Source organism: Melopsittacus undulatus, chromosome 8 (genome assembly GCF_012275295.1).
Source record: "Melopsittacus undulatus isolate bMelUnd1 chromosome 8, bMelUnd1.mat.Z, whole genome shotgun sequence".
Classification (NCBI taxonomy): domain Eukaryota; kingdom Metazoa; phylum Chordata; class Aves; order Psittaciformes; family Psittaculidae; genus Melopsittacus; species Melopsittacus undulatus.
In genome coordinates, this window is record NC_047534.1 from 38,349,888 (window position 1) to 38,494,066 (window position 144,179).

A 144,179-nucleotide genomic window follows, 5' to 3' on the forward strand; every position below is an offset into this window, starting at 1 on the left:
CTGGCAGCTTTGTTTCCTTACTTTTATGATTACCTGTTACTTAGGGGGAGGCTTAGCCTTTGTAGAGGACAAGAAGGGGAGGGTCTAGAGAGATTCTTGTGGGGCTTTCAGATAATTTTGCAACTGTTGTTTTAAAAGGATCAAAGACCTGCACAAACCAATCAGAAAGACAGAAATACACATGAACACAAAAGTTGCCTGAAAGATTTCTTTACATAAACACTTATTTCTCTTTGTTTTCAAAGCATTTTATTCTACTAAATACGGCAGATAGATAGAATTTTTTCTATCCTTATACAGCTTTTCACCTTCATAAATCTGGAGATGACGTGCCACTTTCCAACTCCAAATGAAAATGCAACCTTCTGTTCCCTCTTGAACAGCATTATCTCTATCTATAGCACAGGCTACAGGAATGGTGGAAAGTGAGCTAATTAAGATGTTCTTGCTGTATAATACTAAAGCAAACTGCAGATACATTAAAAATATTCCATTCACAGTATTTTGCATGTTATATAAAGTCCTGAGAATGGATCATCCTCAGATGAGTGGCGTTTTTAAATGACAAGCTAAAATGAAAAACGTTTCTAATGGCATTCACTTAGCTCTGTGAAACAGACCCTGCTCAGGCTTCAGCTTTGGGTTCAGCATTTAAGTGACTGACTCTGTCAATCATCAAAGGGCCGTGGGGTCTTTCTTGTCTCCTTGTGTTTGTCGACTGCAGCTTCTCAAGTCTGTAGCACCCTGATGCTCCACCTACACAAACAGATGTACAAAACTACTTCACGTAGTAAGATAATTTGAACTGTGTTTTTGAAATAAAGATGGCTTTTTCCTGCTGAATGAAGACAAAATGGTCAAGGAGCATTTTTGATGTCAAGTGTATTTATTTAATTGTTCCTTCCCAGTTTTCTTTTTTCTTACTGAAACCATTTTTGTTCAGTTCCTGGTGGAACTACTAAAACTCGGCCTTTGGGACACCAGAATGGGCCATCTTTTACATCACCAGGGAAGGCACAAGCAAAAGAAAAGGCTTCACAACCAAAGGGTGTAGTGTGAGATACATATGTCAACATCTGCCTTCCCAGCTCTCTCTCTTTGTAATATCTAAATCTAGCAGTTTCAGTGTAATCTTTCAAATCTTGATGATGCTGTGGGAAGTCAAAAGCTGTTTGTAAAAATGAAAGGTATTCTGAGTCATCAGTCTCTTTTTCCAATAACAGACCTGGTGTAAGCTCTGGGTCTGTCTGACCCCAGGTTTATCAGGTTTTCTGTCATATGAGACACAGGAGATGAAAAGATTCTGATTTGTTTACATATGTTACCTAGTTCACTGAAATTGCTTGTGTTTCGGACACAAACTTTCCTGCAAATAGCTGAAGGTGGCACATGGCAAATTTCTGTTCATTTACTCATCCTAGAACTGTCATTTTTCATGTGTTCTGTAAACCCCTCTCTCCCTCCCTCATATCCCCACCACCACCTTTATAAAGTAGCATTCTGCTTTCCTGTGTTGCTATGACAACATTTACACTTGCCTTTTGAAAGCAAAATATATGGCTTCCTTCCATATTTTAGTCAGTGTGTTCTTGTGCTGGAGGGACACACAGAGGAATGAAGGCAATTGAAGATAAAGATTTAAGCAGCAGGTTGCAACTTTATTTCTCAATGTAAAGGGCATTTAAGCAGGTCTAGCAAATATTTACCTATGGCATAATTCTTCAGTGTACCCCTAAGACACATTCATTTGGTTTAGTCTTCTGAATCTTCTTCCTCGGTGAAAGAGAAAATTGAACGAGAAACAATGAAAACTTCAGACCTGTCTCTCTCTGCTGTCTCCTCCCATACATTCAGAACGACCACCAGAAAAATTCACAGTGGCCTTTACTTCAAGGACTTGTCAACTAATTCCAGAGAGGGAGAGCAGCTAAAAGGAACTGAAGGCCAAAAAAAGAATGCAAGGTACTTTTTAAATTAATCAGGAGACAGAAACCAAGAGAAAAAGCCCTTTTCTTTGCCTTCCTGCTGCTCAGAGAAAGGCCTTTGTGGATGTAGTTTATTGCCCTGCAAAATATAGGAACTAATGCTTGGACCTGATAAGAGTGACAGTTATATGGGCAGAGAGGGGTGCTGTGCTCCAGTTCCCAACAGAATCCTCGGTGCCACTATCTTGCCAATGACTGTCCACATTATGAACAGATCAACTGAACTCTGCCTCTCCACAGGTCTAGAAGCTGTCTGGCATCTAATCTACAGCAGAGGTAACAAAAATCCTGCTCCAAACCCAAAACCTCTGCAAGAGGTTTTGAAACAGTTGAGTCTTAAAAATGCCAGAAGCTAAAGAACATCTCCCTTAACCAAGTGCCAGGCTCTCCTATATAGCCACAGGACCTGAGTCAGATAAGTTTTACAGGCTGCAGCACTCCCTATTTGGAACATAAAAACAGATGGAGACATCACATTCCCTCAAAGCAACAGAGATCAGTTTGCTTAGCTGATGCTTATTTCAGGTCTCTCTAAAATCCTCCAGGAGAAGATATGCAGCAGATACATCTCTGTACTTTGGCACTGTTAGCAATCTGAATGGCCTCTCCTTGCTCAGGCTGTAGGAGCATTGCCCTTTTTTTCAGAGAGCATACCTCTGCTACATGCTGCTGAAGGAAAAGATTGTGCTTGCTGAGCGTGAGAAAATGCTGAACTCTGGACACTGCTGACAAGATGCTAAACCATATCAACAGACTGTGGAACAAATACATTTGCAAACAAAATGTGTTACATTAAATAGGTTTTTAGTATGTTCCTCATTGTGTAATGGTGTCAGCTTGAGCAGGTTTAGAAAACTCACTGCAGTCAGAACTAACTGCTATGAGAAGCATGAAACTCTGATACTAATCTAGCTTGTATGAGCATGCCATGAACTCAGGGGCAACCATGAGGGCCTCCCTTGCTCCAGCACTGAACCCTGTACTGTCCAGTAATTCCCTGTCACACCCTCTTTCAGAGTTATCCCTCAACAAATTGCAATCCATGCAGACTTGAGAAGGTAGATAAATATGCTGAAAATTATCAGAGTAGAACAAACATGATTTAGCATGCTCAGAGGCCAAATCAAGTTTGCACAACACTGGCAACAGTTCCACTTTTGACAGAGAGGCTGGATATCAGCAATGTCTCTTCATTGCCCATCTCCAGCCATAGAGAAGCAACTTAGCAAATAAGAAACAGAAGACAGCTACAGCTGTCTTGGAGGGAAACTGATGATCTCCATCCCCAAACCCTGTAGTCTAAATCACAGCTCCATTTCCCAATACAAATTTGATCACCCTGTTCTATCAATAACAGCTACTGCTCTCTAGATCTGTTTTGTGATATCCAAACTGTAAGCACTGTCAGCTTCTTAAAGTTTGATGGAGGGGAGGTTATCTAAAGATGCACATCAGAACTGAAACAATAACTAGTCCTCCACCGTGAAGCGCAAGGATCTGAAGAATTTGGCTTCACTACAGATTTACAGGGCTTAAATCAGTTTTCCTGATCATGCTTCTGAAAACCTGGGAGTTACAAAGACATTACTGGCAGAGGAGAGTTTTGGAACACATTATTGGCATATACTGCATAAATAATGGGAAGAGTTGTTCCTATGTAATATGAGAACACAAGGGAAAAGGCAGGTGAAGTAGGAGCCTCTCAGTTTCCAGACCTGTAGCCTTTTAGAAGGCTATTTCCCCAGGCTGCCATTGTTGTCCTTCCTTGGGAAGCAGAGGACAGCTCTGGGCAGGATGTGCTAGGTGCAGTCCCATGTGCACAGCAGCAGGAGCACCACCCTGGTGCCCACATAGCAGTGGAGACGAGGCACAGATTAATCCCACTGCACCTCAGCTTCTCTCCTTCTTTTCCAACAGTCTTTTATGTCTCTGCACAGATTGACTGTGGCACATTCATATCCAGCAGCGTTCCTCTACAGCAGGAGATTCTTTGTTGTGGATTTATGGCTGACTTATGTTCCTCTTTAAGGTACCTCATAGGACAAAGCAGCTGTAACACATGGTCCTCACAGCACTCTCTCACTGGAAGCAGGCGTGAGCAGTGGGCAGTAGTCTCATCCAGCCTCTGTTATGTTTTGTCACAACAAACCCCTCTAATGTGGTAAAGAATTTAGGCAACACCCTTTACCCTGAGGTAGGCAGTTTTAAAGCTTGTATTTCAGCTGAGCAGGGTAAGAAAAATAGGAAATTAAATACTCGTATCTTCTGAAAGCATATTTTCAAAATTTGAGCTGTATGCACAGTTTTGGCTTGTGTTACATCATTTCCATTTAAAACTCTGTTTTAAACATGCACCAAACAAGTATACAACAGCCAAAATGCTTTTTTTTTTTTTTTCTGACTGCTTGGTGATATTACCTATGCTAATACGGGTATATTTATTTGCCCATGGTGCTCTTTCTCAGCTCATTTTTCTGTCCCAAGAGAGCAGTTCAGAATTTTAAGTTTCCTAAATCAAATGTTAATAAAAAAATACTTCAAGCTAGGGAGAGTGAGGATGACTAGTTCATGCTAACTTCCAAGATCAGAAGTGCTAGCTGCTGTGCTGCCCTCTGGCCACATACCACCCTGGGTATATTCCTAAAAGCTTGAATGATCTGTGCTGTAGCTTCTATCAGGTGCATATAATAAAACATTGCTTTTGTTCTGATCAGTGCAAAACAGTCTAGAGACGCACGCATGGCTGCAGAGGTTATGGTAGGTGAATGCTTACCCATTGAGTGTGGTTTGGTTGCTGTTCTGTTTTTATTACTAATTTGGTTGCTTTGTTTTGCTTTTAAGACCCCAACAATGAAACTTCATTCATCAGCCACAGAAAACAGATCATAGCCTAACATCTTCTGTGATAAGAACTGTCTCAATTTTCAGTCTTAATTTTCTTTCCTTGAATTTCTACTTCACTGGAGTAGTGTATGACATGCTAACTGATTTCTCTCCATCATTAGGCTGTAGTCCTGCTCTTATTTATGCACATGATTAACTTTGTTATCACAAGGAATCTGAAATGAAGGTGGTAAAGCAATAAATGTGTATACATGCGTAGTGTGCTGGAGATCTGAAACTCCTCAAGTGCATGTTGACTCAGACAGCTATCATGTCCTTAAATCTTACTCTGTCAATCTATATATTTTGCCTAGGTTAGTCTCTTTTCCAAAAGCAATCTATCCAGATCATTAATTGTGTAGTCATGTTTCCCTGGTAAATACGCAGTCTCTTAATTTAATTAAGGCCCTCAATATGAGCATGATATTCCAGGTCTGATTTCTTCACATCTGTCCATTATCATGTAAGACTCATTCACACAGTTTGCCACAACCATTAATGTACATCCATGTTCAGAAAGATAAAGCTCCCAACTGGAAATGCTCCTGGGGGTGAACAGCATATGTTCCATTTTATGACGCTGGAATGGATGTTCATTGCTCAAAAATTTACATACTTTTTTATAATGCACAAAATATATTAAATAAGAGAGAAAGAGTATAAGAAGATTTGGTAGAGCATTATCTATCAAGAGGAATCAGGCAACTCCAAAGGAGCAGTGTTATTTACAATGCTCTAAACTGGAATTCAGAATTTAATGTTATTCAAAGCCTTTATCTCAAGAAAGAGCACTAAAATTTTGTGGTGTTTTCCTTATGCCAAAGAAAAAGTGTAAGGAATAAATAAATAAATTGGAAGTGCAGGAATGTTAAGTAGCAGCAGGGTAATCATTTCTACTTTGAGTACATGCAGAATTGAATACATAAAAACTTATTTAACACTCATTCACACACACTCCTAATGTTTTTAATGTCTTTCTCAAATACAGGTGGTGACACTAATGTCCAACAAAATCCAGTCTCCAAAGTGCAGTGCAGAGCTGACAGCAATCCCTAGGATCCAGCTATTTGCATCGAACAAGAGCAAAAAACAAGTTACATGAGCTCTCTCTACTGCTGAAGCCACTGCAAGAAGTAACAGGTAGGAAGTCCTAAAAAAAATACACAGTGCTGTCTTTTTTAATCATGATTTTTCCACACATTGTAAGACATTTAAGTGCTGTGCTTGCTCTTTAAGATGGCCTCATCTTGATAACCAATGTAGCCAGTCTAGTGAAGTGCCACTTCCCTGCTGTGAGAAAGCACAATTCTTCTTACTGCCACAGCCCCCTGCTGACATGTTTTACAACATTCAAGCAGGAAACTGTTAAACCTTACTTCTCTTTTTTTCCCCTTCTGTGCATACAGAAAACTTCTTTCCTGCTGGTTTCTCACTTGAATTAAGAGCTGTTAAGATGTGCCCTGGCTTTTACCCCGAGCAGTGCCCTAATTTTAACCTTGTGCAACGGTTATCTTAATTTTACTCAGATTCTTTTAAAACTGACTCATTCAGCAAGAGAAACTGTGAAAGTGTCTGGTAAAAGAATAGATTTCCAATAAACATGGTAAAAAGGTCACCTACATCAAGTTTTCTTCAGAGGCTGGTGGGAGGCAGCTTCAGTGCATTCACTTGTAAAGCACATTGAGTGAGTTCGGGGCATTCCTTTTGCTGTAAAGGATGCAAAAAAGCAGAGGCTAGACTTGGAAATGTGTGTCTGCAACGCCAGGCACACGTTTGTGTGCCATGAGCATCACTTCTCACCAGCAGTACTTTTAAAGAAGGAAGGGAAAAAATAAAGGGTCTGATAGCTCTGGCAAGCTCAATAAGCACCATTAATAGATGTTAAAGTTTACAACTGGGAAGCTGTTATAGGTGCAAGTTTTATGAGTTTTAAACTTTACTTTGACATAATGACTGAAGTTAAAGCCGGAGGCTTTTATGCCATTACAAGAGACTCTGCCAGTAAGCACTGTAACCTAATTAGTTTTGATGCAGCAAATCAGCAAAGCCACTACTGGTTATGACCTCTGCCAAGAGCATGAGAGAGCCAGACAAATGAAGCCTAAGATGTTATTAGTTGTTGCCTTGCAAAGTTCCAGATAAAATATGACAGGATGTTGCTGCTTGACTTCGGCATCCGTTCTCCAGATGGCACTCAGCACTAGCTTGTAGCGAGGCTCGCAGGGAGGCTGCCACATTGTCTCTGTCAAAACGAAAGTTTTCCAATTACGAAGAGATAATTCGAAGAGATGCAAACTTAATCTCCTGAACGAAAGGTTGCAAGCTGTGTAATAGCAGTGAAGGGGGGAGATTTTGCATAGTTCACTTGCTTTAAATACTGCTGTTCAGGAAACCTTTATTATCCTGCCCAGAAAAACAAAGCCATTGGATGCACTTGACTCCGTGTGTTAGGGCAGCTGTGGCTGGACACAGCCGCACCACAGCCACTCCTGTGGAATTAGTGAATCTGATTCTCCTGCTGGGCTGTTGGTGTACATCAGGAGCAGATGCTCCAGAGATGAAATGGTGTAAAATGAATTAAATAAGAAAATCAAGAACCTTTGAACTAACTTAGAGTTGTTTGCTTACCTTTATTGAGTGGCAGACCAGGTGACTTCTGCCAGTTTGGTTGAGGGAAATGTTATTTTTATATCAAATTTTTATGAAATCGTTAGTGGAAAAAAGAAATGGAATATCATTCAATTTGTGAGCCTAGAGGAGTTAACATTGATGTTATGAAGCATTGTCTTCATATTTCTAGCGCTGTACTGTGCACATTGAAGTTACTCAGTTACCACAGTGACAGAATGACAGGGCAATGGCCTGACAACCAGCAGAAACAACATTGCACCTAAAGATCATTTTGAGCTCCTGGGAAGCATCAGGAGTTGTAGAAAGGATAGAAAAACAAACTATCCTCCACTTGACTCACGTATATAAAGAACTGTTGCATTAATGTATCACATCTAATTTTAAAAGCTCTTGGTAGTACAGCTTTTATATATTACTCAGTATCACTGAGTGAATCATGACTGCGCTTTTCAGGGTATGAGTGTCCTCTTCCATCTGACACTCTCCTGATGTCTGAAAGCAGCATGTTTCAGGAATGTTATTTGAAATACTTCAACACAGGAAATTCCCTTTAAGCATAAATAAAAACTTTCCCCCCTGTGAAAGTGGTCCAACACTGGCACAGGCTGCCATCCCTGGATATACACAAAGCTGGACTAGGCAAGCAGTGAGCACCCAGCCCCAGCTGACCCAGCTCCAGAGGTCCCTTCCAGCCCCAACTGTTTGGTGTGCCCATAAGTCTATTTAAATTATCATCTACTATAAAAATTATCATCCGTCCATAAAACAATTTTAAAAGAAAGACAAAATTAATTTAAAAAGAAAGTCGTGTTCTGTCTCTGATTACAGGGATGCACGTTTAACACCTGGGGATATATGTAAATACAGGCAAGCAATATCCAAACACGAAGCTGCAGGATTGTTATCAATTCCCTGATTTCCAACTAAACCTAAACTACCCGGTCAGTGCGCCCAGCACAGCAAGGGAGTTCTTTCTGACGGTGCACAGGTGAGCGTCACAGCTTCCACGCACGGCTCTTGCCGCCTGCCTTTCCCTGTGTGTCTGGCGGTACGCTGAGTCCCACCGCCGAGTGCCCAGCCCCGGCCCCGGTCCCCGCCACCTCCGCCGAGAGCCCGGCGCCGCCGCAGCCCCACCTAGCGGGCGCCTGTCGTTAGTAACCTGAATGGGGAAAATACCCCCGAAGCCGTCTTAGCGCAGAAGCTCCCGGCCTCTGCTCGCCCGCATTTCACCGGGACCCCTGGACCCTGTTCCTATTGCAGACCTCTACTCAGCACTTCGATATCGCCGCCTGCCTGGGTGCTCTGGGAGCAGCCTGCTGCCTGGTGCCCATGACAGAGCCACCAGGACGGCCTTCCTGGCGTTTCCCTCTTTCTGGCTTTGAAAAGGGCTAGCGATACTGGAGCTGTGTGAGGTGGGGGTAGGAAGGGAAACCTACGCATGGCTAAGTGGAGTTACAGTTTTCCTTTTGGGGAAACTAAGGATGTAAAACTAAGGATGACAAGGGAAAAGGGCTTGGAGGGCTACAGAGAAATCTGGCTTGTGTAGCCCGTAAACAAATCTCCAGATGGGTCTTCAAGAGGGGCATTTTGTGAATTTTTTCCAGCTTAGACTGCAAATTCAGAGATGGCAGTTTGTGATTACAGTCTGTTCTTAAAACCACACTGCTCTTGCTCCGTGTACTTTAGGATGTTTCTTTTCCAAAGTCCGTATCCACTCCTCTCCCCAGGCAGGATGGGGAGGAGAATTGAAAGAATGTAAATGCTGCAGGTTGAGATAAGAACAGTTCAATAACTAAAATACAGTATAATACTACTACTAATGATAATAACAATCACAGAAATAACGAGGGGAAAGAATATAAAAATAAAAGGGGTAAGGGAAGAGGAAAAATACCCAGTAAACACAAGTGATGCACAACACAAACGCTCACCACCCACTGACTGATACCCAGCCCCCATTCACACCCACAGTGGCTAAGACAGTACATAGACTCTTTTGACATTACACGAATGACTGCCACAAATGCCAACATGCCTCAGTCCTAATTACTCAGTAGGTAAGAAATATCTTTGCTTCCTAGAATGGAGAAGAATGGTGATATATATGCCTACACACAGAGCCAGGAACAGCTTTTTTTTTCAAATATGTTGCTGTCAATAGTTTGCCTTTTACATGCTGCATTTTTTTTCCTCTAGACTGGGACAGGACTTTGGCACAGATACAAATAGCCATGACAGCCACAATGCTACCATCATGGAAAGAGAGGAGTTAAAGAAGTAGGTCCCTGAATGGCACAAGGCTTTACCTGAAAAGAGCTGCACACATTTATTTCCCATGGATCTAGTGGGAATAGGATACTTTGAGAATCGCCATCAGTGGCATAGCTAGAGATACTGAAAACTCGAATCTGAAGGGAGATGTGACAGTATGCTGCTGCTTCAGAGTTGCACTGGCTGTTCAGACAGAGAAAGACAACAAAAATGAGGGAGAAGTTTGTCTTTTAGTTACAGGATTTATCTTCTCCAGGGCGCAGAATGCTGCTGTCCCAGATTTTATTCATACATACAGTTAAAAAAATAAATGCACCTCTCCCCAAAGCTGTCTCCAAAAGTTGAAAGAGCTTATACTGAAAATGGGAGCTGCACCATGAAAAGGGGATACAACAAAAGAGCACAAAGTAGGTAAGAGACAGCTCTTAACTCTCTGAATGCTCATTAGTCCTTATGAGCAGCATCATTTTGGTAAATGCTGAGCTGAAGTATGAGGGGTGCTTGTGCATCTCCCCAGGGAGCTTTGTGCACAGGGAGAGCTCAGGAAATGGCCTGGAGCTGTTTGCTGTGGTTAAGCTCTACCCTGTAAGAAAAGGCAGAGCAGAAACTGTGACTGACAGGTCACTGCAGCGAGAGCTATCATCTGATGAGTGAAGATGTGGGTTGGACATGAAAAGCCTATAAAGAGAAGAAAACTCTTTTGCATGTTTGATTTGGTAGAGACGGGGAGGTTTTTTTTCCTCAGTTTAGCCCTCCCTCAAATGAACAGCAGAGCAGGGCCTGCCACTGCTTACTCATGGAAATGACCTCTCCCTTTTGGCTAAAAAGAACCATGAAAAACCTCTTACTCCAAAGTGTAGCTGAAAATTGAACATTAATAGAATAAGAGAAGGGCATTTTTTTTTCCCACTGAAATAGCAGGATGTGAAAATCTCCAGTGCAACTGAAGCAGGACTGAGAGGAGGACTCCCTAAATGGGATTACAGAAGTAGATTGATGTAAAATGTAAAGAGAGGAGATCAGAAATTCATGCACAGAAAAATGAAAATATCTAAGGCAGAACCACTTGAGGGAAGTGACTAGTTTCACATAGGTGTGGATGAGAACAAAACACTGTTGGAGGGAAACACCCTACAAGGTGACATACACATTTACTGATAAAAATAGTAGGGCAATGGGGTTTATGGGTCTCATTTTGCATTGTTTACAAGATCTGCAAAACCATTTGCCTCTAACCATCTCGGCACAATGAACCGATCCCTGTCTTATTTCTCTGAAGAAAACTTCACCTTTGTTTCCTCATTGAGGAAATTCAGGTTTGATATAATCATAAGGTTTGCAAAAGCACATGAGGCTCATGAGTATTATCTTTAATGGAAACTATTGAAAATCCCTCTGTGTTTTTGGTCAGGTGAAGCAACTTTGCTCTGGCTGCTCATTCAGATGAACATTGTAGTGTTCTGGAAAGCAAATACACAAATGATAACATCAAAATGAAGCGCTCTGATCTTATCTCAGCCTAATGCCCCAATAAATTCCTCCTGGTGTTCCCAAAGTGCATGTTTCATTTCCATTAGTTGACTTTCAAAATTTCAATTCCTTATTCTGTTTTGGGATGAAAGGGAATTCTGAAATGTTAAGCCTGTTGTTTGTTCACATTGGAGCAGCAGAGGCAGAGAGTGATGAAGGCTTAAAATTCTTTTCTGTTGGACATTATGTCTGGACAGTTTTTTAATAAGAAGATTCCATGTCATGGTAGAAAGCATTCTTTCACAGCTGTGATGTGTTAATCCAGCATGGGGAAGAGAAAACTAAGAAGGCATTTGAGCCGTAGGGTTTGTATTTATATATAAAATTAATAAATGTTTAAAGCCAACAACATGTTTACATCTGGATCCTGTATGATAGCAGTTAATACATTAAAGATGGCATGTGGCATAAAACAGGATTAGATAAGGTTTTCTGCTTAGCCATGCTTCTCTTGTGCAAAAGAGTATTTATAACAATGTTCTCTACAAATCATGTTGTAATGCTGAATACTATTTGGAAATGCACAGTGCATCAGCAATATTTTCCTGTGATCTGTGCTAATGAGCAATGAGTTGGCTCTGGGCTAGAAGGCATGCTCAGGAGGACTTTCAGAGGTTTGTTTAAAAATCCCAAACTGAGGAGACCATTCCCCAAGCTGGCAGAAGCAGGACCTCATCTAAAATCACTGTTTTGTTTTGGGGCTAAATTATGCAGAACTGAGAAAACAAAAAAATACTGTGAGCTTTGGGAAGGACTGCACTCAAAATCTTCAGCAAGGAAAGGAAGGAAGGGAGGAAGGGAGAGAGGGAGGGAGGGAGGAAGGAAAAGAAAAGAAGGAAAAGGAAAAAAAAAGGAAAGAAAGGGAAGGAAGAAAGGAAAAGGAAGAAAAGGAAGAAAAGGGAGAAAATGAAGGAAAAGGAAGGAAAGAGAGAAAGAAAAGAAACAGACAAGCAAACATGAAAGAAACTCAAGAGACACAACTGTGCAGGGCCACAGTGGGGCTCTGCCTTGTGCAGTCAGTCCCACGGCAGGGCTTGTTTGTTCCTACCCATCTCTGAGCAAGCCCACCTTGCTGTTCAACACCCACACTGCAGGCACAGTAAGCTGGGGACTGTCTACACGTTCTTGTGCAAGAAGGAGAAATGTTTGAGCACTGTGCTGCTCTGCTCTTCGTGTTTTGCACAGGGCCACTGAAGCTGTGACATGCTTTTCAATTCAGTCTCTTGGGAACTGCTTTTGGGAACCGGAGCCTGCTCGCTGCAACTGCTGCTTCTAAGTCACTCTTCACATCTGCCTGCAGCTGTTGGAAGCTTCCCCCACTGAAAGATCCTTTTCTGTTCTTTTTTTTTTCCTCATTTCCCTTTTCAGGGGCAGGGCAAAGCACCCCTGCCTGGTGCTGGAGGTCAGGAATCACATCTGTCATGCTGACTTGGCCTTTGGGAAGATGCTCTTTGTGAAGGCCATTGACTTGACTTTTCTTGACTAGCAGCAAATGTGTGTGATTTACACCCATGCCATGTACAACTTCAGAAATACACATCTCTTCAATTCCAAATGATACCACCTTATTTGTCAGGTTTTAGATTCACTATGAAACTATGTACTGTGTGTTCATTAAATTGTTTCTTTGCTGGTTTGAGGCTCCAAGGATTTAGCTAATTGACTTGTTTGTTCATTTCTAATTTCTATTGCAACCCCCTGATTTCAGCTACTAGAAAGAGTCTTGAGGAATGTGCTGAAATCTGCAGGTTTCAGAGAAAAACTCTGCTAGTAGCTCTTTTCCCAGGAAATACTCCTTTTTTCTGCTTTTTGTGCTGGTCATTGTCAGCTGTTGTGCTTAGAAGAGAACAGGAAAGGATAGGTAATACTCAATGTAAGTTGTTCCTGGTAGCACCAGCAGCTCAAGCGAGTGCAAGGACTTACCTGGCAGCTTATGTGGGATGGGGTGCCTTGGATTTGTGTGGTTTCAAGACATGGCAGCATGTAACTTGATGGGATGCTCTCCAGCATGGAAAGAAGGAGCAGGAATGTGTAACTGAATTCAGGCAAAAGACAGGAGCTGGGTTTCAACATAAGACACAGAAGGAGTAACCTATTACTGTCCCTAATTTTGTATGGGTACAAGCATGCTCTTTATGTGGACAGTGAGAAACTCTGGTGTTGAGCAACACATTTATTAACGAGTTCTTTGTTAAGTGTCATTCCTACCTATGTAATAGCTCCTGTCCCAAAACACTTGAGCTACCGTTAACATCAGCAGCTCAAGTTTCTGGTTCAAAGCTGCCATAACCAGAGATATGTCTCAGGGAATATTTTTTTTTGTTGTCAGTCTTTTACCTTTTCTAACCCAACATAGACTTCCAACATTCCCAAAAATGCCTTTGAGGAAGGGAGCTTCCTATCATACTTCCTCAGGGTTTTGAGGAATATGCATTGTCTTTAGTCTGTTTTGAAACTGGGCTGCCCTTGCTTCATTCTGGCATTGGAAGGGACAGTGAGCAATCAGTCCCAGACACCATTCTTGGATGGCAAGCTGCAGCTCAGCTCCCATCATGTACATCAAGTCAGATTCTTCCTCCTGCTTATCACTTTACATTCAACTACATTGAATTTTACCGGCTGGTCACTGTAGATTATTTTGATAGTTCTTCACAGTTGGATGTCCTCTTAACCACTTTGAAGAACCATACACTGGCAGCAAATTTTGTCCCATTCGTATTCAGCCCTCGATTGCTTACTTGCTTTTAATAGCTTCCCTTATACTGTAGTTAGCATCTTTTTCATCTTTTTAAAAGTCTTTCCTGATAAGAGCTTTGCTCTGAGACCCTAATGCTTTCTCAATAGTAACAGGTTTCTTTAGATACATTTCAGTCTGCTTATAATGATTTTATGCCTTTGAATGTACTCTGGTGTATTGTTAACAGTCTTCCACTTTTTCATGCAGGTTTTTTTTTTTTTATTTTTCCAAGTATGTCTTGGTTTCTGGAGCTTCAGTATGGATGTTGAACAAAAATATATTTTGGGGCCTGTTAAAGGGTAGCTCTGCAAAAGTAGCATCTGTCTGCAGTAAGTAGGGCTGTGGTGCTTCTCTTTTTCACTTGGGGATGCTCTCTGTAGCTGCTTAACCTTGCTTTTCCAGCCTTTCCCGGTCTTTCCAGTCTTCTTTGTTAAATAAAAAGTGCAATAGACCTACAGCTCCAGAACCAGCTTCATCCCTAATCCTCATTCTTGTCTGGGGCTGAGGCTGAGCCTGAGACCTCCCAGCAATGACCCAGAGGATAAATTCATCTGGGGACCAGTCTTTGAGCACTGCGACCTCTCCCTTGTGGCTTCCATCCAGCAGCACTCCAACCCAGTGCCAAGCTTTGTCTGTCACCCAGCCCCATCCCTGAGGACGAGAGCAATGAAGGCCCAGTGGGAACACAGTTGTCTCAGAAGGCAGCAGGCACGGCAGCCAGGATGAGGAAAACTGCACCTTCCCATCCACGCCTTTTGTCTCACTGTTGAATTACCATCACTCTCCCTAGGAAGAGGATGAGTAGAGCTGTCCATCTGTTCATTTGCCACCAGTCAGGCCTAGCTCCAGCACGTCAGTTTTATTTTCTTCACTCCCTCTGTCTTGCTCCTCTTGATTACCAGATAAGTCCTTTTGGGTCCAAGCTTTTGGGTTTTGTTCAGGCAGGCTTTATTTGTGCCCTTTGCATTGTGTTGGATTTTTGCAGCCGCAGTGGCAGGCTGATCTGGCCCTCGGTTACTGGCTCTCTGAGGAGCAGAGACCCCACGCTGAGTTAGCTGGCTCCCTGCCACCTGCTCCTGTGATAGAGGATGGGTGTCAGAACAAAGCTGGCGGCATGAATTGGCATGATGAGGTGAGAAAGTAGGGTGCACAGTGTTCCAGCTGATGCTTGCCAATGTAATTGCCCTTCAGGCAATAACTCTTGCCAGTGTGATGGCCTCCAGGGACCTTCTGCAAGCCAGCATAAGCCAGAGCCACTTCTGCTTCCCCATCACTCAGCTGCCATGAGTGTTAACCTTGTATTAATTCAGGACTGAACCCCTAGATTCACTTTAGTCAGTTTTTCATAATAACAAATTGAAGGAAATTATATCGTCTTTCAAAACCCTTAAAGTGGAAGGAAAAGAAAGCAGTAGCAAGGTTTGGAAGTATAGTCTTGTGAGAAAAATCTTTTGTACTTATGCATAGCATAAACACCAGGAGGAAGGTGTACTCATCCAGTGCTTGCATTTGCTACAGTAACTTGGTTGTTCTTACACCAGCAAAAGCAGCTCCCAAAGCTAAGTTAGTACCCTCAGTTATCTGCAATGAAAACAATAAAGTCTTAAATTATAGGTTCCAAGAGACAGACAGATCCTCGCAGCAGAAGTCAGCTCTAGCAGGTTGGAGCAGGCAGTATCTGGAAGGACTATTAAACTTTCCCTTTCCCAGAGCTTCATGTTTCCCCAATGCTTGAGTCTCAGGGCATTGCAAAGACCTTATCCAGTCCCTTCTTCTGAAGAGCTGGGGGTTGAATACCACGAAGTAGTTTGTCCCTACACTTTGAATAGCTCTCAAAATTGCTCTCAAATAAGCTTCTCAGTTGATTCTTGTTGTGTGAGTGCTTTTATTTTACTGTGTGGCAAAAGTTCCTCAGCTCTGGATGACAGCTACTATACAAATAAATAAGGCTGCATCATGAAAAGTACCTCCTCTCTTTGTAGTTCCCCCTCTGAATGGATTTTGAAAGTTCCCAAAGGCTCACTGGACTGAACAGCAGCTCCAAGGTACACCACCCCATGGGTGTGGGCAAGAAGGTCCCTCATGAAGTAGCAACTGCATATAGGGAGCATGACTGTGATGGATAGGGCAGATAGGTCCTGAAGTGTCTGGGGTATGGGCTTAGTGCCATGGGAGCTCCCCACGATGCTGCTCTGTGCCAAACTCTCAACCTGAATCCTGGCCTTATTGGAAAAGCCTAGTCATTTTTAACCAGATTTCCAAGCACGGCTACTGACTGGTTAAATTGTTCAGTGTTTAAACAGCCCATAGCCAGGAACATCAGTTCCTCCCAATCAGTCTGTGGGACCTGGCAGTAGTATGTAGGATTTCCAGCACTTTTGCAGACTTAATGGTCAAGGCATAAATCCCAGCAATTTGCATGAACCATACCTCTTCACAGTTTATGGCTCTGTAAATGTCTTTAATAAAAACCCTACCACAAGGAATGTCTTAAGACAACTGCTACTTCACAGCTTCACTACAGGATCCTAATGTAAGTTAATAAGCTAAACAGAATAGCTGACATTTACGATGATAATTGCACAGGCCTCACTTTGAATGATGGCTAAATCCAACTGTGTGTGACTTCCTTTGCAGAGTGTCTGAATTACAGCCAGCATAGGTTGAGGCCTGAAAAATTAATGGCTGCTTTAATAATTCAATTAAAGACTCTGAAAATCATTAGAAATTTGGTGAATTTAAAATATTTTTCCATACATTCTTAAGCAGAGAGTGCTAGATCAGCACAACTCTGTTACACCAGGGAACTGCTGTTGGAGGGGTAAAAGGAACAGCCAGCGTTACTGCACTGTGGCTGGGCAGGGAAGTGCACCACAAAAGCTGAAAGGCTCAGGAAGTCGGGATTCACCTCTGTCAGCTTTACCTGATTTGCAGTGTTTAGCGGAGGGCATCTTTCAAGCTGCAAAATACAAGTCAAGGGCTTTGAAAAGCCCTGCTGGCTTGCAGAGCAGTGGTCTCCCACAGCTGCCTCTGGTTTGGGTAAACTCCTCCACCACCAGACTGTGCAAAGGAGATGGAGAAGCAGGGCCATCGGAGTCCTTGGTTGCTGAAAGAAAACCCGCTGACTGCAAAGCCAGTTTTCAGAGCAAAGTGTAGAAATTAGTATGACTTGAAAGGAAAAATAACGTTCTGATGCCAGGAGCCTAATATTTAATGTAATAAAGAAAATAGAAACTGAACATGATATTTTAGTCCATCTGGACTAAATCTACCCATCTGCAAAGATTTAACTTTGAAAAATAGTAAAAAACCTTTCTTCTTAACTTCATCGAATGGTTAGGGTTGGAAGGGAACTTAAAGATCATCTAGTTACAAACTTGCATATTTATTTTCTTTAACTGCCTCTTCTTTGGAAGCAGAGGCATCTTGAGTGGAGCACCAGGATTCTAACTAAATAGCCTCTCTTTCTCATGATAGAACAGACAGAGCCGATGGAGAAGCAGGCTGAGGGCACTGCACGATGCTTCTCGCTCCCCTAGGGCTGTTTGCTTTATCTAAATGACGTTTGGCGTTGTGGAGCTTAAGGTAGCTTAATGAACCTGGGAGAGAGAGCTCGGGTGCTGGGCTGGCCGCCAGCCGCGTGTCCGTCCGTCTGTCCCCCTCCCGGTGAGCGCCTTCCTCTGCGGGGACTCGCCGCAGCGGTACCCGGTGCGGCAGCGACACCTAGCGGCGCTGATCCCGCACTGCAACCGGGGGCGGCCGAGGTAGCATCTCGTAGGATCCACGGCAGCTGCAGCCGGGTCAAAGGTGTAGCGAAAACCTCTCAAGTTTTGTGTGACTGCTTCTTGGCCTCGGTATTTATTCGGCTGCTTGTTTCGTACTATCTTCTGCATCTCCTCATGGAGCTGTGGAAAACTAGTTGAGCCAGGCAGGATAGCTTTTGGGTTGGTTTGTCCTAAGTTCAGTTTTTCTTCAACTGCAAAGTTTTATGTTTTTTATATATGTTATAGTTCTCATTTTCCTTCCCCTGCACTCCAAGAAAACTCTATTCATTTCATTTATAAAGCTTGGATCAAATATTACACAGTAGGTGAAGCAAAACTTCACCTGATTTACCTATACAATGTACCGAACTAAGTAATATCCTGAGAGCACAACCTTCCAGAAGAAATACCATGTAATTCAATTCTTACTCTCTTCATTTAAGAAAGATAATTCAGGTCATTCTACAATAAAAAAATCTACTAAATAAATGAATGAAGCTTAAATGATATATTAATGTTGTTAGTTTTCCATTAAATCCATACTTATGAAAAAAAATCATCTGGAAACAGCAACACTCAGAAGTGAACAGGATGAAAACTGTTGCTTGTACACAATGTACAAGCATTCCAGCAGTGAAAAAACAGCACATCAGCTTCCTAGCTAACAGGGAAACCCAGGCAATGGCAGAAAAGTATAAAACATATTAATATTTCCCTTCAGAAACTGGCAACAAGTTTAAAATAACTTGTTACTTTAATTCCACTTTCTATAAATTAGGACTGTAAGCCCTGGTAACCTCTTTATTTAGCATGCAGTGAAGAGAGACCCAGCTTGGTTCCAGTTTTCGCAAGTGTACACAGATTTAAATGCTGGAACACATAAACACAACCATAGACTTCTGTGCTTGCAAGAAGCTGCCTTCCCCACTGTAAGAAATGCCATCAGGCACCATTATACATTAACAGTAGCCTCAGTCTGCTTCCATTTCCCACATCTGTGTTCCCAGATCCAACCTTGCTGCCTGGCTTGATGAACGGATGCTAGACTGCAGATTTCCAGCCCAGCCATACACTTCTGAGATACATCCAGTCACTATTTTCAGAGGAACGGTCTCCCACAGGATTTGCGATTCCCCCCTGTCTACCTGTGTGATATTCCAGAAAACTAATCTCCAGGATGACAGCTCATTCAGCACTGGAAAATTTACCCATGCTGAGCTCCTCTTTAAATAATGACCTGACATTTGTTCTGTAGAGGGAGACAAAGCCCAGACTGATGAAAACAGTTGGCAGTTGCTTTCATTTGTGCCATTCAAAAGCCAGATGATAATTTGTCCTCGGGGACCCATCACTTCTTGGCAGACAGACCTGTCCAGTGCACTTTGCTATTACTTTTGCTGTTACCTCCCACCCCTGGTGCATGTAGAACACACAGAGCCAATACTCAAGGCAGCCTGAACTAAAACTGACTGCCAAGAGTAATAAAGGATTTCATGATATTGAGAATTAGGAGATAAGATCACAGGTGAATTTGGGGATGATTAATACAAATCAGTGCAACATGGGGAAAGACAAATTTGTTAGACCTACATAAAAGGTTAAATTAGCTATTGCTCAGAAAGGAGATTCCAGCATCTCTGGACACAGCTTAATGAAAACATCAGCTAAGCGATAAGCAATGGTCAAAAAAGCAGAATATTACAAATTCCTAGCAAGCAGACCAAACCAGAAAACATTATTTCAGGTGAATTGTGAGTTCACCTTTTGCATACAGGATGCAGCTCTTTCCACTCAAAAAGGTGACTCTCCATACAGAGAGATATTAAGTAATTGAGGACTTTTTTCAGCCTGGAAAAAGAGGTTACTAGGCTGATAATAATGATGGTACATAAAATCGTCAACAGAATCAAGGAGGACAACAGATGCAATTGTACTCATAGTATAAAACTAGGAGACAAAAAATGAAGTGTTCAATTAGCAGATTACATGGAATAATCACATAGCAAAGTACTTTTTTACACAGTCTGTATTTAAACTGTAGCATTTGCTGTAAAAAGGATGTTGTGGATAGTAACAATTTAGGATGGTTCAGAAGAGATTTTTATCTTGGACAGCAGTGCTTCCTAATAATTGGAAACACTACATGAACAGATAGGGATGTCCACATGTTACCTGCAGAAGAGATGACTAGATGCATTTGTTATCCATGCACATGGTCCCACCACATCTTACACCCCTACAGATGCAGAGCCTGTGCTCAGACGTAGCCACCATGAGGGAATGACGTGTGCTTTTCACACACCTTTTACTCCATATATTCCTGGCAGTTTTTATTTTTAACAATCCCCCAAATTGTTGCTGGTATATTGGTTCCTTTTTGTTTTACCCAGCAACAGTGGTAGCTGTAACTGCATTTCAGAGACACACACACAGAAGGGGAGAGGACAAGCTGAAGTAGGTTTCCCTCTTTGAGGATAAAAAAGCGAAAACCCCTATCTGCTGCAAATGTTCCAGCAATTAGGTTCCAAGCACATTATCTGCTCTTCCACCTAAGCTATGGTTGAACATGTCTAATTATCATTGACATCACAGCAAGGTCAGGCAGCAGTACAAGCAGCTGTGCTGTTTTCTCCCTTCACCCTTTAAAATATGTGCTCTATTACACGATCTTTCCTGTCATCTTGGGATCCTCACAAGCCACTTCCAGTCAGGGTGGTTAGTGAGGGAAAGGGAGTGGTGATTCACCCTTGGAATAGTTATCATGCAACCAGGGCCACCACGCAGGGTTCACTGTACACATCGCAATGCTAAGATCATAATGAATCTGATTCCCTGGCTACTGCCCTGACTGCAGAAGCACAATGCTGGTTTGTGGCTGAATCAAATCTCATTTTAGTCACACTATTGTCACTGTCCTTTGAAGCTGTTTTAGTTCAGGATGCCTGCACAGACCTTCCTTTTCACATAAATATCCAGTGCTGAGTTTAAGAAATTATGCAGGGAAAATGAAATTCACTCTTCAGCCTGGAGTCTGGAGTCCTTCCTTTGCCACCGGTGCCCATGCAGATGGAACCCCAGGGGCAGAAGACCTGAGGTCAATGTAGAAGCTGCTGCAGTCTCCAGCTTCCTCCCCACAGCCCTGTGGTGACCCGAGTAGTGCCGCAGGGAAGCTGTGGCACCAGTGGCAAAAGGGCAGCTTGGCTGCCTGATGGGCTTTATCCTGCACCCAGCCAGCTTGAACCCCTTGGCCCAAGCTCTGCTCTTGTCATGGTATAGGCAAGTGGGTACACTGCTGTGAAGCCACAAATCTGGTTCACACACATGAAGGTAAAGAAACGGAGAAGCTTGGGTCTCACTTTCTGCAATACCCATGGCCACAAATAAGCTGGTGGAGCAGGAGATGGTGTGCAGCTAAGCATGAGTTTTCCCCCAAGAGGTAGGGAGGAAACAGAGCATGAACCAGACCTGGTTCAGTTCTTGGTTTCCTTATGAGGCTGTGCAAGCCTGGCACATGGCTCAGACTACTCTGCAGTCTTGCTTTCTAGCCCCATAGGACTCTCTTCGCTTCCTGGCTACAAACAATCTCTAGTCAACATAGATCTGTAAGCAAGACCATCTCCACACAAGGCACCTCACACATCACTAAGACATCACACAAACATGAAGCAGCTCACCAAGAACATTAGTACATAAATAATGATAATCTATATTTGCTTTTCCATTGTATTTAATAAATTAATATATAGTAACATTCACCCATCCTTTCTCATTTGATATGACCACGTATTTGCTCTGAATTAAGCCACCCCCACAGAGATGTGACTGCCACTCGCTGTTCCTCACCAATGTCAGTGCTCAAAGGCTGGAACAGCTGGTTCCCACACTAGTGCTCCTTGTGTCAGCAGATCACAGACCCCACTTTGGGCACCCTCCCACCCAGCTGCATGTCTTCCATGCTCAAATCCCAGAGACAAGAGAACAAGAAAAGCCAATCCAAAAGGGAGAGGAAGAGAGGATGTGCAATAACTTTAGCTGTTCTTTTCACAAAAGTGCCATTTCAGTTCATTTTTTTCCCCAAATAGAGAGCTCAGCGATTGGCAACAAGACGATGGAACTGAAAATTAAAACTGTAAAATAGAACAGCATCCAGTATTCACCCCAGCACAGCCAGGAAGGAAATAGTTTGAAAACACCAGATGCTCTTTGCAACTGGTATTTTGGATATATATCCAGCAGAGATTTCTGCCCTCCCCACGAAAACAGACACACATTCTCATTTAACAACTAATTGATTTATTTAACAATACAAATTTCTTTCTACTGCATGGTTTAGCAGAGAGAACTTGAGAAACAAAATTAGCTTCTTTTCTTTCTTTAAAGTTTAAATGTTTACACAAAAACAACCTTTACTTCAGTAAATATAAAATTTACACACAAAAAAACTACATTAAAAAAGAACAGAATCATGACAAACCAACAGAAAAAAAATAAAAATGATGGGAATTCAGTGTAAAGGATCCAATTGCAAGGAAGGCAAGATGGGGCAACACTAACAAGGCATCCCACTTGTACACCTAGGTATCTGAAGTTGTAGGTACAATACAAAACCAAAATACATTAAAATTAGTATTAAAACCTGTATTTGTATACCATAATATTTTGTGATATAAATACCTGTAAATTCTGTAGGCAACACAGTCAACATGTGAAATACATAGTTTGCTCTTCACTGGAAAGTCACTGGAGTGGTGTACGAGCACCGTGTCACCCACGGGTGCGCTCATGGTCAGCAGCGAGCAGACGTTAGGTGTCCAGCCCGGATGTGATAGCCCCTTGTTTCTTTGCCAATCTGTGCTATTTCTCACATGTCCAATGACATAATGAGAAACTCTGGTCACCTTCAGCAGTGATTTCCAGCACTTCATCTCCTGGCATTAGTCTGTTACCTGACTTAGGCATATCCACCTGCCAGATCCCCTGTTTCTCATTCCCTTTTGCACTTTATAACCTGAACTCTAAAGCTATCTTGTAGCTACCAAAAGAGACTGGCTTCTAGGTTGAGATATTTGGGATACACAGTTCTTCAAGCCACCTTCAGGAATCTGTAGAAATATTTAAAGTAGGGTGGACAATTTATGGTCAAAGCTTACGTGATACAAAATCCTGGGACCTATATAGTGATGGCTAACTTTAGATCTAAATCTTTAATGCTTTTTCTATTGCTTTAGTATTTAAAATTAACATTCGGTTTAAATGAGCAGAGCATCTTACTGATGGAAGTGCTACATCATCTCCAAAAACACCAGGCAGTAAGGGAGACTGTAAAGTTTAAAATGAAGTGTAATTTTAAAAATCATTTAAAGGGCTCAAGTCTCTTTTTTCTTTATAATCAATATTGTGACTGGCAACCTATAAAAGCTTAAATTATAAAACTATTAGTGACTCTACTTTTTTAAACTGTATGTACTATAAATCTGTATCTTTGTTACTTACAGATGTTACAAAACTTCCAAGCCAGAAAGCAAAGGGGGGAAAACGTAGCCTAAAAGTTTTACAGATTACATTTTCACTGGCAAAGGTTCATTTCCCCCACAACTGTCATAAAAACCTGATTACATTTATTCTACTCCTCTCTCTTCTGGACAGATGATAAAAGTGTTCAGTCATGCTTTGGAAGACCACTTTCAATGGGTAACTGCAGTTCTCTAGATCAGCAAGTCTGACTTGATTTACTCAGAAACAAAAGCACCAGACTATCCCTAACTGGCCCTTGTCCTGCAAAAGAAAAATGGCAGCAACATTTAGGCAGTCTCTTAGGACAGCAGGACTGGCCCTGAAGCAACCAGTTACAAGAGCTTCTGGAGTAAGCATATGCAATGCTCTCATTCCAACTTCAGAAAGAGCCCAACAGTGTTAAATTTAAGGAAATTGTAGAAAGGACATTTGTTCTGTTAAAAAAAAACAAAACAGGGAAAACTTAAAACAATCCACAGGTGTGCATCAAACATTTAATAGCAAGCCTTTGCTTATGTATATTAATTTAAGGATTATCCACAGGGATCTCTGATACATTGGCCCTGCCTTGTTACTATAATTAAATTTATTCAAATATTAATTTAAAATAGGAAAACAAAGAAACTACTCCTTGGGGAACATGTTTATTGTGTTTGAGATGATACACTGGGTGCTCTCTGAGCTACAAAGGGAAAAAGGAAATCCTTTCATTACAAACTGACAAAGGTAAAAGTTAAAACAGTTTTCACAACAGCATGTACCACATATTGGAAATAGATCTGGGTTTAATACAAATGACATAATTCCTAGTAATCTACAGCTACCTTTAATAACTTCATACAGATAATGAATTAGGCTAAAATGCACTATAATATTTGGTTGACTTCAGGAACAGTATCCTTAGTACATCACAAAATACATTTTGATATCCCAAAGAAGCAAGACTTGCAAGTAGGCATTTTAAACATAACTAATCTACAGCTACAAATTTCTACTCTTAATAGCATTTACCTTTTTGGGGGGCAGTATCCCAGTCTTCAAAAGGATAAAAGCAGAGTAGAATCAGTATAACATATACACAGAAGTCCGTATTGTAAAGGCTATAAAGATTTGTTGCACACTGCAAAGTTGCCTTCTGCAGCTTCACACTGCACAAGTAGTTTGTCATTTATGTTGCATATCTCTTGGTCCACTGTCTGGCTATCCTGTCATGTTCTGCTCTGTTGGTCAGGTACTGAGTGGCTATGCTTCCAACCAGAGGGTCAGCTGCAAAAGGCAGGAGAACACGAAACTGAACACATGATTTAAAATACAGAATCTATTTCATAATATAGTCTTTGTTAGGCCAAAAAATGTTGTGAGATACAGGGGGCTCTTATCATGCAAGAGAAAGCACACAAGGCACAATGAACAGAAAAAGAAAACAGAAATATCTGTTGTGGCTATTTGCATATGAATGCATCCTGCCCCAGCCAGGGGCCCTGCTTTCAACCCTTTGGAAGGGCTGCCGAGTCCAGGGGACATTCGGGTCATAAGACTGGTGTACGTCTGGGTATTTGAACTGTAGGGGACATACCGAGGAGAACCTGTTTGCTTCAAGAGTTATCAAACTTCTGTATCTCAGAGGCTAATTCATCTCTCCCTGATCGTTGCCAGTGTTCTGTAAATGAGCTGCCATCCTAGCACCATTGCTCAGTTCCTGCCCTGACGGCAGGCAATTAGCATTCATTGACAATGACACTGGTCACATAGCTGCTGAGAAATGGTACTGCTTCCAGTAGAGTTCCTCCCCTCCCAACAGGAACAAGGAACTCTCTCTGATCATCATCCCCCTCACATTTGCAAGATTAAACATTTCACTTTCCATCTTAAAGAAGGGACTTCCTGCTGCCCCTTTCAACCTGTAGGATTTCTGAGTTTTCTAACTCAAGAGAACTTTGATCGTTTCCTGGCCAGACCACTCACTGGAGCTCCTACAATACAGAACTTTTGTGACATCAGCTTATTTTCTCCACCATAACTTGGGAAAAAAAGAGCTTAATGTTATTTACTTTCTGTTGCACCACAGGAGTGCCATTAAATGTCAGACCACATCTGAGCAGGAGGGTTGCATCCCCAGTTTCTAAAATATTAGTTTTTATTTAATCTGTGTACAATCAAATATACAAATTACATGCCATAGCAAATAAGTCAAATAACTAAGAGTGGATGCTCAATGAAATATCAGCTCCTTACCTGGGTTGCAGTCTGTCAGAAGAGAACAAATAGACAGCAGAACCTTTGAAATAGTCAAAGCAGGGCTCCAGTTGTCTTTCAGGATATCCAGACAGATGACTCCCTGACTGTTGATGTTGCAGTGATAAATTCTGGTACGGAAAGTAACCTAGAATCACAGTATATGAATCAGAAAGAGTCAGTCAGGGCTGCCCAGAGATGCTGCCCCTTGTCTCTGAGCAGCAGCAGTGCCTGGGATGTTCTTAGTTCATCAGAGCTTCCACGGAGGCAGCTCCTCTCTGCTCGCTTTCTAAAATACAATTATTTAACATAAGAGTATTTACTGTAGTCATGGCTACCTTTAAAGAACCTCCCGTGGAGATCTTTGGTGCATAAACTGCTTTCACACAGACCTTTTGTCTGGTATCCACAAAAATTAGGACCTACTCTGTAGTACTGTACACAATTTAGTGAACATGCTGCATGTCAAAACCAATCTAATCACATGTGTAATTTTACTGTGGTTTCTTAAGGTGAAGAATTAGACAGAAGATGGCTGCATCTGCAGCATTAGTTGTTCTTTTCCTTGCTTTCAAAAGCCTAAATGTAGACCATGAAAATTAATATTTAAAATTGGAATTTTGTGTTATTCTTGTTCAAATTAACAATGGAATCTTTGCCTCACCCTTCATTAGGCAGGACAAAATATACCACCAAAACAGTGCCCTCACACTAGATCACCTTTGTTTTTAAATGATTTCAGTCTAGTATCAGTACAGCATGTAAGCATTATTCTGCACAAACAATAAGTTATAAATATTTAATTGCTTTAATTACATAACGCACAAGATGAGGAATATTCTCCTTTTTATACAAATGCAGGAGGGGAAAAATCCATGATGTTTACCGAAAATTAAAAAAAATGATCATACTCTAAAGAACCCCCTATCTATGAGATTTTCATAAGGAATTTGTCGAAAATTCTCCATCAGTTCGTTGTAAAAATATTAACTCGGGGAATATTAAATTTTGTGGGTTTCAGAGAACTGTGAAATACATAGAGAATATATTATTCTTTATGCTGTAATCCTTCTGGGAATGAAAAGCGGTATTTGATTTGTAACAACAGCATTGTAGCCACAAGAGCCGTAAGTTGTAGAAAGGTGTGGTAGGATGTATTTAGCTTGGGCTAATGTCAGCAGTGTTCTTTCTGGTGACTTCGTGACAAGTTATACTCTAACATTAAGGAAGGGTTGAAAGGGATAACCTTTAACTTCTTTGATACCCATTAGTAACTTATAATTTCTTTAGTGTTCAAACTATTTCTGAGCAAGGAAATGAAATTTTAGTTTAAGTCAAGACTAGTTTAATTTAATAAAAAAAGTTTTTGCTCAAAAAATGCTATCAAACAAGATTGCTGCTCTTACATGTAGCAAATAGACTGACAGTTTACAATAACAGAAATCATAAGAGTAATTTACCCAATTTGAAGTCACAATACAACACTCCAGTTGTCTATCTAAACTTATTTTAGCTTTCTGTTATTTTGTTAAAAATAATAATATGTATCTTTAGTGAGAATACAGAATCTGGTTCATTACAGCAAAAGCTCATTATACATATAATTTAGTAGCTGGAATGAGAGGAAGGAAACATAAGAAGGTGTTGCTCTTTCTTCTATTATAATTCCTTGAATCTTAACTCTTGATCAGAATTATCATCTCATTTATCACCTGGTAAAGCTTGGAAATCAGTATTGACTGTGGTAATCGGGAAATAGACACGGGATTCTTCTGAAACTACAAGCAAAGATTTTGAACCTTGAGTTTTCAAAAAACCATAAACAAATTTGATATTCAGAAGGCAATGAGTACTCACTCACTGCATGTTACATTCTTCTCACAAGTGAAAATATGATAAACACAATGAAAACCTTACCCTTACCTTTGGTGGCTTGAATGGATAGTCAGATGAAAATGTGATATCCAGGAAAAAAACACCTCCTTCATATACAGAACCCGGAGGTCCAAGAATAGTAGATCTCCATTCATAAATGTTATCTCCTTTAGGACCAGCACTGCATAAAATAACAGGGAGAAACAAAGAGTGAGATGTATTGTCGAGAGAGGCATTTTATGGATTTCTTTCTACCTTTATTTTGTTTAATACAAATCACTTGCCTATCCTTAACATCTGTCTAATTTCCCACCAGTTTCAAACAGGCATGGAAGCTGGGCGCTTCGCTGCCCCTTTGGAGACACAGCACTGAAACAGATAGACCGTGAGCTACTGACTGTCATTATCTGAAACAAACTCCCAGATCTGCTTTCTCAAGTATGTGGTTGCTCTGAGCTTCTATGTCATACTCTTCCCATGACATCATATCCATACACAAAAGGAATTGTGTATCTTGACAACATGCAACTTCTCCAGGCATTAAACAGACCATACCTTCATAAAAAGAAGTGACACAAATATTGACACACGTTTATTGCCACTTGTTTCACAGGCTACAGTGAGATGTTATATCTCTGGGGCAGGAAAGCTGGGGATGGGAGGGGCAGTAACCTGGAACTGAGCACTGTCAAATCCAAATACCGTTTTCTTCAGGATATATTTGTGTTATGCCTCCAGGCAATCAGCATTAAGCATACTAACCCAAAACAGTTTGTTTTAAGAAGTACAATACTGAATGCATTTCTCACTAGGGGAAAGGTTATTGCACAATTAATTATTAAAGCTTTGAAAGAAGGGGTAATGAACAAGCATTTTCTCCACTTCTGAGCCATCACACTTAATCCTATTATCACACAGTAACCATCTAACCTCCTCAGGAAAAAAACAACCCAAGCACAATCTTACTTCTGTCAGCAAACACTAACCCAGCCTTCCACAAAAGCTCCTGAATCTGATCCACTGAGATCCAAACTAACTGCTTAAAACACCTCTGCTGAGCTCAGGCAGGCACAGTGGATTCGTCACACCTATGCAGATGACAAGTCAATAATGCAGCACTGTAAAAGATCCATTCAGTTCTCCCCACCTCAGCAGCCTCTAAGGCACCACCTACATCTCACAGACACGTGGTGAAACGTCGCCCTTCTTATCCCTCTGCAGTCCCAAGGAAGAGGCACAGAGGACTGTCATATGCGATTGCACATGAAGCAAGCAGCAAGACATGGCATCAAGCTGTAGCCTGGGAGTTTGTGGTTTCTGGCACTGCTCGACACACAGAGGAGATCCTTATGAGCCCTCCAAGTGTTAAAGCTCTTCCCTTGTGTCACCTCATGTATTTGTCACATATGTCTGCAGTCTGTAACAAGGCATGTTGGACATTCATCCTTACTATATAGCCAAACATGTGGAGACACTCATCAGAGACAAGGAATATGAGCAGTCTGCACTCTGCATCTGCAATTCCCACACCAAAAAATTAACTATTTTTACGTTAAGATCATATTCAAGAAACAACCAAAAGCTGACTTTGATTATGAATTCCATTTAAATTTGTAATTTTCCAGCATGTTTTTTATCTTGTGGATGTTTCATGTACGCAATGTTTAAGCTGTTGCAGGCCTTTCATTAACAGGACAAAACAATCACAGATTTTGGCTCACATCCTATTTAATTAAAACAAAAAATTATTTGATGGAGCTGGAGCTATTTTCCTGTTGCCAAAATGAATGTAGGCAACAACGGCTTGCTGGCCTCCATGGTACAGCTAGGAAACAAACACTACAAGTCCTGTCAAAGTTAAAGTCTGGGTCTAAAACCACTGATCTTATCTTTCTATTTGTAATGTATGTGCAAAAGTGAAAGAAAAACAGTAGATAAATTTAAGGGAAAAAAAGGGAAATCCAGAGGCAAGGAGGTCCATTTTCAATGATGTAATGAACCATTTGTACCCTCAGTCACTCCAGAAGATAATTCTATTCATGCTCTCTAGAAAGCAATTAGTGTAAGAACTGAAAATATTGGGGCAATAATGACAATATTTAAAATCCACACAGGCCACTGAAATGTTTTAATTAATTCTTGACATTCATCAAGCTTATAGCTAATTACTATTGTGCTTGGAAACCAAATTTCTATGGAGCAATTCAATTTCAGCATTAGATGTCCTAATGACTGTTTTATAAATTAATGCAGAGGTTACTGCTCTTGCCTCACGTATCAGGTGCCTTTCTTTCACACACCTCTAACAGCTGGATGCAATTCAATCAGATTAATGAAATAGCTGAATTAAATTAGTGACATATTTCAGCCCAATGAATCAGTCACAATTAAGTGTGGTACCAGCCTGGTGCCAAACTATCTGGTAATCACTCACCAAGTCAGTACAAAGGCATCTATCAGCTAGTTGCCAGAAGCTAAGTGCAGTAATTCTCCACCTATTGCTATCCGCTATACCCTTTGCTAGCAATATACAAAAGCATCCAGTTATAATGTGAGAAGGGGAATTCCTAACCTTGTAAGAGGAAGAAAACACTGTTCAAGCCCCTTCTGCTGAGAAAAGATTGCTGCAATGTCAAAAGTAACACAAAGCTGTAACAAGAGCCACTCAGATACAGGAGAAAATTGTTAAATCTAACAATTCAGTTATAACTGATCGAGGTTTGTGAAATTCCTATTTAACAGCTGAAGTGCTGTCTCACTTCCAGTGCTGTAAAAGATACCTCTGCTTCATTAGCAACCTGAAAATCCCACAATTACTGTTATTAGTGTGAGGAGACACGAGATTAAAGCGCAGAGACAAGACATCACACTGGGCTTCTACCACCTGTGTATTTCCTGGGGATCATCCTCAGCCAGCCATACCCTACTTTGTCTTTCATATACTTTCTTATACAAGGTAATCTTTTTTTTAAGTGAACAAGCCACACTTTCTAAGGCTCAGCAAAACACACCAGACCTATTCACAGAAGTTTCAGCCTCTGCAATGACTTCCACAGGGACAGCGCATTGGGGTTTCACCCACTTGGATGACTGCAGGGAAGAGCAGAAAGTGCAGTCCTGCCTCAGGCAACTTCTCTGCTGTGTACTGAGCTGCAAGCAAGTGCTGGAGTCTCTGTCGCTGCAGAGCGTTGTCTTGATGCTGCAGAAAGCCACAAGGAGGGAACCACCACTCTCCGGTGTAAATCTAACTTCTCTGTACCCACAAAGGAAAGCAAAAAACCCGGGCTGAAAACTGGGAATAAGGAAGCTTAACTCTGGCAACAATTTTCCATTTCATTGATACACCTGAAAGAAATACTCTCCTCCTGTTGGGCACTAAAGAGGCTGGCACGGGAGGTGATTCTAGGGGCTGTACTTGAGCTCTTTAGTTCCAGAAGTTTTCTTGCTATTAAGAGACTCACTCTCCTACAGCAAGCACAGGCTTCAAGCATCTCACCTTAAACCCAAGGAATTGTGGTAACTGACAACCAAGGAACCCTTCTTGCTGCCTCCTACCTGGGACAGAATACCCCATGCAGAGTGCCACCATAAGGAACTGCCATGGTTTTCTTCATAGCTGAAAGATCCAGCTCCTTCTGACCTCCTCCATGGAATCCATATGGACAAAAAAATTTCTCCTCCATTATGTCCTTTAAAATACAAGATCCTGATGGAGCAAAGGCTCTGACAACTACTGCAGTGTTTTGGCTACACAGCATATATGTGAAGTTCATTGCTACTAATCTGTTGCCCTCCTGAATTAGCTTACAGAGCATCACAAATTCAGTAAAGGCACCGACAGTATCTTCTCAATACACGAGCCATTTAACTAATTTTTTTAAATACGGGCTAAAAAATCTCACACAAAATAACAAAGCAAATTAATTGACATGACAAACTACTCTTTGCAAAATTAAGGGGGTTTTACTTCATGCACAAAAGCTGGATTGATTTCCTTACAATAAATTCGATACAGTTAGCTGGCTATATCTGCTTCCTAAGTAAATATTCATTATGCCACTTCACTGAGGGATATATACCTGATCCAGATAAGACAAAGGATTTATAAGCACGTTCTATCCAAGTTAGTCCACTGAACAGACTTAATTTATAAGTGTGCCTTCAGATGGTGAATTTGGCAAGATGTGAGGTTAAACTCTAGGGGCTCATGGGCTCACATCAGAGCCTTTAAACCTAACTGCTGAACCCTGGCTGTCAGGTTTCATGAAGATGTACAACAGCTTCTCCAGCACACTGTTGTGAGCATTCATATGGATACAGCAGCATTCACACCAACAAGAAGCCTGTTAGACCCCTGACACAGTGGTTACAGAAATCAGAATTCAGCATTCGTTACAATTCACTAAATCAAAATGCATTAGGGCTGCCCATATGGAGCTAGCTGCGGGATGAGAAACTAGGACAAGAAATTTCCAATCTACATGACGCTAGTAGCATGCTGCTTTCTGTTCTTGCTAAATTTGCTTCTCCTGTCAACAGCAATCCTCAGAAACATGGGGCTCTAAATTTCATGACAGAATGCAACTTCATGGTACTGAGACTATGATAATTAAGAAGGAAAAGGGTGGGAAAAGGGAGTAATTTAGCTAGATTTGATGTTAACTCTGTGTTATGCTTTATTATGAGAAACAATCTGGGTCTGTAATAGGATGAAACTAGGCGAAAAGAAGAAAGTAATACGTGTTTTGGGAAGCTTCCCAGCAGTGAAGTCTGTCAGCCTCTAAAACAGCCTTATAAGAAATGTCATTGGTACCATAAAACTAAAGGTACTGGTCTACAACTCAAGACACCCATCACATATTTAAGTGGTGGGCTATCATCCTATACAGGCAGGTACCACAAAAGCAGCAGCTAGCAAACCAAATGGGAGCCTTGTGTGAGAGGCAAGGGAAGAGCCCACTCATCTTCCCCAGACTTCCATCTCAGATGAGACTCAGAAAAAGTAAAACTTCTGAAGCAATTCACAGACTGCTCAACCACAATGACTTACAATTTTTACAGCAATGTAAGCGAAGTCAACAGCTTTAAGACAGGAGTAAAAGGTTTGGTTTAATTTTTCTTAATTCAACTGAAGGTACTCAGGAAAGGAAGAATGAATGCCCTTCAGTATGTTCCACAACCCTGTGCTTGAAAAATCCATTTCATAAAGCTACATAGTGAATTTCGCAATATCCACAAGACAGCTTCAGAAATAGAGTTTTACAAATCCTGCCGTAAGAAAGGCACTCAGCATTATTCTCAGCATTCCTATTTTCAGAGGTGGTGCCTAAGCACCTCTACTTACAGAATCTGGGTAGTTCATCCCCTACACACAGGAAGCACACACTGATTTCACTTGCAAGAGCTTCGAGCCCTAATTTTTGGATTACAGCATTTTTCTAGGGTTGGATACATGTGGGTTGCCTACAGCAATATATCAAATCTGTGTTCAAAACACTTTTTGGTAAGGTAGTCACTATTATTAATATTATTTTATATTATATTATTATTATTCCCACTATTCCCCTCTGTCCATTTAGTATGTAAGCTGTAGAGTGACTCAACATGATGAGCAGCATAAGGCAGACTTGGTTGAGGTGCTAAACCACCAACAATGTACATTATTATTATTAATATTAATATATTATTACTATATTATTAATATTTAATATTAAATGTAAATTATATTAATTTATATTAAGTTTAATATTATTAATATTTTCCAGGTTATGTGCAATTCTGACAAAGAAAAGGTTTCAGTCTATTGTGTTCTTTACATAGTGACAACTGTTCTATTTTATCTGCCACTGAACTACCTCCTACATTTGGTGCTGAAAAGGTTATTTACTGCTTCTAGCAGATCCACAGAGGCTCTGTGTAACTGAGGATACACAGAGCCTCATTTACTGTACAAACCTTTGCTTCTGTCACTTCCTTAAAGTCTATCATGCCCTTAAGACTGAAAGCTAGAAATTACTGCATAAATAACCCCCACCCCCATTTTTAACTCCTGGATCCCCTGCTAATTCAGCTGGCTGTAAAGCAGTGCAGAACTTGTGCCTGAGGCCACGGTTTGATGCAACAGTAAATCCAACTTGAGAGCTCCTCCTACCAGATCAAAAGCAGCATGGCTACTCAAAGCAAAGTGCTGATCCAACATAAACTCGGCCAAACTGTACACATTCCAAAAATGTCAGTGGATTAGCTCTGTAACACCAGGCTTTACGCTTAATCAGGTATCATTTGCCGTCATGCAGCCAGCATAAAGAGGGCACAAACTCTAGGTTGCATGGTCCAGCTTAGGAATGCAATCATGTGGCCGTATTCAGTTCAAATCAAATTGTACCATTAGGGGAATCTAACTGAGGGCAGATCTGCTATTAATCACCCTACAGGGAAAGACACCAGACTGCAGTGTTTTAGACGATTAAAACCTCCGGTGCTAATCTTGCCATTAGTAGAAGAATACACACTGTTGTTACTAAAGGAAGCTGAGTAACAAATCATTTGATAATGCCATCAAAGCTGTAAAATGTAGATAACCCAAGTAATGTATTTCAGAGAGCTGATAGCTTTTCCACTGCCAAAAGCCCCGTTAAATTACTTCACTGCTACAATAGCTGAACTTTACCTTTCCTCTTTGTACTCCTGCTAGCTCCTAGGACCTTTCTTGCTGCTGCTAAAAGCCTACTCGGGTTCCTTTTATCTTCCAGAACAAGCATAGGCAATTATGGAGGCAGAATTCCTGTAATTTTTATTTTGAAAAATAACTAACCCCATAATGTAGTTTGTTAAATTACAGCAGAAATACTGACTTTAATCCAGGTAACAAAAACACATCAGATTGTTTCTATCTATGCTCTTGACAGAGGAGCTATAAACTACTCAAGCAATACATAAGATGTTACCAAACATGAGTTATATTTGAAAATGGAGAAATCGCAATACTCTCAGGCATCAAGAAAGTTTGTGCTGAACATCTGGTTCATTTTAAATATCTTGGAATATGCATAGAAGTCCCTCTCACATGCCTATGCTAGAGAAATTATCCACGCTTCCTATTAAAACAGAGACCAGGACAGTCATTAAAAGGAAATGTTTCCTGCTACTTCACCATGTGTTCATAATAACAAATCCGTAATTTAGCATTAAATAAAAGGCCAGCTTCCTGTCATCAGTGTTGAAATACCAGTAGTACTAGTGGCAAAATGTGTGCTATTTTCTTGCTGTTGGTATAACACTCGATTTGTACTAAGGCCAAATTAGTCTGTCAATTAAATTTATTCACCAGGTATACAGTTCAAATTTTCCTTCCAATCATAATTACTGATGAACCTGTATTTATGAAATATGTCAGATTTGCTCTTCTTCCATGAGAGAGGGTCCTTCATGATTCCCTAACATAAACAAACCTCATTTGCAATACATGTGTATTTTATTCTTATGTATGCTATAGCCTCCATACTGATGCTAGCAATCCATCCTGGAAGAATCACACAGTACCTGAGAAATCACACAGCCTTAGTTTAAGGCATCTGCCCACAAATGCATAAAATGGAGGTACTCAAACACAAACTTGTTAGACTAATGTCATGCAGAAAATGTGTGCTGTGGAGTATGACTGCAATGCAAATCTCCCAAAACCCAGGCCATCACCTTACCCACTGGACTGAGAGGACGCTATCAGGAGCTCATTCAACAGTTCTGTGTCATCCGTGTATTTTAGACATCAGTCACCACCATCATTCACTGCAAAATCTTCATGCAAAAAGCTAACTGACACTGAGACACCCAGTTTAGGATTTCCTACTGATGTTTTCAATTACATTTTTAACATCAGCTGGGCAATTTTCAACAGCCTATGCCTGCAGTCAACTAGAGCTGTTCAAATGAAATCCCCAGCTATCAATTTATCTACCCAAATGCCTACACATTAGCCAATTTCAAATACAAACCGATGTACTAAAAAAAACCACCTTCCACTGCTGTGTGGATTACTTTTATGAAGGAATGTATCTTCAGCCAAAACCTGAAATGAGCTCCACTATGAACAGTGCTTTTTGAGACAGAAAGAACATTAGTGAATTAGAGAATGACCACAGTCTGACAATCCAAGCTTAAAGGCAGACTCCATGATTAAACTTGTGAATGGTGTTAATGTTGTGGAAAAACTTTTCGGTAATATCATAAAAGGAGAAAGTTCAACCTAGTGAACATGATTTATTCAGGTACCTCATGAAGGACCAAGACAGACAGAATTGCTGGGAAGTCACCCTCACTGAAATGCAGGTGTATTCACCTGCATTCTTGTCAAGAAGGCGAACATCCAACATGCATGGTGCTACCAGAGATGAACCTTCTCTTCTGGCATGTCCAGGATGTAGCTTCCCCAGCACTTCACATCAATATAGCTAGAAGGCGTCCTCCCCACTTCTTCCCACCTCTAAAAATTCAGCTTTCAACTTCAACAACAAAGTTACAGCTTGCCCACACAGAGATGGAGGAAGGACAAAACCACTCAGTCAGACAGCCTGTTGCCATTAAATCACATTAACACTCTGAATAAGAAGAACTATTTAGGGATTTAATGACCTTTAATATATGCATATTAGTTTCATAATTTTAGTTATTTTATACTAACTTCCTGAATCTTGCCTTGTAGCAAGCACTGAGTATTTTCTCTCACAAGAAGTCTGTATTTTCATGATCTAAGCCAGTTCTTGGTTCAGTCTTCCAAACCTTCTAGCACAGGCTTTCTTCCGAACATAATTTCGTTATCACTTTTAAACACTTCCTCCCTCTTGCCTCCCTCCATTTCCACATCACACTTACAGCCTAATCATAGAATCACAGAATCATAGAATAGTTAGGGTTGGAAAGGACCTTAAGATCATCTAGTTCCAACCCCCCTGCCATGGACAGGGACACCTCCCACTAAACCATGTCACCCAAGGCTCTCTCCAACCTGGCCTTGAACACCATGAGGGATGGAGCATTCACAACCTCCCTGGGCAAACCCTATCCAGTGCCTCACCACCCTTACAGTAAAGAACTTCCTCCTTATATCCAATCTAAACTTCCCCTGTTTAAGTTTTAACCCATTACCCCTTGTCCTATCACTACAGTCCCTAATGAAGAGTCCCTCTCCAGCATCCCCGTAGGTCCCCTTCAGATACTGGAAGGCTGCTGTGAGGTCTCCACACAGCCTTCTTTTCTCCAGGCAGAAATGTTGTGCCACAGCTCCTTGCACTGAATGCCTAACTTGAAGCCATAAAAGTCTGATGGAAATCTCTGTAACTAACAAAGGGCTGCATTTCTCAAAATAACACCGAGCTTTGTCTGTTCATCCACAAAGACCTTCCCCCCCTTCTGCCCAATAATGATGACTTCGCAAGTCTGAGTCCTTTCCAAACATGGTCAGAGTCACTATGTGGCTTTTGTCCCTAGCTACTTCATCTCAATTAAAAGAAGTTAGCTGTTCTGAAGGGGTGTGAATCTGGTTAGCCAAAAGTCAGGAACCCTGTTCATCAAAGTAGAGGCTCAGGATCCTCTCTCTGTCTTCCCACTATTCCCCTCTGTCCATTTAGTATGTAAGCTGTAGAGTGACTCAACATGATGAGCAGCGTAAGGCAGACTTGGTTGAGGTGCTAAACCATCAACAATGTACATTTCACTAGTCAAATATGAATATCCAGAGAGTTTCAAAACAAAAGCAGTTGTGAATAGGCATCTGTTTTCTATAATGCAGAATTGGAGACAGCTGAAGCAATACTTGGTAGAGAGTAGATATAAATGTAACTTCTGTATTAAAAGCATTAAAACCCCTGTGAATACCAGCTTTAGCTCCAAAAGCAGAACAATTCAAAGGAATAAAAAAAGCATCATGCATACAAATACACAGAAACCAATGTTGAGATATGAGTTCATCTGATTCCACAAAAGCACACTACACTGAAGAAAAATGTGACAATAATCATTCCAGGGGAAAAAAAAAAGTCAATAAACATCAAGCAAATCAAGTCTCCCTCTGTAAAATCTATTTATTGAAAAGCCAGCTCCAGCCCAACTACTGATCCCTCTAACAACGTTAATTTAAGGAGTAACTCTTCCAAATGAACATTCTTTACGGAGGCAGCTGTACTGTATGGAGCAAAAGCTGTCTGGGTTAGACTTGGCAGCAGGGCTTTGTCGCCCTCCTCTAAGAAGACTGCAACTGCTCAGCTTGAACCAACAAATCTGTGACTCGCACAGAGCTTTGCTATAGAGCTTGGACCATGGGTACCAGTGGACCAAGATACACTGCAACTTCATTCTACCTTTTCACACATCTCTCTGTTCAGAACTATGATTAAAAGGAAATGTAACTTTCCCCCCCAGCCCAGATTCAGGGCAGCTGCCAGGGAACTGACACTTTACTGCCTCCAGTAGGATACTGCAACTCACCCCCTGGGCAAAGCAAAGTACATGGACAGCACTGACCTCTTCCCAGGCCCTAAATCCTTCTTTCCAACAGATCAGGTTGCAGCACCACTTGTACTATTGCTACAACCCGGACACAGAACAGCTGTAATCTCTAGAAGAAAAGGCTCAGGCTTGTATGGCTCTATTTGAGACTATAAGCATGAATTATCAGTGGAAAGTATATGCTAATGACTATTGCTGCAAAATTCATTGGGTTATATACAAATTAAGTATAATCTCTTACAACATGTCCTAATACACTATACTGGTACATAATTCTACTTCCTTCATATTCTCAGTCAGTTGTAATTTAGTGAACACCATTAACCACACATTTGGTTATATCTGCAATCTAGGAAAAATAATATTCTTTCTGATAACTAATCTCAATAAAGCTCTTCCTTTGCTGCAAATGCCTAATTTTAAAGTAAAGCACTGCTAGAAAAATTAACTTAAGACAGGCTGCCTGCTTGTTGTACTTAACGGATTCAGAGCTGAACAGATAAAACATTTTTACTAGCAGTCAGCCTGCTAGGATTGATTACAGATGTTTAAATGATTAAATATTTGTAAAAAAAATCATAGTAAATATATAATTTTGATAATGATTAAATATTTGATAAAAATATAGTAAATATATAATCTTGGCCATTTTTACTGCAGGTGTCTAAAATAAGATCAACATTCTGTTTCACAGACAGAATACTAAATGTGAAGGGACAATGACTTACTACAAGTGATTCTACGGGTAGAGAGCAGGGTACTGAAGCAAAGGCTTCGAAGACTCTGACAAGTAAGCAGTGCACCAGGTCTCAGCGATTCCCATGCAATGCTTGAAGGTTCATAAATCTGAACTTCAGAAATCACACACCACACTTTATCCTACAGAAAAAGGGATGCTCCCAAGAAACAACTTACAAAATGAATCCAAATGGAGAGTTTTGTTTCCTTGTTTAAATTTCCCTTAATGAAATTTAACAAATAGTACTGGAAAATAATGGTGGCAGTAGTAACAGCAATAATTAATAATTGTAACAACAATCATGATAATAATAAGGAAAGAATCAAACTCCGTGGCCTGCCTCTGGGCCCGTTGCAGCCGGGATTGCTGCTGCACCTCCCTGGAGAAGGTTACTCACCAGGTGCCCCGCTCCAGCAGCAGTCCCAAGCATCACCGGCACTCTGGGCCAGTCAGAGGGAGGTGACTCCAGCCGGTGCACTCCAGCAATTCCCAGCTGCCGCGCTGTCTCTTGGGGAGCGCAGCAAAGCTGGTTTCGGGGCGGCTGACAGATTGGCTCAGGCGGGGAAAGCCATAACGAGCTCTTTGATAGCTTGTTCACCCTCCCCCACTGCAGCAGGCAAGCGCCGGCAGGGGAGACAGCCCTGCACAGGGAGAGGTGCCAGGCGTGTCTTTTGCAGGAGGTAGTTTTCCAAAGAGGTACCTGGAGACTCTTCAAGAGCCCACTGATAATCTGCGAACACAAAGATCTCGCTTCTCAGGAATACGCTTCACCTCCCTCCTGCTCCCCCTCCACAGCAAGCAGCAGCAGCTTCCACAGGGCAGGGCTCCATAGGAGCTGGGAGCTAATTACCAGATGTCTTGTAAATCTTTCCAATCTGCACAACTTCATCCCGTTTGCCATGCTTAACATCAGCTCTTTTGGAACCTTTTCATCCTTATTTTTGTGTAACAAATTTTCAACAAGCCAGGAGTTCTTTGTTCTCTCCTAATAAAACAACCTAAAACATTAACAGTTCAGCGTGAAACTAATGAACTAAATGCACTTTTCTAGAGATCTGAGCAAAATTACAGACATTTCCAGATTTATGTGAAAACTTATTAATTCTAGAAGAAGTCCTTTGAGCTGTTTCTTTAAAATAGCTTTGGAACTACAAAAATGAATACAAATAACAGTCATAAATTATTTATGTGTTTCTTCAAACATATGGCCACTCAAATGCTGCTCTTATTGAGGACAACTTAAAAGAAAATCTAAAAGGGGGCTGAAAAGAGAAGTGCACCAAGTCAGACATTTGCTCAGATGCCACTGCTCTGTCCGCAATATTTTACTCTGAATAACTGCTAGTGGCAATGCAGAGACATTCTGCAGAACATTGAGCATTCAAGTCTACAATTTAATGGAAATGATTTTCAATTGCCTCCTCTTGGGAGAAATAGTCAAAAAGATAAAGAGTGAAGATCTAATCAGTTGACTATTTCTGCTCCTGCAGCACTGCTGACACAGGAGACTGACAGCTCTCCCTAACATGTATCAGTACGATCCATAACAAGTAACCATACGAGTTTAGTATAAAGCAGGAATATAGACCCCACTCACATGAATCCTCCAGCTGGCAGAGTTGGGAGAGGTTTGAACCACCACAGAGGGCCATTGTAACATCTCCATTGGTGCAGCTGATCGCACAGCGAATGCCTGACTACGCACTGACTGTACTATAGAAGGAAATATGACTCTGAACTACGTAGAAAACGTGCCCTATGCCCAGGGCCAAGAGGAGGAGGAGACACACAGCTTTTTTCTAGCTTTATAGTGGTAATGTCTTGTTTAACATCAAAGTTGTTTTATTTAAATCTCTTTGACCAAAAGAAACAAAACAAGAAATTTCACCTCCTGCAAAACACCCAGGCTACTGGATGCCACCTGCGCTGGAAAGACTCCATCGTGACTAAAACTGAAAGCGATACCTTCACTTTTATTTTGTACAATTCCTACCCTCCGGATGCTGCAGATTACGTGGTGTAAAAACAAATAACCTTTTTCAGCATTCAGTATTACATGTATTTAGATGTATGCATTTTGGATAATAAGCCTAAAATGCACTGTACTTCTTGGTAGTTGAAGATCGTCAGCTACAAGTAGCATCTTTCCCCCCCTCCAAAATACTAACATAAGTAGCTAAAATACTGTTCTTAGCAGATTATACTTACAAAAACACCCAGGAAGCATCAAGTTTATAGGAACTGTCACTAAAGAAGGAGCAGCCATGCCCCAAACCAAGTGACACTTAAACCACAATCTTCATTTGAGCTGCTGTTGCAAGCAAACACTAGTATTGACTACAAAACCTCTGTTGCTAAAAAGAGAAGTGGCAAACATAGAATTTGTGGCTTTGTTCACATGCAGACAACTATCCAGGAGGATTATGGTTATATGAACCTCCTGTTTTGGCAGGTACAGAATGACATGATCCTTCCACAGCTCCCAAGCAGCAAAAATCAGAGAGAGGACTGGATCCTTATACCACAGGTTACATCCTTTGTGCCTTCAGAGAAAAGGAAGCAATAGGCCTCATTCATTCAAAAGAATTCAGGACAACAGAGTAGAAGAGTTGCCCCCATTTACAGAGGTGCAGCTGCAGTATCTGAAAGACTGCAGCTCTTCAAATACATGACTGTGATGAGATCAAGGCCCATGTCAGAGCCAAATGTATAATGCTAAGGCAGCAACAGTGGGTTTTTTTTTCCCACCCAGCCTAAAAGCAATAAATTGTTTATTATATATTCTAGGAAGGGAAATGCTGCAAAATCTGGTACTATTCTTGTGCTGAGAGTCGATGCTGAAGTGATGACACAAATAATTTCTGATTTTTTCCATATGCTTTTCCTGCATTCAATGGGAACAGTCACTCTTGTCAGCTCTGAAGGAGCCCACCCTAAGTTTTTGTGTACTAAATATTAAAAAAAAAAGATTTACCCTGTTTTCCTCCAGGGCACTTGGCTCCCCATGCTATCTTGAATTCCTTAAACACGAGTGCTTCTTTTCTTCAAATGTTAACAGATTCCAGTCATTACTGCAGCAATTTTATGAGCATAGCTTTGTGAAAAAATAAATCTCCTAATATGGCCTGAAACAGTCGATCTACAACGCTTTCATGCACCTCTCAAACACTTCAGAGCAGGCACCTCCTTTAAAGAGCTGCCCTGAAAAGACCTCCAGCACTGGGCACGACCTCATTAACCACTGACTAATCTGAGGCATGGAAGAAGCAGCAGTCCACCTTTAACACAAGGTACTAAACCACTGAAGGCATAAAGACAGTGATTAGAAACATGATGTGGAGTACATCCTTATGATACATTCTTGACAATGCTTCTTCGCTTTCTTCTTTCAATTTTTAAAGCTTTTTATCTACTCTACAGATTGGCATTTCTGTGCTTCTTGGATCAACAAAGTGACTATGCCAAGCCTTCCTACAAAGAATTACATCAGTCACTTAAACATCAAAATAGTCATGAACTAATCTACTCAGCTCAATTATACCACGGTTACAAATCTTGACCAGACCCGCAGTCTGATCCAGGGAGAACTTTCTGGAGGAGCACAAAAAAGGGTGAACGCACTGCTCTCTGCGGAGTGGGTGCCATTGGGATGCACCTCAGCCATCTGAGCATTCTCTCCAGACAGCAGATACGGAGCACAGAGGAGCATTTCTTAAATACCTGGGCCTTGAAAATCTCTAATGCGCTGAAGGTCAAGCTCCACCACAAACCCATCTAAAAGCTAGGAGGCAGTTTTGCTGGCACTCCCAACAAAGCGCTGCCTAACAGACACAGACTGGCTTTTAGCTTATGAATGGTCTCCAGGCACTGCTCCAACCACGGTAGCTTGGAGTCAAGGAGCAAGGTGAAGTAGATACAGATAAGGGCCACATTCAAAACAACATGGTAAACTCCAAATGCCAAGCGCACATAAATTAAACATAGATGTCTACTTGGCACCAGAAAGCATCCAACAGGAAAATAAATCCCAACTTTCAAACACTGACTTCTTTCCACCTTTATCTACTTGCTGTTTGATTAATTTTGACAAGTTAGGTCCACAAAATTAATGTACTACTTCTGCAGACTGTATGTTTTCAGCCTCCTCATAGTTCAAATTTGCAAGCTCTTCTACAGCTTCCCACTCCATTCACAGCCTTCTCAACCTGCCTTCAGAGAAGCAGGTTTCATGTATATCTTCTGCTAAAATCTCAGCCAGCAGAGACTGGCCATGGTTCTCCCAGAATATGTCTGCATTTGCTCTACCTCTTTCCCTCCAGCTGGCTCAGCCAAATGCCTCCCATCCAGTCCCAAAGAGATCTTCTTCCTCTTCCCTTGAATATGCCCCTGGTACTCCTTCAAACTGCTACTCTTCTTACAATGAAGACAGTCTTCATCTCCTGAAGACAAAACGCGTTTTCCTTGACAATCTAACTCAAGGAAGAAATATTAATTATAAATGACATAGTTAATCTGCTTCATACCTATTGAAAATATTAAACAGACAGACAGACAGCAATGCCTAAATATCTTTCATCATCACTGATTCCAACACAGATTGTATTATTCACTTTAGACTTATATTAAAACTAAAGTTTTGTTTATCAAACTTTTCTTCTGAGTATGCCTGAGATAAACATTAACAACCAGAAACTACTGAAAACTAGTGGTTTTCCTCCTGGATTTTTAGTCAAATGAATGCAATAATCCCCTTTCTGAATGGCAAAATACTTAATTGGTTTCTGCTTGTTTCACAACAATATAGAAATAACCTATCATGTTTTACTATGTGTCTGGAGAGGATAAGACATGCCTCTAACTGTTTGCATGTTAATCTCAAACAACTATATCAATGCAAATCTGCTATAGTTACCTGCAATACTTTGATCTGTTAACAGTACTTATTTCAACATATATTTCTCCTTAGAAATATTTCTTTTTAATCTAGAAGTATATCAGTAATGAAGAATAGAAATAGAAAAAGAAAATGACAAGGAAATGTTAGAGCAGATTGATTAAATATTCATAAACTAGGAAACACTAAATAACACATGGTAACCTTAATTCTAAACCCTCCTACAAGTTCCTGAAGTTCCCTTTAACTACCTGACTCTACACTCTAACTTGAATAATTCTTCACAACTTTAGAGACATCACCTTTTAGAAAGACAAGTATTTTGTATCTATAATCTATAGAGCAAATTGCCTATACCCAGCTTCCTGCCAGTCAAAAATACCTAAATACCACAGAACAGCAAGGGCTCATGCACTGGGCCAAGTTCACCACTAACCCAGCCCCTGCAACAGCTATGAGGAAGCAGCTCCACTGGTACAGCAAATTACATATTATATAATCATTAACCTTCATAGGAAAGAAAAAAGTCTTGGAGAATAGTAGGGTTTTTTCCTAGCAAAGACATCAAACTAATGTCAGTACTATAAGAATGATGCAAATATATAAGAAAGAAAATATTACAGGATGTATTAAGTCCATATGAAAACATAGGCAAAAAATATGACCACCAGTTTCAGAAACAAACTAATTTAAATGGACTGTAAAGTACAAGGTAATTGTATGTACAATTTTAGAGACACTGCAAGAAGTCCACTTGACAAAAACTGCAGATGTATAAACATTCAGATTTGCAACTTTTACACTTGGGCATCTGTAAAGTTATCCAAGCAGCAGCAGGTGCATTCCTTTGGGGCTTAGCACTCTGAATCCTCTTTTTTTTTTGTAAGAAACCCCAAAAATGGTTAAGGCATAAAAAACCTCTGACTTCTTCACAGCAAATTCCCAACCAACCACTGAGTTTGCTTGCTTGCTTGTTTGCTCTCAGTCCCCTCACCATTACATTTTATACACTTGCCAAGCACAAGATTGTTTCCCTGCTCATCCTTTCAGCTACATGACACTGCTGTTTGTTATTTTTCTGCAACTTGTAGCTAAAGCAGGGCTTGAGACACTACATGTCAATTCATTGAAAAGACATAGGACTGAAGAATTTATTCTGCAGACCCTCAAGAGTGAAATGACTTTTATCTGTAAAGAAATCACTTCATCTTCCCTCTATCTCAATAAATAAAACTGTCTTTATTATTACTATTTGGAACACATGAACAACAGAAACATTTGCTGTCTTTGGATTTAGCTGTCTCACTTTATTTTTACTTTAGCTGAGGACCCAGATTCAAAACTTTTCAGTATTACTGAAAGAGACAAAAACGTGATCCCAGCACTGGCACATCTAATCCTAAACCAGCTCTCCCTGACAGACAAAGAAAAGTCCTTTATCAGAAACACCAAAAATAAACTCTGCTGAGGTAGGGAGTAATTTGCTTACTTGACAAAGTAAATCAGACTATGTCAGCAGACTCACTGCATCCCAAGGAACTGTCATCAAATGAAGGTGCTCGCATGGGATTTTAAAGAGAAGTCTGTCTGGAAAGGGGTCAGTACTGTTTCCTCATCTGTGGGTGCCTGCCCTGTATATCCTGCACCAAAAGAATGGACAAGGTGCTCTATAATAGACCCATTATTGGTCTTAGAATACCTGTTGGAGGAGAGGTTACAGATGTCTTTGTCCTGGCAAAAGTACCACGCACACAGCAATGACAAATACCAAGTCTGAAATCTGACTCCTCAACATTCAACTTCTCTTCTGCATGCTGATGCAACATTAACTTTTGAAGTCTAATTATGATCATTGAAATGTCAATAAACTCACTCCACTGTTGAACAACAAACTGAAACATGTTATCAGGCAGGGATTTGTTTAGAGCCACCAAATATACATTTGGCATGTCCCACTCCTCTGTTCCTTTCAGTAGGGCTGTTCCAGAACAAACACACATTACAGAAAAAATCAAATAGTGTGGAGCAGCTGGATGCGATCTGGATTCTTAGGAAAGCAGTGTTCAAAGCATGTCAAAAATGAACCAAAATCTGTGTGCCCAGGCGCAAACTTGGGAGGGGGAATTCTCGTGACTGCTGAAGAGCTGTCAGCAGTGGTCCATGGGAAGCAGTGGAGAGGATCACTTTCCTGGTGGTTATGGAAAGTCAGACAGTGGCTCAGTTTTATTATCTGGGAAATGTCACAATTGCCAACAGTGAGGGGTCAACCAAAAGGAGCCTCAAAATGCTAAATGAGATCAGCATAATACACAGTATTACCTTCTGTTCCTAAAGTCATAGAGTTTATGTTGGCTGAACAATTTTAGAAACATCCCATGCAGAACATATTACAGGAGCATTTTCTGTTCTCCCTTTTCCTGAGGATTTACTGGAAACTCGACTAGTTCTTAGGGAACCAGGGTGATCTAGTGGAAGAACTGGTTTCTTACAAGTAGCCACTGCCTTTGTCAGTTTGATGAGTAGATTTAGCTCTTGAGCTGTTAATGGCTGACCAATGAAGACCCAGAACTCGGAATGTTTTTCTATTTAAATACTTTCTGGATAGCTGCTCCTACCCAATTTAATGGAGGAGGTAGAAAAGATTTCAGCAAAGCTATTTAAATCTGTAGCTTTTTACAGGACTTACGCAGGGTATGTACTGGTTAGTATATATAGTTGGTAGAGGAAAAATTTTGCTGGCACTAGCTATGCAGAGCATTATTAAAATGAACAAGTGTACTCAGTCCCTTTGACCCAATTCTGTTCTCCATCAGCCTTGCCTGACTAATGTCACTGATGTTAATGGATCTGTTATATACCAGTACACTATATTAATTTTAGCCAGCAAAAATGCTAGTAAGAACTAATCTACTTTATTTAAAATTCGTAAAAAGACAGCAACTTGTGCTTTTATCTACAAACATACAGTAAAAGTATAAAGAATATTTCAATGTATAGCTAATGAATTAACATTAATAATTAATATTTAACAATTAGCAATAATTGACATTAATAATGTATAGCTAATGAATTAGTACAGTTAACGAATTAATAAATAACATAAAAAGAGGCAATAAAACTGAAAATGAAACAGACCTCCAGTACTTTAGATAAAAATCGATTTATAATTTCTTCAGATTTAATATTTGTTTTACAGAAAAATACCTCGGAACCTCTACAATCTTTCCCAATGAGATACAAAATCTCTTAGAATAAAATACAATCTCTGAACATAAAATACAGATCTGCTTCAGGTTAATTCACTGTTCTTTTGAGTAAAGGCAAAAGCCACAATCTTATTATTTGGGTTTCTTGGTAAACAGATTAGATCCACAGATGCAGCTACCACGTTACATATGCATGACAACTACTGGCATATTGCTCTAACAGTGCTTAAGAACACATTTCTCTACCAGTTAAACAATTTTTCCTGAAATAAACACATCTTTTCCATTATCACAGGCTATAAAGCAGTTCAAGAGCCCTGAAATGATCTTTTCATTAGTTTGAGATGTTTAAGCATCTGAGTACTGAAACATCCATATAAGCCTTATGAGATGGGAAGAGTATAAATCCTGGTCTCCCATTCCCTTAATGAGAATGCCTAATAAAAATGTAAACTAATTCTCTTGGCTGCCACTATCCTGTCTACTGAATGAAGTCTGCTTTTTCAACCTCATATATTTATATAACTTTAAAGCTACAGTATCAGTATGGCTGTTTGGGGTTACTCATCTGATGCCATAAGCTGGCAATAGTTTCTTAACTTCTCTAATTTCTTTTCTTTTTCTTTTTGTGCCTTTTCTGAGACCACACAGGATCACCCACCCTTTCGCAAATCCATCTTCTTCACATCAGTCCTATACTAGCCTCACCAAAGTCCACCCTCTGTCAACAAAGTAATCACAAACCCCTTAGCCTGCAACATTTCCTTGTTGAAGGCATACTCTAATAAATTTGAATTTCCTATTTGATTATAAACATGACATGCTTTTAAACTCAAATACATATTAAATATGCTTGAACTGTGCCTTCCTCCTCTCTCTCTAAATGCCTCCTTGTCCTCCTAATTCAAATACAGATGGTGCTTCTCCCACAGTATTTGTCACTGTTATTAGCTGGGTGGACACTTCTGTTTCCTGTTAGACTTACACAGAGGTCCCTGCTCAGCCCTTTTCCATCATCCCCCAGAGGTCTCTCTAGGGAAGTGAGAGTTTCAGGCAAGCTACAACCTGACTGTCCTGCAGCAAAAGGAAGAAAGTGATGATTTGAGCTTATTTTCATGCCTAACCCGGGAAGCCAGGCAAAAATGCCAGCAGTACCTCTGGACAATTTGGTACTATACACATTCGGAAAGAACTGTGTTTAGAAGAAAACAGAATTGTGAAGCCTCCTGCTGAAAGCCACACGTTACAGGAGATCGCAGAAACCCTGGGACGGTGCAGAAAAGCAAGTTGTCTGGAGAATGGGTCAAGAAACAAGTTGAAGCACTAGCTACTCTTGGATGTGGTCTGCAATCACAGCTAACTGCAGGGCAGAGCCATGCTGCCCGCACCCGCTTGCTTTTACCACCCAGCCAAAAGCAGGATTGTAAGACGTGTTTAAAGGAAAAGAAAACTTTAAATGTTAAAAGGTGTAAGCTGCCAGAAAGAACACACAGAAGATGAGACTGCTGGAGGGGTGTCATTCACCATACAAAACTGGAAGTGAAAGCATGCTCATTTGGTCCTCACTGGTCCTGAAATAGTTGTCAAGCCTACTGCTAAGGAAGCATTTCTCCAAGTTAATTCCTGAAAGCACACATCTTGCCAGGGACCAAGCAGGAGCAGGCTGCAAATCTACTCTTCCCTTCTGCAGCAGACTGCTGCTCTCCTGTTATTGTTAGCAGATGTAAAGAAGCGATTGGGCCCCAGCTAGCCCAAGCTACTGCTAGCGGATACATCTGAACAAACAGGTCTTTTGGGCATGCTTCTTCACACTTTTTCTTGCTGACTGCCCTCCCTTTTACTGCCCTGCATTTGCCAAATCACAGCTTTGGAATGGACTGACAGGCACTCAAGCTTGTACCTGGCTCTCCCAGGTAAACCCTTACTGCCAAGGAGATGTACTTTCCCTGGAAATAGCCATCCTTCTGCTCATTTTCTCACTTCCAATATCGTGAGAGAGTGCCCCCCTGGCTGAGAGCAGGCTTCCAGGCAGAGAAGTTGCTCAGGAGCAGAGCACCCATGAACATAAGTGAAAACAGGAACTGAACACCAATATTCCTTTGTGGGTTTGTACAACAGGAATTAGACCATGTAAGAGACAGTCTCCACATCATTTTTTTATCATAAAGTGCCTAATGCATAATTAGGCAGGGGGCCCTGCCCTTCAGAGTCCCTCTTTTTCCAGCCTGTGCTTTAACCTTTTGATGAAAAACAGACAGAAGAAAGGAACCAAGTGTGTTTAGTACATGTAACATAAGCAGGTCTGATGGCATGCTGATACTTCCTGGTCTCCAAGGGAGGAATAACAGCTGTCTTGCTGCCTCAACCTCCTGCTCTGAGTTAATTAAAGCAGTGTCTGACAAACCCTAACCCCTATGCCACAGTGCATCCAAGCTGAGGACAGGCAGAGGAAAGTCTCTCGCACAAGCTTCTTTACGCAGCCTTACACACAAAATGTCCCACACGAACCACTCTGTCCCCACACCAGTCATGAGTGTTTCCTGCTTCCTCCCAGCAAGCTCCAGTCAAACCTTCTGTTTTTTCTAACACTTTCTTTTTATGCAAAAAAAGAGCATTTTTCTTTTTACTTCAGTATCACCCTTTTCCTGGAGCACTAGAACACACAAGGCAAGAGAAGAGCCTTCCCACCCCAGGCCGTTCCTGTTGTGCTCGCCACACAGGTGCAGGACGTGGAAGGCATCTCTCTCAGGGGCACAGGTCATCTGGCCTTGGCTGCGATGGTCCCTGGTGTATTCATACAGCTCCTTGCAGGATCCAGTGATGTTTCCGTACTGAGCAGACAGCCTCTGAGATGAAGTCTGGCCAGCTGGTTTTCCCTTACAGCATTCACCCCTATGTGAAGCTCTGCCTCCAGGCAGACTCTGCAACGTGTATTTCTGAGGACTGGCAGCTCACCTGCACTTCATGCTCCTAACCACAGGAAGGGGAGCTCACTGCTGATGCTCAGCCACGCTATGCATTTCCTAAGCTGCCAGGCACACCCCGCAGTGCACACGGAGATCAGCTCCCAGACGGACCCACAGGCCCGGTCTATGTTTTTACAACACACACAGGACTCCATGTAAGAGTTTGCTGCTCACCACAGCCCAGTCCACGCAAGGGCTGAGGCCTTTCTGAGTGCAGCCCAGATGCTGCACTTCATCTGAGTTTGTGTTCACTGAACAGACCCAACAAATGTAACTCATGTTTGTTATGGAACAACAGAAGTGGGATGAAATCATCTGCAATCTCATAAAGTTCTCCTTCAGGCCCTGTGTGTAAGCCAAAGTTGCTTGTTTCTTTTTAACTGATTCAAAGCAAACAGAGAAATTCACATGCCTGGCACTGAGGTAAGACGTCAGATCCACTTTAGATGATGTCCTGCAATATTACACTGGACAGCTGAGCTCTGCATAGAGAAAGACAACTTCTGCAGTAATGGCAGCCACTTGTAACACAGATCCTCAAACCTGCTCCTCACAACCACAACCACACTAAATTTGTTTCTATCTGGGACTTTTCCTACCCTCCTGGAAACACCACAGTCAAACAGTTGGGGGGGTTTCCTAAAAAATTGGTGGCTTAAAATAAACATACAAAGTTTCTTGTGAAAATGAGAAGTCCTGATTTCAGATCACACAACTGTAGAGGACGGCGCTGCTGAGCACCCAGCAGGCATCTCAGCCAGAGACAGGCAGACAGACACACAGAGTACTGCCATTGGGTGGCCATCTCCACACACTGCCCATTCCTGCCTGGGGGCTGAAAGGGACCGATCTTCTGGGGTGAAGCACCCCAAGGCTCATCTCCTCTTGTTACCGCGGACACGCAGACATCAACTATTCAAACAGGAGCTGCCAGGGAAGGGAGGGAATGAGGAGGATCTGCAGCAGCAGTTGCTAGGGGTTATAAACTACTCCTGCAACAGGACAGCTCAGAAAGACACTGATTCGAGATCTTTTTATTCCACCTCCCTCTCAGATTACAGCTCAAAGCCTTTGCAGGGTACTGCTCCCCCCTGTCTGGGTCATTGCCCATTTATGTGCATTGCTAATGAATTCCACAGCTGCACATCAGGAAAAGAGTTTTGAGATCTCTGACTGCTTCATCTGGCTTACACCTGCATCTCTGGTACATGTGCAAAGTCCACCCAGATCATAGATAGGGACTAGGGCAACCAGGAGTTGCCCACATCATGTGGAAAATGTACTTAATCAATTTCTACCAAGGACCAAGATCCCCTGTAAGACACTGAAAGGGGTAAGTGCTACCTCCCTATGTGGGACAACAGCCTGAGCTGTATTTCCTAATTATGTCTGACTTTAAGGTCATCAAGACAAGCCATCCAGCCCTCTTTTTCAACCAAGCAGAAGAACCATTAGCTATAGTGGGTAAACTCTTTAGAACAAAACCTGTCCTTGTGAATGTGTTTTGTGTTAGGCTGTGTTAGGATTAGCACAACAGGGTCCCCTTTACAAGCATCCCAAGAAAAGAAAAGAAAAAAGTATTTGCAGTGTTGAGGAGGCCTGTACAAACAGATAGCGCAAATGAACAAGTTACCTTTCAGCCCTCTTATTGGGTAGTGATAGGGGTTGCCCATCTTCCTCCCACCTGTGAGCCCAGAGACACTCCTGCCCTGAGCATTATGCCCTTCAGCACTTACTGATGACAAAAGAAGGTGCAGTTTACACTTACTTTTACAGCTCCATTAAAAGGTGACCTGCAAATAAAAAAAAAATCAAGCACATTTAGTATTATGTGCTGAATACCCCCAAATAAACAGGATCAGATGAGCATTCAGCCCTCAGGTAAAAATTAGGAGAAAAAAAGTCCTGGCACTGAATGTGTACTTTGATTTTATGCTCATGAAACATGAGTCCTACCTAACAGCAATGTAGTGAGCAGCTTCTGACAACTACTGGCTTCACACTTCTGCCTCTTGCTGCTTACAAATAGTGTACTGGAGTGGAGGTGTGGCAGAAATACTCCTTGTAGTCGTATATCCCTGAAACTGCCAAAAGAAAGCTGGCAAAGGTGAGGGAACAGCAGGTGGGTCCCACTTCCCCCTCTTTCTCTCTCCTCACCCTGCTCGGGCACCAAAGGCTATGCTTTCCAAATGCACTGACCTGACAGTGGAGCCACTGGTGGATCAGACATCTTTAAAGATGAGGATTTGAGATGTGTTAAAAATAGTAGCAGTGCATTGCACAGCAACAGGTAGAGCTTTCTTCTGTGAAAATATTGAACACAACAGTGATTTCTGACTTGCATCACTACGCTGCTTTCCCCTTTTCCATCTGAATTTGACCCTTCTTATCTGACTCCCTTCCCTTGGACCCAGCTCAGGAAACTGTTTCTGCACATGCTTAAACCCCATCGACTTCAATGGGATGTAAGGACATGCTTCCATACTTCACTGACTGGAGTGCTGAAATGAATGTAGACCTCTACGACCAGTGCTCTTTTGTACCAAATTTTGTATTTTTATTATCAATTACACTGTATAAAGTGACGAAAAATTAGCCCTAAGTGATCTGATTACTTTATAGCTACTCCAATTCATTTTGACTTAAAATCATATGGAAATGTAGAAGAAGATTAAGGGGGTTTCTGTCTCATTATTCTTATACTACTCCCTGCCAGGGCACACAAGAGGAGGCTGCTAAGCATCCTGCTGCAGTTCTCAAACAACCGTACTCTTCCCCAAGCTCTTATCTGCCATTTCTCTAAAGTGAGGCTTCACCCAGCACCACATTAACCTACAGAAATACACTGTGTTCAGAAAGAGGTTCAAATAAGGTCTAGCATGTAGTTTCAGATCTCTTAGGTAAACACTTAGGTAGTGTCATCTAAATCTGTTCTGGTACATGCTTACTAGTTTTTGGTTTATTTATTTATTTTTTATATCTCACTTTTTCTCACTCTAGCAAAATCTGATGCTGCTTTATAGGGGTTCAAACTGTTAATGTAAATCAGCCACATTATCCTGCAACTAAAACCCTACTATAAAAACTTTGAAAATACTGCTTTGTAAGTACAAGTGTTAGAGCAACAAGAGATATATGCACACTTGCTACAACTAAATGTAGAATTTCAGGCAAATTGATTGACATTAACAAGAAACATCAGTTTAAACTAAGAAACCAAACAAGTGAGTTAGACCAATGCCTGCCAACAACAATTCTTTAGTTTTTAGTAGACTGACAAAGACATCTGCAATGGGTTAAGAAAGAATTTTAAAATAACTATAATTTTAAGCAAGAGATTTTAAATTATAAGTGCTGGTGAACCAAGAAAAGGGAGTAGGTTATGCCAAATTCACACTTGCTTTTTAGAAGAGGCAGATGATGGAGTTAAACTGAAAGCACTGACCAAAAGCTGCTTGAGTTCATCTTTCGCCTTACCATCCTCCCTGAAGAAACCTGATGTCTTTCTGCTCTCAGCTAAATATACAGCTGACATGAAAAGCAGGCTTCCTCTTGCCTCACCTGGGAAAAAGCATGTCAAAGACCAGTGTGCAGGCATGGTGGTATCATGCCAGTGCTGCAGCCAGGAGCATGACTGGCCAGTAACAGAACACAGGAAACCAGCCAGAAAAAAAAACAACATGGTGTTTGAAACACAAAATAAACAAACACAATAACGCCCAAACAACACTTCTGTTGACTTCACATTGAGTGTAATAACAGTGGACATCATACTTTAGATAAATATGAATCCCAGGAGCTTTCCACAGAGTAATGCTGGCATGGTTTTTTGTTGTTGTCTGTCTGATCTAGCATCCTCCAAGCAGTCCTTCCGTTAATATTTCAGCAAACAATTAGAAGAGACTAATTGTGCATAGAGAGCCATGCATGAAACAGCAGCATGGGGTCTGGCTGAGCCTCAGTCCCTCAGCAAATGACTTCAAGAAGTTTTCAAGCAAGCCAAGGATGAGGGCAGAACCACAGCAGAAACTACAGCAGACTGCTTGCCTAAGAGCTGTATGTGACGCAGTAACACTTCAGTGAGACACCCTCTCTTGAACAATTAGAAGCATTATTCCAAAGAAAAAAATAACTAAGGCATACACACTGAAAGACCGAAGTATTTTTTAATTACTCCATCGATTTACATTAATTCCAGCTGTTTTCCAGTTCTCAATCCTTAGACTACCAGGCGACGCCATCTAGTGATGCCAGCTGAAAGAAAAATCATGCTCCATCCTCTATTAAAAAGGTTTCCTCTTGCAAAATTATGTTCGTGGGACTACAGCTTCAGGAGGTGCAAAATTCTCAGCACCTCTGAGCACTTTCAAACCCACCAACTTAGCAAAAAAAGTCCGGACCATTTTATTTACCCTGCAGTAATTCACAGAACTGACAACACAGAAAGCAAGCTGGGTTTATATCACATCAGAATTTAAACATGCACACCACGTAGTCTTGCAATGACACAGGGATACAGTGAAAAGCCTAATAAATTACCTTCCAATTTGGGGAACAGCTGCAGATAGTTGTTGTATGATAAAATAATTTACCTAGGTTTTGAAGATTTCCATTGGTGTGTGTAACATACCTGCTTGAAAAATCGTACCCCATCCTTACAATCTCAATGGGAAAGACACCCTGTGCAGGTTTGAACTCTCTTCTTTAAGAGGTGGAACCACTCACTTAGTTGTCTGCTGGCGATAGCTGCTAGCTGTAATTAGCTTCTGGTGGAAATTGCCAGCAGACACAACTAGAAGTCTAAATCAATTGGCTCTGCTTCCTCCTTAGAAGAAAATTGGCATTTCAGGGCTGCATTCCAGCGTGATGGATCTGAGAAACCAAAGCCAATTTGACAAGAAAGGGAAGCCTCCCTTTTCAAGGCCTGCTTTAACCCTGCACATACTGCATGTTCCTGGAGAGGATCTCATTTTTCTTCTTTTTGAATCACCAAAGGAAGTCACTACAAATACACAACAAATATCCCACTGAAAAAAGCCAGCGTTCAGCCCCAGTTATTTTCACTTCACAGCTGTGAAGATGGGAGAGGGAAAGACAAGATGCAAAATGTCAGAAATGGAGAATAAAAGCAGCCTGTGAAACAGGACTTGCAGAAGGAAGAGGAGCCCCGAGTGTGGAAAGCCAAACAAAACCCTCTAGCCCCAGCACTTGCAGCTAGTTCACACTCATCCCAGGTGCCATGGACTCTGTGTTTTGGCTGCACTGCACTGTGCCTTTCAACAGTGGCACAGTGGCATAGGTACTTTTTCTCACCCCGCTTTGCCACCATTTTCTGTGTTTGATCAATACTTCCTTATTACAACATTCAGGGCTTTATCAGTCTGTAGTGGAACATGGGCTGTGCATTCTTCTGACCTTGTCCTCCTTTACTCAATGTTCAGCCATGATGAGTAAGTGGCATCATTGCCTTGCCAGTGCTGGGCTTTGTGTAAGTCTTGCTGGGATTTAACTTCCTTGTATCTAACTCCCAGGGCTACCTGAGGACCTCAGGTGATAAAAAAAGCACTTCATTTTCCCAAGGCCACCATTAACTAGCAGTGAATATGTCTAACGCATAAGCCATCATTTTCAATAAGATGGTATCTATAACTGAGTCTTGTAACTACTCTTCAGAAGTTTAACAACTTAACAAGTCCTGCAAACATCTACACCAGGGGGCTGCCTAGAGTCTCCATGTCAACGGCACTCAAGTACACATGCCTTATCAAACCAGGCAGCACATACACAGTAAGGATCTCTGTCAGGCTACCTTTCAGCACCCACTTTATCTGTATACCACAAAACTTATGTCGATGATATCTTCAGATTCACCAGAAAGTAACATGATTTGAGATACATAAGAAACTAATATGCAAAATACACTAAATACAGCACTTACACGAAAGCTTAATGGACCAGAGAAGAGTTCAGCCAAGCAGAAACTCAAGCACGACGAAGTGGCCTTTTTTGACACTAGATAAGACGGGTCACATTGTAAACTCCTGTAATTAATGTGGATACTGCTACAACAAAGCAATGCTAGCCACTATTTTGATGCACTTCCTGAAAAGATATGCCGTGACAGCACAGCAGAGCTGCCACAATCACTCACACTCCAGCTGTATATATGCACAACTCTCTCCTAAAGATCTTTTAATACTCAGTTTGTAACCTTACTTAAATAGGTCAGCTTCTGAAAAAGGTGTGCATGAGGGGGTGCTGTTTACCACAAATTTCCTAGCAGATTAACCAGAAAAAGTGTGTACATGCTTGAGTATATTGCTCACAATACTACACTGTCCAGAAAGCAGATTTAAGAGTGCTCCTAATTTAATTTCTTTTTTAAAAATGCTCATTTCAGTATCAAGCCTCTTCCAGCATGCTACATGGCTTAAACTAGATGGGGTATTTTCCCTTCCACTTAAGAAGAAAAACATACCATAGATCTAATCCTGCCTACAGGCTAGCTTTTTCTTTCCTTTTCTAAAAGCCAACACTTACTACTTAATTATGAATCTAGCGTTTTGCACAAAAATTGGATCTTTCTTAAGCTCTCTTCTGCTCTGTATTCCTCTGACCTAAAACTGCAAAGCTGTTTCCCAAGACTTTTATCATGTCGTTCTTGTTAAACAGTTATTCTTCCTATTAAACAAGCAATAGAACAAATCCTGACTTCCTCTTTATGCAGTGGAAAAGCAAAGTTTCTGCCAAAAAAATCTACATAGCCAGGAACGTTAGCTAGTGTACATTAATTGCTTTCAAAGCTAAAGCAGTTTGCACCAGATAGGAATCTCACCCAGGAGCTGAAACTCTCCAAGACATATGCTCTTCAGAGAGAGTGAGCAAGAGATTAATAGCTGTACAAAGAGGAGCAGGGAAAACTGGATTCATACTTAGTCCAAGGATTCCCTGCACACTGAAGTGCAGTGGAGTGGTTAGCCCTCTAATATTCTGGTTTCACACTGCATAGCTCTATCCATCCCTGGGGCGGTGTGGGCCTGTAGGACACAAATCAGCAGTTCAACTCTGCCATGAAGAACAGAAGCCTTAAGTCTTCCCTGATAGAAAGCAAGTGGCTGCAAAACCGAATGTGTTGCCTGCATCATTCTTTGCCTAAGACACCATTCACTCAAAACTCAACACTGTCTTCACCCCAAGTATCTGCCTGAGCAGAAATATGGCCCATAGGCTTTGCTATTCCCATTGAGATCTCAGCCCAGTTTCTGTACGCTTGCTCGTTTCTGAAGGGCAAAACAAAGAGAATATTTGGCTTTAAAAATGCCTTGGAAAACACAAATGAAAAATTACATGAAAAGTGTACAGCCTTAATTACATCTCTCAAGGGGACAAGACAGCATTTCTGAGTCCCAGTCTTGTCTTCCCTCTACCCTGGAAATTCACAAGATGACTGGAGGTACAAATGTTCGTATTTGTAGGGGGGAAAATGACCTCCATTACATCCTCAGCAGATCATGTAAATAACAGGATGTAAAGTCTCACAGAATTAGTTTACATTTGAAACATTTTCAAAATATTGTTTTAGCTGGGTATAATAGACCACCATAAGATGTGACACACAGCAAACACAGGGCTGCAATTAAACAGCTGGCAAACAGCCAGGAAGAGATAAAGGCCCAGGCTGTCACTTGCTAGACAATATATATGGCTATTTTGGCAGCCAAAACCAAATGTGATAATTGAGCCATGACACATTAAAAAGGCACACAATTTCCAAGGAAAGAGTTCCTGAGCACTAAGCAGGGAGCATCTACAGTGTGCTTACAGCGAACCAAGATTTAGGAGTAATAATGACATCGGACTGATTACAATTCAGTGGTGCAAAGCCAACCTTGTTTAATGTGCTGTGCCACTGTAAGCAGTTATATACAACCAGACATAAAAATACATGTGTGAAGCCCACAAAGGCTGTCAGTTTTAGACACAATGGGAATCTGAGGCACTGTCTTGAATTGTTCCCTGCATGTTTTCTATATTAATAAGTTTTTTTATATAGTAGTATTCTTATCTCCAGAAATAACAGTGCATTTGATTTGACTTTCAACACTGGGAAAAGCCCCAATCTATATTATTCTGTTTCAAGATAAAAATATACAGCAACACATGAAGAATAAATAACCCTTCAGAATCACACTTCTGCTGTAAAGAAGACTGTTTTGTTTAAGATATGAAGAACCTTAACACTTGCAGCAATAGCTGTTTGGAAGACAAAGTCCGGGAGCTTTTCTAGTGTTTCACTACATGTTCTATTAAATAACCTAAGGACACAAGAAACGAACAAACGTACCAAATGAAGACACAGTTTTAACACAACACCCAGCAGCTACACAAAGCCTCCTATAAACACGCCACCAAATTAGCATGCTGACACCAGCTGCATTTCCTTCTTGAATAAAGGACTTGAAAGCCTATACATCGTCAGCCCCCAGTCCATTCATTCACTAACCTCCCACAAAGTGCAGGTATTTCATGATCTAAAATTACGCTTATATAATAGAGCAGCTAAATTTAGGCTCTGTAGCAGGAAAATCCCTATCAAGAGTTTTACTTCCTAATCTAATTCTAAACTTAACCACATTAAAGATGCTTTCAAATAAAGAAATTGCATTTGCACCATCCCTAACCAAAATTTGCAGTTTAACGACAGAGCTTATAAAAATTACAAAAATCCACTTTTAGGCCCACTAGCATCAGTTATATCAAGAAGTCAGCTGCACAGCTCTTCACAACAACACCAATGAACCAGAATCAAATCCAGTAATGCCATCAAAACTTTTGGAAACAATCCCCAGCACTGAGCATCAAAGAAAAAGGGAAAAATAGAGATAGTAAGAAGGACTTCCTTCCATTTAATCTTACTTCTTACCTCATATCAATTATCAAAGTGCTCTGAAACATGTTGATTTCCCCAAAGCAAATTCCTTACCTGCCTCAGAATCAAACACCAAGCACACACTTCATTCACAGCTAACAGCCAGGGCAAACTGGCATTGCTATTACTGGGCCAAAATGAAGAATCAGCATCAAGACTCAACTTCATACTAAACCCAGTACAACTGTAATAATTACATAATCTACTTTTACAGAATTATCTTTAATGGCTGTGCTAGTAACTTCATTAAGTGTCAGTAAAGGAAATGAAAAAGCTTAAAGATGAGGACAGAACATGAACTTTTGGCTGCTTCCTCAGGAGATGCATCAAATATGTTACTTCTGTCTGAGGAACAGCAGACTCCTGAGGGTAGCTGTTATGCAGCCCTAAGAAGATAAATGAGATCACAGTATGAATTTTTCTGACCCCCAAATTAAAAAGAGTAAAGGGGGACAATTTCAAGAATAAATTAGTCAATTTTCATCTAAAAACTTCATACTACTGCATGTATAAATGGCATATTATAAGAGTGAAACATATTAAAGAAGCCTAGTCTTTGCATTTTTTTGTCCCCAGTACTGCAGCAGACACACAGACACATTATTCCTCAGGCTCTGCCAAGTGATGTTTCATGGCAGCTGAAACAGGGCTAATTCACACTCCCTTCAGAAAACCATTTAAACACACACACACATTTTCCCAGAAAAGGTGGGAAAGGTATGGTGTGCTTTCTCTGACTCAGGGCCACAAAGCAGAAAGGCACTAATTAAGAAGGTAGAAAACAAAGAGGAATGAAGAGAAGTCCCAGTTAATTAACATAGCTCATACACTTGCCCCTTCCATACCTATCCTATGACAATTCACTAAAGAAAATAATTTTTTCATGGATTTTTTATTCGGGCCTCACTGTGAACAGCCAGTTATGAAAAGAGCTCTTATGGAATTAAATGTCATCCAAAAAGTAAATATTCATATAGATTAAGGGGAAGTGTGATGGAAAACTGTTTTAGGACAAGAAACAAACATAAATAAATAGCTTTGCAGCATGAGATTCTTTGAGGAATGTGAATAACACTGTGTCAGACAGATACTACAAGTAGGTAGCTTACTTACACCTACCAGGGAATCAGGGAGTGTTTCTTGTTATGGCTATGTTAACTCCATTCAACCTTTGGCCACTAGTAATCAGCTGCAATTGCAAAAGAAACTTTGTCTGAAAATACAAGGAATTGTAGGTAAAAGCTTTTTATCTTCTGCTGCACAAGTAGTAGCTGTAAAAAGGTGCATCCCAGTATAATGCAGTGCACTAATCCTCCCCACAAAGCAGAATACCCTGGAGTAGATAATAACATTCTCTGCAGAGTAAATCCTCTCTTTATTTATACTCTGGCACTGTTTTCTGATGTTTACATTTACTGAACAAGCCAAAATATTACTCAGACTTATTTTTTCTTTATATTTCACATTTAGAAGAACAACAAAGCTCTGAGCACCTGGACCATAATTAAATCTATAATTCATCCAGCAGCATGAAGACTAATATGCAAATAAATTAACTCCACCTGCCAGAAGAATTAATAATACCAGGAACAACTCACTGAGATACCAAAAATGAGAACATGAAGGTTTTGCAGGAAAGCTTGTATCTTTCAAACTTCACTTGGGAAGATATTTTTTCCAAAATTCCTACTCCAGTGGCAATCCAGACTCTAACACTAAAACTTCAGAGGTTAGAAAAAAAAAGCAAGAACTACTAACTGACAGACCAAGAGGGACAGTACCCATTAGCACAGTCACTGTGAGTCATGCTACAAGCAAAGCATGTCTACACCACTAGCATGATGGGCTACCACTGCTCCTCTCTGGAAGAAAGAGGTGCCCTTGGCTGGTGCTGCTGGCTCTGGAGCAGAGCTGGACTGCCCCAAACCCACATTTGGTCCTAAAAGAGGTTGCAGCTTCTTGGGATCATGTGTAGCTGGTGGAATTTCAAACACTCAAGGTACTGCAGTTTATACGCCTAGCCTAGGAGAGAAGAGCACAAAGGTGTGCTCCTTTGTTCTGTTCTGCATACAGACCTGCTAAAAGCCAAGGTCCTGGCTGCACCTAGCTTAGAGACTGTAGTGACACACTCCAGCAGTGCCAGGATGACTCATGGTTCTTTGCACTCTGCCAGCTGACTTTGTACCAACTAGAGATGTTGCATATAGAAAGCGCAAGCAGATGTAGCACAGCATCTCACGGATGCTGCTTGTCAGGCATACTTTGCTAATGACATGCATCTACTGCAAAACTAACCAGAAAATCCCTCTGTTTTGTGATCAGTGACTGACTTCAGAAGAAGATTGACAGAATTACTCCCAGAAATAACACTCAGTGCACCACATGGACTGCTCACTGCACAATTCAGTATTGCCTTTCTTTTTCCTTCAGGCTGCAAAAGTCAATTGCTCTTCCACAGTTAACAAACCTGGAACGCTTCTGGGTATAAATGGATCTGCAGTAAGACCTGGGGCAATACAGTCTCTTTTAACTACCTGTTCTTCTTCACACACTTTCAAGAAGTGGACAACCAAAATGGTATTTCTATTGGTGCAGCAGCATTTTTCAAACAGCACTCATCTTCCCATCTCCTGAAACCAGCTGCTATCACACTGGTGAGCATGTCTCATCTTTACTAGAAAGCCCAGCCTGGATGGAGGATTTTAGAAGGGAGGAATCCAGCTTATCTCAGGTGTAGGAAGAGGTACATTCGCTGTCCCTTCTGTCTCTTTGCTCCCATGTTTAATAACAAAAGAAGAATGCGAGCACACCTGAGTTTGACAATACAGATAAGAGACTTTATTTGCATTTGCTCTTCAAAGGTCAGAATCTGAATACAGGAATAAAGAAAAGTTAAACACACCAAATTTGCATTTGCCAGAAAACAGAGAGTTACCAAAATCTCTCTTACAGTTCTGCCTGATTGAAAAGCAGGCCATAGCCATTTACAGCACAAATATCAAGCACAGCCTGCTCCTCAGCTAACAACACAGAGCAGTACACAAGAGCAATTCAGAGATGCAAACGGCCTAAAGAGCATCCAGCAGGATGAGGAGTCACATTCATTCAGTGAATGGCACAATCCTGTATTTAAGCTGCCTGCAGAAGGTACTAGTACCCTTCAGAGGGGAAGGAGCTGCCAGCTCACAGCCCTCCCACCCTGCTGGGAGACTGCGGCTATTTCAGCTGGCAGTGCCATGCCAGGGAGCTCAACAATCCGATATGCTCACAGCCATGTAAACCAAGCAGCCAAGAAATCCAGAAAGCTGCATCCCAAGTTCAAAGATGTATTTTTCCAATGTTACATACAGCTTAACTATTTGCAAGGATAGATTAATTCCGGCTTATGATTTCTAGACTAGCAAAGCTTTGTCTGCCTCAGACTACAGAACTCCCCCCTCCATGCTTAGACTGGATAAGGATCCAGGGAATTTGTGATTTTCTAGTAAAAGCACAGTGTGGAGTTAAAATGTCAGCACATACCTGTTCACTAGTGAACACCTAACAGATGGAGCCAGCAAACACATTCAACTCATTCCACAACCCTCCCCCACAACTCAATCCTTCATGTCATCAAGCATCAGTTCAGATACGAGCATACCAGGTACAAAATTAATGCCATTCCATGCAAAGTAGAATGTGCTGCTGTGAAGATTTAACAAAAAAATTCACGTTTTGACTGGCTTCTCCAGAATTTTAGTTAGGCTGGAGAGCAGTGACAGACCTGGCCACGGAGACTGGGATGTGGCTGGTACACAGCACCAATGTGTGCCACAAGGCTACTCTGCACCCACCACCTGAAATAAAGCACTGAGCCAGAAAACCTCCATAACCCATACACCAGTTTGTTGCAATCACCAATTTCCCTTAGGAAAGGGACAGAAAAAAACTTTAAGGAGAATCTGAAAACACTGGAGAACTGTATTAACAAACCAACAGTAATGTGATTTCTCACTGGTTGTGTCTGAAGGGATAGAAGGCCGAAGACGAAGGTTAGCTAAAGCAGAAGAAACCTTTTCCATCTCCCTAACCACCTACAGAGAGTGCATAAAGTAGCAAAGCAACCCTTTTAACTGTTAAAAAAACAAAACAAAACAAAACCCAAACTGTGTTTTTTTTCCTCTCAGCTTTCTACGACCTTTTTAAAGAGCCTACTACTGAAAACAGCTTTACGTATTTGGTAATAGCACTGAAGCTGTAGTAATCTCATGGTTCCACACAAAAGGCTCGAAACTTTTCACAGGTGCTTTTATACCTCAGCATCAACTTACAGAACCAGCTCCTCCTTTCCACTTCCATTAAAGCATGACAGAGAATAGTAAGGATCACCACCACAGAATGCCAGGCCAAATTAAGTTTATTAGACCTTCAATAGCTATTTCTAGCTTTATTTAGACATTGTATGCAAAGCACAGAAAAAAACACACAAAAGACAGGTGCAATTCACAGGAAGTAACAGTTCCCAGTTCCTTCTGCCCAGATGAGAAGTACCAAAGTCTAACTCATGGTAGTTTCTTACAGAGCTTGTTTTTTGTACAGAAATAAGATAAATTGGTAACAAAAGATTTATCTGATCACTGCAGCTCACATGTTTATTTACTCCATCCCTGACCCCACCTTCACTAATTTCTAGGAAAGCACACTTAGGGGAACTTTGCCCAGAGTGACCTTTATAGCTAAGAGAACCACAGTGGTTGCTTTAGTACCCACGATCATAACTGTTAGCCTGCCTTCCAACTTATAAGAAATTACTTTGCTTCTTCTATTCCTAAGACAAAAAAATACCCAAGAAGGCTTAACAAAACCAAAGACTTAAAAAAAACCTAGTCTGGGGTCTTACCATGAAAAAAGAACAGTAAAAAAAAACACTCGAAAGAAAAATGTTTTCACCATATTTGTTCTCGGATAATGTAGAAAGTAATTGATTTCTGCATCTATTGATCCACTTAAAATTTGGTACGGTATCTTATCAAGCAAATCACTGCTCTTTACTGCTCTGTTTTGGTGACGTTCTTTTTTTAGTAACCAGTTTCTTTTTTAAAAAACTAAGTTATGGTGTGTTTGTTCTGGTATAAGTAAGTATACCAGCTGGAATTCTGGCTTCAGACTACCCCAGGAATCCCAGCATCCTGTGGAGGAAGAAGAATGTGAAGCTAGGCACTACCTGGCTGCATAAAATTCATATGGGTATCATACAAAATATCTACTCCGGAGAAGCAAACATTTTCACAGCCACAGACTGTGCTTCAAACAGTTTATTATGTGAAGATCACTCTCTCAGATGTGATTACTGCTTAATCACATTTGTAGAATTTTAGGTTGTGTAGTATTTCTGCCTTTTGCATAATAAATTTGTTTAATCATTCAGACTATGCTTAATATGCAGTAGGCTGCGCTGAATAACTTAGGTCACTTAAATTTGCTTCCATAGGAATACAGTGATGGTTTCAGATTTCATTACAAGTTGACCTTAGTCTCTTAAGACCTCTCTTTGCTTTTGCTTTAAAGGCTAGAAATTAAACCAAATTTTTAATTTCCACACCTTCTCCCCCCCTCCCCCCCCCCCAGATGTTGGAAGTCCAAAACTCTAACCACAAAACTGGGCTTTGGCATAATGGGTTTGATTCACTGGGCCATCAAGGTGTCTGCAAATGGGGGTGTCGCTAAATCTGTGATGTCCCATTTCAGCTTCTGCCCTTGACATTAACGAAGTAGATACAGATGTACCTTAGGTTACCTACAGACAAGTCAGGATATGCATCAATGTACAACAATAACGCACAGCTCAATGTCAACTAACCACCCCTGCACCACCTCACTTGTCCCGTGGATCCTCCAGCCTGGATGAGGTCTGATACTGAGATACCAGGGGGAAGGACAAAAGCTAGTTAAAGCATGAACATACCCCAGGCAGTGACTGCACAGTAGACAAGTCCTTTGTTTGTCAGAAAAGGTGCCTGTGTGCCAGGAATCTGGCTGCCCATTGTCTGCTACAATAGCTGCAGCTTCACAGCTAGAATCACCATCAGCTGAACATATCTCCTATTTCATAGCTACTAATCTGCTGCTAACCTTCCCTTACAGAGAGGAAAACACCAGTATTTCTCTTTGATGCTTGTCTTCCATTTGTCCCATAAAATGTGACTTGACCTGACCCTCTACTGATTTACTCTGTCTTCAATGTTTTGGTGATTTCCATCTCTAGGCTTTAGGGTGAAGTGATAACTTGAGTTCAAACTTAAACTACCTCACTGCAGCTTCAAGCTCAATGAACTGACCTGGAACTGCTGAGAACCCTCAGTAGTAGTACGAGCAGTTGCATGAGTGCTGGACATCACTACCTTTGCTCAAGCTATGCTAATCACGCATCCACAAGTCACACTGACTTCACACTGAACATGTACCTTAATGTACTGACTGATTTCCAGTCCTGCCACTGAAGCTACATCCAGGTTTTCTGGACAGGGAGGAGCTCACCTCAAAGACAATCGTGTTGTGACTCCCTGAGGCTGGCCTTTAGCTTTGCCGTCTGTTCTTTGCCTTCACTGGCTGCGTTCCCAGTGCCGGCACCCTTCTGCATGCCTCAGAGAGGAACTACTGAAGTTTATAGCAGCATTAACTCATCAGCTGGAAACCTGCCAGGCTGCTTACATTTTCACTACCATCTTCTGAGGCCTGACTCCAGAAGGTGCTTAGAGATAGGATCCACGGTCAGAGGCAGTGTGCTATACAACTCTTTTCTGATGTGCTTGGATCCATTTGGGGTGTTGTGCACAGATGCATGAGGGCTTGCGTTATCTACTACAAACTGCCTCAATGAAGCGGAAAAAAAAATGTCCCTCACTTTTGTTTCTCTCAGTGTTAAAGGTGCCTGTGGAACAAAAGCAGAGTATCCGAGCACAGAGTACATGGAGTATCAAACCCCAAGATCTATAGCACAGCCTGTGCTATTAGTTTCTCACAAAGATGATATACCTCTGGAGAATTTATGACATTTGCTAGCTTATTTCTAGTTAGCAGCACGTGACAACTTTGTGCAAGGAAAGTAGGATTGGACCCAAAAGGAAAACAAAGATAAAATGGGGAGGAGGGGAATCAGCAGAAAAAAAACCCAAAACATTAGTAATTTGCTTTTTTTAATTGATAGCAGCACACAACCTGTGCGCTTCCAGTGACTTTCCCAGTAACTGGTGTTACAGCTGTTGCTTGTAATCATAGAAACTGTATATTTTCCAGGATGATTATACTACAAAACCCTGATTAAAATAGTTTTTAAATGAGGGGAAAATCACTTCCTAATAAGCTTTCCTTTAATATTGTCATTTAAATCTGGTATCACAGATAGCTTGATCAAACTGGTCCTCAAAAGGTCACATTTCCTGCTTAAAGATAGAAATAAGAGTACCTAAGTATCATAAGCATCTACCAGTCATTTGTCTAAACTCTGTTCTTAAAAACCAGTGGTGATGAAGATCCACAACCTTCTTATGCATTACTGTCTTCATAGGTAGGTACTCCTCACATCTAAATTAGGTCTTCATTATGATAATTTAAGTTGCTGTACATAACCACCAGGCAAGACAAGCAACAATTGCCTGTTCTGCTCTGCAACAACTTTCTTCAATTCTATATCCAAAGATTACTCCTTCTTTCTTTTTTTCCTCTAACCTGTATTGTTTCCTGCTACCCCACATTGCTTTGCAGTGTTGTGCCTAACATTGGATGAGGTACTCCAGCTGGCCTTTTCTAGTGCTGAACAGAATGGAATGGATTTACATACCACGTCCCCAACATTTCTTTTCTTTTTATTTTTTTTTAGTGCACCCCTTATTGTGACTGCTGCTCTATTTATTTATCTTGCTGCAGCTTTATACTGTATACTCCTGGAAAGCACAAGATCCTCAGAGTGGCTACCCCTTTTCTGAAGAACTGCTTCTCATCCAGCCTTCCTTCTTTTTCCCATGGATTTGTATAACTGATTATGCTACTAAAGTGTTGTGCCTTGCAGTTCTCATTATTAAATTACATGCTATTTTTAAGGTAATTTCCTATATTTGCCCATGTCACTTTGCATTCTAGTCCTGTCCTCTAGTGTGCCTACAACCCCTTCTTCCCTGCTGTTACCTGCAAATGCAATTTATATGCTCTAGTCCAATGACCATGTCAATAATGGAAACATCAATTACTAAAGACTGCAGGATGGTCCTCTACATGCCCTCTATACAAGTTCTTCCAACCTGAAAGTGACCCACTGATAACAACAGATCACTGTGGTGTTTCGAGGCAATCTCTCCCCTCATTTAGTTTCTCAAAGTGATGCTTACAACAGTAGTTTCAACACTGTCGACTAAATCTGTATCCGAGTTCCTGACAGATCTGGCCAGTCTGTTTTACAGTAAGTGCTATAAAATTAACAACTGCTCCAACCACAGTTCTGAACTAGATAACAGTATAGTGCACTCTCTGCACAGGGAGAATTAATCCAAATTAATGCAAGCAGGCTAGGACTCGTTTATCACTAGCAGTTACTGGCTCAAAGTAAGGCATCATTTTAAGGTTACAGCATTGTTCCTGGTTAACTTAGCGGTATGCCTGATCCCGATCTAGATGGCAGCTGGATACCCTTGCTCCTGCCTTAGCTCTGAACTCAGAAAACATGCTTAAGGTATTTTTCATGATGTCTGTACTACCCGTTTTAAAATGTTCCATATCTATGCAAATCCTAGTTATACCAGCTCCAGGAAATCTCCACACATCAGCTTCTTATGAAGTAGTCGACACATTTTAAATAAAGGGTTTAAGGTAGTTTAGCTAATTCTCTTACACTTGCACTTTGTTAACTTGAACTAAAACTACGTGTCCCAACTCTGCAAAAATAAAGATAAAATCAAAGAAGAGTAACCGATACACACAGATAAATCAGTCTGAGGGGGAAGCATTCAGTGTGCTAAGACCTTGACACACATACTGTTTATCACAAACCAAGTATGACAGGCTGGCAGTGGTAAGCAGTGCAGAGTTTGAGTGTAAAAAGATATATATATATATATATATATATATATATATATACATACACACACGGCATATTTTAATCAGTTTTACCACAGAGCCTGAGGGGCCTTTGTGCAGTTATACAAACGCGTATTTGAAAAGCAGATCTGTCCTTAAGTCTAAGAACACACGGCTTTGCAGTTTTCACAGTTTTTTGAACACCACTTAAAGAATTGTTTGAGAACCTGGTCCTGCATGGGCTCTTCTATTGCTTCCAGACAGACATAGTGAGGTTCAGTTCTCTACCACCAGCAGGTGAGTGAAAAGTGTATGAACTATTTCTACAACGCTACATTAGATAGACAGCCACGATTCTTCCTTTTTTTGCTCTTTGACAATAATGCTGAAGAGAACTGGTGTAAGATTTATACAGCCTTTTGACTAACAGAGATATTTAAAAGCATGTCTGATAGCACTGTGAATACTGCTTACACCAGTGCCTAACCTGCAAATCTGCAGGCATGAAAACTTACATGAGAAAGTCACTGTGTGGGGGTTGGTTAAAAAAAGCTTGGTTTCTAGCTTGCAAGAGGTTGATACTAGCACAGGTAAAAACACAACAAACATGACCCCAAACTTGAGGCATTTTGAGTTAGTGGATGCGCCATCTAGTCTCAACTGCAAAGAAAGTAAATATTCTCCCAATTCAAAACATTCAGGAATTACACAATCTGCCACTGTTGCATTTTTCCTTTGTAATAAAAGCATGCTAAATAACAGTGTGCTCAGGCTCTACTTAACACTTCAATGTTTTACTGAAATGCCTTTCTAAATTTGTTTCATCCCTCCTCCTTAAGGGACACACTGACTAGTGGCAAATAAGGTAAAAGCCATTCTGCACACATAAAAATGGCACAATCAGGCTGTTACTACAAATGGACAGAAATACAGGGATACCCGACTTTGGATTGCTGTGCTCAATTATACCACTCCTCCCTATTCTGACCTAGACTATACTCTTCTGGTCACAAAGAGAGAGGGAAGAAACAGAATGGAAGAAAATGATTAGTAGAAATAATCCTAGACACATCAAGGCTATCACTAGCTAAACATATCTTTACATCACTGTGAGCCATTGATTCAGCAACTAACAACAAAGGAATTGCTTTAGAAGGAAGCACAAGACGATGTTTGGAGCTGGACAATACTAAAAGTAGTATTTCAATACTCCCTTAAGAGCTACTTCAAACATGTTCTTACAGGAGTTGAGAACCTTCTTCATTATATTTTTGTAACTGCACACTTCTGTAGAGGGAAGGAAGTGTGAGAAATAATCGTGTGGGTTTGTGTTCTTAAAACCATTCTGCAAGCTTCAGCTTTCTTGTGTTGCACCCGGTGGTGAGAAAGTGCTGGGTGGAGAGCAAAAATACAATGTAACTATCAGAAGATACACTATCCAGTGGAGTTTGGGTGAGCTTTTATATTTTGCTCATACAGCTTCAGCAGAGGCACTTTTGCACATACTCCTAATACACTGTCTCTTACATACCTTAATCAACTTCTCCTTCTATAGGGAAATATTGAGCCTTCACAGTTGGTGTTTTCACCGCAGAGGTGAAAACAAGCAAAACTGACATCTTTTTTTTCTTCTCTCAGTGAGACTGGGTATTTAGCAATCTGAAGAGGTTTGCCCAATAAGAAATTAACAGAATAAACACAAACTAGGGCACTGCCATTGATCAGAAAAGTCAACAGCTTGACTGGGAAAAAAAAAAACCAGCACATGTGAAGACTCAGGCACATGTGTTTGCTACCGTGTAGGGTCCTGGTATTTGTCTGCATTCAGAATATTCTTCCTCCTACTGATTTCAAAAAAGCAACAGAACTAGCGCCTGGCTTTGACAAAGGAGAGATGGAAACTTATTACATTTGAGAGACAAAGGAATGGATTGACTTATTCATATCCTGGTGTGCCTGACAAAATGCTTTGTGTGAACAATGCCTACTCTGAAGGGAGGGAGGAAAAAGCCAGCAGAGCTCGTTTGAATCACCTATTTAAACCGTTTAAGCAAACTTGGATGATTTTTTTATTATTATTATTATTTCCCCCCCATCTTCCCCCCCCCCCCCCCCGAGGAGCACTATGGAGTAATCACATGAATCTGCTTCACTTACTCACTGGAGTAGTCACCTCTATGGCAGAACTGGAGCAAACCACAGCTGTGCAGTAACATCTTCAACAGGCACAACTGTTTGCAGAGTAAACATTTGCCTATAACCTTACTGTAGATAGAGTATGTTAACAAAAGGAAGGCTTCTACCAGCTTAGCTGTGGCACCTTCCTCGCTAACATAAGGCTGCATTAGCTCAAATCCAGCACTATCTCTGCACGTGGAAGAGCCTGCACCACTGGCACAATTGTTCATTGCTCCTCATTGTTTCAGACAGTTCAACTGAAAGAGCTTAAATTGCTGGTGTGAAGAACACCTTCACAATATTGCTTTAAATACATGCTGTACTGCTTCCCCACTGATGGGGTAATAACCACAGTGAGACAGTTACAAACATCTGGATTCATGGGTCCATAACTAAACCAGTAATAGCATTCGTCTGCTAGGGTTTTGCAGGCATTTTTCTTTGTGTTAAACTCCAGACTGTGGGGTTGGGCTGGCAACACTCTACAGCATAGAATTAGCCCAAGATGTGGCAGTAATGAAAGGGACAAATGCAGTCCTTAGGAAGCAGAAGAATCCTGTATTAAAACAAACCCCCTACATGTCTTGCTCCCATTGTACTCAGTACACATACTTCAGAGTGTTATTTTAAAATAAGTAATTTTAAAATGAACCACTCATAAATTATCAACCTACTTGTGAGCCTAGGAAATGCTACAAACAGCAAAACCATCAACTGCTTCCTTCTGTAGTACTGCTCAAGGAATCACATTAGTATATATTAGCATACAAGGCCTGAAAATAAACAATAATCGAGACAGTAATCCCTGTTAAGGAAAATCTTTTCAACAGAGCTATCAGGTCAGGCACTCACTAGCTAGAGCATGAGGCAGAGCAGGGAGCCTCTGGGACGATCCAAGCAGCTCTCCCTTGGTAAGAATTCCCATTTCCCAGCAGCTGTGAAAGAGGAAAGCTGTCTCTCTGACCAGTGCTCTAAGGCACGTGTTTCATCTGGCCTTTCCTCTTTTTCTTATTCCTTTTTTTTTAACCAGTTGCTTTCTGATGTCTGATCTTTAATTTAACAAACAGAAAAGATTAAAGCAAACTGACAGAACAGATTACAAAGTGCTTGAATTCTCCCACTTGTATGGGAAAGATGCACTATCTTAGCTCACCTCTTTTTAAACCATATGAATTAAACTCTGAGTGGATACACTGCTTTGATTGCCTACAAAGTTTATACCAAACTGGATTTGTTGTAAAATGGGTTGTAAACTATAAACTAAGCTGGCATGGGTGTTACTAAATTTACTTAATACTGGATTGAACTTTAAAAACTTTCCCATGAAGATGAACAATGATTAATTTTGGAATGGAAATGAGGAGTGGTGAGGAAAAGAAGACTGGGAATACATTTTTTTTGCTATTGTGGATCAGCAGGGCAGCCAAGAACAGCTAAAGGAAGCTGCTATTAATCACTGTACCCCTGGGAAAGGCCTCATTTGTGACAGCCCTAAAAGCCAGGAAACACAAGGAGCATTGGGACAGCTCTGCCCTGCTCCACCTGAGCTGCAGCCTCCACATTGGGCAGGTCAGAACAGCAGCCTCAGATATAACCTTAACTACAGAACAGTGATCTCTGATCTGAACAGATTTATGCCGCGAACTGAAAATGGTAATTTCAGATATGTCAAACCTATTTAGCAGCATCTCTGTACCTCGTATTTACCACACATCACGTGCAAGATTTCTGCAGCATTTTCCTGAGAATGTGTAACGGTGGGGTTTGGCACACTTCCATACCTTGAAGTATGTGTAAGTGCTTAGCCATGGTTTGAAACTGAGCTGCCTAGGAGCAATAGGGCCAAGACCTTTTTAGCTTTGCTTTATGCTATTAAAAGCACAAAAGAAATTAAATACAGCACACTGCACCAAGTAGCACACTTTGAGTTAAGCCAGCAAAAGCAAGAAAAAACAGGATCAGATACCTGCGTCCTCAGTTACCTATCTGTCCTAATGCTACAGTGCATGTTGGACAGTAACTAACTTGTTTCAAGCTCTCCTCTTGGACGGAGGAAAACGTGAGGCATAAGCAATACGTAATTTCCTTTCAACATCTTTAGAGGCTTAAGACAAAATCCAATTTTATTGTTTTCAGTGTTCTATCTTTGAAATCACATAAAAATCACAGGAATTACTGTATGTTAAAGAGGAGAGCTACCAGCGTAAAATTATTGAGTTTTATACTTGGTACCCCCAAGATGCTGCTCACAAACATGACAACACAATGCATGACAACATGATTTTTCTAACAGTTCACTGTCCAGTTAACAGAATCAGAAATCAATCTCAACTGTTGAGACAAGCAAGCAAAAACCTGCTTTTTACACATTTCCACTGTGCCTGCCATTCTGCTACCCCAGTGCCTAAAATAGAAGCTAATGTGCAGCCCAGGTCTGCTCAGCACACCCAGAAACGGGGCTTTCTTGGGGCTCTGGCATTTTTATAAGACAAATATTCTAGCAACACATGCGACTGTGGGAAATGTAAGTGCTGAGGAAACCTATACCTCTTTTGCATGAGAACCACAGTGCAACCAGTCAGTGTCATTTCTAAATAGCTAATCATCCTCAGATCACTCTGTGATCTGTGATCGCGTCAGTGTTTAACATGATATAGGACAGTTCAACAGTATTCAGTATTTGCACTCTATCCTGTTAAAGTAACATTCAATGTCTTACATGTGCCATAATCATATTTTAAATATTGGTAATTTTTTATCACTTATGTAACTGAGTAACCAGAAGGACCATCAGCCTCCAAAAGCATCAGTTGGCAGTTGTATTCTTGTGAAGCCTACAACATGTGGACTACAATTGATAAGGGTGTGCTCTAGAACCGGAGGAGAAACAAGCCCACAAGAAGAAATCTCTTTGGGAGAACTTACGACACAAGGGTTTTTATTGCTAAAGCTCATATGAATGTGTCCAAGTTATGCAGGCTTTTAAATATTATTTTACAAATTCTTTTTCTTTTACAAGAAATCTAAGATGTAGCGTTCTGCTGCTTGTTGTACGATGAGCAATGAAGAGGTGTCATATGCCTGCTGTGTCAGTCTGTTCCCTAATCTGTGCTACTACACCCTGTAAGAAAGTGTGCTACAACCTTCAACTGCTCTGCACATAACACACAGCTGCATTTACCTCCTGATACCAGAAAGGCTCCTTCTAAAACATCAGTTCCAATGTAACAGTAATCCTTCAGGCACTGAAACTCTCTTTAAGCTGCTCATTGTGAAAACCCAGAATATCTGTTACAGAAGCCAATAGGTATTGTAAATACCTTTTATTTGGCAAAAAGTAAAAATGCATTCATCATACAGTTGTTATTGAATAAAAGGACTAAATTCCTCTTAAAAATACTTATGGGAACAGAAGCACTGACTTCCTCACTGGCAAAAAAATAATCTTTTTCCCTACGCTCTGTAGGAGAGAAATGTGAGTAATTTTAGGCACATTGGGGGGTTTTCATCATTCTCAACAGCATCTCTGGGCATCTGGTAGTACCAGCTCATCAGAAAAACTCCCTGCAATACTCTTGTGATAATATGAGAGGAACATGCTTTCCTAGAGAACTAAATATCAGATGGTAATGGAGAGTTTGAGAGGGGTGGCTTCTCTTTCTAAAAACCGAGCTGCAACTTGCTGTACCCAAAACTGCTATAATTAACCTTTTTAAGCAACTATAAGGCAAAGTGTTGGTGTTCTATTTCATTTCAATATTTTCCCTCCTACCATGCCCCCTCTTTGAGGGTCCAAGTATAAAGTGCAGGACCAATACAGAACTAGATTCCATTAATTTATTAAAAGTCATTAAAACAGCTATTTAAAATAAAAATACCTCCCACTTCCCCAAGGAGAAAAATCAGCAAATACACCGAACAGGCATTTGGCTCTGTTGAAGAGGTAGAGCCCCTGACCCTGCATGCAAATACATCAGACAGCCACAGGCAATCTACAGCAGAGACCTCAGGGTAAGACATCTTTACCACAAATTCAATAAAACACAGCTCTGGTTAGTCCCTGCTTTCACGGACTAGTTAGACACAAGAACAACTCACATCTTACTCAATTCTTGCTGCAAAACCTGCAGCAAACTTTTCCAGCTATTCAGAAAGCCAAACTACACCGACATAAAATCAGAAAGCACTTCCAGCATTTTTCACACATGTACAGGGCTCACTGTTACACAGGAGCTATTAATCTCAAAATACCTTGCAGTCAGAAATCTTACCGAGATACATCAAATGAAAACACCAGCTTTACTGCAAATCTGAACACCGGACGCTCACAGCTGCTGAGAACTTTAATGCATCCTTTAAACAACAGTAAAACGTGCACAGATTTAAAGAAATCAGCCAGCTATGCTACCATTTAACTTTCCTATAGATGACGAGCTCCGGTTACTGACACTTTATCTAGCACTCAATCACTCAATCTTCCAAGCTTATAATTTCATTTCCTAAAACCTAACAGAAACATCTCCCAAGTTGAGAACTTCCTTAAAAATAGTCTCTATTAAGAGACTACCACTTTGACCAACAGACACGTATATTTAAAGGCAATGCTTTAGTTTATCTAACTGCTAAGCAACACACTAAGAGAAAGTGTATAAAAATCACATAGGGTTCTTTACCTTTACTTCAGAACGAAGTGATAACTCTATAAACCTGGCACTCAAAAAGCCAGTTCAAACTACATGCAGACACAAAGTTGAAGCTTCAGGGTATTCTGAAGTTCATATAAATTAATGTTTCACAAAGGCAGTGACAAGCTATGAAAAATAAACTGAATACACTTTACTGTGTACATCAATCACTAACCATTACACCTCCAACACACAGACAAAATAGCAAACTTCAGTATCAAAGGTTCCCTATGCTTGCTCCATCTGCTGCACACAATTTTTTGTCTAACAGTCACTGGCCGTGAACACCAAGTTTCCCATTTGTTAGCCTGAGCACATGAATCTCCTACCACCGTCCACAATTTAAGAAGCTGTTACATACCTGCAGTTAGGAGGAGGATCAAGGGTTATTTCAGCTAGCTCCTTCTGGATTCTGTTGGTGAAATGAGAACAGACACAAAGCATTTGAGATAGTCTATAGAATAAATCAGGGAATTACACTGCCCTCTACCACCATGCAGTTAAATGCAAGATTGGCTTTGCCTTCAGTAATGCTAACATGGCTGCTTCCTCTTTGTTCTCAGAGGCATAACCCAAATCCCACAGCTGAGAAACTTTGCAGCTTTTTTCCTGCTCCACGCTGTGTGTAAACAGAACGCTTCCAACTGAGCTGGGTAGGAATCTCCCACAAGTATCCAGAAAAGTAACTCTTTTTCTCATCCGAGCACTTTTTGCCAGGGAGATTTTCTTTTCAAGCTAATATGCAAATGAGGCAAGGGGGGGGAGCTGCACAGGCAGATTTGACAATGACTTTAAACCAGCGCTACAGACCTGTGACTGCAGCTCAGGACCTGAACCTCGATGGCACCAGGCACACACTTTTGACACTGTTTTACCTACTACTCTGCAGTGTGTTTAAAACAGGGGATTTCCACATCTGCCAGCTGTCTCTTACTGGAATCATCTTCTCTGGATCAACTCTGCTGCTTTCCACACCTTCTGTTGCCTTTCCTTCCCCAGCCTTATACAGTAGCTGTATTTACTTGATTAAAAGTGAAATAATAACTTGACATAATCTGTGCTTAGCTTTACTTTATTAAAACCACTCCCAAACTGTTAATCCAGAAGAGGAATATGGAAAACTTTTTGTCAATCTGACAGTTTATTCAGGTACATAAGAGGTGTAATTTCAAAAGACACATAGTAAATTCCTCTTAAAAAATCAAATACGACTTCTCTTCAGCAAAGGAACTATATGAGCAAAATCATGAATTCTGTGTGAATAGCAAGCGTTAAAATACAAACTAACGGAACTGCTTTGCACGCCCTTGCCCTACTACCAGTAAATTCAGTCAGACTACCAAACTATTTGAGATACAGAATTAGACTGGCAACAATTCAGTGAAAAAAAGGGCAAGAGGGGAAAACTCAGTCTGGAAGTCCTACATCTCATGCCTTTCAAAAAAGGTAAGTACTAACAAATTACAAAGCCTATATAGCAGTTCTTTCTTTAGCCAGTCCTGTTCCAAAGGGTTTCTTTAACAATCCCAAAAGTCCTCAAAGCCACCCAGCCACACTCTGCAGCAATTTTAACACATTTCAAAAACTATTTACTGAATTTTAGTCCAATAAATAATTACTGAAGTGTTTCTGAAAGTTTGAACCACAGTCTTCACATGAAATAAGCAAAACTTCAAGCTACCATGGCCACTCTACAGCTTTTCTTGTTATCGGATATTTGTGGATGTTTGTAAAGGAAAGCAACTCTAGGGAAAGGACTGCAAAATTATCTTTCATCTCCAAAGAGCACTGGAATAAAGGGATTTAAAGTTTGCCTATTTCACATGTCTGAACTTATTCACAGAAAATTATTAGAGTGTGTTTCTTGAGAGCTGGACTGCCAGTGACCTTATATGCAAATAAAAACATAACAGATATATTTAAACAAGGTTTCTGAATATTTTGATATTAAAGGTAGAGGCTACCTGCAGAACGCCATAGTCTGAATGTATAGATCCTAAGGGAGAAAACTTGCCAAAGTTTCTCCTGGAAGAACTGCAGAACAAACTTCAAAGCATGGAAGGCTCTCCCCTGCACTGACATGAAAAGCCAGTCATGCAGCCCACAGGAGCCACTGGGGTTTTGTGACTTCTTTAATTAAAGAGCATTGCTTGTCATCAGTCTACAGACCATAATAAAATACACCAAGAGGACTCCACCCAACACCAATCAGGCATGGAAACCTAACTCTGAAAAAGATAGCTGAAGCTGACTCTCTTTCCTGCATCTTTTGCCAGTACAAGACATACTCAGGTGCCCCCCCCCCAGCCAGCCTATAAGTTACTGAGTTCTCAAACAACTCCTCCAAAGACATATGACAAGTCCATGTAATTTTACTGCCCCAGTAAGACTTGGATTAATGAAGATGCCACCTGGCAGGCTTCTGTACTACAAGAAGTTGGTACTTTGCTCTTTCCCGCACAGCTCTACAAGAAGAACCCCTTCACCTTGAGAAGTGCAACGCAAGTGCCGCGTCTCAAAATACCACGTAAAAAGTCCTACAGATTGTTGTACGGAACATCCCCTTTACCTTTTAGCACTAGTAGACAGCTTAGCAGTAGTTTTGCTGGACAGTTTGGTGTTCTTCTTCTGCTGGGTGGCAGATGGTTTTCGTTCTTCTTGCTCCTCCGGTTCAGGTGCCGGTGGATCCCTTTGATCTGCATCCGAACTACCGCTGCTGGTACTGGGACTTTCATCGTCTGACCTCTGCCTATCGCTGGACATTGTGGGGAGCTTTTTGGGGAAGGAGAAGCAAAGAGGAAGAGTTAATACACGGGCAGGATTCCCTCTTGCCATTCCCCAAGTTCCAGAGAACACCTGAATTGGTGACAACTCCGTTTGACTAGAGAAATACACTTCTTTGTCTCATCCCCGGGGGCTGCAGTTTGACAGCTACCAAGCAATATTTACACTTCCGAAAATACTGATATTTCCAATTTTTAAGCCCACTCGCATTTTTTTCATACTTTAAACAATATGCCAATTGTCGACTTTGTTCTAAGGCATGAGACAGATTTAGCAGGGTACTTAGGCAATGCACATTAATAACTTATGACACATGGTAAATAACAGACCTCGCTGAAAATGTTTTTTAAAAAGTCACTAATACCCTGTAAATATTTACACTGGAGCAGAGCATTTTATTGGGTCCAAACGCCAGATCCCCCTCCTCTCTCCCCCTCTCCCCGAGAAAATATATTGCCAGCAACACTTGGGTTGATTTCAGATGGAAATGTACACTTGCTCTGGGCATTTAAAGGGCTGGGCTGCGGAAGGGAGAGCACACACGACTCGGGGTTTTCGCTGTTGTTGTTGGGTTGGTTGGTTTTTTTTAAGAGAAAACCCCCAAGCTGCATTCAGAGCAACCCGGGCAGCAGCAGCCCCTGTTATTTACATGGCCAGCAGCGAGAGCTGCATTTGGCCACCGCCGAGCTGCCGGAGGGGGAAGAAGCATAATTCAAACTGCACCTTCTGCACAGCTCTCCCCGCCGCTCCCCGCGCAGCTCCGCCAGGCAGACCGACATTTTTCCGCCGATCGGGGGGAGGGAAGGAGCGGAGGGGAAGGGGGGGGGGGGAAGGAGGGGGCTGCCCCGGCGGCCGGGGGGGGCCGAGGAGGAGCGCGGCGGGGAGCTGCAGCAGGGCTGGAGGCGGCCGCCCTCCCGCCCGGCCGCGCTTTGTGGGGAGAGCCCCGGCGCGGCGCGGCTCGACTGGGCTCGGCGGGCGGCGGCGGCTCGCCCGGCCCCGCACCGCACCGTGCGTGTGCACCAAGTGAGGCGTGAACTCGGGCCGGCTCCGCGCCCCCGGCCGCCACCAGGCAGCGAGCGCCGAAAACAAGAACAAAGCTCCTCTACCAGCCCCCCCGCCTCCTCCCCGCCTCCCCCCACCGCGCTCGCCCAGCCGCCGCGGCAGCCGCCTCGCCCGCCTCTCCCTTACCTTCGCCGGCGTCCTGTCCCGCTGCTGGGTCGGAGAGGCGGGATGGCGGGGGGCCGGGCCGGGCCCGCGGCGCCCGAGGAGGGGGACGGAGGCGGCCGGGGGGCTATACGGCGGCGGCGGCGGCTCTGTGGCCGGGCAGTGTGGAACATTGAGAGCCGGAGCAGGGGGGGACGGGGGGAGGCGCGGTGCGGCCCCGCGGCCGGCGGGTGGCGCTGGCGGGCCCCGCTCTGCGGCGCGGGCTCCCGCGGCGGGCCGGGGGGCCGGGGCGGGGGGCGGCGGGCGCGCGCCGGCGGGGGCGGGGGAGGGGGCGCCGGCCGCCTCCGGCCTCCTCCCGCCCCCGCCAGCCGCGGCGCCGCCGGCGGAGCTCCCGGCGCGGGGATGGGGGGGGAGGAGGGGGGGAGGGGAGAGGGGGCGCTCGCGGCCCCGGAGCGCGCGCAGGCGCTCTCCCGCCGCGGCACGGGGCGCGCGTGCTCCGGGCCGGGCAAGGACAAAGCGGCGGCGCGTTGGGGGGGGCGGGTCTCGACGGCCGCTCGGACCGGCCCGTGCGCTCTGCCCCCCTCCGCCGCACCCGGGGTCCGGGCACTGCTCCGAGTACCGGCGGGCTCCTGCCTCCAGCCCTGCGGGGCAGCACCGGGCCGGTACCTGCCGCCGGCTGCACCCGCTGGGGGCCGTGCGGCCTGCAGAGCTCCTGGCCTCGCACCTCGCCTCGCGCCTTGTGCCCGTGTCGGGGTAGGGACAGGGACAGGCACGGGCCACCGGCGCAGGAGTGGGACCGGTGGTGGGTTTGCACCCGCCATTGCTGCCCTCTCGCATTCACCTCCAGAACGTCTCCATTCTTGGTACATCTTCACACGTGGGAGCTGGAGAAACTGGTGTCTGGTGTGGTGTCTGTGTGAGCCCCAAGGGATGGAGCGATGGCCGTGGGGATCCCACCGGCCACGGCCCGCGCGGGGTGAGGGGACCCTGCAGGAGAGTTGCCCTCACGCGGGTCAGGGTTTAAAACAGAACTAGTTGTTCCCTGGGCAGGCAGTGTTCTGAATGCTTTAAGGAGGAAAAGCAGTATTACCAGTTGTGAAAGGTGTCACAGCTGTGTGGAAGGTGGTGTAGTGTGGAGATTAAGTTTATTTTCTGGCCCATCATGCATGTGTCATTCTGGTGTGTTCATGAGCAGCTTTGCGTGCTGTACACCTCTAGTATGTCGTGCATTAAAAGCCATGCATCAACTGAAATAATGTAAACGCTCCAAACTTGGGGCTGGCAATAAAATGCATTTGCAAAAAGGATTCATTCTGTCTGCAAAACGTGGATGAGGTCGTGGGTAACTGGCTTCAGCAGTGAATGAATTAACAATTACTGTAAATATTTGTGCAATTTACATGAAATGTCAGTCTAATGTTGCTGTCCAGCACAAGGGCTTTCCCCTGGATGGTTTTTACCTCAAGGGCTTTCATTATCAACAGTCTAATGACTTAAAACTACTCTGTTTTCTTAGCTTGTGCAGGATCAAGGGGTCAGAGAGTATATATCATGCTCTAGAGGGAATATACAATTGGCGTGTCAGGAAATACCCTTCTTTGGGCAGCTGAAGTTAGCTCAGTTGAAAAGTATGCTGGAGATTTAGCAAGAGAGTTGAATGATGTGATGTGGAGAATACTGGAGGTTTGTTTGTTAAAGTGGGCTAGAGAGAATTCCCAGATCACCACTACAGGCAATTTGCCTCTGAGGTATGCTGTAGAAAATTCCTAGCATAAACAGTATCTGGCATGATGAGCAATCTGGGCATAATTAGTAAAAGGGAAGCATATCAAAAATCTATCAGTCAGCACTGAGAACCTTTTTCATTCCCTCACCTGCCCCGTTCTGTTGGTGGTGCTCAAGATGAGCCTGACTGGAGCTTTGAGAGTCAGGATTAAGTGTTTACATTTTTCTTTTGTTTCAGGTGAAAGTTAACACAGGTGTCCAAAACCAAAACGTACTAGAAGAGTGTGCATCTGCAGAATGGAAGTGAGTAGATTGGTCAAGGGTTGCACATCACATCAGCTGCTAGATGTTGTGTGGCTTCTGTGGCTTTCAGGGTACCAAGTGAAAATAAAAGCAAGCCTCTTTAACAGAGACTAATTGAAAAGCCAGGCTAGATTTTATTTATTCTCAGTCTTTTGTACCTTATTAAAACAGATTTACTACAGCAGTCTGTGGCTATAACAGGTGTTTATTGGAATGAATATTCATTCATTTGACATCATATCTCAAAGGATGACACTTTCTTTTTATGAGATGGTATTTTCCTTAGATATTGTGTTGTAAACCATAGAAAAAAGTAAAGTACTGCGCTGAGGGGTACGGTGCAGGTGGAAGGAGAAATGCTGATTTTAATAGCCACTGTTGCAAAGCTACATATCATGATCTCTCTGGCTTTTCATGTCCCTTGTGATTTGACATCAGTTAATTTTAACTGATAAACCCACCATGAACGTTTTACTTTTTCAGTTTACTGGGTACTTGAATGGTCAAAGTGTAGCTGCTATTGTGAAGGGCAGGGCCTCCCTAAGGACCTTCCAGACTTGTCCTGGACACTCAGGAGTGGGTGCGTTTGTTCCCCAGTCAGTTGCCTTTGTTTGGATTTTTTTTTACAAGCCTTGCTCCCAAAGGTGGTTGATGTTTTTTTCAGCAGCCGACTGTCTTTTTGGGTACGTCTCCATCCCTGTTCTGTCAGAGCACAGGTATGAAGTTACTGTCGGCATGCGGAGGTTTAGCAGCTGCTTTGAGCTTCACAGACATAGAATATTTTTCTAGGTTTAGGAATTCACAGTTCAGTCTCCTCCATCTGACATGAAATTCCGTGATAGCAAACAACTCGATGCCTGGCACCAGCACTAGGGTGAAAGGCATTTTCCACTTCTCACAGGAAAACTATGAGGGATGGAAAAATCACTGCTTGATCTTCTTGCCCCTACCATTTTAAGAGTGTACAGATGGTAAAATAAGGCCAGCATACATTTTTCATTATTAAGAGCAGCTCAACTGAAAATACTACTTAATGTTTACAGTTGTGTACTCCATCTTCTTTATCACAAAATCACTGTTTCCTGACAGTAAATATATTTCCCCCTGGCAATGTGTCTTTCTATTCTATGCGTGTTCCCATACTGCGGGAATTGTGTTGTTAAAACACCTGTTGGTGCTCTGCTGCAACACCAGAGCTAGATGGGCCCAAACTGCAGAACCAGGCAATGAACAGATTCATTTTGTTTTAAAGTAGGTGGGGTAAAATTCAGATTGTGTTTTTCTTAGCAACTAGTGTCATATTAGCAGCCAGTGGTCCTTATAAGGTAGATCCAGTACAAATATCCAGCCTGCCTTTTCCCAGAATAATTAACAACTTTAACAGAGAGGGCTGGGAAAGTAGATCAGGCAAAAGCTTTGGGCCAGGAAGAGGTGTAGTGTCTTACAGAAGCAAGTGCAGGAAGCCTGCTACAGGGTCAGTAATTGCAGCTCATCCTGTTGTGCCTTAATATCACTGCCATAAATAGGATTATTTTTACATTGTGATGCTAGAGGTTCATTTGGGTTTATGAATGGATAATAATCCCTAAAGAACAATGTTCCCACTACATTTCAATTAATTGGTGTCCTCAAGTATTCACAAGAAAAGCAGAGGTATTTTTTTTGTCCTCAAACTGAGAAGTAAAGTAAGGGTGGGAATGGGCAGGAATCAGCTGTAGGAAGCCACCTCCTGGTCCCTTTGTCAGCAGATGTTTAGCCCATCTGTTGGTTTTGTATGGCCACCTTACAAATCCTGGCATGGGAATATGGTGGAAGAAGGAGGACAGGGAGTTGGGGGCCAGAGATGAAGGCAAGAGCCAGAACACTGCTGTGCTTCAGTTGTGCTTGTTTGAGGAATGACTTTTTGGACCCTGTTGTAGCTTAGCAATAGTCCTGAGACTGCTCTAATGCAGACTGTCGTGAGGACTGGGAATCAGGATGCTTGGAGGAGTTTTCAGGATATCTTTACTTTCTCTGGATCCAGGACGAGTTACCAGCTCCATTTTAACACTAGAGTTAGCTAGTTAGCCAGAGTTCCTCATCATGACGAACACTGCTGTATCTAAATCCATAAAAATATACTTAAAGCACTGCAGATATTAAGTAGTTTTCATTGTAATCCTACAAAGTAGATAGAAAGTTCTGCTGTATGGTATACATTGTATTTGCTGGTTTGTTTTTATACACTAAAAGGCTAAATGGTCAGTTAGGCACTAGTTTTTAATAGACAGATTAGTGTTAAGCACTTAAATACCATAACAGGTAAAAGTGTGTTTTTGAAGCACAAAGTCATGTGAAAATGGTCTTATTTCAGTGTTCCCATGGAGTCCTTGTATTCTGTTGTCTAAATTCTTTCCCTGTGTATGGATTGTTGATGCAAGAAAAGAAAGCACAGTGGCCCCTTTGGAGCTCCTGTGGTCATTCAGAAGAACCCAGTATCTATGTATGTCAAGTAAGTATCAGTGCTTTAAAAAAATCCATACTTTTTTGCTTAAAGTAGCTTTTATTAATCTGTTTTTAACCTCTTAGATTTTCATTTTACTTGGAAATCTACAGGAAAAGTGAGAAAAATTAATAGGGAAAATTAATATGGGATCGGTCTGTCTACTGGACAGTAGTAATTTGTATTTCATAAGGGGATTTCACTCTATAAATAAGCATTATTTTAGTGAGTATTCATCTGCAAGCAATGTCATTAAAATAATTTTTCCCTTGAAATTTTAATTGAAATGTTAATTGAAAAAATACCCTTGATGTATATATATGGGTAGTTCCAGCTTGCTTTGACAGATTTAATTTTTAGCACAGTATGATGAGTATTTGACTATAGTCAATGACTATAGTTAATGCAGATACGGGCAGACTTTTACCCCTAGCAAAGTGTGAGAACAGTAGGTCTCTAAGCAGCTTTACAAACTCCATAAAATGACTTTGTGTTGTATATCCGACAGTATAATGTGTAAATCATAAGTTAGGGAGAACTTGTCTGTACGGATACAACCCTGGCAGACCAGCATTCTCAGAAAATTTTCAGTGTGAGAATCTGCTTCTTTTCTGCACATGGGGCATAGTAAAATAATGCTGTCATTTTCAGAGTGTGATATTCTGTTGTGAAATTAGTAGCTGTTGCAGGGAATAATGTTGAAGGCCTAGTAAACTTCTCATTTCACTGTTACAGTTAGAGGAATTCCACCCCTAAACCATCTCAGATTGAATTATCTGTAAGTATATACACAAGCATGTATCTTCGTGCTTTCTGCAGACTGCTTAAATTGAACCATTTGGCTCCATAAGACCAAAGTTTGAATGAAAGCAGAAAGTTAATAGGCTGCTGGTAGTAGAGCTCATATCCTCATTCATGCCAGCCAGAAGGAGGCAAGATAATCATGAAGTCAAACTCACTTGGCTGAGTTGAGGTCAGAAAGAAACATGCACATGGGGCTGGCATTATTTATAAGCTGACTGATGTTTTTTTCACAAAAATAAAAGAATTGTATTTGCATTGCTAAATGGGTCCATCCTGAGGGTGTTATTAAGAACATAAAAAAGATCCTGGACAGCTCCTCCCTGCTTCAGCTTGGCTGACCTCTTTCCCTGGGGTTAGCTGGGTAAGAGATTCCCACCACCTTTACAGTTGGTGACTGCTGGCACAGATAGCTTTATGTGGCTTATCAGCAGTTTGACAGGTAGGCCCCCAACAGGCTCTTCAGATTCTAGTTTCTGACATCCTATCAAAGAGGAAGGAACTGATCAGCATTTAAAGAAAACCTTACAAATCCCTGAGAGCAGTCACACCCTGTAGTGATGAGTCACAGTGCTTTACATTTGCCTGCCTGGAAAGCCTGGGACACTTCTGAATGCACCCTAATTATAGGGTAAGGCCCATACATATTTCCCATTATCATGTCTGCACTGGATAAAAGGCCAGCTTGGCTGACCGCCTGTTCTACAATAAAGAAGTAATACCTTTTTTAGCATACAAACATCAGGATTACCAAAGACTCCTGTGGAGTAGCTTTGTGGCATCTTGCTTTTTTGCCTAGGAACATCACTGTCTGCATTTATCCACCCCCTTCTGTCTGTAGGAGCCCTAACCTCCCACAAAGGGACAGGAAAGACAAGTCAGGGCCTGATCATGATAAATCACTGCTGCAAATAACTGGGCAGGGCTGATCTTCCACAGCCAGGACTCCTGAGCTTGATGGGCAGTCTCTGCTATAGGAGTAGGTGTTGCAACTCCCAGCAGTCTCCCTTGTGCCCTGGTCAGTGGGAGTTCCCATAGCAGTCACAGCAGGAGCATTCTGTGTCAGGACTGGATCTCCAGGGTGGTGATGAGGGCTGAAAGGGGAGGACGGCCCTGGCTGAAGCGTTTCCACATGTTTGCCCTGTTGCCTCTCTGCTGGAAAAGTGGTGAGCCTGGGTGGTGATGTTTTAAATAATTGTAGCTAAGGCCATCTGAGATGGAAAGTCAGGCCCTGGAGATACACTGCAAAAACTGAAGGGCATGAACAGGTTCAAACCTGCAGGCTGTGTGGACAGTTTATGTTTGTCATTGAGCATGTTGAAAGGTTTCTCAGAAGTATTTGAGAGGTGAAGTGATGCAGACTTAGAAATGAGGTGCTTTTAGTGTTACAGGCATTTTTATCACCCCCATTTGTGTGATGTCAAGATGTGACTATCTTCAGGTATCTCTTTTAGTATTGCCAGTCAGAAATCTTTGCTCAGGAAAGAAGTTATGATTAGCAGGTGTGAAACCAGTCTGATTTTAGTCTCATCCTATGGTTTCAACAGTAAACTCTTCTTTCAGCTTTTGATTCTTTTTATAACAAGCATTTCCATTTTACGCTTCTGAGCAACCTCCTCCTTCCAAGTGAGAACTGAACCAGGCTCCCTCTGGAGTTCCTCATTACTGCTAGGCTGGCGGTGTAGCAGCTGATGGATGAGTGTCCTTCCTGGCCAGCCACGTGTGCTGTCTCTCCTCCACTCCCAGCAGAGAATGAGAGATCAAGGATGTTCTCAGTGCCCCTGCAGAGTGCAGCTGCACTGCTGAATGCAGTTATTTCTCAAGTTGCTTTTGTCTTAAATACCCATTGTGTCACTTCCCTACCTTTATTCACATGTATGTCAACAGACTGACTGTTGTGTGTTTTCCAGTACGGTAATCCCAGCTGCTACTGGAGCTCTCCAGCACAGTGCAATGTGGCACTGCAGTGTGTGCTTCTACTTACAATGTTTAATAAATATGTAAATCAACCTACTCTGTCTCTTCAGGTAGAAGGGGTGTATGTCTGCAGTTGTATATTACCGTATATGCTATTCATGAGGATGGCACTGTGTGGAGGGGCAGGAGCTTGAGGTGGAAGTTTGCAGTATAATTAGCACAATGAAAGTGTCAGTTAAAGCCTAAAGAGTTTTAGCGTTTCCAACCAGAGTTAAGCTGAAATGATGCTCCTGTCTCTGCACAGCACTGGTGAGGAAGACCAGGAAATGTAAGCTCAATTCATGCCAGCTCTGCTTGGATCAATCTGACTATAGCTTTGCCTGTTCATACTTGAATTTCTAAGTTATCTTTTATTACCATTTTGCTATGTTTTCACTAATATTTAATGTGAATATTAACATACTATATTTTAGAGTGTTTTTTGGTTAAATAAAAATAGAGGAGACTGTGCTATGCCAGAACAAATAAGACCATGGTGCTAACTTCAAAACAGCAGAAAAAATATGCCAATGAAGCTGCTTCCACTCATCTAACATCAAAAGATTACTTTACTTTGTACTGTATCCATGATCTTGAAAGCCATGAAAAAATCTCTCGGGGGTATTCTTATTCCTAAGTTACCTTACATTGTTTTAATTAATTAGCTAAATGGAGGTCATCATTCCTGAGATCTGCTTATTTTTGTCCCTGCTTCAGCTATGTCTGAGAATGAACTTTTGGCTTTTGCTGTCAGGCTGATCATGCTTTTAAATAGTAATGATAGTAGACTGTATTAATCTTACTAGTGGAAATGTTAAGATAGGGAATATTTTCGTCAATGGAATTAAATTTATCTAATTTAGTGTTGAACTGGGACACGGGCATTTGCAGTTAAATGTTTAAATGCCAGCACATAAACAGGTGGCCAGATTGTTTAAAAAAAAAGTCAGTAACTCCCATCAATATTTTACATAAGATACCTTCTAATATCCAGTATAAATACCTGACATACTGGTGTGGTACTTTCCTGTCTCAGCATCAAAACAAGGATAAAGGAGATGTAGAACCGCAATGGATCATTAGTTGAAATTGATTAAAACATATCCATTTAATAATGGACACTTTGCAGTGTGCATTTTAAGTCTCCAGAGTACATTTTTCCTATTTAATTATCTCTCTCAACCTTAACTTTGAAATAGTATGGTGCTAATTTAGTTCTGGCAGAAACTCTTGTTTGATACGTTTTTCAGTAAAGAAATACAGTGACATTAAGATTCATTTTATCAAATTAATAACTATAAAACTTTGGTGACAGGGAAGAGTGACTCAGAAGGTGTGAAATCCTGAAGCAAACAAAGTGCTTTTTAACGATACAATATTTTTGTTGGTTTCTTGTACCAAGTGATAAGCTCTGGTTCTGCTCCCAGAAAAAAAAAAAAAGGAAAATGAAAAACTACTTGGAGAAAGCACCTATCTACCACTCCACGGTATTTGGATATATAGATCTCCATTAGCATTGACCTTTACTACACATTGATGCAAAAAAAACCCTACAGAGGTGAATAAATGCACCGTTCTCTTAAATAAGTATAGGTGAATTGATTATGTCTGTTTCTTTTTGTACCTTACTGACAGAAAACTCATGCTGATGAGTGCAGGATCCAGAATTGTTGAATTTACACCTCAGAGCTCATCTACAGCTCCACCCTGACCTTCATTAATAGCACCAGATCAGATCAAATAGCCAAAGTCAATCTGCTGGGCTGTTCTAAACAACAAGGAGAGAAGGTATGCTATGCTATTTAGCCACAAGTGGTAGTGGTATCATTTGAATATATCTACCTTCAAGCCAGCTATCAGATCTCCCCACAAGAGAGGATTCCCAAGATTGGTGCTCATAGGTTTTGCATGGTGGTAAAGCTAACTTCCTAAGGCACTTTGGTATCCACACAGACTGTACTCAGACACTCCCAAACTGTCTATCGAATCAGTCACGATTGTCATTCAGTTAACTACCTTTGCATATGTTGGTTGCAAAGTCAATTACAAACAGGTGTGGCCTGAAAAATAAAATTGCTTACCTACCCTGGTGTGTCTGCCCTCAAACTGAAAATGTCTCAGCTCAGGTACCTTAAAGCATCCGTTAAAGAAAAAATATGGGGTTTTATTTTGTGAGAATGTGGGGCTTCCCACAGGTTAACACCACTTGTAAAAATATTTCATTTTTCTTCCAGTCTCTTCTTCCATTTCCTTAACAGTGTTGTCAGATTATCAGGAATGAAACAAATCCAATTTGTAGCATAGTTTGTAGGTCATGTAATACTTTCACATAAACTTGCAGAAAAACTCTGTCACTGAGGTTTCCTCAGTCTGAAATTTGGCTCTTGGTAGTATCTTGAGGCTGTGGATTAATTTACTCACACTGGGCTGAATGCAGTGAACTGTGAACAGACTGTACTGCAAAGAGATGTGAGCATACTTACTGGAACAGGTCAACCTTCTTTGGCAGGCAGTAATCATGTAGCAGGCATAGGACTTAATATCCTGCAAAGACATTGGCAGGTTTCTGGGAAAAGGCACTCCCTAGAAATGTGCAATGTGCCCACTTGTAATTTTAGGTGATGCCTGACCACCTTTACTGCAGGATGCTTCAGCACCTGACAAAGGAGCAACGAGATTGTCAAGATCATATCTGAAGAAGCAGACTTGTATTTTGTTCAGCACTGTGTTCACTGGACCATTTTCCTGACATTTCCACGTACAACAGAACTGCCAACTAATGAATAAATAGTCTTTTTCCACCAGGTACTAGAAAGGAGAGATTTCTATTCTGTCTTCAGGTGTACCTGTTCTCTAATAGTTACCCTGCTGCCTGGAATCTGCGAGGTTTGCTTCCCTCTGTAGGCTGGCCCTCCACAGGATTTGGGTCAGTTTCAGAATATCATTAAATTTAAAAGCTTTGTTTTCCAAGTCACTAGCTAGAGCAGCTTATTTTCAAACAATGTTCTCTCCTGCCCTTTACTTTAGGAACAGAATTTCTCCTAACCTCAAGGGTAAGTCTCATGATAGCAGAAGACATAGAAGACTTTCGAACCCCTTGCTGAAACAGATAAGAATGATCACAACTTTCACAGCCTTCCAAGTAAAGTATGACTTGCTATTTTAGCCCTGCTATCCCCATCATGTACGCAGCTTAAAGCAGCAATGAAGGAAAGAGGAAAGCAGAAAAGGTCAGAATGGAGATTGAGAAGAGGAAATAAGTTAGATAAACCTTGTCTGGGGAAAGGAAAGAGCGAATTTAGACTTGTAGCCTGTTGTAATATTAGTTATTAATTCTTGAGCGAAGATCATATAGCAGTGGGAAAGGGCAGCAGAGATTGACAGATGAGATAGCATTGCTACACTCTCACCCCAGTCACAGAACTGTTGTGTGTCTGAGTTTCCTCATTTGTAAAATGAGAATTGTTCTTACTTACATTTCAGAGTCCTTGGTACCATTAATCGGTGCTTATTGTTAAGGCTTGTTGTTTCTACCAATTGGAAATACAGAATAACCGGTGCCTTCTGGGCTGTCTTTTCTACCTCCCTATATTCTTGCCAAATTAATTTAAAAAACAGGTACTGTCAGTTCAGAGTTTCTTCAAAAATAATCAGCTTTTAAAATGAGAAGGAAGAGTTGTTAGGAAACACATCTCTAATTTTAAAGCAGAGATGTGCTGCTGATGCGCTCTCCTGTCTGCTGTGGTGCTTCCCCCCACACACTCCTTATTCCCACCAAGCATAGCCAAGCCTCAGAGACTGCTTGAGTTCATTAAGCCAAAGTCAGGAAAGGATTATAATCATTCAGTTACATTTCTACATTTTGAATTAACATTAATCCCACAGTAAATTACTAAATAAGGCCAAAGACCTGTTTATCTTCAGATCAGGTTAATTTTAATCTTTAAAATTATCCCCATTTCTGTAATGTTTCCATACCAGTTGTCATGTCAGTGGTTACGTACTCATTATTACATACTCATTAGCTGTCACAGAGTTCTGTACCTACTCTTACTATGACCCGTTTCACAAGGCAGTCCTGGAGCATGAACCTTCTTTTACTGAAGTTTATTTTCAAATATCATTCAAATACCTATGCTGAGCAGCTTCTCATTCTTGCAGTTGCATTAGGCAACATTCTTCTTTTGCTTCACCTTCACTTTGGAGTATCAATGACATCCGGAGCCTCTGATCACTGCTATCTACATGTCACCTGAAATATATAGGTTTTATTCCTTTTGCAGGTTCCATTGCTTACATCATTCCTCTATGCTCCCACAGCTGATGTTCTCCACAGGAGAGTTCTTCACACTTTGTTACAGCCCTCAACAAGCTTCCAGTGGATTTTCAGTGGAATTCAGTGTATTCCAGTGGAATTCCAGAAGTTGTGATTTTTAGACTCTTGAAGGAGCAATAAGCTACGAATTCTGGGCAGTCGATATCTGCAGCTGTTTCATAAAGCTAGTTTTCACTTCCTTGCCTTGGAAGCACTGAGCAAATGCTCAGAAGTGTAAGGACTGAGTCTCCTCTGAGATGCTTTCCTCTTTTTCCCTGCATAATTTCCATGAAGGGGAATGAATTTGTGCTTGCAAATAGTTCGAGACGATGTCCTCCAGAGACACTAGGCGTAAAGCAGTGTCAGTCTTTTCTCCCCAACAGGCCAGTTTTTATTCTTCATCTTCTCATCCATTCTCCTGTTGTCCTCCTTTTATTCTTCCCTCTTTTCTCTGATTTTCTCTCTCATGTTTTCTCAGGTGTCATTTCCCTGTTTTCATCCCCTTAAGTTCTTATTTGGCAGGTTGGCCACCCAGCTCACTGCCTCACTTGACCTTTCATTCCAGGTTAGCTTTTCCCATTTGAAAGCCTGCTTGTCCAGCCTTGTCACCTCTCACTGTAATAAAACAACTGCTCCTTGTTATTGCATCCTTCATCCAGTTTTATGCCTGGATTCTTTGGAAAACATAATTTCTGTGATTATACTGTATGAATGCATATATTTACCCTTTAGTGTGAATAAAATTTTAAGCCTTTGTCAAAACTTGGGGGAGGAATAGAGGGATTTAAAGTGGTTTTAAGTTTTATTGGAGAAGATGGCCACACAGAAGAAAAGGAGCTTGTTTTGTATCCAGCTTAAAAGAAAGAAAGCAGTTTGAATTTATTCTTACTAGACAGTAGAAAATCAACACTGTGGTACTTTTGTTGCATTAGGTATTACATTATTAGAGGTGGTATTGTTAGAGCTTCAATCTGGGCTGCTCTCCTCTGTGGACTTTCCAAATGCAAACTTTGATTTTGGCTTTTCCAACAGTTCCAGCCTTTAAATTGTTTCTCTCGTGTCTGTGTTCTTTGCTGTCCAATAACAAGTGAACTCATGGTATATTGTTAATATTATTCAGTAACAAAATCAATCAGTTATAATGTACAGCTCTAACAGAAATATGATCTCATGGATACTGATACAGGCAGAACTACTATTTTGTGATACTTGTTTCTGAATCTACTGTGTGTCTATTGTTTGGCTATAAATACTGGGGATAGGAATTTTCTTTGATTTTGACCACTATATTGTGTTGGAATAGTAGGCAATGGTTATAGTTAGAAAAATGGTTTTCATAGTTTTTAAACATTTCTGTACATAAAGTGTGTTTTAGGAAGGTTGAAGAAAATGCATGCTTTTAGTTGCCTTTTGACAGTGGTAGGCTGAATCTTCCTTAACTCACGCATGGAGTATTTCAGTCTTAGCATGGTGCTATGGAATTCTTAATATCGGCATTTCTCAGAAATACAGAACTTACAAATGTAAAACATTAGCAAGAAATAATGAGCAAAATAAGTAATAGCATTGCAGTTGAAATCCATAAAATATGTAAATTATTTGGAAAGAGATTAATTACAGTGATGTAGCCGTGCAGGGTATAGTGATGAGAAGTGACTGTGATCTGTAGTAGAATGGACTCATCTTGCAGTGAGTGAGCACAGGTCCAGCAGAAGTGGCAGGGGATCACTCCTGGCCAGAAATACCTGACCAGATGACATCAGAAATCATGTTAAAAAAAATACCTGTTTTTTTGTAGAGATAATTTTATGTAATTATTCCTGGAGGAATCTTGATGGACTTGTGTAACTCACCCTATTTTATCTTGAATTACATAAAACTAATGAGGAGAGAGGGAGATTTTCACATACACAAGAAAAGAAAACCAAGGATATGAAAAAATGTTGGAAATTGTACTTAGGTGGATTTAGTGAAAGTTAAAAATGAATCTGAGTAAAAATGGGAAGAATTTTGTATCCTGTGCAGTCTGCTGTATACTCTATGCCCTGTGTGTAATTAATCATTTACACCTTTGTGGAATGTCATAATTCTTATTTGGCAACATTTTGCGCTGGGGTAATACAGTGGCTGCAGGGGTTTGGTAAATAAATGGCTTTCCTTATTTACTTATTACCTTTTCTCTTACCTAGAATATGTTAAACATGTTTCAGACCTGACTTGGTTTCAAGTATGAATTGGTTTTCAATAGCAACATCATATATCTTACTTGAAGGTGTGAAGAAGAGGAAGAAATGAAAGTGCTTTAACTCCAGTGCACTGTTTTCATGCTTTAGCATACTTGTGTCCTCTGGTTGTCATTTAAATAATAAATGAGCACTTTTGACAGCAAGCGTATTTCCATGTAACCTTCACAGTAAGTGGATAGTTATAAATTTAATTGTTACCTGCTTGACTCTGCGAAACTTCTTGAAAACCACAGAATTTCATGGACAGGTTTGCGAGGAAAAAGGCCTGAGTAGATCCTAAGAGTGGAAAAACCCAATATATTCTGATTTAGTGTTAATTAAGCAGCGAACATAGATGTTTACAAATATAACCAATTCGTTTACACACACCTACCACCTCGTCAGACCCCATCTTTATTCAGTAGATTGCTTTTCATTTGAGGATTCCTTTTCTATGGAAAGAGCTGTATGAAATGTTCCATGTGGAAAATTAACCCACAGCAAATTACTGTGTTATGGAGCTCCTGCTAGACTACAGTGAGAGCTGAATCCCTAGCACTTTTTATTTTAGCCAGGAAACAAATGTAAAGATAATGTTGTCGCCAATTCAGCATCTCCATGAGCAGCACAGAAGAATTGTTAAGAATCCCAAAGTGGCTGTTACTACCTGTCATCTTTCCATGTTGTTGATAGCACTTACACCAACTGTTGTTGTGGAAAGAAATGAGAAGGCTCATCTGAAACTGGTATAAAACTCAAAAGATTCAATTCAGACACAGTTTACACACTTTAAACAGTTGTTTTCCATGGAGTTGCAATTACACTGCAGCAGGTCTGGATCTGGCTACAATTTCCATGCCAGGAGCTGTTGTACTGCCGAGGGTTCTCTGCGGCACTGTGTGTCAGCTGTCTCTTCTGCTTTGTCAGCTTTTGGTGTCACTAAATTGCCAAATTGCCTCAATGCAGAAATGTAGCTCTGCTTCTGGGATGTTCCAGCCTCTTTATTTTTCTTAACTATATTCACAGTGTTGCATGCAGTTGTCATTCCTTTGGACTGCTGAGACAATGAATTAATTTAGACCTTCAGCAACAGCAACTTCAATACCCTTATTAAAAATGAGATCGTAATCACTACATCCTACATTCATTCATTCCACAATAATGTCTTTGATCACATTCTCTCTGTCCCAGCCAAACCTATGTTACTCTTTTCTTTGAGGACCTATGTGCAAATTAAACTCCCTGTTTCTGATGTACAAACTGACTTTAATCTTAGTCCCCTGCTGTCCCCTAAGTTTGAAATCGTTTTCTGGTCCTCAGCTGAGTGGTTCTGGCCTGTATATTCTTCTCTACATTTCTCATCCATTCTCATCCATTTAATCAATATTCAGAACTATAAAATACAGCAAGTAAGAGCTGTACAATAGGCATTTGACCAAGTAAATGTGGTAATTTCTTTCGAAGAGTGTGATTTTTTATAAACCGTTCAATTAGCAGGGAAGAAACATAATCTTTCAGTAGGTGTCTTTTCCATATGTATTTCTTCTCTGATTATGCAGAAACAGCTGTGTTTAGGAACCTTTAACCTTAGAAAACATAAAATCTATAACTTATCTAAAATAGGAGATCATAATTTTCTGTAAATAATTGCTATGAAAGCAGTGTCTTTGTTAGGTGTGCTCTGCAGGAACTAAGGAACTCATGTCATTTGATTTTCTCAAGGAGACATTTGATAATATTCTGCTCTTTATTAGTATGTGTATCTGTTACTTAGAAAAGACTTTTTTGTAGGCTGTTCAGCACATGAAATATGTAAAAATATATGAATTTCAAATATGAAAATAAAAACTGTTTCCTTCAACATCTAATTTATATTACATGTAAACATAAAACATGCCATGAAAAAACCCTTCACAAAGTTGTATGTTTGTATTGTATCATATACCATAGTGTATATTGAGTCCTGTGTAAAAGTGGAAAAAAGATAGTAGTAGCAAATTGATTTCATTAAAATTTGGACCTTATTTTCCCCAGGTGAATGTGTCTTTTTCAACTAAATCCTCTCTGGTGAAAATATAAGCCACCTGTCCTGTAAGAATATCACACTTGAGGAGTGATGATGTAGCTTTACAAGTCACCACATCATCATTCACACATCATCTCCTGCTGAGCATGGTGCTTTATCTTCAAGAGATAAATTCAACATAATTGCAGGAAGAGAGATTTATGTTTGACATCTAGAAAAACTTCCTAGTCTGAAGTGTGGTACAACAGTACAGCATGTTGTCTTGTGAGACTGTGGAATCACTGAGGATTTCTGAGGAAGTGCTAGAGGAAAATATCTATCAGAAATAGCTTAATCCTGTTCTGAAGTAGGGCAATATATTCCTGTGATTGCAGATATGATTGTCTCTTTGTGAGCAGAACAGGATGATTCAGTACTGGCACAAAAAATGAAAAAAAATGAAGAATTTTACTTTTGTGATGAAATCTGATTTTTTTTTTCTTTTAACCAGAAATGAAAACATGTCAGCTGTGAGATTGTCTGATTTGTGTCACAGTCTCCAGGTGAAACTTACAGAAAGGAAAACTAGTGGTCTTCCTAGAGTACTCCACCTTGCCTAGAAGGTCCTTTCATAGGTAGAGGGATAGAAGAAATCTCTCCTCAGGTCCAGCTTCCTCTAAGAGCAGTCTAGCTTTTTAATAGCTGAGAGCCAAACTAGACCTGCTTCACTTAGTGGCCAAGAAGAGCTGCAGAGCTAATCCACTGGCCCTGCATCTAGCACTGCAGGTGAAAACTTGTTAATTTTGAGTGGAAACAACCTGTTGAAGGGAAGAATCCAAAGCTTAAGGGCTTTCTTCTCATCTGTGCTGCATTTCTGCCAAAGAGTAAATCTGGTCCTATGTTAGCGTAAGGTTTTGTACGCACAAATGGAGAAACTGTTTCCCAAAATAATCTAAACTTGTGCTTACATAGTGCTTAGTATTGCATTGTATTGCTGTGTATGCTGCTTACATTAATTGTTGACATGTGTGCACTGCTTAGTACGTTAATCTCTGCTCAAAGCAGCATCACAGGTGTTGAGGGTGATATAATGTTTAATTTACTGACTTAGTTTTTTATAAATTTAGAGCCTTACTCATCAACATCTTTTGCTTTTCATTTCCTTTTCATTGAATACTGCCTCATCTTCCGAATGTATCTCCTAATGTAAGTGTAAAATTTATACACGCTAATTCGTCAAGCATGACATTTCCCCTCCAAGAAATTTTACTAACGTGTTTGCTACTGAGTTAACAACAGACTTGAAATAATTAAGCTGAATCAGTGATCATTTTAAAGCATTTTCAAAAGGCTTAAAAGTTAGAAGCACCTGGGTAGAAAGGCTTAGAAAACGTCTTCTCAAGCATAACTCTAGGGTTGCTATAGCAATGTTATAATAGTACCTTATTAATAGAAAACTACATAAATATGCCTTAAAAAAATCTGTACAAATTTTTGCAATATTCTTCGATTTCTGTGCTGGAAACAAGTTTCAGAATCTGAAGACACTGGCACTTTTGTTTTGGGCTGCTTTAAGGCAGGATGAGCATCCTGTTTTTATCTAACTGCTTTGCTTTATCTAAGCAAAAAGGTTATCTGAGTTTTGTAGATAACAGAAAAGCCTGGTTCTATCTTTGGTTCCTATTTACATGCACCAGCTACATACCCGGTTCTGTACATCCCCTTCAGTGCACAGTGTTCCCTAAATAGTTTTGTTGCTTTAAATAGTGCCTGGCTATGTCATCCCCTGTTAGAATGTCAGTTGCAAAATGATCGGTTACCTCTATACTGTGTGCTGTTTTTTTCTTCTTTTAATTCTTATTCTTCCCAGAGTGTTAGTGCCTATATATGCCCCTGGAATTGAACTGAACCAAACCATTGAACACAACAGTTCACTAACTCCAGCTGAAGGATCTGTTTGGGCAAGGGGGAGTGCTTAACATTTCCTATTCTTGTTACTGAATATAATAATGAATAACAGCAGTTTAGATGTCACACTGCATGAGAAGTTAATACATTTTTCATGCTCTTAACAAAAACCTTTTGAATGCCTACCATATCTTTGAGGTAGTGTCCTTCCTTTAGGGAGGAAAAAGGGCACAGTGACCAGAAAAACAGTTTTTCCTGGGCCCTTGGAAGGAGTTAACTCCATCATCCACAAGGCTTTTATTCATAGGAGCTATTGCAGTCTTGATTTTTGCTGTTGTGGACATTACAATATCATATTTTGTGAGCCAGGCTGCTTTTCCAGATTTTCCAGTGCTTCTAATGTTTTGTACTCGGCATTTCACCTGTAAGAGAGTAAAGCAAACAGGCAAAAGTAGGAAAAAATTATGAGAACTGTTAACGTTATGACTTACTGATTTATCCAAATTCATAAAGCTCTTTGGTAAAGAGAAATAACTTTTTCTGTACTGGAAGCAGGCAGTCAGAATATAGTTTGATGATAGGCTCATTGAGTCTACTTATTTAAAAGTTAACTACTGAATAAGATAAATGTATTTAATTTTGTCTTGCAAGATTTTATGCATAACCAGAAGATATTTAAATCTCTTCTGTAGAATAATACACCTTTTCAGGAATGTTCTTCTGACTGATCAGACTTCTTAAACGTTGCAATTCTTTTAATTTTAGTACTTTTCTCAGTATTTTTGTTTAACATTTCATCATTTTGCTTGATTTTTTTTTTGTCTGGAGGGAGTATTTTCACATGATTTCTGAAGGTGCTGATCACACATTACAATAAAGTATGCTGATATGTAGAATAATTGTTTTCATTTTCGTGGCTTTCAGGTTAAGATTCTAAATAATGTTGACCTATAATTAAGATCATTAAGGTGATGTATCTTTGTGACTGAGGACTGATATGGGGAAAGAAGGAAGGACTTAGGGCAAAAACCAAACCTCTTTTATGCCTATTTTTGACACTCTTTAGATTTGCCCAAGAAGCTTTCTCTAAATTAGTCATTCCCAGATTATCAGTAGATTCTGGTTCAGATAAAGTTTGTTTTGCTCATGGAGTTGCTTTCATGTTTTCTTAGATCATTGTTCAGTTGGTTTTCGGCAACCTCTTTCTCTAATCTCTGTAGTTTCCCTGTAAGAGGCTGGCCTTTTTCATAAAGATGCTGGTTATATCTTTATTTTTATGAGCTATGTAATTTACACTATGGAGCCTAAATTATTTTACCTTGCAGTGAAGTTAATTTTCAGGTGTTCCTGCCCATGGCAGGGGGAGTAGAACTGGTTGATCTTTAAGCTCCCTTCCAACCTAAACCGTTCTATGATTCTCTTGATTTACCTGAGTTTTTCAGTTACATTCTGCCGCCTTGTGTATTTTATTTTTTTAATGAAGCTTTTTTATGATGCTGTTTTTCCCATGGAATGAAGTAATATTACAGTTAATTTTTAATCCAGAGGCTGCTCCGTACATTCAATGCTATTTTGTCCTTCCTTTGGGAAAATTTTAATAATTCTACTGGAATTTTCTGTGAAATTCTTAGGTTTAGAGCTAAAAACCAGTCCTTAATTATTGACTTAATGAACACTGGAGTGCATTCACTTTCACTTATATGTCCAGTTTTTGTATTTGCACACTTTCTGAATATTTACTAAACTGTCACAGATTTCAGAGAATACAAGTGTTCATCCAGACATCCATATCAAAAGTGTATTTGTTTGGTTTTTGGTTTTGTTATTTTCTCTCTGTTTTATTTGGACATTCTAAGTCCTCCTTCAAGAATGGAAATTTTGGCTGGTGAGCTAAATGATCAATTACTTGCTATGAATAGTCAGTATGAGCTATTTGCAAACAATGCAGAAGACTGTGGCATGCTTACATAGAAGTGATTTGGTGTATGCCTACAAATAAAGAAAATCTGTTCACAAATGATTCATGAACACTAAACTTATAGTAAATCCTATTTGCAATATGCAATTTGACCTGTTACACATGAAATCAAATTTCAGTTGATGTTGCTTACCCTTTTTGTCAGATTTGACATTCCAGCTTCCTGTAATGGCAGCAAAATGGATTTTATTTTAGAGCTCAACCTTCATAAACTGTTTCCATTATAACTGGATGACTGCTTTATCCAACCACATCCTACATGGTCTTCACTCACAGTGTATTTAATTCCTGTCCTTTAATGTAATTAACTCATTCACTGTTATTTCAGAATCCTCTGCATTTTCATTTCTTGTCATCACACATCTATGTCCTCCAGCTGATTACATGCAAGGACCTAACATAGCCAAAACTATGCTCTTGGTCTGTGCCAAGGACAGCAGAATAGTGTAATGTCTGTGTAGGAGGGCTCTGTGTCTGTTTGCTGTTGGTGTGACAACTGTAGTTGCTCTCCACTGCAGCACAAAAGTGTTCTGATGCCATGTGGCCACCTGGACCCACATAGATCTCTCTCAAGGGAGGGTAATGTTACGAACCTGCTTCTCTCTCCCTGTTGAAAGGTGATTATGTGGACAGCAACGGACAAGTAGGATATATTTTTCCACCAACCTGTGGGACTTAAAGTTGTGATTGCTTTTCTGGGCCAGATTTGCTAAGGAAAACTGAATCAGATAGCTGGCCACTTTCAAAAGTCAGTTTTCAGCTGGTCTGCAGCTGTCTTTTTATGTAGTTTGGCCTGTGACTCTCCAAGAATGCATTCAAGGATATTTCTGTAATTGGGAAAAAAAACTGCAGGACGCTATCTGGAAGGAAATGGAATTTTGCAATGGCCAATAAAACACTCTAATATACTGTAAAATGACTGAATTTACTATGCCACAAATCATTAAGAAATTATATATTTATCAGAATTACTGTACTAACATGAATATTACTTTTTAGGTTTCATAGAAGGTATTATCTATCCTAATAATTTTTTGCATTAAAGAAACCTACTGTTGATAGCAGTTTTGCATAGATAAACAAAATGCTTTTGCAACCGCAAAAGCCCCTTGAAAGCTGCTGATTAGAGCAATATTTCTTTGTATAGGATAATGTTACTGCCATGGCTTGTATGCCAATAGCATTTTCAAGACTTCTTTGCAAACAAGCTATACAGAAAGTGTTTGCAGTGGCATTTCTGACTTCCAGATATTTAAACACTGACAAACACAGTCCTTACAATTGTTTTGTGGTGCTTCTATAACCTTGTACTCAGGAGTGCCCTGTTTAGCATTTATGTTGATCAGACACTATCTTTATTCTATGTAGGTGATTTTTTGTTTTTGAATGAAACAGGCAAACCTGGAAACTTTCATACCCATTCAAGCAAGTATGTCTCTCCTAAGGGAAAGAACATACTTGCTGCTTTTTACACTCACTTTTTCTGTGGGTATCAGAGGGTGAAGAGGAGGGAATAGAAGGTGGAAAATGGTCCCTTTTTAAAACTTTTAATTTAAGCATTAATTATCTTCAAAAATTAAAAGAGTTCCTCTGACAATAGCTGCGTAGGGTCTGGTGCTCATCAGGGGCAATGAAACATGAAAAGCTGTAAGTTTCTCCTCCTCCTTCTCTGAACCTCCCACTGAACATCCTTAACCGAATAAGAAAAACATTTCAGTTAGCAGTCTTTCTGAATTTGAAGGGAACTTGCTATTACATACATATGCATACGTACATGCTTAAAGAGAATAGCCATAGTGTGGCATTACCTAGCAACAGACCATAGAGAAAAAAAATGCAGTCCTGATAGACAGTTATTATGCAGATGTTAAGTATTTGTTTGAAACTGCTGCCTCTATTCACCATGTCTCAGCATCAGTTGGAAATATCCATATCAAAATCTAGAGGATAACAAGTTAAAAATAATCAATAGTCATTTATCATTTAATTTATTACTACTTTCTCAAATTCTAGAAGAGTGCTTGATATAATCAGCTGAAGATATATCAGGATAATTTAATACATTAATAGTTAGAGGCTCCAGTTGAAGCTCCAATTTCTTTCTGGGCTTGATTATAGATGTGTAAAATATTTCTTTCCAGCTACATTAATTGGTAATTTGGCAGAAAAAATTACAGCAAATTAACCTCCAATAATCATCTTTTATTAACTGTGTTTGTATCTTCTGATTTGACTATGGAAATACAGAATATTTAAGTGCATTAACCTTAGTCCACAGAGGGTACTACTGAGACTGTTGTGCCTTTGGGACCACTGTCTGAACCCCAGCCTTAGGACTAAATGTTGTGTCCCGCCGTGTTAGCTCAGGCAGCTTCTAAACTTCATCTAACTGGACTGTTCCTGAATCTAGCCTTACATTTAATTTTTTGGCTTCTTCTGGATTCGTCCCTCCCCTTCTGGAAAAATTGACCCGTGAGTCAAATGAGAAGGCCACAGATGAAACACACCTTTAGGGGTCAGGCACTAACTGCAAGTGTCTTTTGGTCAGTAGATGGGGTTTGATCCATTTGAGACCAGGTCTGTGGATCCAAGCATCTGACTAAGTTCTGCTGGGTACTTATGTGGGACCACAGCTCTGACTGACTAACCTGAAGAAAGTGGTTAGCAATTAAAAAGTTAATTACTATTATCCTTGTGTGGTAGGTGACTAGAGCAGCACTCAAATTGCTGTGGGATTTGAATGTACTTCAAAAAGAAGTTTCAGACTATAGTTCTCCATTCAAGATGTGACAGATACTATTTCTTCCTTCCACTCCCTCCATATTTTAAAACATACAAAAAGAAAAGGTTCCGAAAATGGTCTGGCAACAGGTGAAGGAAGACCTGGAGGCTTGGCTCCCTCCAGTAGCTTGAAGTGATAAGAACAACCTTCACCTTTCAGTATCTGCCAGATAGTTGCTGTGTAAGTTAAAGTAGCAAAGTTGCAGCTTAATAGGTCATGTTATTCCTATTTTCATGTATTTACATCCCTAGGGCAATGCAGCAGGTGACAATCCAGACAGTATGAGGTGTATAGGAGAACTAAATTGCAGGTACACAGCAAATATGCACACATATGCACACAGCAATGCTCCTCTTGGCAAGTTTTTTAAAAACAATAACCACTTTCTAACCAACATGTTAGTATATATTGGTTAGATTAAAAAAAAAACAACAATAATAACAACAACAAAATAATAACCAATTTCTAACCAACATATTAATGTAAGTAACTATACATGAATGAGATATTTACACAGCAGTGGGACATTACTAAGTATCAAAAGTATGAAGTAAGAGCTAAATTAATTTTATCTTGGCAGTTTACTATGTTTTAATTTTCCTGCTCCCTGTGTAACCTAAGTTAATTCAATGTGCAACACATAATTCATAACAGCTTTAAAGTATTTGTGTGTATCTCTTTCTGTAATTGAATGTGGACTTTTTCATCTGCAGGAAATTCACAGGTTTTCTATTATGGATGTTTAAAGTATCGAGTAGCATATTATTTTCCTAAGTCTGATGTTATTTACAATAGAGTTTGACATATCTAAAGTGAGTTTAACATTTAGTATAAACATGAACAGTTGTGCAAACCTGAGCACAGCAGGGAAATACACTTCTTTGTGGCATACAACATATAACAACACAACAAACACTGGACTGACAAACCCAGATCCCATATTGTCTCTCTCAGGGATGTAATACTGAATTTGACTGTACAGTTTTACTGGAGGACATTTGTTAGATCTTTAACATGTCAGATTATGTTACTTGTATTTAGTATGTTCTCTATCAGCAGTATTCTTTTTCATTGAATTATGCAAATGGTGCAACCAGCTGACCTGTGATTGCAAGTGCTGAGTATGAACTTTTGTTGCTTAGTTTTGATGAAGCTTAAATTTCATCACTTTGCCTGACTGAATAAGCATACTTCACAGAACAAACATTCTAGTGCAGATAGTGTTACCCCTCAAAAAATATAAAGCATATAAGAAAGGTTAAAAACTGATTTTTAAATCTATTCTCTTTTTTTTTTTAGATTAAAACCCCTCCAAATTGCTACTAGTATTTGGCAATAGTTTCTGCCTCCTGAAGTAGTATGCTAGTACTGCTGATAAGACCATCCATCAGATCCACAAACAGAACTAGTAAACGTTAAAAATGGGAATGACTATTCCTGGAAAAACATTTGCACTATTTATATTTAGTCTAATAATGAAAACTTACGGCAGCAAAACTACTCCAATTCATACTGAAGCAGTTCACACTGAAGAAATATTTCTGTGGAAAAGATGAACAAAATAGCCAGAAAGAAATTTCTTACAGCTACAAAAACTGTAACAAAAGCAGACATTGTGGCAGTAGAAAACAAATTGCCAGCTATTGTAAATCCTATTATTTTCTCAATGTGCCTAAATAGCACACTACCAGGACTCCTGCTGACACTACTAGTGTGGAAATAGAATATTATTGTGAATGCATTTTCAAAATATTATAGAAGCCAACAGGGTCCACATAACTGTCTATAGAATATGCAATATAAGCTATCAAGCTCTCCCTCTCCCTTAGTGTCAAAAAGCATATTTCTGACACAGAGGGGGCCTGATTTATAAGGCCTCTGTATTACCTCAATCAATATAAGTAAATGTGACTATTGCTTTTGCAGGGTTAAGAAGGCATTTTTACCACCTGATTTCCATTTGACTCATGCAGTCTGCTACAGTTTTGACATGTTTCAATTTTGTCACAAGACTTTTCCCTACATGTGGCATGTTGTGAGGAAATTTGACATGTCATAGCTGAACATGATATGCATCTCTTCATGCTCACTCACGAACTGTTAGAGATGATTCCAGGTCAGTTGTCTTGGATACAAAACTGGTAACACTGGGTGCTCAGTGATGCTAAGCAAAGTTTTTCCAAAAGATCTGCATGAATGTATTTTTCCCAAATCACTCCTATCTATCAAAATTCCTTCCTCACTCCATGCTAGATTACTGGTTTATACATAGCTTTCAAAAAACGTGAGGGGGGGGGGGGGTTAAAATCCCATTTCTCTTTTCTACTCTATAGTTACATTAGACAATGCTCAGTTATACTTTGTAAGACCAACAGTTCATTTTGTTGGTGACACAGTGAGGAAGGTATTTTCACACACATGCATGCCTGCATGCACATACACATATTCTACGCATCTATACTGTAGGAAACTGAGCTTGAATCACAATATTTTGAAAAGTTACTGAGTGATTTACAAGCTTCAATGATCAAAACAGTTTGAAGATTCAGATTCTAAAGCAATAGGGAAAATAACATTTTTTTTTTTTTGCAATAAAAGCTGAAGAGTTAAAACACTGGCAAGTACACAGGAAGACTTACAATTTGCAACTGTAAATTCAGTTCTTTCCGCTCAATTGTTTTGTCTGTCATATGACACTAGTTTAGATGCTATCATTCCCCATGGGAATGTCACACTGTATTAACAGATATGATTAAAAAATAGTTTGCTTTGCTTCAGATGTGTAACTTCTTAAAAAAATAAACAACAAACTGCTACTTAAGGTAAAACACACATTGTTTTTAATTCTGATTATTCATATATTCTGTTACCAGTTTCTTACGTGACCCTAGAAGTTTAGCTTTTCCAGCTTTTTAACTCAAACTTTTGATAAGAAAAGCAGCATCTTAAAATCACCATTTTTGAATAGCTGGATAACTTGCTTGACATACATGATTTCTAACTCAGTGGCTTTAGTAGTTCAGATTTCCCCACCATTTCCAGTGTAGAAGCTTTATTTTTATCATAAAGTGATCTAAATAAATAAGTTTTCTGTAGAGATGGCTGATTTTTGTTTGATTCATGTGTGTTTGATGCATGTGCATAAGGTCTTGCATTTTCAATTCTTGCTTTTAAATTTTCACGAGTAGTTTGTTTAAAATAAAGTTTAAAGTCTTCCATGAGCGTTTGCTATAGGGTCCTGGGGCTGTATGAAAATACCACGTACGTTAAGACTTGTTAAAGTTGACAATTGACAGCACTGGGCTTGAGAATATAATTGCACACAGTACAAATTTCCAGAGGAAATCAGTTTATAAATCTTTCATAGTGATTGTCAAGCCCATTAAAAACTTCTCACAGAAGTGTACCTAAATTCTCTTACATAAAACAACTTTTCCATACAGAATTTAATGCAGAATCATATGATGATTTGAAGAAAAAATCTTGCTATGATGATAGGCAGAGTTTTGGTTAAGTCTGTAATATCTTCAAGATCTTACGGGTTGTGCATCTGTGTCTCCATGTTTGTGTACTGAGCAAATGATTTTGCTCCATTGCTACCTTCCTTTCCTTGCTAATATCTGATCTCCTGTTTATAGTGAAAATTTCATTGAACACACAGGTTTCAAATGTCTTACGGGAGAGGTAAGTGGTACCCTCATAGTAAACTCAGCACAGATTTCTCATTCTGCAGCATTTCTGTAGCATTTCTTAGCATGCATATATAATTTGGAGCATTTAATAGAGTACCCAGAGCACACTGAAGAAAGTGCAAATATTCACATGAATAGCAGCATGCATGCAGTACCAGCTTCACAAGAGACAGAGAAGTATTCAGTATTCAAAGTGTAATAAATTTTAACTCTCCTGATAAAAATTTCTCAGTCCATTCAAGAAAGAACATATATTTAATAGCATAATATTCATGTTGCATGCAAAATTAATTGCAAACCACACGTGATTAAACTTTTACAGCAGATCTTACACTTCTGTGTATTGATGGAACATTATGAGCCAGGTTATATTAATTCCACTTCACGGTAGACATTCTCACAAAATACACATTGTATTGTATCTTAAAAGCTTTCATGCAGAAGGAGAGTTAAATCTCATAATACAAACTTCAGGGGATCAGCATGACAAGCTTCATATTGTAATATAGATTGGACACTACAGCTTGGTGAAACCTTAAATGTATGCATGTAATCAAAATGGATTACATGAGAATATGTCACACTAGTATTTCTAAGAACATCCAACAAGTACCAGCTGTTTCCTCATATACTAGCTGGAAAATGCATGGAGGTTAGAGGCTTGCATATCCCATACGTGTGTGTCTGTCCACCTGCAATTGCTTTTTTATTTAAAGCAAAAAAATAACCCCAAACAAACAAAAAAAAAGAAGAAAAAAAAAAAAACAAATCAAAACCCAGGGTGCAGAGTCATTATTAGAAACCTACACAGATGACAGACAAGTAGTTTTTGGATTAGGAAGTAAAAAGCCACTGTGGTACACTTAAACACAGTGGTTAGACAACTAATGTATCAAGCGAATTTCAGCAGCTTGGAAATGCTGGTAAAAAACAATGCAAATTCAAAACCAGGGATGAATAATTCAATGCATACCCTCAGTGCAAGCTTCCCCACACAATTTTCTAGCTTGACACAAATTCAAATTTTATAGCGTTTGTACAACACAGGTTTCAGAGCACACAAAACTCATATTCCATAAATGAAAATTATCTCCCATGGAGAATTTCTACTGAATGTGGCTGAATGTGCAATCTGCGTTTTGAAGGGCTTGCATGTGTAATAGCTCCAGCCATGGGCTTTAAACTTTGTCTTTAGTTCTCTATTGATATAATCTAGTAAGTAGCGTTAAGAAGTACTTGCTGGAGATGGATACCACCAGTTCGCTTCCAGTTGTTTCACATGCATGCTGTGAACTTGCCTGCTCCTTCTACAGCTTCTACAGTCTTGATAGGAGACTGATTTTGAAGAGGACATTGTGAAAGATGTTATATTACATATTTGCAATTTATGTTGCACACATTTATGACTTGATGCAAATTTGCCATTAAAACAGACACACTAAATAAAAAGCATAAAAAAGATACTTGCATGTATTTATTACTGATGTCTGCTTTGAGTTTGGATGGACAATGCTCTCTTATCAGTATGCCGTCTTGCCATCTGACTTGCTAGCTCTTGGTTCTGTCTGAATCCTGATAATTCTTAGGGAGCAATGAGACATACTAGAGTGCATTTCCTCCTGTCAGCCAGCCAAAGGATTAGAGCCAGAGCTGCTATTCACTCCCCAATCTTAGCATCAAAACAATTTCTAATTTTTTTTTAAACTACAGTTTGAATTTGCTAATGACAAAAGGAACTCCCAGTGGGTGTGACAATCATGAGATAATCAGCTTCAGAGGATTAGAGGACCCCAGGGGTGTGATTAGCTCAGGTTGGCCAAGCCCTCTGTCATGAATTAATTCAGAAATGAATATTTGCATTCCAACACTGCATCTTAGTGAAAACGATTTCCAGTCCCAGAAACATTTTCTCTTTTTTCTTTTTTTTTTTTTTTTATATTATGAGAAGCAATTCACATTGCACAAGACAATTGGCAGCTGTGGCTAATGAAATGTGAGATGATTAAGCAATAAGGATCTGAATTTTGTGTGATGTACTTCTGCCAATGATCTTTCGATGCAAAGAACATGTTCATTGTTATTTTTAGGCAGTCTTTTTCCTACGCTTTCGTTAAATGCGCGATGGAATATTTTCAATTCATTTGATTCCATGGTTGACAATCAGATAACTTTTCCTTCCATAATTAGCAATTATCAACTGTACAGAAATACTGAATGCTGTTGGCTTTGCATAATAAACAAAAAGCAGAAGTGGTGGTAGCAAGTTTGCTGAACTGAAAATACATCTTTTATGCACTTGACAGCTATTTGGGAGTTTGCAATGGTGTTACACACTTATGGACACACTGGTGAAATGGCCTGTATGTCTGACAGTCACATCAAGTGCAAGCAGGCAAAAATGTTGCCGGCAGAGATTTAGCCGATGCATTTGATAAAATAGGCCAGAAAATCATAATCTGACAATGCAGAAGTAATTTAAATCTGTTATATCAAATAAAGGAAAATAATTACATGCAATAGGAGAAACAGATACAGATTTGTATGGCTAAGTTTTTGCTCTAAGAGAGTTCATTATATGTACGGAGGGCAATAGATGAATAGCAGCCATGTAGGCTACTTAGTATGGCTTTCATGTGCACTGTCTTCTTTATATCCATTTGCCTGCTGGTTCCACAATCTGTTCTTCAGGGTTTGCAATTTCTTGGATACATTTTTTTGTAATCTACTTGTTCTGATCATGTACTTCAATTTCCTTGCCTATAAAATGAAGATGATAGTGAGGAGCTCTCTGTAAACAGTGCTTTGAAATTTAGTTACCAAAAAGCTTTAAATACCATCAGTAGACAATTAAGTTTGCTCTTTTCTTTGCTGAACTTACTTTTCTTTTAAAATGTTTATTATTCTTCTATTTTGACAAAATTAAGGTTAATTCCATCTCAGTGCTGCCTATGTTCCCACCAGAAATGTTTTTTTTAACTGAACAGATACCCAATAGTTCTCATTTGATATTCTTTCTATTTACAGACTTCCTGCTTTATCAGTCCACTTGTGTCATATCCATCAAATCTTATTTAATCTGTTTGTTAGAGTTTTCTATTACATTCCCTGGGAGAAACTGATGATTATTTTTTGATTCCATTGTCTGCCTAAGTACTCAGTACTTCAAAGCACTCAGCAAAATCTAAACTTGCATTTCTTCACCAGTAGTAGCAATAGTTGTAGCTGTAGCCCTGATGACAGAAAAGCGGTAAGATTGTGTAAAAGCTGTTGCTTAAGCCTCTTAGTCTGAGTATTAAATTGTCCTGTGCCTTGTGGACCTAGAGACATGAAAGTAGAGATTGAAGTTGATGGACTTTCACATTTGTTGAATGTTAACATATTAATCCAAAACCTGAAGGTTAACTGATACTTTGTTCTTAATATTTGCATCTCCCTTGTTTCCTTAGAGCACATCTGTACCCTTTATTAACATTTTAAAAGGAAATTTTAAAGGAATGTCTATGGTTCTATATTGCTGTTGAGATTCTTCTCCCTTAAATCCCTTTTTGCAACCTGTTTTACTCTTTTGCTCATTTATCTGTCCTTGAATATTCTCCCAGCCACCAACAAATTTATCTATGAGTTATATGATTTGAGGACTATGATTTAAAGTCTGATGTCTGAGTGGTGCAATTATTATCTTATTGTTATATACTGTCATAAAGCACTACACATAAAATGAAGTACACTTCTTGTGAGCATGGTGGTCATCAATCCCCCAAGTGTGAAAAAATTTTATACATAAATCCCATTTGATTTTAGTGGGTGCATAAATGCGTCCTTAATCCTGGCTTCCAAAGACAGGTGAAGAAATAGCTTTTAACTGCAAATGGTCTTATGCAATGGAAAGCAGTCGGAAGCGAAGGCAGCTTCATTGATACCATTGTACTTCATCCATATTTAATATAGCACACTGCCAACAAACTTCTATTCTGTGTTCTGTCTAATAAATACTAATAAGCCTGCATCCATTGTACAGGGACAGTAGCTTCCTAAGGTGCACATTACTAGGCCTAGTGGAAGGAATAAATGGGCTCCTTCCCATATTACTGCAGCAACAGTCAGCAAACCCTGCAGGGTTGCTGGCTGTGAAAGGAGGAGCTGCTGCTGTACACAGCTCAGCAAGTAATGCTGCCAGACTGAGAGTGTTTTGCACAGCTGGCGCCCCTCTGCTCCCTCAAAGCAGTCTGTGGCTGAGCCTGCTCAGCTCCAGGGTGCAGAAACTGCAGGGTTAGAGGGTGTAAGAAGTTGCCCTGTTTTCTGTATTAGCTGTTTCTGTGCAGATGTATTATGTCAGAAACAAAGGAATAGAGGTACCAGAACTTAAAGATGCAGGCAGATGTGTTCAGCATGACATCCATATTAACAGAAATGTGTGCGTTCAATGCATGCTTGGGGACTTCTGAAATTCCACAAGGTGCCTTTCTGTATTTTCAGGTGTTGCTGTGTCTCCAAACTGTGGCCCTTAATGTTTCCATTTCAGGTGCTAAAATACTTTTCAAGTTTCATTATTTCACAGTTCTAATTCTGAAGTACTGATTCCCTTCATGTATGGTGAACAGTTGGGTTTTTTTGCAATTCAGCTTGGATTATTCATACTGTACCTTTTTAGGATGACAAACAACTGTACTACAATATATCTTTCATATTTTCCTTAAAAGGGTAAAGAAAGCTTAAAAAAGTTTTAAGCAGAGTTGTGTCCAAATATAAAAGCATTGGCTGCATCTAATCAAATAACATGGATAATAGATCACTGAACTGAATAGACTCTTCTCAGGCCTCTAGTGTTATGAGGAGCACAAATGTGAAATTTCTGCTGCACACGTTACAGATAATGGATTTTCAGCAGTGACTCAGAAATAGCCTGTAAGATGCTGTATTTTATTTACACAACAAATAAGTTCTGATCTTTAATTAGAATACAACTTACGGCCTTTTCTTTTTATTAGGTTTATTCTGTAAATTACTTCCTAAGCTTAACTGGAAGGGTAGGTAGGTGGTAGTAATGCAGCAAATATGATGGGGGTGGATAACTGTTCTTTAATGGTGTTTTAACTATACTGCTGTTTGATAGCAAGGACCATAGAATCATATAGAATCATAGAACAGTTAGAGTTGGAAGGGACCTAAAGATCATCTAGTTCCAACCCCCCTTCCATGGGCAGGGACACCTCCCACTAAACCATGTAACTCAAGGCTCTGTCCAGCCTGGCGCTGAGCACTGCCAGGGATGGAGCATTCACAACTTCCCTGGGCAGCCCATTCCAGTACCTCACCACCCTAACAGTAAAGGATTTCTTCCTTATATTCAATCTAAATGTCCTCTGTTTAAGTTTTAACCCATTACTCCCTGTCCTATCACTGCAGTCCCTAATGAAGAGTCCCTCCCCAGCAAACTTATAGATCCCCTTCAGATACTGGAAGGCTGCTATGAGATCTCCACACAGCCTATAGCATATAGCCTGACCACAGAAAGGGTCATATTCAGCACTCACAAAAAATCTGGCTCCTGTACTAATTTTGGTTATGAAAATATTCTAGAATTGGTATATGGTGTTTTAAGTTTCTGTTATTGAGCGATCACAGGCAGAGGTAGTGTGCATCACCTATTTGCTTCAAGGCATATGGGTGTTATAGTAATAGTAGGAACCAGTTGCTATAAGACTGTGTGTGTCCTTCAAGTGCTCAGCCCATATACACTCCATGAGTATGGTCCACATCTAGGTATTGTGGTCAGCTGTCTGCACTGGTTCTGTGTCCACCCTCACCCACACACTGGAAAATTGTGACTCTTGAGGCTTCTTAGAGAGAGAGTACAGAGAAGGATTGAAGAGATAGGTACTCTGACCAGTATTATAAAATATGAATTAAAGCTTCTGGTCCCCTCTACCATGATCCAAGGTGCGCAGCATCTCAGAGGACATTTACAGATAACCTACAGCTAGCTCACAGGAGATGGATCTTAACTCTTATATACATATATATATATGTATATATATATACACTGTGTCCAGGACTGAATTTTTCTTTGTTAAAGTGAGAGTTGACCAGGTTTGCTTCCTGTAAAAGTAACTTTTCAGTATGAAACCCCTTTGTAAAGCTTCTGTTCTCAGCAGGGGTCTGTAGAACCATGAAGAAAATATCCTCACTTAACAATAGTGCAAAGACTTTAGTTAGGATTAGTTATCCACACATTGCTTTAGTTGTCTATTTTCCCTGTAAAATGCTTAGGAAGGTCTTCCAAAGACTTCTCTTTAGCTGCAAAAAGTTGCTAACTTTGGATTTTGTGCAATATTTTTGCACTGTTGTTCTGTTCTTCCCTTACACAAAATAGTAGTTGGATAGGAATCATGGACATTTAACAGTCAATCCAACATCTGACAGAGCTCAAATGCAGATCAAACTTGCATGTGTTTTTGTTACATTTCTGGCTCCTCGTAAAGGAGCAACCAAATGTTTTGATGTTTCATATAAGATTTTTCTTAACTAAATTTGAAGTACCAGATAGCCTGCTATTCTGTATGTTAACACACAGCTGTAATTAATACATAATGAATTCCAAACCTAGGATACAGGTCAGTTTCCAGAAGGCACTCAGATTATATGAATTTATGTGTCGGATTTGTAACATGAATGTTCCCACAACAGAGTCCTCTGGGAAAAATACAGACTTGTTTTCACTCTGGTAAAATCTGAGCATGTCCAAACTGTTTTCTTAGCATGGAAACAACTCTGCAGTGCTGTTTGCATTTATTTGCTGTGTAATTATGAAGCATTTGAGAAAGTAGTTGCAATAACTATTTTCCAGATATAAGTATCCAGGCCCTCTCACAGCAGGAAAAGTAATTATCCTTCTTTTAAGTAATAAGTGCTTGCTAACCAGTATTTCTCTTCCCTCCCCCACCCCCAAAATAGAAGTTTTGGGTTAAAAACACAAAAAGAATTACTTGGCTTGGTATTCATGATATAATTTGCTCTGGAAAGCTTTATAGCGTTGTTTCTATTTCTGAAAGGGATATTGAAATGTTTGCTTCAGTGATAAATCAAAACACCTTTGATGAGAGGCACATTGCTGGGCACACATACGTTGTGCAAAATCTTACAAGTCAACTTAAGTATACACAGGGTACGTTAGTCTCAAAAGACCTCTTGTCCCTCCCCAGTGTGAGCCTTCTTTTAAAAAATTGAAGTCTTTGGAGATGTGTGACCCAAGATAATTGCAATCAGCCCACACCCGCTTCAGAAGAACAGGCAGATGCACCACCTGACAGCAAGCTTAGAAACAAGAGTTGATCAAAGATTTTCCCCAGAATTAATTAACTGAAGGGTAAAAGCTGATTTGTCAAGGCTAGGCTTTCTCAGATTGTTCTACAATTATTTTCTGTGTTTTAATTTTGTGATGACAGCTCTGTGTTTGTCCCCTAGCAATGTCCAAATCCCTTTTGATTGCTTTAGGGAAGAGCAGGGTGGCTGGTTAGCTGCAGGGAAGGAGCAGCTTCCTTCTTTCTTCGCTCTTCAAGGAGCGCATTCCTTCTTTCTGCACTGCCTTGTTTGGCTGGGGAGATGTCAGTTGAAAATTTCATAGCTGCACTTTATGTTTGTATTGAATACTTGAGATGAAAAGTTTAAAGGTAAACCACAAAAGACATGCAATTCATAGATATGTATCTGAGAGGGAAGAAGGGGGGGATTTCTTGAGAGAAAGAAAAAGGTGAGGTGAGATAAATTATGCTAATAATGTGCATTATAATTAAACATTCCAATTACCATGTCTATATCCAAAAACCTATTTTTAAGCAAAAATATTGCTCAAAGACAAGGAGTCATCTGGTTAGGGCTCAAAATAGAAACTTTTTGGTGAGATTCTGATTTTGAACTATGATTTTGCTAGTATTGGATAGTGTAATAAAGTAATACAACAGCATCACAACTGAATGATTATTATCATACTGATTTATACAGTTTACTTGAAAATAATGTGTGCTTTAAATTGTCCGAATGATAGTTTTATATTTCACAGTTATTCATAAATTGAAGTAAAAACAATATCTTCTGAACAAAATATGTATCCGCAATCAAAATCCAGGGAACTGAATGAAATATCAGCCATCCTACTGATGGAGTCTGGGCACAGGTTTGTGCGTATCATCCTTTTTGTATCAATTTATCAATCTTTTTAATGACAATCCTGTTACTGGAATGCAGCCTGACTTCAAACTAAAGTTCGTACTGGCCTTAATCTCACCAGTGCAAAGGAGCAACAGCACAAAAGACACTGCTTAAAACAAATAAATCATCCATCTTAACAAATACGCAGGAAGAAACATTTTGAATTTGAGTATCACTGAGTGATTTCAGGTTACTCTGGCATCTCAATTTAACCACATTTTTTTTAAGTTTCTTTCACATACAGCTTTGATTTGAAATGGTAAACTGCACCTGCTTTTCTTTTCGCCTTCATAAAAAATTGGACTTAAATTTCTGTTTCTAAAGGAAATGTGGACTCTGTTAGCACGAACGTCTGTCAACAGACCATGGGTAATGTGCATGGTGTGGTGTAATCACAAGGTAGCTGCCAGGGCTAGCTATAGGTGTTCTAGTAAACTGTTCCAAGTGGACCCCATAGTAGGCACAGCAATATTACATTGACATCCATGTTCACTGGAGCAGGGAAGTTAAAAGTATTGATTTCTGACGGTTGAGACAGTGGACCAGGAGCTCTCTGGGCAAGACCAAGTATAACATGGATCTTGTAAGTCTGGAGGGTTTACTCCTGTCATTGCTACAGAAAGGTTGTGATGTCCAATACCATCTAGGCATCTTTACCAGCTATATAGTTTTTCTAGTGTTTGTGTGCTCTGTTAAATAGAAAATCACCATGGAAACTAGTTAGTGTGCATAGTATAAAAGTAATGTGGTTATTACAGCTCTCTACTCCATGCTGTTACATGTGAATAGGTTACTGGATCTGCAGAATACTTTAGTTTCTCTCATTTAGCACAGTTTTTTGATCAGGCAAGGATGTTAGTTATTGAAGATGACTTTTTGTGAGATACAGTGGTGTTTAGTCAAGTGTGAGATGTGTTATATTGGATCTCAGATAGGAAAGTGGGATATTGTCAGACTTGGAGCATCTTCAAGTTATGTCCTGACCCTAACATGCTGAAGCAGGACAAAATGGTACAAACATGAATAAATGTAGAACAGGAATTAGGGGAAAATATTCCTAACTCTCATAGTAATGAATTATGGAGGAGTTTTCCACTAATAAAAGGACTGTTTTGACTAAGGGACTCTGTTTCTCTAGGGTGTTTATTTATAGTCATGTTTCAGTGTTGGAAGACTGACCTTGATTAACTAAGAGTTTCCTCCCTGTGTTTGTAAAGCTGCTAACATGCAGGTGTACATGTAATTTCAGTCATCTGAACTATGGCAATAAATCAGTGTGAATGTTCACAGTACCACTGTTACCGTGGAGGAAGACTGGGAGGATCAGGACTTCAACTTTTCATGATTTAGCAAAACTTTTTATGAGTTCAAACTGATAAGTATTATAAAAATAGAAACAGTTTGCAAAGTCTGCTGTGGTACACGCAGAGAAGGCTGTGGTCCTACAACACAAATCAGAAATCTCAAGGAATGCCCTTAGAGTGTTTTGAATTTCTCATATTAGCCTCATTCCCTCAAAGAATGAGCAAACTTGAGATCTATGAAGTTGGGCAACCTCTGTTTTCTGTTGAATTCTGCATTTCACTTGCATACGTTCCATATGACTACTTGTATCAGGGAATAGAGTGTATACTTAGTTTCTTCAGTCAAACTCAAATTTCACAAAGATGATTTAAAAGTACATCTCCAACTATGATCATGCACTACTTCATATTAATACATGTTTCAAGTCTGAGTAGATTTTATAGTATAAAAAAGCACCTTCTGTATCTGTATGAGTCAAGTGAATAATTTGCCATGAATAATATATAAAGTGAATTGAGGTTCCTCTTTCATGTACCACCTACGTGAAATAATTTCATTGATTTTACTTTTTTTCTTTTATTTCTTTTTTTCCTTTTTTTTTTTTAATTCTGAGGTAATATGCACATCTGAAAGTTGAGTTTCCTTACCTGTTGGTGCCTGATCAAGTAAGATCCATGTTTCTGTACCTTAAATGGATAAGCAGAATATAAATATGTTGTAGAAGTAAATGTTTTAATTACAGATTTTAAATCAGCTTTTGACAAACACTGCTTAATATGAAATATGCTTTGAGAAGTTGTTGCCACAAGTAATGTGAATAGGATAAGATGATTACATAAATCAAAAACAACAGAGTAATCAGAATAATCTCTAAGTTCATGTACAGGTATTTTTACAGTGAATCCTCTTGCAATAGATATACAGGAGGTATGCTGCCTATTTTAAAGGACTCGGGATACCTCTGAGGATTATAGTAAGCGCAAGCATGGAGCAAGCTCTCTAGCTCTGTGTTAGGAAGGTGTCCAGAGGGAGCAGCATTATATGAGAGGGAAAGCATGGCTGAGGGAATCACATTATTCCCTTGATACATCAAAGTCTGTCTCTGGTATACAGGTTAGGGCAGTCTCGGTCTCTCTTTAGTGTATGCCAACAGCTAGACCAATTCCAAGCTGCCCAAAAAAAAGGAAGTAGGAGCTGACTCCCTCCTATGTCTGTGCTAAGCTCTGCATCATCTCAGAACTAATCAGGCCTATGATACCTACTTTAGAGAGAGTTTCAGACTCTTAATCCTATTTAAATTTTAATGTGAAGGCTTGTTATAGTTTCTATAATTTGAGGCATTAAAAGCAGATGAAGCACCTTTAATCATTAAAGCTTCATTGCTCTAATTTATATCTGCATTTTAAGCCCTAACATAAAGTGGATTGTGTTCAGGGGATGATAGTTCACAGTAAGGAAATGTGATCCATCAGGAAACCTGTTTACATTAAAACATTTTGACAGCGGCAGTAATTAAACCTGTTTCCCAGGTGCAGAGCAACATTTTAAATGTCCCTCTGGCTACAATGCTATTCGGGTTTGTCTTTCTTTCTCCCTTATCATCTACTTAAAAAACAAGCTAATGAGAAGAGGGCAAAATATGAGGAGGGCTGGACTAGCAATTAATAACCTAAGTATATAATCAGAATGTTAAAATCTCATTTTAACTGATTTGTGTATTAGTTTTTACGGCACTGGAAAAATCTTTTGTGCATTTCCATGTGCCTGAGAAACAGTAAATGAGAAATCATGGCTTTGACATGATTTAATGTGATCATTTCTGACTTTGAAACGTGAGTTGGCTCTAGAGCACATGCAGACAGCATGTGATTTTTTTCTGTGAACCTTTCTTTGAATAAGAGTGCATGAAGATTGGCAGATCCTAAAAACCTGATGAACTCATGAAAGCATAATTTGGACAAGTACACACTTGTGCCATGAAGCCAAGGGCAGGATCTATTTGACTTACACACAGCATAGATCAGATGCTTCTCTCTGTTGGACTGCTAAAATTCTTTTAACACTCCACACCCAGGCTAACTTGTTTCCTATCAGCCTCACCTTAAAAGTCCCATACTGGCAGGTGAATAGATATCTAACATCCACTTGTTGACATCTTTTGGGAGTAACCAGTCAGCACTGCTCTCCTTCCACCAGATGCAGCTGGCGGCAGTACTGAATTTCCAAACCGTGCGTCTGTAATCTTTAGAAGCACGGTCTAAAGATGGATCTGTACTTGGCACCATAGCCAACATATACCTTTCTTAATCTGAAGACCTGGCCCTGTCAAACCCAGCTGTTTAATTCTTTCTTGGTTTTCACCATATTGTCAAGGTCACTATATCAAAAGTGGAGAGCTCATCCTCAGAAATTCAGTTATGTTGGAGGCATGTGGTGACTTCTGACAGTGGGCTGAAGGCAGGAATACCAATTCACCTGTGAGAAGTTTGGCGAGGGAGCAGGACAGTCGCAGGAGGTCTGAAAAAGAAAGGTTTTAATATCACCCGATTTCACAGCCAAGTGTGTCTACTCTTCCCAATGCAATATTCTCTACAGCAGATGAATGGAGAACTATCACCACTTGTAAATGCTTGAAAGCATATATATCATGTGCTTAACTGAAGTATTTATCATTTAAGAACACCTTTAAAAATATCAGAAAGCCATAATTATTGAAATACTAAATGTCATCATTATTGTTCCTACACAGTTTATATGCAAATACATGCTGTTCCCTGGAGCTTGAATTCACGGGAAATGAAATGGAACAGCTTTTTTCCTCTTTCAGGTTTTTTTTCTTTTTCCATATTGTGAAATAAAGCATTGCACAAAACTGGCATGTCACTTGAACAATCTATAGTCATTACAATTAAATCTTCATTGCTGAATCAGAAACTCAGGAAGCACTTTCATATTCAGTGCTAATTCCAGTAATTTCTGTGGCTGCTCACCAGCTCTGCACTGTGGTCAGGAAGCTATGTAGAAATGATAGTAGCATGGGATTGTGCCTGGTGTAAATGAGACCCTTTTCAGGATAAAAATAAACTAATATATACAAGTATTTATTAGAAGCAAAAGCTACTGTTCACCATCCGTTTTATTGATAATAGAAGTGATCTGATTTAGCACAGCTATAATGGTTGTGCTTTCATATGTATAGTCCAGAAACTGTTTGTTTAAAAACTGCAACAAAGCAGATCACCCAAGACATTGCACATGAAAGAGAAAATATGATCATTATTCATACAGTTATTGTCAGAGGGTGTAAGTGGGCATAGAGAGGAAACTGTTAATACTCTATGTGTCCTAATGCGTCTACATGCTGCTCAGCTGAAGTGCAGCACGCTCATTTCTATCTGGGTTTCTAGGGTAAGAGACTGCCTGGATCACCAGAGGACTGGCAAGGTCTGTTTCCTACACTGTATAAGAAATATCTGCTAGGAGTTGTGAAAACCTGTGATACAGGAAAGATCATAGTTTGCAACAATGACTTGTGTTAGTCTTACAAAAACACAGCTCTGTGCATGCTGTGTGCTGGTGCTGTGTCTGTTTAGTGTTTAGATACCAACAGTCAAAGTACTTCTGTAACCACAGGACTGGGTGATGTCCTGGCTTGTTCAGCAAGGAATTAATTGTACTTGTTTTAGAGTTAGCTGTTAAGGAGATTAGGAAGGTGAGGCGTAGCAGGGTAGCTGTGGTTGCATGGCAACTGGAAAGAACAGTAACATCTGGTATTCTTAATTTTTTTTAGGAGCTATAGATCTTTGTGCCATCGTGTGAATATTATTATTTCTACCACTGTGCCTCATTTTTCCTATTTGTTCACCAACAGGTAATGTCCTTGATGCTGCTACCAGTGAACCCAAGGGCAGAATTAGGTACAACTTTGGATGCTGTGATGTTGAAGCCAGCTTCCTAATTCCCAAGCATGGCTAGCCCTAGAGGATACTCTCAAGAAGCAGCATAGAAGAAAAGTTCTATCCTTGTATGAAAGACCAGCTTTGAGGTTAGTCAGCCAGAGCTGTTAGTTACTTGAGTGTATGGTGTCTCTCCTGTCTGCTGAAACTATAGATCTATTTGAAATTTTGTTTACTTTCCTCCCGCAGGGCCATTTCTTTCCTGTTAAGAGGGCAGGAAGACCAGGCCATCTGTCACAAGAGCAGCATCTATAAGAAAAACTGCATTAACTGCACTTTAACTCATCTTCCTTGATAATTTCCTCACTTGTGGCTCCGACTGCTTCATGTTTTATTTCTGACAAACAAAAGAGACTTATTAAAGCAGTGGTTTGCTTCATTCATTTTTGAAATAAAAACTCAGTAAGTGATGGGTTGTCAAGTGTAGACCAGACTGGTTTTTGTTCAGCTGCCCTTAAGTATGTGACATCATTCACCCACCCTGTGGTTTTCTTCAGTGGTTACTTTAAAATGAAAGGAACAACAGAGGGGTTTCCACAGAGCTTCCCACTGGGGAACGGCAGACATCAGGTGGACGCAGCAAAGCACCACAGCACTGGGGGCCTTGGAAAGCCTCCCCAGCCTTGCCGCCCCAGAGACAAGCTCTATTTTAAGCTCTTCTTACCATTGTGTAGTCACCCGAACCAGCCCATTTCTAGGGCAAAGCTACTGATTTAATCAAGCCCAAAGGGTCTTTGGAGAGCAGGAGCTGTAGTGGAGGGTGGGCATGCTCCCCACATGGCTCAGCACCCTCTCCTCTGGACACACTGATATGCATAGTGCTGGGCAGAAAATAAATATAAAGGAATCTCCTATGCCAGAGCCCCCTTTTCAGCCTGAACACTGCTGGGAAGATCAGTCAGAGACCTGGAGTGTAATAACATCAGTGAAGAACTGTTTTCCTCAGTCAATGAACTTCAGCAAACCCTGTGTGTGCATCTGCTTGGCTGGTATAATTCTCATTATCTCCCAAGAAGCTGATGAGAGCATTTTGAAATAGCTAACAATTGTATACACATGGAAATTTTATTTCTTATATTTTAAAATATTGACTAGACTTGCAGATTGTATAACTAGTGCATAAAAAGTTTCTTCTGCGTATTCTGCCTTTAAGACTTCGTTTTGTAAATCCTCTTTTGCTACTTCCTATTCATCCTTTTGTTCAGATCTTTTTGAGAGCTAGCCCAGATTAGAATTCATCATCTCTGAAAAAATGAGTCCTCCTTCAGTGTGCATCTCCAGCCTTTCCTGACAGGCTGTCAAGAAATATGTCTCTAAAAAGCCAGGTTAGATCCTCAGAGACAACCAGTGATGCAGTTCTTAGTAATGTGCTAAAACCCAGTCAAAGTGCACCTTATTGTTGCTGTGTGCAGTGATGTGACATCTGAGTTATTTGTTTGCTCTGCCATAAGATAGCATTAGTGGATGTAATATGAACAGATCACTCATTTGTGGAAATATTTATAGTGCTGCTTTCGAGGGATCATTCAATTTGAAAGCAGATGGCAAAGCATGGATATTCATGGACTACTTTAAAAGCTATCTTAGGTAAAATGTTTTCATATAGAGCAGCTAAAGCATGTAACAATCATATTTTACAACACTTATTACTTAATGATTACATATAAATCTTCATAAATGCTACTCAAGCAAGAATTTACTAGTTCCAGTTTTTCTTATAGTAGATCCCGTGATTTCTTTAACTCTCAGGCCCTTGACCCTGTAAATATCTATTCATGAGTTAAACAACCCTTAGGTAAGAAGACCTATTGCATTCAACAAGACTGTGTTTGCAGTGCAGCAAACTCTAGTAACATGGCATGTGTCAAGATTTACAATTGTCTGTAGATTTGGGACCTCCAGCTTACAACAGCTAAAAGTCTAGCTTTAGAAGTGATAAGCTTGTCTGTTCAGAACTGCAGGATCCCTCCAAGTTGTTACATTGGACAACCAGAAAACAAATCTTTTCTAAATATGATGTCCAAAGGCTTTAATATTCTGTAAACACAAATTCATCTAAATGTGAGGTAGCTGTTCGGATCATCTTATGTCCTTCTTCCCCTAATTGTCCAAGGCCCAGCTTTCCATGGTTCAGTGTTGAGAAAAGGTGGTGAGTAAAAGTTTGTCAATTGTGTTGAGTTGGGGAACTGGCCTTTTTCATGGTACAGGCAATTTAATATGTGTTCAGATGTCTCAAACTTCTCAGCTTCCTGTCTGTGTTTAGTACCCCTTACCTGGCACCTCCTGGGCCACTCATTTACTCACTGTTTTCTCTCCTGCAGGGAACATCCACATGCACCTTTCATATGGTGACTTTAAAGACCCGTGTACCTTCTAGCACCAGTATCACATATGTTCTGTAACCCAAACCCACACACTTCAGTTTGATAGAAAAGAAAAAAGTATCAGAATGTTCAGTAAAACTGTTCCCTTAGTAAAACTTGTGACACAGAGTTTTGATCTGCCTGGTTTAGCCAGCATTCACTTGCAATTCTCTTGTTCTCAGTTATCTGATGTTTATGTCCCCGTTACATTGATATACTCCTGGTATGGGCTATGTGCCTGCCTTCAGTGGAGCTTGACCCTGGGTTCACAGCTGGAGCTGCTGGTGTTGTTACTGCCCCTCAGCTGTTTGCAATGAGTGCTGTGCTGGAGGCTGCTTGATTTGGGAGGGGGTGAGCCATGTATGGCTTTTCTTTCTGCTTGGGGCTGGGCTGCAGTACAGGAGCTGGTGGAGCACATGGGCTGTTGTCAGCTTTGTGTAGGCCCATTTCTACAGGATTAGGAGAGTAAGTTACTGAGTTTTTATGTTGTTGACATTGTCAGGGCTCTGGATGATGAGAGGAAGTGGCAACTTGAAATGTGTTAAGATACCACTGCTGTTTCCTAAGCAAGTATCTTTTGAAGTGTTTGGTTTTAAGTTTGTTGGTTTGATTTCTTTCAGCTGTATGAATATGGTAGTCTTGAGCTGAGTGTGGGTCAAGGTTTTTTGTTGCAGTCTGTCCTGTCTCTGAAAGATTGCTGGCACTGGGGATTGACTCGTTTGAAGTTTGTCTGAGTTGAATGCACCAGTCCTTGCACTGTTGGCGTATCTTTAGATGTTAGAGAGATTTTTATCCTTTTTACTGTTTGTGTGGAGTCTATTCTTGTTACTAGTTCTCATGGTAATAAAAATGACTATTAAGTATGCTGCTTCTCTTACCCACTCCATTCTGAGTGTTGCTATTTCATGTCAAATTGAGATAAACGGTAACTGCATGTGACCTCTGCACCCACTGCAGGCTGTGCTTGTTTTTGTCAGTGCCCTTGTGAAGAGGCCATCCTGCAGATCTCCATCTAACTTGCTGGTTTATTTTCCCACTCAATTTCCCTACTGCCTTGCACCACTGTTCTCTTTATTCTTTCTAGTCCTACAAACCAGGCTGTCTCTCAGCTAACAACAAATGCACTTGGTGGCATAGCAGGAACAGTAAATGCTCTGGGAAACATCTTGCTATGAGCAGTTCAAAGGCTGATGAAAGAGCATGTACTTATATGCATATGTATGTAGTGTTTATTAAAATGTACTTGAATAAGTATTAATAATGGATACAATGCTAATGTTTGCTCTGGGTTTTCAAGCCACTGGGGAAAGTGGAGTGTAAGCTGCAACTTGAAATATTTTCCTGTTAAGAAATAGCTAGATTACAAGTACTGCAGTGTGCTTGCTTTCAAGGAAAGACGTAGTTATATCTCATTAATAGCAGAACCTTTTTGGTAGGTAAACAATTGTGTCCAACCATATTAACAGCATAGCAAGGGCTGAAGCTTTTCTTTCTTACTTAAATACAATAACTTTGTTATCTGTGCTTGTAGAGAAATGTCTGGGTAGAACAGACCTGGGATTTTTTGTCTTTATTTACTTTGACTCGAAGTGCAATGGATTTTTGCAGAAAACAAGTTTGAAGGTTGGATTCAGATTTTCTCCAGTTGAAGCCTAGCACTGGTGGTTAAGATGGTGTGCAGTTTGTGTGTGTTATTTGGGTTAAACTACTTATGCCTGGTTTTCACCAGGTTACTGTCATTTATGCTCTGTATTAGTTCATGGTATTAAAGCCTATGAAGTATTGCAGCAGGATTCGTTCAGATTCCTCATCTTGCCTGGCAAAAGCACAAGAGGTAAAAACAAAGCAAAGGAGACTGCTAAACTTACTGACTCTGCACATTGTTCAGGCATGCACTGTGTGGTTGACTTTAAATGAAACAAGAACACAGGGGACTATATTTAATTTAAACACCACTCATCCTAAAATAACTTAACCTGCAGAATGATTGCTGTGTGAACACTGTAATAATACGGCAGGGCTGTCACTTCAGTCAGTATTTAATAGTCTCTGGCCGACTTCATTATTAACACTTAAAGCACTTCATGAAAAGCAATGAAAATACAGATGTGTAACCTGTACTGAACTCTGAGATCCCACAGAAGGTGTTTGTAGCTACTTGCTTGCCACTTCTCAAGGGGCACAGAAAATGGTTGTGAACTGGGCTGTTAACAGCAGATTCCTAAACTCCCCTTGTTTCAAAATTGCCATCAAAGTAGATGAGATGGGCTCCTTGGAGTTTTTGCTTCCATGTGGTCTGTGTGAAGCCTGGTAAGTGAGGTGTAATGCTTCCTCCTCTTATCCTAAATGGTTTGGAATGATTTTTTCCTTTTTTCCTTTTTTTCTTAATTTTTTATGGAAACCAGGCCGGTATGTTGCACTGGCTGGAAGTTACATCACAGGAGCTTCCCAAGAGTGAATACCAAAGAGACTGTAGTTGCACAAAAAGTATCTGTAGTTATGCTGTTAAACTTCTGGTTTTGTTATGCTGTATTCTAAGTTCCTTACCATACACATGTCCTGATGATTGTGGAAAGAAGTAAACTGGCTGAAGTCTTTTTATACTTATTTATATTTGTGTGGGTATTGGTAGGGTAACACTAAATTCAGCTGAGCTCCTTTGCCTTTTTTAAGGCTCTACAAATCCACTTGCCTAGTACTGAGAGAGTGCTTGGAGTTCTGCTTGTGCTACTATTCGGCTTTGGTTGAGATGTTTCATGTGGTTGTGGCTTGACTGATGGTTATAGTTAGTAACAGCTGGCATGGGGTTTAGCCGAGGGCTTGATCATTTGTCTGAAGGAGCTAAAATGGACTCTCTAGAGAGCCTGGATATGTCCTTGGTTGCTGGCATAAATTCAAGCAGCAAGTCTCAACTTTTCCATGTTAAATTGCAACAGCTGGGAGGTTTGTGTGCCTGCTGTGTATTTCCATTAGTGACAGATTAAGTAGCCTTAATTTGAACTTGGAAGTTTAACTTTAGGTGCACCTGTGTTGGTACCTGGCCTGGAATAAGCATGATCGTGGAGCTTCTGGCCTCCCTGGCAAGGGCAGTAGGTGGGAGAGATGAGGGCTCTCCATGGTTAGCCATGCAGAAAACACCTTTTGAAAAGCATTCTTTTTCTCCGCCTTCAGCTTCTGTAAATGGCAATGCCTTAAGGTATTTGACTGACATTGAGCGGTCAATTGAGTTACAATGTTTTGGTCTGAAGTTTATCTTGAAATGGAGAAAACATTGATTGAAAGGATTCAGCGGATGCTGCCATCCAGAGGGACCTTGACACACTTGTGAGGTGGGCTGATGCCAACCTCATGAAGTTTAACCATGACAAGTGCAAGGTCCTACATCTGGGTTGGAGCAATCCCAGGCACAGCTACAGGTTGGGCAAGAAGGAAATTCAGTGCAGCCCTGTGGAGAAGGACTTGAGGGTGTTGGTTGATGAGAAAATTAACATGAGCCAGCTTTAGTGTGTGCTCGCAGCCCAGAAAGCCAACTGTGTCCTGGGCTGCATCAAAAGGAGCATGACCAGCAGGTCAAAGGAGGTGATCCTGCCCCTCTACTCTGCTCTCATGAGACCTCACTTGGAGTATTGTGTGCAGTTCTGGTGTCCTCAACATAAAAAGAACATGGAACTGTTGGAACAAGTCCAGAGGAGGGCCACGAGGATGATCAGGGGACTGGAGCACCTCCCATATGAAGACAGGCTGAGAAAGTTGGGGCTGTTGAGCCCCAGGAGAAGGGAAGGCTGCATGGAGACCTCATAGCAGCCTTCCAGTATCTGAAGGGTGCCTACAAGGATGCTGGGGAGGGATTCTTCCATAGCAACTGTAGTGGCATGACAAGGGGTAGCAGGTTAAAACTTAAACAGCAGAGGTTTAGATAAGGAAGAAATTCTTTACTGTTAGGGTGGTGAGGTACTGGAATGGGTTGCCCAGGGAGGTTGTGAATGCTCCATCCCTGGCAGTGTTCAAAGGTCAGGTTGGACAAAGCCTTGGGTGGCATGGTTTAGTGTGAGGTGTCCCTGCCTGTGGCAGGGGGGTTGGAACTAGATGATCTTAAGGTCCTTTCCAGCCCTAACTGTTCTATGATTCTGTGATAGGGAAGTACTCATAACTGAATTTAAATTCTGAATTCACAGCTGAAATATCTCCACTGTGTGCACTGTTTGCTCTTTCTGGACAAGTGCCTCTGGGATGACAGGAAAGTTATCAAGAGGGTGGCTAGATTATTTTCTCAAAGAAAATTTACAAGGTGTCAGTGCTGTGTTTCTCTTTCATGTTGCTTGAATGAGATATAGACTGGGGAGCTTATGAAGTGCTGAATCTCTGTAATAAATGCTGAATTTCTACATTCTAGATGTTGTTTTGTTGGGGCTTTTGGCTGATGCTCGCACATTTGGGTGTAAACTGTGTTTGATTTGGAGACTAAAAAATCAATGCTTAGAACTTTTTCAGGTTTCATGTGATGATGGTTTGGACTAGAAAAACCCCAAGCAAACAAACCAGATAGCAAAGAGAACATTTCCTAAAGTTGTCAGTACCTTCAGTATATGGAGATGTGGAGTGGCGGACATAAAATCATAGGATGGCTTGGGTTGGAAGGGACCTTTTAAAGGGCATCTGGTCCAACTCCCCTGCAATGAGTAGGAATATCTTCAACTACACCACGTTGCTTGGAGCCCCATCCAGCCTGACCTTGGATGTTTTCCAAGATGGGGCATCTAGTATCTCTCTGGGCAACCTGTGTTACTGTAAAAGTTAGTCACAGAAACTCTCTAAGACTCAATCTGGAGTTTTAGAAAGCAGCATTCTTTATTGCAGTGCTGGGCACACACAAGAATCATTTCACAAAGGTGAGCATACCTGATACTTGCTGACAGCAGCTATATATTTAGCCTGTACATGCATATTCATAGGTCTTCTAGGAACTAATTATAATATTTTGCATCCTAATTATGCATGTGCTTTCTTGTGGAGTGGGGGTCTTCAGTGGTCATCGATAGTCTTCCTCACTGTGTTTACTGAATAACCTCAGTGCTTGCACACACTTGCAGTTAGCAGCTGGAATGTCCTTGCTTCTGTTCTCTTCCAGTCTCACTCTATGCTGGGTGCTCCTCTGCTACCTTGAAGGCTGACATCCTTGGTTTTATTTACTGTCTTCCTAGTAATCAGTCCCATGATGTGCCTTTTCCCATCAGCTGAGTATTCCTTTCAATCTACGTGTTAGTAAGTTACAACAGTTTAGTGTATACTACTATGTTAAAGGCACACACACTGTTGTTAGCTCAAGATGCAAGGTTACACCTGTGCCAGTGTTTCAACACCCTCACCATAAAAAGAATTTCTTCCTTATATCAAGTCCAAATCTCCCCTCTTCCAGTTTAAAACCATTACCCCTTGTCTGATTGCAACAGGCCTTGCTAAAAGATTTGCCTCAATGCATCTTAAAAACCCTCTTTATGTATTCAAGGGCTGCAATGAGATCTCCCAGAGCCTTTTCTCCCTTAGTCTGAACAACCCAAACTCTCTCAGCCTGTCCTCACAGGAGAGGTGCTCCAGCCCTCTAATAATTTCTGTGGCTCTTGTCTGGACCTGCTTCAATGGGTCTGTGTATTTCCTGCTCTGAGAGCTCTAGAGCAGGACACAGTACACCAAGTGAGGTCTCACCAGAGGGACAGAATCGCCTCCCTTGACCTGTGGGGTTTTTTGCTGCAGCTCAAGGATACAATTGGCCTTCTTGGCTGGGAGCATGCATGGTTGGCTCATGTCCAGCTTTTCACCTACCTCCAAGTTCTTCTCAGCAGGGCTGCTCTCAATCCCTGCAGCCCCCAGCCTGTATTGATACTGGGGTTACCCTGACATGGTTTCAGGACCCTGCACTTAGACTTGTTGAACCTTGTGAGGTTTACACAAGCCTACTACTTGAGCTTGTCCAGGTCCCTCTGGATGATGTCCTGTCCCTCAACTGCACTGCTCACCTTGTCATCTGCAAGCTTGCTGAGTGTGCGCTTGATCCCACTGTCTATGTCATTAAGATATCAAGCTGTACTGATCCCAGTACAGATCCCAGAAGGACACCCCTTGTCTGATCTCCACTTGGACATTGAGAGCTAGGTAATTCCATGAAAAACTGAGCTAATTTGGTCTTAAAATTCCCCCCTTGCTGCAGAAACTGAAGCAGGATGTGCAGCCCTCTGTTATGGTGTCAGATTGGACAAACTCAGTGCTATTTCCATGTGCTTTCCAATGCCTCCTTGTGCCTTGTTGCCCTGTTTGCTGTGTGCAGCTGCTGTCACTTCTTCTCTGCACATGTGTGTATACCCTCTAAATGTACTCCAGAATTTAGTATGCTGTAGTCCTGTGAATTGGGCCAGTGTTTAGGTTTATTCAGGGATTGAGATGATGGGATTCATTTAGTAAAGAGGGTTATCTCTGGATGATCAACCATGTAAATTTCTTACCTATTCATAGAAGCAGTTGGGTAGCGAGAACCCAATGTTTTCCATGCCTGCTCACACACTTCTCTGATCTCCTGTGGTTCTGGACTGTCAGGCTTCTGTCATCAATTAAAGCTTGTGCAGGGTTATGGGATCATCCCTTTAGTGCACGACCACAAAGATACACGCAGCCTGGCTCTTGTGGCTGATTGCTGGCTAAAGCAGAAGGAAACTCTTGGTGCCCAAACACAGAGGAGGCTTGCTGTAGTGGGAAGGCTGGTGAGGGGGCTGGCTGAGGACATGGGATGTGGTGCAGGAGGAGGCTGATGCCTGTTCTGGCCTCTGCTGGGGGAGGGGGCAATAAGAGGCCACTAGTTAATCTTGTGCAGCTCTTAGGGATGCATCAACTAAACTGGGCTTGTTCTTTAGTAAACTGTTAAAGAAGTGTTCTCCAGGGTATTTATTTCAGGCATTTCCACTGAAGTAATCCCTTAATTCCTGAGAGTAAATGCTGATGAGGATTTACTGCAGGCTAGGTGGCATGGAGGTCACTGTAAACGCTTACAGAGTGTGTTTGGGAGCAGTGTGGCTGCTGTCCCCTGGGGCTGGGTGTTGGGAGCTGCAGGGTGTTCCTCCCCAGCTGACCCACAGTGAGGCTGTCCTGCCTGTGGGCCTTGGTGGCTGTGGGTCCTCCCAGACAACGAGAAGCACCAGTCCCAGTTGAAGCAGTGCCCTGCTGCATATACTTCTGTGTGCGTGATCTTACTCACAAAAGCATAATGATTTTTCACTGTTTAGCCTGAATGATTTTTTCTCCCTCTACAAAGAGTGTTTTGCTACTTTGGAGGCCAGAAGATGGCTTGTGCACTTCTACTTATTCAAAATACAGTGCTTCAAGTAGCTAGGTTTACAAGTTAGGAATTATTTATCCTCAGTTTGGTACTGTGGGAACAAGCCAAATGACACCCAAGAGACCTCCCAGCCTATGATGGATAAAGGAACTAAGTTCAGGTTTTTGTCAATTCCCCTTCCCAAGGGAGCTCATTTCCTGGGAACACCAGGGCAGAGGTATATATGTTGTGTTACAGTGAAACTCTGTGCGAGTAAATCTATGCCAGTATCTCAGATGGTAAGCTGAATGGGTACAGAATGACATATGGTGCTGAGAATGATTACCTGTGTTATGGAAAAGAAATGGTAGCCTGCTGTGGCAGAAAATGTAGGTGCACTGAGAAGCTTATTTGCACTGGAAACTCCTTTGCTCGGGGAAAACTGTGGCCAGAGTGTGGCTGTGGTCTGAGCATGTACTCCTGGTCTGTGCTCTCTGACTGCTGTAAGATGTCCCTGTTAATGGCTGCAGCACTATTATGCATAAATCTGATATTACAAGTTTGTTCTTGGATAATAATAAACAAATCAAAACCTGGAAGTGTTGGAAGAGCAGTCACATAGAAACGCAAGACTTGTAGCAACTTCTCTGCTGTGGAGGGAAAATGATGAACAATTACTGTGACCAGTTCTAGGTTATTAAATAAAAAATTAAGGTATAATTTTCTAATGAACTGGATCCTTTCAGCTTCTTTAATTTCTCAATATCTCAGCTTAGACCTGGAGCTGGTTAACATGGGTAGCTTGTTATATTTTGCGTTATTTCTGGTTAGGTGCTGAGTAACTGTAGACCCTGACAGCCCCATAGTCAGAAAGGTTGTTTTAATACTAGAAGCTTGAAGATATTGAAAGCAGCTGCTCTTCTGTTTAGAAATAAACTTTAATACTTTGATCTGGAAAATAATGATGTGTCTCATTAGAGGAGAAAAGAAGTATTTTGATCTAGAAAATAAGGTAAGAAGTTTCAAGAAGTACTAAGTAGCAGCAGTCACCCTTAAAGCTTTTAAAAATAGAGTACTTCAGGTGCGCCTTAATCTGACATGTCATTACGATCATAAAGCTTGTGGCATGACTTGGTACAATGATGTGTTGAATTAAATGTTATCACTGACCTGTGTCATGAAATAACATGAATAATAAATGTAAAATTAGATTTTATTTTAAAGGATTTTTTAATATGAAATGGAACCTAGAGATGTCATCCTGCTTCTGGAAATTGTTCTGAAAGAACAGTGAGAATTCATGCAGTTTGGGTGACACAGGGTACAGAATGTGTGCATGTTCCTGCAGTTTGCAAATATCAGTGTGGTGTTGGAAGTAAGTCAAGGCTGTTTACATGTCATAGCCTCAGCAAAGGGTGAAACTTAGCCTCATGGGGGTTGATGGAACGTTTTCCCATTGACTCCAGTGAAGCTGGGATTTTGCTTGTAGCTCCAAGAATAGGTTTGAACAGCCTTCACTGCCTTACTGGTGTTGCCATTCCTGCAGGGTCTCTGGGTTGTGCCATGCTGTGGGCTGTCATAGGCAAAGCTGGAGGTTGCCAGCAGGTGGACCGGTAACATGCTGTAAATGGAGCAAACCTCTAGTGTTGCTTATTCTTGCAACAGCAGTTGTCTTTAACAACTGGTTTTGTATGTAACATCTATAGGCATGGGAATTTCAACTTGGTATAGCTAAAATTGTAATAATTATATTTTGTAACAGAAATATGTAATATTTCTGAGTATTTGAGGTTTAAATGCAGACCTTCAAATGGGTGAGCAAATTAATGTCAAGGCCAGCATGTAGCAGCCTCATTTTCCATTTATCCAATCCACATCAAAGGACTTGGGTTACTAGACCCTAAGCAAGGGTTGATTATTGGGAAGTCTTTGAGCTCTTTCAAGGTATTAAATTGATTTTCCTTTTCCATGTGGTTTATCTTGTAGGGAAGGAAAAAAAACCAAGGGTAGTGAAATTGCAACTTAAATTATCATAGAACAGTCTGGGTTGGAAAGACCATCTAGTCCAACTTCCCTGCAATATCACCCCTGACCAGCCTGACCATTAATGTTTCCAGGGATGGGACATCTGCCATCTCTCTGGGTAACCTGTTCCAGTGTCTCACCACCCTCACTGTAAAAAAAATTCTATCTAGTCTAAAGCTACTGTCCCTTAGTTTAAAATCATTACTCCTTGTCCTGTCACAACAGGCCCTGTGCTATATGTATGTTAGCATGAAAGTCTTCGGCTTAGGTACTTGCTGCTGGTTCAGTTTAGTGCTTGACAAAAGTAGTGGATTCTACAGTGATCCTCTGTTATTATCTCAATTTTTGCAGAGGGGAAACTGAGGGTCAAATAAAGTTATGTTCCCATGGTCACACAAAAAAAATCAGGGAAAGGGAGCATACTTGTGCTTTGCCTATTGTGTGCTCTGCCTTCTTTTAGGGAAGAAACACAACTCATCTTTCCTCATATCTACTGCTATGGGACAGATGTTTTTCAACACATCTCATAGGAGTGAACTGGATAGAGAGCTAGAGAACATCACTGCCTGTAGAGTTATTTTGCTGATGACCTCAACTGGTGCCAATTATCAAAAGGACTTTTGTAAGGTTTGTAGTGGTGACTTTTCCTCCACTGCTGCTACTTGTTTGTCTAACTAGCAGGAAAAAATGAGCACAATTATCACTGTTAAGTAGAGAAACACTGCTTCAGGCTAGAAGCTACAAATGCAGGCTTTATAACCCTTATGATATTTATCATTTAAGGTGGATAATGCTAGTAATGTCAGTAAGTGGTGCAACAGCTGCTATTTATATAGCTGTTTTTTGTGATGTACGTATCCCAGCTTTGGTCTGTGCTTACCTTGATAGGCTCTGCACTGTGCTCGTGCCCAAATCAGTCCTGCTGGGAAATGAAAACAGCTGTAATGTGAATGTCAGTTATTTTCTCCATGGTTTCTGTCTCCCTCTGGATTAAATATTTGAGGGCCAGGGCACTGAAAAATACAGTTTTGGGAGGAGGTGCTTGCCTACGGCCACAGATGCTGCTCCAGAGACTTTCCACACTTTCTTTCCCAATGCTCAGCCTTGCCCCACTATGCAGGTCTACTTGTTTATTCAAGATGGGATAAAGGTCAAGTATGATAACCTACTTTAGTGAACAAATGGTTATGCATGCAGCAGCATCTGAGTGTTCAGCAGCCTGGACTTCTTGTATCTCCTGTGCTTACATGTGTACTAGTTTCCATTCTATATAAGTTGTTGTATATAACCAGGTAAGACTTGTATTGCAAGATCATTTCCTGTCGACATGTTTATCCACACTCTAAATAAACAAATTTATATGCCATGAGTTTATGGTGTATGTTTTTAAAGCCATAAGAGGACCTTTTTATATTTTTCTCTAAAATGCTACAGGTGTCTTGGATACCTTCATTAGCCATTTAATAGATTACAGGCATTTGACCTGTTAGTCTGCTATTTGGCTGCTTATCATCCTTGCTCTCAAACTCTGAAGAGGTTGTTCTGTTATAGTAGTTGGGCTTTGTTCTTATCAGGTTTGTGTAGCATTGTGTTAGAGAAGTTATTTTCCTGAGTATGAATAAGAGAAGCATGAATAACATTTTCCTGTGTTAGAGTTGTGAGGATTACTGTGCATAAAATGGATTTATACTTCCACAAAGCTATAACACTGCAACACACTGAGAAACTTGATGGGCTAGACCTGCTGAAAGAGTGGGGAGAAACCTGGATCCTCTGTAGAGATAAAAGAAGCTTAAAATGGGAAGGTGTTCAGTGTGGATACCCCTGTCCTTCTGTCAAACTGTAGAATTTCCTGCCTCACTGAGGAGATGCGTGGGCAATCTGCTACTGTCTGTCAGGAGAAAAAGGGAATTGCAGATCAGTTTCTGAGCCTGTGGTGAGGGTGACAGTCAAGTGCAGGGTAAAAGTAGCTATTGAAATAGGTCAGTACCATCAGAATTTGTCTGAGGACCCAGGGTGGAAAAGTCAGGGCAAATAAAAAGTGAAAGCTCTGTGCTGGTTCTTCCATGTCTTAAATGCCTGTAAGTCTGAATTGGATTTTCAGTTTCAGCCCCTGCAGCAGTTCCTGGTGCTCTGTGGCAGAATGACAAATCTGTAGCCTGGCTGCCTTGTCCGTGGCATTGCAGAAAGGTCAGTGCAGAGGGAAGGAGGGACAGCTGAGCATCTGTGTTGTTTGCAAGGTTGCCTACTGGTGGAAGCAAGGAAAAGCCATGGAAACAAAGCGGGATGTGGAAAGATAGAAGCTGTTTCTTATCTCTGTCTAGAAATATTACTAGTGTTTAACTGCATGCCACTGTGAGTAGGATATCACATTAAAAGAGAGAGAGTTAAAGCTATTATAGGAGTTCTTGGTAAGCAAATGTGACACCATGAACAATTAAAAACCCTGTGGTATCAGCCCCAAGGTTGCATGCAAGGTCCCAGGCATCTTGTTTGTCTGTCTTGATGTTCTGCTTGTGGGGAGAAATAAGAACTTCCCACTGAAAGCTAAAAAGGTGTTCCTGGGACGCTGCCATCCCAGCATCTGATACACTAGGAAATTGCCTACCCTGGTTCTAAAAAATGCAGTCAAAAGCAATTGCATGCAATGATACAAATACTCAAGAGCATTTGTGCAGCTTTAATGGTTTCAGTGATTAGTCGTATTCATTTAGACACATGAGACATGGTATGTCCAAAATAAAAGCCCAATCAACTGTAATGAAGATATCACTTATTATAGTGTGGCTGAATAAACAGAATGGTGCTAACCCAGGATATATCTGACAAATAACTGTGCTGAACTCAGGCTGGCATAGGGGGTTAGGCATAGTGATCCTCCTTACTAGTGCTTATGGGTACAGCAACGAAAGCATTAACGTATGTCTGTAGTCTGGTTGAGAGCGAGAATTAATCTGTGCAATGCCAAGAGCTGTGTGGAGACCTTTGCATCTTCCACATGTGCGGGAAAATGTGTGTGCTCTGACCCTGACTCTAGGCTGTGTCCAGTCTGCAGCTTCTCATTTATACACATTTTTCCTTTTGGGGGAAAAAATATATTGATCAGTATTTGCTATAAGACCAGCAGTGTTTTATGGGACAGTGGATGACACTTGATATGCAGAAAGGAATATAAGTCAAATTCTATGTTCCATTTCGATGGAATAAATACAATTTAGCTCTCAGCTGACTGAAATAAAGGTGACAACAAATCTGATTCAGCATTATCTGAAGCGGAAATTAGCCATACTTATTTAAGGAGATGTATCTCATTTGAGAAGGGGCTTGGATAAGCCGAAACCTGAAGTTTTTTCCCCATTTAAATATGGGGATATGTTTGATTCAATTTGGTTGTTACAGGATTTAATGTTTTATTTTTTATTTCTGAAAGACTAATCAGTTGCAAAATTGCAACCCTCTATTGAAAGGGCTAACTTTTGTGTTACTGCTCTGTATAACTGTTTCTTTTACAAGGACTGACTTGTTTGCCTCTGAAAATTATATCAATTTTCCCTATACATAATACAGCTAAATCTGATCCTTTCTGGCAGAAAAAGTTACCTGTAAAAATGTTGAAATAAAACCTTACAAATACTACTTACTGCAGAATTTTGAAATGGATGTACTATGTGTATTTAATTCTAATGTTACTTTATTCTGAAGTTGAGTATTACTAGATAAAAATTAGCTCGAGGAACAGAAAATAACAGCACTGTTTGTTTACTCACAGTTGGGAGTGCCTGGTTTATAGAGAATTAAATTGAAAATCTTCATAAAATGCTTGTAAAATGCTTTAAGAAATATTCAGAAGCAATGCAAAGATTTTATCCTTTCTATATGCTTTGCAAAGATATTGTTACCACCTTCTGGATTACAATATGAAACATTTTCTTGTTCAGTCTCTATCTTTGAGTGGAGATGTATTGAAGCTCTTTGAGGCAGGCACCACAGGTCTTCAGTCTGGCTTTATGTGGGATCCCTGCAGCAGCTGGCAGGAGGCTTGCAGTGTATTCTGCTATGCATATGTGAACTGAATTGTATGTAATTCATGGAGTGAGTTATTATTCTCCTATTTTAAATAAAATCTAAGTACTCTTCGGTGTGTGTTGAATTCAGGTCTTGAATAACTTTTTTGTAAATTTTATAGATGACTCCTTAGTTTCTAGTCACTAGTGTGCTATTTGTGGGCCATAAAATGCTTTTCTACTTTTATAACTATGTGTTTACCAAATGAGGCAGAAAGAGCTCTTCCTTGAAAAGGTCGTATACAACATTGCTTTGTCTTGCAGTATGTAGGTATTGTTTCTGCACTACTGAATTAAAAAATGGGAAATTACTGTTTTTCTCGAGGCCAAATCACTGTTCAGTGCAAGGCTGACCAATTCCAAATAGGTTTAGGAGTTGTTAAGCAGCTCTGGGGACAAAAAGAAACCCATGGGATGGACCTCTTCAGCACAAAGCTGAAATAACTTGGAATGTACCACCTACTTCTGCTAACCTTCTGGAGGTTAGGCTGAGGGAACTGGGAGTGTTTAGTCTGGAGAACAGAAGACTCAGGCAGGATTCTATCGCTCTCTACAATTACCTGAAAGGAGGGATGGCATCAGCAGATGGCTTTTTTTTTTTTTTCTCCAAAGTAACAAGCAATAGGACAAGAAGCAACAGCCTCAAGCTGCACTGGGAAGGTTTAGATTGGATATTAAGAAAGATTTCTTCCCCCAAAGCATACTCAGGCATTGGAACAGGCTGCCCAGGGCAGTGGTGGAATCACATCCATGGAGATGTTAAAGAAAAAAAAGTGTAGATGAGGCCCTTAGTGACATGGGTTAGTGGTGGCTTTGGCAGTGTTGGGGCAATGGTTGGACTTGATCTTCAAGGTCTTTTCTGAATCAGTTGGTTTTATGATTCTCATTGACTATACGTGTAAAACTTGACAGATTTATCTCCATTTCCTTCACTCTGTTTAAAGCAATACTCTGCAATATTATAAGTGTTTGCACAATACACTTGCCAAACTGTCATAGTCCTAATCGGTTTCAAATTGTGCTCGTTCACTATAGTATATGTTATTGCTGCTAGAGTATTCTCTGAGGCTGAGTTCATCTCTGCACAAGCTTCACCAAGTAGCTGTTTTATGGCTTCAGATTACATGACAGATCAACTCTGTCTCAGGTTGCTTTACACACTCATGCTAGATGTTATAGGTTACTTGGATCTCCCAGGCAAAAAACCCCAAGCCTTCACATCGCTAAGAGAGCCATTAGAAGTAGCAGATCATGTGAAATTAGTTATTAGATACACAACCTCGATAACCTGGCTACTGTTTTGTGTTGTTTCCTTGTAATCTGCAAAGCTCCTTGGAGAACCATTTACCTATGTTGAATTATTACTAACTGGAAGCTTAAAGTGTGAATGGGGCACAGTATTTATCCTTTTTTCTCCAAGTATGCAGTTGCAGACCTGGATTTCACAATTCCAGACTGAGGGGGTTTAATTAGAGTTTGAAGGTATTGCTTTACTAAAAAACACTAGTTTACCATAGAATGATTTGGGTTGGAAGGGTTGCTGAAGAGGACCTTTAGAAATCCTATCAAGAATTGAGATCTGAATGGAGAACATTAAAACATAAATGAAATGCAGTGTGTGTGCTGAATCTCCTCAGCTGACATCATGACAGCTTTTTTTCTGGTCAAACTGAATCTGCTCAGTATTTCTTGGGAACAAAACAAATTTGTCTCAACATCAGCAAAAATTCAGATGATGCTTGTCTCAAATCTATAGTAGGCCATTTGTACCACTTGTGTTTAGTTCTTTGTTCACTGCAAATGGGGTATTGCCGCTTCTGTGAGCGCTCATGTAAGGGTATGGTTCAAATTGTGCACGTTAGCTTTGTGTTTGACAGGTACAGACCATTCTGGACGTGACTACTCATCCTATAGAGGATCTCTAATGCCCTGATGAGATCACATCTTTCTCATTCAGGAAATAAGAGCCAGCTCTGACCTGGGCTATACCCCCATCAGAAAACCAGTGGGACAGTTTGGTTTTAAATGAGGAGAGAATTTGGCCTGAGATCTGTGTACTTTGGAGCAAAGGAAACCAAGAAGTGAGCTCATCAGGTATAAAACCTGTAAAATAAGCTCACAGAGCTCATGAATGCTACCTTTAAAAGAAGTATTGAAGTTAATCTTGGTACTGTAGGACTTTATAGACAGGGTCTGAATAAACTAATTATCAGGCCTTTGTATGGACCATTGCTTTATATTTGTTTTAGGTTCACCCTGAAAGAACTGTGGTCACTGATGCCTGTTTTATGGTTGGTTAGTAGAGTGGCCAAAAAACCCTCTGACAGTACAGATCAGAAATCATTTTTTTGGGTCTCTTCCTAGAGAGAGAGACCATCCCAGGTGTGGAACAGTGGAAAGTCTGAGTGGTAATATCACAACTCTGCCAATTAGTTCTTGCTGCCACCTTCCCTTCCTCTTTCTCAGCTACTATAAATCATCACTTTTGCTGCTACTGCACTATCCCAGCATATTGTGCCACTCAAAACTATTTTTCTAAAGTGAGAGAGCTGTTTGCCTTGAGCAAGCTGGGAGTTATCCACAGTGTTCCCTCTGCTAAAACCTGTTTTTTCCCCACAAAATCAAAACTTTTTCCAGAAAGAGTATTCCATTGGGAAAAGTGTTAAAACCTCAAAAAGTTCTTCAGCTGTGTTATTGTGAGGAGCATTAGTCCTTTTTTTTTGTTTGGTTTGGTGTTCTTTACTTTCTTCTATGAAGATAAATAGGAAAATTGACAGGATTCTAGGGCAAGCTGTTTCCATCCTGGCATAGTGTGAAAAGCTGAATTGTGACGTGATGGCACAATACACTTTTTTTTTGTTGTGATTTTCTTATCAGGCTGTTAACAAATTAAATTTCTGGGTTTAGCTGCTTTGGTTTGGGGCTTTTCCCTTTCTGAATAACTTTGGTTTTTAAAAGCATGCTGGCTTTGGCTGGTTTCAATGATGTGCTCATGGAAGCAATATAACACTGGTAACAAAATGAAGTGTCTAAATGAATCTCTGATGTCAACTACAGCTATTACAGAGTTGGGATAAGCCAGCAAGTAAAGCTGTTCCAGCACAGCTCTCATCCGGAGTGGATGGCTGTGAAGAAGATGGAAAGCCATGCCCCCTTCATACCTCGGGCCAACTAAAGAGCCCTGGCGACACGCCAGTCCCCATTTCCTCCTCCTTTTCCTGCCAGAAGCAGGAGAGCAATGGTAAATGCTGCCAGATGTGGAGATATCCTGCTGTGTGGTGTGTCCAGGACTGGTGACCAGGCAGCCTCTCTGGACCCTTCGCAAAACCACCAACTACACAGAAACTTGCCAAGCAATGACAGGCACGACGTAAATAGTCCCCTAGCCTTAGCCTAGGCTTCTTGGCTGCTGGGTGGAAGCTGATTTCACAGGGTAGTTTTGTAAGTTTAGTGCACTTGGTTTTTAGCCTTTTTTTTGTGTGTTTGTTTCCTTTCTTTTTAAAGGAAATAGTTTCTCTACTCCAAACTTGAAGATTGGTGTAGTCTGTGTCTCAGATTAGGGAAAGCATCACAAACAATAGCTATTCGGAGTAAAGAAACAATTAGGTATGAGGACAGGCTGAGAAAGTTGGGGCTGTTCAGCCTGGTGAAGATAAGGCTGCATGGAAACCTTGTAACAGCCTTTCAGTATCTGAAGGGGGGCTATAAGGATGCTGGGGAGGGATTCTTCCATAGCAACTGTAGTGGTAGGACAAGGGGTAGTGGATTAAAACTTAAACAGGGGAGATTTAGATTGGATAGAAGGAAGAAGTTATTTACTGTGAGGGTGGTGAGGCACTGAAATGGGTTGCCCAGGGAAGTTGTGAATGCTCCATCCCTGGCAGTGCTCAAGGCCAGGTTGGACAAAGCCTTGGGTGGCATGGTTTAGTGTGAGATTTCCCTGCCCATGGCAGGGGTTTGGAACTTGATCTTAAGATCCTTTCCAACCCTAGCTATTCTATGATTACATCCACCATTGCTTTTATCCAACATCTAGAAGCTGCTACCACACCCAAGACTGCAGGAGCAATCTGGAAAAACCTAAGCATCTTCCTGAGATGCCATGCCTTTCCCTTTCCAGCTGGTTCTTCACTGCTGAGCAGTCCAAGGAAAAGAGTCCTTATGGAATTCTTCTTGCTCTGTAGGAGAAAAGTATGAGGTGAGCACCCTGAGCACTGTTCTGGCTGTTCCAAGTTTGAGATCTCTCTTCCAGACAGTCTTTTCCCATCATTATATAATTCAGTCCAATATGCTAATCCTGCCTTCAATAATGAGTGATATATCTGGCCTGGAGCACTGAAATTCCGAAGTTCCTGCTCTGTTTCTCATGCTGTAGGTTGCCTTCCAGACACTGAGGTACATGGCAGCTTTACCATTGACTTGTAGAGGATTGGGAATTTTCCCTTTCTTATATCTGCCCTGCTGTCTTAAAAAGAAATCTGTGACTGTAAAGTGAAGATTAGGTGTGACTTCTGTTGCCTGGCACTTTATGACCAAGAAATACTTGCTGATATAATAGCAACAAGCTTTAAAACATCACAAAAGCACAAAAGATGCAGCAGCTGGCAAGACCTTCCCTAGCTCTAGCATGTCCAGAACATGAAAATGCAGACAGAGCCATTATTTCTGTGAAGGCAGTGTGTTCCTGGAAAGCCCAGTTATTGCAGATATAAAAGCCTCCTTTTTTTCTCACTAGAACTCTTTTTCTGCAAGGCTGGCATTAAGTGTTTCCATGAATGTATTATATTTCTGCCTCTGTTTGCCTGTGCTCTGTGTGAGGGCTCATTTGAATGATGCATCGCATGTACCTAGTTTGGAGAATATTGTTGCTCATTATTACAGAGTTCTTTTCCACAGTTTTGTAAGTGCACTTCAGTAATTACTGCTTCATATTTTGGGTCAAAGTATTCTCCAAGTCAAAGGAATGATATTAAATTACATTCCCTACTTAGCTTTCCAAGGTTTCTGCTCCAGGCAAGCAACTGGTCTATGCAGACACCATTGACTCGTAGCCTTCAGCCTTCCAATGTTGAGTGTAATCTCAGCATGAGTCTGCACAAGTCAAAGCAATCAAAGTGCCAAACAGTATTGGTATGATTATCAAGAAGAGCAAGGAAACATGCCCAGCAGCAAAGCAACATAGCTTAAAACCAGGCAGTGCTTTCTCAAAGCTTCCCCGCAAGTGCTTGGTAGGTGAATGGAGTGTTGCAAAACACAGTGCAGCTGAAGCTCATTGCCTGGGTTGATTGTTTTCCTGCTATAAGGTGACAATGCTGTTGCCATCATCCTGTGTTATGCCTGGGTCTCCAGACCTTCCAGAAGGCTGTGAGAGGGCAGTGGTTAGCCTTTCTCATCTGGAAAGGCATCCAGTAAGAAGTGGAGCAGGACAGCTGGCCTGCTGGCTGCAGAAGGCCAAGAAGGATATCTGCTGTTGAGACAGGAGTTGGCTGGCAGCCTGCAGATGAAAAGCTGCTTTTCCATTGCCAATCTGTGTTTCATTACCAATCCTCTGTATAGTTCAGTCCCTGAGATGAAAACTAATGCTTGAGCAATAAAAAGGGGAAAAAAAACCCTCTTTATATGATTTATTATAGGTTGTATGCCATAATAATTCAGGATAGACATTTTAGTAATGTTATTTTTATATTGATTATAATCTGAATTTTACCAATTTAGCAGACTCAATGACTGAAGCTGTATGAGCAAATAAAACTGCCTATAAAACACCATATTGGTCTTTGGGATGCATACATCCCAGCTCTGCACAGACAGGAAATAGGCTTGGATCTTGGCAAATCTGTTTTAACAAAATTGTTTGCTAATTAGGGCTTAGATTTCTATAAGCAGGAATAATTTCCAGCAGTGTGGCCCTTGCTTTGAACACTGAACAATCAGGGCCCTGTCTTTATCTCTTGCTTCCCATTTTATGTCAGGTGTTTCAGCTTTCTTTGCAGTATAAGCAAGAGGTCTGCATCATGCAAAAATCTACTTACCTGATAGTGCTTTCTATCTTGAGCTCCAAGCTATGCAATTGGAGAGTGATGCCACTAACGAGAGCTTATTTATATCCTGTTCAAGGGAACAAGGTATGCTTACTCTGCTTTGAAAACCCCTTTGAAATTTCAGGCCCTTCACACTTTGGCTCTTTTGTATATCCTTTCACCCTTGTCTTTGCTACCTGTTAATTGACATGCCATTGAAATTGATACTGATTGGTTTTTCCCCTGTCTCTACTGAGGTCACCCTCAGGCCAAGCCAAGATATTTTTTTCCATTTGAGAAAAAGGGGCTGTGTTGTACACAATGCCAGGTATGTAGTTTCTAGGCATTACTTGGGTAGTGAGATTCATATGATGAAAACCGCTTGAAGTCAACTTTTTTTAGCTTTGTTTCAGATGTTCATTCTGTTTTACTAAATGTGGAGGGTTCACACCAGAAATTCGTATGTGGTATTAATGGTATAGCTATCTTGTCAATCTTTTTATCTAAAGGACCCTAGATCCTGCAGCCCAGCAGTAGTGTAGCTTACATGTGTGTGAATGGATAGCTTACTGCAGAATCCCCTCTTCCCCCAGTAGTGCAGCTACTGTAACCCTGCTCCTGTGCTGCAGAAGACTTGAATGTCTATTCCCCTACTGCTCCCCTGGTGTTTTTATGGAGTCTTAAGTTGAGCACACTGTGGTAGTAGTTTGGCTCCTTTTCAGAGAGGTTATTAATCTGGTTTAGCTCTGATCTATCAGTTTTTTGCCTGGCACCAACCTTTCAGTCTTGGCCAGATGGTGTCTTCTGAATCCTACAACTGCTTCTGCTTCAGCTAGTTGAGCAGCTCCTGTTAGCTATGCAGAGGCTGTACTTTGAAAGAGGATGCTATATGATTCAACTTATTAGTTTGCAAAACAAAGCTGTTTAAAGAGAAGTGGACCATAAAGAGATACTAATTTTCAGTGTCTTTTTTAAATTTCATTTCAGAACCCTTTGGACTTTATCTGTGGCATCATTCCTAGAAATTATTGTAAAAATTAGCAGCTCACTGAAAACCACTTGTCTTGTATTCAGTCCAAAAAGCTTCTACTCAGGTTTTACACAGAGGCATGTATGTGTGCTTTTCAGCCTCTGGTTTTTACTTGCCTTGGTATTAGGCCTATCAAAACAGACTTTCAGTGTTAATTTCTGTGGCTTTCTGCCCTGGGACTGTATTTGTGCTACACTGATTTACTGGACCAAAACTTCAGTCCATGCTCCTGTAACCCATCTTTTCAGATGGTGAATAGTTATACAGCTTTGATTAAATATAATTGATCTCATGTTTAACTCTGAATGCCTATCAGAGGAAAGTTTTGCACAGATACTTAGATAGTAGAGGAGAGAAATGCTAGCCTAGTGAAAGCAATGAAACTTTTCAACAAGTATTCCAAGAAATTAGAACAGATGGTAATACAGTATGAACCTCTCTCTTCCCATGATTTGTGTGGCACTGATACTTACTGCTATGTATATCTTTATTTTCAGAGCCAAGAATGTATCTAAATATGAAAGGGCAGCACAACTCATGTACATGTACTGAAGTTTCCAAAATGTTCAAAATTTACCTCTCCACACAAAGTTTAGGCACCTTCTTCATGTTCTATTTATGGCAGACTAAATGTAATATGTACAGAGGAAGTGTATATTGCAGTTCTCACTACAATGTCATTTTCAGCCACAAGCACAGGTGCTTTTTGGTATGCTAAAAAGTTAGATATATCCAAGATGATTAAAGAGATTATTGCTTTTTTTTTCTGTCTTAATTTTCCACCTAAACATCTGACAAGGGTGTTCTTGGCTGAAGCTTGCTTTTCCTTTCAGAGTAATGAAAAGCACTTTTTGCCCTTTGAGCTTCTTTCTTAGTCTATTTTCTTGTACAAATATTGCTTCCCTCCAAGGCCCTCAGCAGTCGCTCAGCCTCTGTTACAGTTCTTTCTGCAGTGTAAAATGAGGATAATAGCATCTCTAATCGCACCTTCACAGCAGTGTGGCAAGAATTAGCTAGTTACAGTTTGTGAGCTGCTTTTATGATAGCATGGGTTATTGGTTCTAGCCTTATTCTCACTGAAGTCAATGGGTAATATTATGTAAATATGATAGCATTCTTCAGCACACACACCCCACACACCCCCCAAGTTAAAAACAAAGTCCATGTAGGCATGAAACTATCAAGGAAACAGAAGGCAAACAGAAAGATACAAGAATTCCCTAAATTGTCATCAGGAGTGTATGAATTCTGGCTAAAATGTTGCATCTATGGAATTTGCTGTTTTATATCTATTACAGTTTAATAAAGAGGCAGTTTGTCTTCTGAGCTGTATTATTGCGCTGGGCAATCTAAGACTCTAGAAAGCAATGAGGAGTGTGTGAAGTGAAATAATCCATACCAAACTCTTCCATCCAGCTTTCTGTAACTGTATAATTGTTTGAAATATTTTCCCTGGCAAGTAGAGGTTACTAAGAATTATTGTTGTGGCAAACCTGGCAGGTGTTGTGTATGTTCAGGTGATGTTTTCAATAACTGATCCGTAGTCCTTCGACAGTAGCATTTATATCAACTGCAAACATAATTCGGCTACACTGTTTCTCACACACTGGAAGAAGACTGCATCTTTCATTGTCTTGAATCCTGTTTGTCTACAAAAAATAAAATACTTTTCAGTAGTTTTGTCTTGTGCTCCTGTGTACCATTGCCTTGTAAAGGTAAGGTTAAGTGTTGTTACATCTGAGCTAAAACCAACAAGTTTTGTTGCAACTGGGGTTATGACTGTGGTGGAAGCAGCAGCAGGGGTGTTACTGGATGCAGTGCTATACCCACCTGGCTTCCATCCTGAATTAGAGAGGAACTGGGGGGCTGGGAGCTTAGCAGACACTGTCAGTTCATGCATTGGACTGTGTGTGTGGGCTGCCTGTGACAGGCTTTTTACAAAGCAGGACATGTACCTTTTAATTTGTTCTGTTTCTTGTTATGAGACTGCTTGAATGCAGCTATCAGGGAAAATACTCAATAATATTGTACCTGTTGACACCAGCACAGAAAATGAATGTTCTCAGTCATTACTTACCAAGAAAGTAGGTAAAACTTATCCTAATCTCGGGTGAAGGACAATATTGGGTAGGGGTTAGGGGTAGGGGTTAGGGGTAGGGGTTAGGGGTAGGGGTTAGGGGTAGGGGTTAGGGGTAGGGGTTAGGGGTAGGGGTAGGGGTAGGGTTTAGGGGTAGGGGTTAGGGTTAGGCTTAGGGTTAGGGGTTAGGGTTGGGTTAGGGTTAGGGTTAGCGGACAATTAGGGTTAGGGTTAGCGGACAATTAGGTTTAGTGGTTATGTTTAGGGGGTTAGGGTTGGGGATTAGGGTTGGGTTTAGTGTTGGTGTTAGGGGTTAGGGTTAGGGGTTAGGGTTAGTTGTTAGGGTAGGTGTTAGGGTTAGGTGTAGGTGTTAGGGTCAGGGGTACGTTTAGGTTTAGGGCTAGGTGTTAGGGTTAGTATTAGGGTTCGGGTTAGCGGACAATTAGGTTTAGGGTTAGGGTTAGCGGATAATTAGGGTTAGGTTTAGGGTTCCTTTGCAATGCAAAGTATGTTTCCCACACATCCTGAAATAAGAATCAAGTGTACTAGTTACAGAAAGAGGGGGCAACTCAGTAATGCAAGGAAGTGCCTTAACCTGTTATGTTATCCGGCACATGCATTAAGATCATCCTGAATATTTGCAGCAGCTTATCTGCTGAGATGCTATCTTGAAGAATAACAAAGCCTTCAGTCTGTTTTCAGGATTATGTCACTTTCTGTACAGATGCCACAGGATTATGATGTTTTGTTTGACAGGTTTGTTTTGTTTTTTCTTAAATAAAATGTGTGCTCAGGGCTGTGTTCACTTTTGCAACAACTCTCCTCAATGCTTTAGAGTAAGAGCACATAATTACAGATCCTTGATACCTTTGCAAAACAGAACTGTATCGATTGGGCTGTTATGTGTGCAACTTAAGCAAGTTAGTCAAGTGCTTACTAAGCTTGAAAAAGTACTGTGGGTGGCTTCAATCAGAATTTAACTTTGGGGAAATATAAGCAGTCAGTCTTTAATCTCATTGGTATCAGCTCATACCTCAGAGTTCAGTACTACTTTTATCTACTTTAGAGGCAATCCAGCTGAGACTGGATCCTGGCTGTTGTTAAATAACACTGTGTTATCAAAGAAAGTATGCTG

At 40.6% G+C, this 144,179-nt stretch overlaps 1 protein-coding gene and 1 long non-coding RNA gene across 3 annotated transcripts; one reads left to right on the top strand and one right to left on the bottom strand.

The window, feature by feature from the left end:
* Positions 1 to 22,071: 22,071 nt before the first annotated feature.
* UBE2E3 (ubiquitin conjugating enzyme E2 E3) lies at positions 22,072 to 78,699 on the bottom strand. Its single transcript, XM_034065440.1, has 6 exons — positions 78,546 to 78,699; positions 77,143 to 77,345; positions 74,935 to 74,985; positions 27,474 to 27,606; positions 25,551 to 25,698; positions 22,072 to 24,581 (listed from the first exon to the last, which is right to left on the bottom strand). Exons 2-6 carry the CDS (start codon positions 77,334 to 77,336, stop codon positions 24,484 to 24,486), a joined length of 624 nt encoding a protein of 207 aa, XP_033921331.1. The 5' UTR covers positions 77,337 to 77,345; positions 78,546 to 78,699; the 3' UTR covers positions 22,072 to 24,483.
* A 425-nt stretch (positions 78,700 to 79,124) lies between these two features.
* LOC115947111 (uncharacterized) lies at positions 79,125 to 118,583 on the top strand. 2 transcript variants are annotated; one of them, XR_004081073.2, is made up of 5 exons: positions 79,125 to 80,549; positions 82,903 to 83,040; positions 87,424 to 87,576; positions 118,078 to 118,251; positions 118,352 to 118,583. It is a non-coding gene; the product is annotated as an uncharacterized lncRNA (long non-coding RNA). The 2 variants fall into 2 exon arrangements; XR_004081072.2 differs by lacking the exons at positions 79,125 to 80,549; positions 82,903 to 83,040 and adding an exon at positions 84,863 to 84,998.
* Positions 118,584 to 144,179: the final 25,596 nt, after the last annotated feature.

Bases quoted from the DNA above. Each gene is read 5' to 3' on its own strand.
- UBE2E3 (XM_034065440.1), bottom strand. From the start codon at position 77,336: ATGTCCAGCGATAGGCAGAGGTCAGACGATGAAAGTCCCAGTACCAGC. The intron at 74,986-77,142 runs GTAAAGGGGATG...TTTCACCAACAG, and splicing joins CTGTCTACTAGTGCTAAAAG to AATCCAGAAGGAGCTAGCTG. The intron at 24,582-25,550 runs GTAAGGAGCTGA...TGCCTTTTGCAG, and splicing joins TCTGACAGACTGCAACCCAG to CTGACCCTCTGGTTGGAAGC.